Below are 123,607 nucleotides of genomic sequence, written 5' to 3' on the forward strand. Positions count from 1 at the left end.
GATAAAGCCCCAGGCACTGGTGCTCCTGAGGGCTGCGGGGACAGCCAGGTCTACGCTGGTGGCAGGAGGCTCTGGGCTTCAGTGCCCTGCCAGTGGGCCCTACTTGAGTGTACGTGCTCTTGCATGGGGTGGTGCGGTCACCCCTCAGGCTGAAGTGTGGTTTGCTGGCCTGGCGAGGGGCGGCGGCCGCTGTACGCCTATTTCAAACTGCTGCCCCCATAATAGGGTGGTTGTTCGGGCCCACTGCCATCCCTGAAGGAAGCTCAGCATGGGCACAGAGTGTCCTCGGTTCTCCCCTTCTCGTCAGCCATGCTTCCACGGCCGCCCCTTCTCCCGGATGGCCCCACACAATGCCTTTTGGGGCGGCACCCTTCTTCTTCTTTCTGCCTGCGCAGGTGCAGGCCGGAAAAATCCCGTTTGCCCTTTTCCCTCCCCCCGACAGCCGGGACAGCCAGGCTTGTGCAGAAAAATCCAATCTGCCCTTTTCCCTCCCCCTGACAGTAGCAACAGCCAGGCGTGTGCGCTAAACTCCAGTCTACCCTCTACCCCAGCAACAACAGCCACCAATCACTAAACCCTGCCACTTCCCCCAGCAACAGCAACAGCCAATCCCTAATCACCACCCCTCTCCCGTCTAGTACCTCCCACTGACCTTTCTCCAGAAACCAATCAGAGCAGGGCGTGGCTTCGACCAATCAGCCTTCCCCAGGCCCTATAAAACTGTTGCCTCTCCCTCAATAAAGTTGGACTTGCGTGTTTTCCTTGTCTCAGCGCTAGTTCTTCTGCTGTGCGCCCTCCAGTCCTGAGAGCCCCTGACAAAGGTCTGGCCTCCCTTGTCCCCAGTTCGTCGCCGGCTTCTCTGGGCGACCCCCTCGTCGCCGGCTTCGCCGGGCGACCCCGTCAGCCGAACCGCGCAACCCCTGTGAGGCCGACCCCTCGTCTGCTGCCGGACCGACCCCTCGTCCCAAGTGGGACCAACCCTCCCCCTCGTACCAAACGGGACCGACCCCTCGTCCAAAGCTGGACCGACCCCTCGTCCACAGCCAGATCCCACCTCTACCGACCGAGCAAGCCACCACAGCTGGCACCCAATGTGGGGCAGTGCAACCCCACTACAGCCTCACTCCATAACCTGGCGGCCCCCCCCTCCTCTCTTCTCACCGTGGGGCTTCTCTCGTGCAACATTGCTGCTACCTGAGCCTTGGCTACCTCATATGATCCACGGCGGTCTGGGAGAATCGCTGGATGGCTTTCTCCTTCCATGTCGGGGGCTTATACCGACCCGCTATGATTAAGAGGAGCCTTGGATTTCTTGGGAGCGCACGATTGCACGTCTGAAGTAACCCTACCACAGCCCTACGCCCTCCTCTCTTCTTACCCCTGTCTTTTCGCTCTGCATTGCTGCTCCCGAACCTTGGTGACCTCATATGATCCATGGCGGTCTGGGAGAATCACTGGATGGCTTTCTCCTTCCATGTCAGGGGCTTATACCGACCTGCTTTGATTAAGAGGCGCCAATAAAACTCTCAGGAGCGCGTGCCTGAGCACCTCCACCCCTGCCTTCACCTCTGCCTCCTCCCCTCCGTGCTTGCTCCCCTTTGTCTTGCTCCACTGTTCGTCATTCCACCTACCCCTCGTCGGGGCCTTCCTTTGGTCCGCGACCACCGTCGGAGTCCCATCAGCTCCGACCCCTCGTCTCACCGTGCATCTCGGCTCCCATCGCCGCGCTCTCAAGGTAAGGGCCCCTTTTCTTATCGGCTCCAAAAGGCCATTAGCAATGGGTAACATCCTTTCTGCTAAGCAAGCCCCGCAAGTTCGGGCTCTCACCGGTCTCCTAGACACTCACCGGTGTAAGATCTCTTTGAAACAGCTCCAAGTATATTAGGACCTTCTTCTCCCCTTTAATCCATGGCTTACCACGTGTCAGCTCTGTGACCCAGATACCTACACTCGCCTTATAGATAGGGTCACTTCTGCTGTGGAGCAGGAAGGTAAAAGATTCCCCCCTGGCTTATTACCGGCGCTTTTTACCATCCGCTCCTGCCTTCAAGGCACCCCTACCATCAACTCCCCCCCGCCGCGCCACCGCCGCCGCCGGCCGCCGTGATTGTCAGGATGGCAACTTTAATCGGGATCCTGATGCCGGCTCTGACTCCGACTCTGAGTCGCTTGTCGAGTGCCTTAATAACGCGCTCGAAAATTGTCCCCCTAAACAGTGTAATCTTGCAGCGCCGAGCGCCGGTGAAGATGGCGAACTTCCGCCTTCTTCCTCGCTCGAAAAGGGGAAGCATTCTCCAGATGGCGGACCTCCGCCTTCTTCCTCGCTCAAAAAGGGGAGGTCCCTTTACCCCTCCCTCCCCCCGACGACTTCCTGCCTGGGTGGGCCAGAAGCTCCTTCCCCGTCATTTTACCCCTCCATGCAGGGTGGCCCGTGGCCATCTTGTGGCACCGTTTGGGCACCGATAGCTTCCGCCCTGCCATTTTCTCAAAGTGGTCCGTGGCCATCTTGTAGCCCACGGCCATTTTGTGGCCTGCCGCCATTTTGTAGTACCGCTGGGGACGGCCCGCAGCCATTTTGTAACACCATATGGGCAATGGCTCCTCTCGCGCCCTCCACGCCAGCGGCCCCCCCCCCTGGCTCCGCCTCCCCCGGGCAGCCCCCTCCATCTGATCTGTGGCAAGCTGCCACACGTGCGGCTCCCTGTAGCCTCCCTCCTTCATAACCTCCAGCAGTCAATCCTCTAATCCCGTCCGTACCCCTCCTACCCCTCTACCCCCACTACAGATCCATAACCCGCTTTATCAGGCTAATGCAATTTTTAGCACATATGTACAGGTCAGCTATCAGTGACTCACTGATAGCAGCGAGTCACTTCATCTTCCCGGCCTCCTCCTACCCGACCTCTTCCTGCTCATTCTTCCCGCAGGTGCCCCAAGTCTTCTGTAACCGCAGCCCCCCATGCCGCCATCACTCTCAAGCAGCTCCAGCCCCGCTAAGCGGCCCGCAACCCACTTTCCCCGGCCCGCGGCCTGCTTTCTAGCATCTAATTACGTTTCTGCTTTTGCCTCCCCATACTTCTGCGGGCTTCCTCCTGTCTCGACCTCACTCCTCTTCTCAGCCTTTCTAGTCCCCCGCCCCCCTCCCCTTTTTTTTTGCTTGAACCCCCATTGCGTTGCAGATTGGGCCGCCCCATGTTGGCCCGCCCCGTTAACATCGGCCTCTCTCGCGCCCGTGGAGACTTTGGCCTTCTTGCTGTCCTCGCCTATGTCTCCACCACTCCCGACGCTGCCGCCACCACTGCCGCTGGTGCCCTGATGCGACTTGTCCTCACAGCTGTGATCCTCCAGACCATCACACAGTCTGCCTCTGCCACTCTTCACTGCCAAGGAGAGATCAACTACCTGTAGCGTGCTGTCACTCTGGACTTTTAACCACAGGTGGACCTTATAGCCACTGAGATCAACGAGAATTGGACATTGCCCACCCTTGTTTGCAATGGCCAGATACCGCCCCCCAAATTGTACATTTGTATCCCTGTCTTACCCACCTCCCTCTTCAGCCCCGCTTCCCTCATTGCTTGCTGCCTCTTGGGCCTCGGCTACTTGTTGCTGCTGCCATCCTGGCCCTTATTTGAAAAGAAGGGGAAAATGCGGTCGCCCCTCGGGCTGAAGTGTGGTTTGCTGACCTGGCGGGGGGCGGCGGCCGTGGTAGGCCTATTCCAAACCGCTGCCCCTGTAATAGGGTGGTTGGTCGGGCCCACCGCCACCCCTGAAGGAAGCTCGGCATGGGCGCAGAGTGCCCTCGGGTCTCCCCTTCTTGGCAGCCATGATTCCGTGGCCGCCCCTCCTCCCAGATAGCGCCACACGATGCCTTCTTTCTCCCTGTGCAGGCGCAGGGCGGAAAATTCCAGTCTGCCCTTTTCCCTCCCCCCGACAGCAGCAACAGCCAGGCATGGGCGGGAAATTCAAGTCTGCCCTCTACGCCAGCAACAGCAGCCACCAATCACTAAACACTGCCACTTCCACCAGCAACAGCAACAGCCAATCCCTAACCACCACCCCTCCCCCATCCAGTACTTCCCACTGACCTTTCTCCGGCAACCAATCAGAACAGGGCATGGCTTCGACCAATCAGCCTTCCCCAGGCCCTATAAAACTGTTGCCTCTCCCTCAATAAAGTGGACTTGCCTGTTTACCTTGTCTCCGCGGTAGTTCTTCTGCTGTGCGCCCTCCAGTCCTGAGTGCCCCCGACAAGGGCCTGGCCTCCCTTGTCCCCAGTTTGTCGCCTGCTTCTCCAGGCGACCCCCTCATCGCCAGCTTCGCCGGGCGACCCCGTCAGCCGAACCGCGCAACCCCTGTGAGACCGGCCCCTCGTCTGCTGCCGGACCGACCCCTCGTCCCAAGTGGCACCGACCCCTCGTCCCAAGCGGGACCGACCCCTCGTCTGCAGCCAGACCCCACCACTACCAACCGAGCAAAGCGTCGCAGGTGGAGTCTGCTGGGTGGGGACTGGGCTAGGAGAGAAGCTCTGCTATGCTGTCCTGGACAGTTGTTCCCTCCTGTCTGTCTGGTGAAAAGCCAAGAGACAGAAGAAGCTCCAGGAACAAGAGAGCTGCTCCGTTGCCCAAAGTCAGAGCCAAAACTTCCACCGCTAGGGGCCACTGTTGGATAGGAATAGTTCCTTCCTCACGCTTGCTGGAGGCCAGAGGGCTGAGTTCTAAGGCAGGGGGAGGGGCAGGGCCCCTTGCAGAAGGGGCTGTGGGGGAAGGGACCCGTGGGCCAGATCTGGTGCTGCTGGGAGAGCCCCCTCTCCATGCCATAGCTCACCTGGCCCAGGCCAAGGGTCTGGGTCCGGCCTGGCTGCCAGGCTTCTCTGAAGAGGGGGTTTCCTCACCAACCAAAGTCCCTGAGGCCTCCTCCAGTGGGGGCCTCCCTAGGGCCAGCTGGCGTTGCCCTGCAGGTCTTTTCCACAGCCATGGTCGCAGACATGCTGTCTGCCATCGCCGTCACCTCCACCTTTTGTGAGGGGAACCCCGGCCTTTCCCACCGGTGGCCTGCGGGCTTCGGCCTGGTCTTCTGGCCAGGCCTGCAGAGGCCTGCCTCCCAGAGAGGACAGGCCCAGAGTCTTCCCTCTCCCTTGTCAATGTCCTCTCTTTCTCTGCGTTGCTTTTCTGGGACGAGAGGGGCCCAGAGCACCCCGACGACTCGGGGCAATGAGCCTGCCCTTTCTCCTCTAGCCCTCCTGTTTTGCGACCGTACGAGTATGAACGAACGAGCATTTCTCTCGGCTCTGGGGCCGGGGGATGCAAAACGAAACTGCTTACCTATTGGGTGGTGAGACACTTGCGTGGAAATCATCTCTGCTCACTTGGGGCAGGCACTGCGGTCAAGTGGGCTTACAGGTCCAGGTGTTCCATGGACCGGGTACATTCTAAGCGGCCATCGTGACCATCCAAAGCAGACGTATGGGTTGTTTGGGCATTGACTCAAGGCGTAACCGTCCGTTTGTGGGGAAAAAAAAGTGAGAACCCATCATCTTAAGCACATTTCACTCTGCCAGAGCACGCCACGCAACCAGGTGAGTTTGCTATTGAGTGCCGTTCCAAGCTACCAAGGCGGGCAATGTTTCCAAACCAAAGCAGATAGCCCTTCTCGCCGAGGCGCAGCTGCCTAGTCGATCAAGCCCTAGGCCCTGGTACTCCTGAGGGCTGCGGGGACAGCCAGGACTACGCTGCTGATGGCAGGTGGCTCCGGGTCTCAGTGCCCTGCCAGTGGGCTCTACTTGGGAATCCGTGCTCTTGCACCGGGGGTGGGGTGGGGTCGGGAGTCGGTTGCAGGGGGGCCTCTCTACACATGCCTCTTCTGCTGTCACTTTGGCTGCGGCTGAGCCTGGCACTGGGTGCCTGCATGCTCAGGAGACAGGCTTCTGCATGTCTGTGGACAGGCCCCGTGCCAGCTGGGACCTGAGCCTCAGCCCATGTGCAACACCTGCGCTCAGGTTCGTTGGACCGGCCCAGGTCAGCTGAGAGGGAGGAGAAGATGGTCCTCACCGCGGAGGGAAGCAGTAGTGCTGACACCTGCCAGCGGGAGAGCCGCATCCCACAGCCCTGTGGGATCTAAGCCCCCTCACGCTCCATCCGCCGCCTGCACCCCACCCCCTCCTGTCGGGGAGAAAGCCAGCGCCGGAGGTGGGGGTGGGGGGGCAAGCGCTGGGCCTCCCGCGCCTCCGTAGACCGCTCTCTGATGCCCGCCGAGCCAGGAACAAAGTGCAGGCGCCACAGGCCGCTGGGCTGGCCACGCCCACCACCGCCCAGGCGCGCAGGCGCCCCTCACCCCACCCCCAAGAGACTCGCCCAGACCCCACCCCGCCTGGTTGCTCTGGAGACGGTGGCCACTGGCGGGAGGTGCCCAAGGCCAGGAGTGGGAAGACAGTTTTGATGGATTGGGGGGGGCGTTTTCTGCACTCGGCAGTTGTCCCCAGTGGCAGTGCCGGGACAGATGCGGCCAATAGGCATCTTGCCGAAACCCACCCGATGCACTTCGGGCAGCGCGTCCACTGCCAGGAAAATCTCCAGCGCTGGGGCAAGCAGGGTTCCAAAATGTGTGCACCGAATGCCACCAGGAGGCCACGGGGATGGGACAGAAGGGGTCGCCGACATGGGTGGAGCCTGCTGGGTGGGGACAGGGCTATTAGAGAAGCTCTGCTATGGTGTCCCGGACAGTTGTTCCCTCCTGTCTGTCTGGTGAAAAGCCAAGAGGCAGAAGCAGCTCCAGGAACAAGAGAGCTGCTCCGTTGCCCAAAGTCAGAGCCAAAACTTCCACCACTAGGGGCCACTGTTGGATAGGAATAGTTCCTTCCTCACACTTGCTGGGGGGCAGAGGGCTGAGCTCTAAGGTGGGGGGGGCAGGGCCCCTTGCAGAAGGGGCTGTGGGGGAAGGGACCTGTGGACCAGATCTGGGGCTGCTGGGAGAGCCCCCTCTCCATGGGCTAGCTCACCTGGCCCAGGCCAAGAGTCTGGGTCGGGCCTGGCTGCCAGGCTTCTCTGAAGAGGGGGTTTCCTCACCAACCAAAGTCCCCGAGGCTTCCTCCAGTGGGAGCCTACCTAGGGCCGGCCAGCGTTGTCCTGCAGGTCTCTCCCATGGCCATGGTCGCAGACATGCTGTCTGCCATCGCCGTCACCTCCACCTTTTTTGAGGGGAACCCCGGCCTTTCCCACCGGTGGCCTGCGGGCTTTGGCCTGGTTTCCCAGCCAGGCCTGCAGAAGTTTGCCTCCCAGAGAGGTCAGGCTCAGAGTCTTTTTTTTTCCTTCAATCTGTTTATATGGTGTATTACATTGATTGATTTTCTTATGTTGCACCATCCTTGCATACCTGGAATGAATCCCACTTGGTCGTGGTGTATAATTCGTTTAATGTGTTGTTGAATATGATTACCATGTATTTTGTGAAGTATTTTTGCATCTAGGTTCATTAGAGATATTGGTCTGTAATTTTCCTTTCTTGTGGTGTCTTTGTTTGGCTTTGATAGTAGGGTAATGTTGGCATCATTGAAGGAGTTAAGCAATGTTCTTTCTGATTCAATTTTTTGGAAGAGTTTCAGCAGCATTGGTGTTAGTTCTTTCTGGAATGTTTTTTAGAATTCACCTGTAAAGCCGTCTGGCCCTGGGCTCTTCTAAGTTGGGCGGTTTTTAATGACTGATTCTATCTCTTTGTGATTGGTTTGTTGAGATCATCGATTTCTTGTTTCATCAATATAGGCTCCTTATGTGTTTCTAGGAATTTGTCCATTTCTTCTGAATTGTCATTTTTGTTGGAATATAGCTTTTCAACGTATCTTCTTATGATAGTCTTTATTTCTGTGGGGTCAGTGATGATATCTCCTTTCTCCTTTCTTATTTTGTGTAGTTGCATCTTCTGTCACTTTTTGTTTTCTAGTCTCACTAAAGGTTTGTCAATTTTATTGATCTTCTCAAAAAACCAGCTCTTGGTCTTGTTTATGTTTTCAAGTGCTTTCTTATTTTCTATTTCATTTAGTTCTGCTCTTATCTTTGTTATTTCCTTCCTTCTTCTTCCTGTTTGATAACTTTGTTGTTTTTTTTCTAATTCCTCCAAATGTGCAGTTAATTCTTCAATTTTTGCTCTTTCTTCTTTTTTGATGTATGAATTTATGGCTATAAATTTCCCTCTCAGTACTGCTTTTGCTGCATCCCATAAATTTTGGTATGTTGTGTGATTATTATTTGTTTCTAGGTAGTCATTGATTTCTTTTGAGATTTCCTCTTTGACCCACTGGTTTTCTAAGAGTGTGATGTTTAATTTCCATATCTTGTTGTTAAATCTGGGCCTCCGGCCCTTGCAGATTTCCAGCTTCACTCCACTGTGGTCAGAGATATTATTTTGTATGATTTTGATCTTTCTGAATTCATTAAACCTTTTTTTGTGGCCTAGCATATGGTCTTTCTTGAAGAATGATCCATGTGCACTTGAGAAAAATGTATATCCTGCTGTGTTTCGGTGTAATGATCTGTATAGTCTATTAGATCCAGCTACTCTAATATACTGTTCAAATATTTTGTTTCTTTAGTGATTCTCTTTTGAGATGTTCTGTCCAGAGTTGATAGTGGTGTATTAAAATCTCCCACTATAATTGTAGATGCACCTGTCCTTTCACTTAGCTTTTCCAGCATTTGCCTCACATATTTAGAGGCACTCTTGTTAGGAGCAAAAATATTTATGACTGTTCGTTCTACTTTACAGATTGTCCCTTTCACTAATATGTAATATCCTTCTTTGTCTTTCACAATTGTTTCATATTTAAAGTCTATTTTGTCTGATATTATGTAGCTCCTCCTGCCTTTTTTTGGTTATTGTTTGCTTGTAAGATTGTTTTCCAACCATTCACTTTCAGCCTCCATGAATCTCTGGGCCTAAGATGTGTCTCTTGTAGACAGCATATAAATGGGTCATATTTCCTTATCCAATGTCCCAGTCTGAATCTTTTGATAGGTGAGTTTAATCTGTTGACATTCAGTGTTATTACTTTCAAGGAATTATTTATGTTAGCCATATTTTGATTTGACTTGTGTTTGTCGTATTTTGTTTGTGTTTTTTCTTCTCTTGTTGTCTTTTTTGTTGCTCTTACACTCTCCTCCAACTCTTCCTGTCCTGTTTTTTCCTTTCTTCCTGCAGAACTCCCTTTAGAATTTCTTGAAGGGGAGGTTTCTTGTTGGCATACTCTTTCACTTTCTGTTTATCTGTGAATATTTTGAACTCTCCCTCATTTTTGAATGCTAGTTTAGCTGGATAGAGTATTCTTGGTTGGACATTTTTTTCTTTTAGTACCTTGACTATTTCATACCACTGCCTTCTTGCCTCCATGGTTTCAGATGAGAAATCAGCACTGAATCTTATGGAGCTTCCCTTGTATGTAATGGTTTTCTTTTCTCTTGTTGCTTTTAGAATTTTTTCTCTTTGTCTTGGGCGTTGGATAATTTGACAAGTATATGTCTTGGGGAGGGCCTGTTGGGATTTATGATGTTTGGGGTGCACTGTGCTTCTTGGATATGTACATCCATCTCTTTCAGTAGATTTGGGAAGTTTTCAGCCATTATTTCCTGCAACACTCCTTCTGACCCCTTTCCCTTTTCTTCTCCTTCTGCCATGCCTATAATACGTATGTTTGTGCGTTTTGCATTGTCATTCAGGTCCCTAAATCCTAGCTGGATTTTTTCTATCTTTTTATTGATCAATTCTACTATCTGTTTGATTTCTGATGCACTGTCTTCCACATCACTAATTCTCTGCTCTGCCTCTTCTAATCTGCTGTTATTTGCTGCGAGTGTATTTTTGATTTCTTGAACTGTGGTGTTCATTCACATCATATCTGTTATCTTTTTGCATATGTCTGCAATTTCCCCTCCACGTGTTGTCTTCATATTGTTAACCTCTTCCTTTACTTCATTAAATTTGTCTCTGATATATGTTCTGAGATCTTTAATTACTTGTGTGAAGCTCTGCTCCCCTTCCTGGTTTTTTGTTTGTTGATTGGATTCAGCCATGTTTTCCTGATTACTGGTTTGGTTTGTAGATTTTTGTTGCTGTCTGGTCATCATTTTATCTTCATGGGTTTAATCACTTCCTTAGCTTCTTTGTCTAGTCTTGGGGATTAATTAGCTATTGTTTTTGCATAAGTGTTATATCTTCTCTTTGTCACTTTGTTCTTCTTATTCTAATTTCTTATTGCTGGCTGAGTTCACTTTGAAGGAAACTATTAGGGCCAGGGAAAGGCAATTGTGTAAGAAAGGAAAATGTGTAAACTAGTATTGGTAATAAATGTTAACAGAGCAATAGTATGAGATCTGGGAGGATGGATATTAGATTCATGTAAGTTGTGTAGAGTTATAGTAGTAGGTAGAGTACCTATAATGAGGTAGTTGACTGAATATGGGAGGAATATGGTATGAATTAAAAAGCTAGTGTTTTCGTGAGAGAGGGAAAGAGAACAGAAAGGCAATAGTTTCAAGAGTGGATAAAAGACAGAAAACAAAACAAAGGTACTAGAAATTAAGAGTTAGACAATTTTGGGATCAAAGAAAGGGAGGTGGAATATAGGAGAGACAGTAGATGATGGAGGATATCAAGATGTGGGGGAAAGGGGATAGTGTAGTTAACCAAAATCAATTCACACAGAAATGAGGCAACAGAGCATGGGGAAACCCAGCAAATGTGAGGTGTTTCCTGCAGCACCTATTGTATACTTAAGATAAAATAAAATAGAAGAAAATGAGGGACAAGAGAGAATAAAAAAGAGAAGGAAGAAAGAAAGAAAGAAAAAGGGGGTGGGCAAAGGGAGGGGAACAAGTAAGGAAAAGAGAAAAAGATATAGAACAACCACAACAGCAACAAAAAACCCCCCCATATAACTAAAAAAAAAAAAAAGACTTTGGGGGATACGATGGGAGAAAATACTAGGAGATAATGCAATGTTAGCAATCAGGACAATAAAAAATAAAAAAATAAAAATAAACAAAACAAAACAAAAAAAACAGAAAGAAAAAATGGAAACATTGAGGGCTATGATATTCAAGGACCTCAGATGGACCTCAGGGCATGATGGATTCAGGGATGGAAAGTTTGTGATATTGCAGACTCAAGAGGTGTGAGTCTCTGGGGTCTGGGCCACCAGGGTTTAGGGGACTCAGACCTGGCAACCTCAAATCTGGTTAACAGGGAGCCTGCGAGCACCACAGTGCAAAACAGCCTTCAGGGATCCCTGCAGCTGGGATAGGACCAGCCAGCCCTATGGGGGAGGTCACATCCACAAACTCTGACCTATGTGTCAGAACCCCGCAATTCACCCTCTCACTCGGGTCTCTTCTGTGGCTGTACCACCAATTCAACTTCAGGACACCTCCCACCCTGTAAGTCCTCGAAACGGCCACCTGGGGGCGCCTCTACACTACAGCCAATTTAATGATGCTGCAGATCAGTAGCCAGGCCCAGGGGGCGGGGCTCCAGTCAGAAACACTGATATCAGAGTCCAAAACCAAAATTCCCACATTTCGCAAAATATTCCCCTAATTGGCTTCCAGACGTCTCCCACCCTGCCAGTCCCTGAAACAGCCTCCTGGTGACATCTCTTTATTGTGAGCAATTTAAGGCCACTGCAGACTGGCCTTGGGGGCACAGCTCTAGCCAGAAGTGTTATTATTTGTGTCTGCAATCAAAAATCCCTGCCTCGCAATAAAACTTCCGTCTGTCTCCCCAAATCAGTCTGCGAAGGCCTTCTGCCCTGTTAGCTCCCAATAGCCCGCTCAGGGCTTATGAATTCCCCAGTACCACAGAGACTCCAGGAATCGCTACTGCAGCACCAGTGCCACAGCTCCACCCACCCCAGGAGGGAGCATCCCGTGCGCAGCCCCCACCTCCATGTAATTGAGCCTCAATTTTATCTTATACATGAATTTTCTCTGTTACCTTCCCACCAAATCAATGTCCAGACATCTCCTGCCCTGCAAAATCCCAAAACAGCCTGGCCCCGAAGAATTTCCAATGCTGCCCAGCTGCTTCTTTGCAGGAGAGATTGTCAGGTGCACTCACTCAGCCACCATCTTGCCCCACTCCCCATTTACATATTGATGCTCCACAAGGTTCAATCTTCTCACTTTCCTTCTCATTCACCATAGTCTATTTCAATGACCACATCCAAACCTATTGTTTCAAGGAGGAGGCCAAGGACTCTTAACTTTTCATATCTAGCCCAGCTCTCTCTCCTGAGTCCCACATGTGAATTTCTCACTTGTCTTTCATAAATTCCTCAAACTAAGGCTGTTACTCCACAAGTCTAAACCATTTTCTTTTTCAGTATGAATGTCACCACCTCCTGCCCAATTCTCTAAGCAGAAACCAGATGATTTCCTTTATATTTCCCACTCTATCATTCTGAAATAATATTAGTTTGAAGATGTGTCAATACTACTTCCTAAATATATCTTCTCAATTCCACACCACCTCCCCATTTCTCACTGTAGACTTAGTCCATTATGTCATCACTGATAGCCTGGATTATTGTCACAAGCTTCCAAATATTTTCTGTGCTTCTGGTCCAGCCTCCTTCAAATTTATCTTCTACACTGCAGCTAGGACAGGTATAAAATTCAAAATATTTCTTATCTAAAACCATTCAATTATTTATATAGTTTGCATAATAAAATTCAAATCCAGCATTTTAGAACAGAAATCTCCAAACTGGACATTATCCACCTCTACAACTCATCTGTGAATCCCCCAACAGAATTATCTTACACTAAAGGTCAGCATATTCTAAACAGTGTTCCAAGGAACACTTCTTTCAGATATTAATAAAACTCTGGTCTAATAAGTTTGTGAACATGGGGAAATGAACTTAAACACAGTGATGGGCAGAGAGTGTAAACTATAATGTAAACTGTAATATACTTTAGCAGCAATGTTCCAAAATGTGCTCATCAATTGTAATAAATATACCACACTAATGGAGGATGTTGTTAATGTGGGAAAATGTGGAAAGGGTTTGGAGTGGGATATATCAGAATTCCCTCTATATTTTTTGTAACATTTATGTAGTCTAAGTATCTTTTTTTAAAATTTAAAAGTATATTTAAAAAATAAACACAGTAATGGGCATTGAGGATATCCAAATAAGGAACAGAGAAGATAAAGTTTGAGTACCGAACTCCTGTTTTTCACTGAATAGCTACTAACATCTGAAGGCATTCAGTTTGGGAAATGTTACCGAAAGCATTTGGGAAAACCTAAAGTTCTGACAATATGCTCTACTCTCCTATTTCTTCACCTCTGCCTGGTGAGCCATCCATTCATTCAGTCATTCATTTGTTCATACACTCCAAAACAATCATTGGATATCAACTAGTATATGCGTTACATTCAGGGGGAGAACATGCTCTTGGTGAGCCAAACTTTGTAAACATATGATTAAAACAGTCAGGATAAGTGCTCTGAATTTTGGAGTATAGTGTAAGGACCTGAGTTTGGCAGATCAATCGACAACAAGCTTCCCCCTCCCCCCCGCCTTGACAGGGATATCCCTCAGATAGGAGTCAAATTTTTTTTTTTTACTTTAGGTATTAAATAGAATCTTAGGTGTTAAATGAGCATATATTTACAGATGTCATATCTTTTCTTTAGGTTGATCCTTTTATTGTTATGAAATCTCCCTCTCTGTTTGTAGAGATATAGGTAAAGTATATGTACATGTCATGAAAGTTAAGTTGGTATCAAATGAAACATGATTTTATATATTAAGGATGTTGCATTTTAACCCCATGGAAAACACAGGAAAAGGAAATGACAATATATCCATATAGGAAAAGGAATGCAATCAATGAGGTACAATTCAAAACATCCAATACATATAATAGTAGGAAAAAAGGGTTGTGTTTAAAATGAATTCTTACCTTAGGACAAACTTTCTGGATAGAGTTAAGAAATTCATAATAATAATAATTTGAAAGAGTGGCAGAGTAAACTAGGCTGATGGGACATTAGTGATCGTGAGATTATTCTAGATAGATATTTTTCATTATGTTCATGTATCTAATCAAGAAAACTAATATACTTTAAATAAAATGCAGATTTCTGGTTCTCCACACCAAATCACAGATACAAATATCTGAGTATAAGGTATAGAAAATAGTATTTTAAATATGTTTCCTACAAGATTTTCATGTACAATAAAGATTGAACCTTTTTGTTGGGAGACTGTAATGAATTCAATAATTGAAAGGTTCAGAATCCTTGACATAAGTCATATATATTGGCTTCTTTATTTTCCACTGACCACTAAAATATGATATACCTGGACCACAGTTTAACCTCCTGACACAATGTCTTTAAATTATAGTTTTGTTTTTTATTTACCAAGAAAGGGTTCTTATTTGCTAAAAAAAAAAATTATCTTTTTTATTATTGTTCTTTTTTATTAATTGTCTCTAATAACAGTTATATGTTATTTAATTATCCCTGTAAAAGCTATCACTTTTAGCATTCTTGCATCAGGAAAACTTTTTCTTAAGAATGGTATGTTTCCTTCTCTGTGAAAAACAAATATGTAATTGCTTTTTAGCCTGAGAAATATTTAACAAAAATGATAAAAGCATGGCTGCCCTGGTGGAAGGGGCTGAGGGTCAGAACTGTGTACTCTCAGTTTCCTCCATGACTCCTGCATTAATTTCCTCACTGCTGTAATGGATTCCATATAATGGGTTGGCTTACCAACAGGGATTTACAGACTTAAGGTTTCAGAGGCCAGAAGGCTTGCTTCCTCCCAGAGTCAGTACTTAGAACTCACCAGCCATGTTGGTGCTCCTTGACTTTTCTGTCATGTGCTGATGCATATGGCTGCATCTTCTCCTTTCTCTTCTGGGTTCTGTTGACTTCCAGCTTCAGGCTGCTTCCAGAGCTTCCTTTCCACATCCATTTGCTTTGCTTATAAGGACTTCAGCAACACTGGATTTAAGGCCCATATATTCAAAGGTCCTATTTACAAAAGTGTTCCCACCCACAGACCAGGGGTTGGAACCTGAACATACCTTTTGTGGGGGACATTATGCAATCCCCAACACCAAAGATACCCTCTGACAACTCACCTTTCCAATGGGACCCAGAAAGCAATAAAAAAATCATTAAGTGAAAAATCACTTTGGAAATGTCCACAATTCTCACTTTGCTCTGAACACTAATTCAGTCAAATTTGATGCAATTTGTATTAACTCTCTTTGTGAGAATGTTTACTTTTGCCTTCTTTATGGCTTTAACTTCTTTAGTGCTTTAGTTTCAAGAGAATTTTATAATTATTTCTATAAATATGTATTTGTGCTATACTAAAAAACCATTATGGAAAGATGGGGTACAAATAGTCTGAATACATATTCATTATTATTATCTTTATTGAAATCTTGTGAACTCAAATGGCTTCTATTACTTTACAATGATTCTTCTGGGAAGATGGCAGATTAGCAAGACAGAGGACTCTCTTCTCTTCCAGAAAAATAGCTAGAGGACAGGCAGAAATGGCCTGGAAAGAAACTTCTAGGGGTCAGGACCCCAGGGGAAGGCTGGATACCACCCAGCAGACAGAGGGGCAATGGAAAAGAACCATGGTGGCAAAACTATGAGTACATGCTGCAGTTGCCAGTATCCACCCCCACCATATAGACGCTTTGAATTCTCAGGCCTCAGGGCCACTGGCTACAAAGGGGGACCCACCTCCCAGAAGTGAGGAGAGAGCAACACAGCCTAAGGTTGGCTGCTTTTGACCCACAACTTTGGTCTGCTGTGCCCTTGAGCTCCTGCAGGATGGGTGGGGCCCTGCTATTGTTTGCATGGGAGCCAGCAGGGGAATAATTGCCCTCTCTATTGACCAGGACTGACTGTTTGAATTAGGGGGCTCTTAGCCTCCAGGCAGGATCCTCTATCACAGTGATCCCCTCTGGTGGATGCAAACACACTCTGACCAGGCTTTGAATTGAGAAGGCTGACAAAGAGTGCCATGGCTGGACCAAGGAAAAGCATATAAGGAACACAGATAAGCAAGAGAGGCATTTTCTGGTCTTTACAGTCTCCCTCCCCAAGGGCCTAGGAAGCAGGTCTGCAACACATTACTCTGCTCAGGGCCCAGATCTGAGCAACTAACAGGGACAATCCTAAGACCCAGAGCAAGGTGAACCAAGAATCAAGGACATCAGTAACACACAGCCTCCTGCCACTAAATCCCTATGAAAGGAAAGTGAGCATCTGAGTAAACTCACCATTCAAATCAGATGCCTAGACATCAGGAAAAAGTTATAAGTCATTCTGAGAAAAGAGAAGAAATGACCCAAGAAAAGGAATCTATCAAAGTCCCCAGAAAAGACACAGGATTTCATACAACTAACCAAGGAGATGCACACAAAATTTCAAAATCAAATTAATGAATTGAAAGATGATATGGATAAAAAGATAAAAGATATCAAGAAGACAAGTGAGCACAAAGAAGAATTTGGAAGCCTGAATAGAAAAGTAACAGAACTCAGGGTAATGAAAGACACAATAGTGGGATAAAAAACAAGTTAGAGGGCAGCAGTTGTAGCTCACGTGGTTGAGGATCTACTTTTCATGTACAAGGTCCCAGGTTTGATCCCTGGCACCTTCTAAAAACAACAAATGAAAAAATGAACTCTCACTGCAGAGCAGATGTAGCTCAGTGGTTGGGCATCTGCTTACAATGCACAAGGTCCTGGGTTCGATTGTCAGTACCTCTTTAAGAGGAAACAAACAAAACAACAAAAACAACAAAACATTAGAGGCATACAACAGCAAGTTTGAAATGACAGAAGAAACAATAAGTGATGTAGAAGACAGAACAGCAGAAATGGAAGAGAGAAAAGAACAGAAAGAGAAAAGAATGTGAAAAATTGAGCAAGGGCTCAGGGAGTTGAGTGATAACAGAAAACACAACCACATGCATGTCATATCAGTTCTAGAAGGGGAAGAGAAGGGAAAGGAGTAGAAAGAGTATCTGAGGTAATAAGAGCTGAAAATTTCCCAACCCTTATCAAAGTAATGACCTTGCATGTCCAGGGAGCACAGTGTACCCCAATCAGAATAAATGTGAATAGACCTACTCCAATAGGTCTATTCAGATTCATAGTAGGTCTAACAGGACTACTCCAATTGCCAAATGTCAAAGATAAAGAGAAAATTCTGACAGCAGCAATGGAGAAGCAAACTATTACATACAATGGATGCCCAGAAAGATTTTTTTGTGGATTTCTCATCAGAACTTGAAGAAGAGAAGACAATGGCATGATGTAATTAGGATACTAAAAGAGAAAAACTGCCAGCTGAGAAATCTTTATCCACCAAAATTGGCCTTCAAATATGAAGGTGCATTTAAAATACAAAGAAAACAGAAATTAAGAGAATTCATAAAAATGATTCCATTTTGTAGGAAATATTAAAGGAGGCCTTACCACCTGACAGAAAAAGACAGGAGAGAGAGGTTTGGAAGAGATTATAGAAGAAAGAATAGCAGAAAGGATAATCAAGAGAGCAAAAATACAGACAGAAATAAGACATGACATATGAAAGCCAAAGAATAAAATGATAGAAGTAAATAATGAATTTACAGTAATAACATTGAATGTGAATAGATTAAACTCCCCAATCAAAAGATATAGGCTGGGAAGCAGACATGGCTCACCTGCTGGAGAATCCATCTACCACATGGTGGGCCCAGGGTTCAATCCCCAGGGCCTCCTGACCTGTGTGGTAAGCTGGCCCATGTGAGTGTTGCTGCACTGAAGGAGTGCCCTGCCATGCAGGGGTGCCCCTGCATAGCGGTGCCTTATGTGTAAGGAGTGAGCCCCACAAGGAGAGCTGCCCCATGTGAAAAAAAAGTGCAGCTCACCCAGGAGTTGCACTGCACATGGAGAGCTGACACAGCAAGATGATGGAACAAAAAAAAAAAAAAAAAGAGACAGTTTCCCAGTGCTGCTAGATAATACAAGCAGACACAGAAGAACACACAGCAAATGGACACAGAGAGCAGACAATGAAGGGGGAAGGGAATAGGAATAAATAAAATCTTAAAAAAAAAGATACAGGCTGACAGAATGGATGGAAAAACATGAGCCATCCATGTGCTACCTACAAGAGACTCACCTTAGATCCAGGGATAAAAACTGCCTGAAAGTGAAATCTTTGAAAAAGATACTCCATGCTAACAGTAACCAAAAAAGATCATGTCTTCTACACAAGTAAAAGAAAAACTTGCCAACCTTGATGAGTGATTCTGCAGTTCTTTGGGATTTGAGAGTTCTATGACAATGGAAATGAGGCCATGGCCTCTTATGGTTTAGAAAAGCCTGAGAGAAGAGAGAGAAGAGTCAGGAGAAGGAGGGGGAGGAGGGGGAGGAGGAACTGGAGGGAAGAGGGGAGAAATGGGACATAAAAAATGGCAGGGAAAGTTCATGTGGTCAGAGAGAACCCTGCAAAGGCGCTAATAGAAGAGGGGAAGCTTAAGTGAGCTAGGAGAAAAACCCTCTGACCAGGTTCTGTACTAGAGCAGAAAAGAAAAAATGCTTTAATTGGTACTAGTAATGAAGTCTAGCAAGAGACTTGCTCAATTGCAAAATTCCTTTTTCCTCCTAATTCATCTTGGGTATGTCTGTGTTAATAATACTTGTTTAACTTAATACCCTAGCTTTTAGTCATTTTTAGAACTAGAGAAACCTATTCCTTGAACAGGAACCAGTCAGGATTTTTGTGGCTCCTTTGCAATGTAGGCACACCTTGTCCTTTTGGATGGCATGGAACTCTACCATCAGCAGGTAACAACTCAGACCTGTGCAGGTGAGAGATACAGTAGAAAGAAAGTGTTCCTTTCAAGCACTATAAGAGCATTATAATTATGAGAGTTTCTTTTTCCTCCACTTCACATTATCTGTATATTTTTTGTTAGGTGAAAGTGACATAACATAAAATTAATGATTTTAACAGTACATTCTGTGGCATTTAGTACATTCACTATGTTGTGCATCAAATTTATCTAATTTCAGAACATTTTTATCCATTCTGAAGGAAAACTCATAGACCCAAAAGGAGTTACTCCACCTTCCCCACTCCCCTCAACCCCTGCCAGCCATTAATCCTCATTCTGTCTCTCTTTATTTGCATAGTATAGTGGGGGGTAGGGGGGTGGGAACCTCATATTTTTAATGTAACATTTGTGCTCAAGGTAGCGTAAAAAAAGACAACTAAAATTTTTTTTTAAAGTTTCCATTTATATGATAGTTTTTTGACATTACAGGAATAATCTGTTTGGAGTGAGCACACAAGTCCTAAAAGATGAATTACTGATAGTTTGTCCCAAGTATTGCTCTAAAATATTCCAAGTGTTGATTCACTTATAACCATAGCATTTCATAGGTCTTAATATCCCTTGAAGATTTTCCACTTTAAAATCCTGCGTATCTTGGGAAACTACAATAATTCTGTTCATTTTAACTATCTTTATAATCTTGGGTCCTAGAATCATGACCTGTTAGTTGAAAAGGGGCCAGTAACCATCTGTTTACAATGAGACTCCCCGCTCCCCCCCACCCAGCGCACCTCCTGCTGCCCTTTATTGGGCTGCACCCTGAGCTTCAGTCTTCTGTGATGTAGAAGAATATTTATCTCACAACAGGGGGTAGGGGGTGGGGGGTGGGGGGTGGGGGGGTGGCTGGCAGCTCCTCCCAGGAGGCGTCCCCATTCCTGGTCAGGGGGATCCACGTGGCTGCCAGGCGCTGGCCGGATCTCGGGGGTGGGGAGACCCTCCTCCCGGAGGACGCAGGTAGGGGCCCCGAAGTCTAGTGGGACGGGAGCGCGCAGGAGCCCTACGTGCGCGGGTCCGCCTCGGGCCGCGGCAGGGGGGTGGGGCTCCTGGCAAGGGCGTGGCGGGCGCTCAGCCCCGCTGCTGGCCGCGCAGCCGCTTTCCCCACCGCTCAGCCCCGCCCCCTGAGGCCCCGCCCAACACGCGGCGCGCCGACTGCACCTTTCGGACCCTCAGGGGTTCCAGTCCCGGCGGAGTCCTGGTGCTTGGGCCTGGCCGAGACTCCGCGCCCGGCAGCAAGCGCCGGCCCGGAACCCTCAGGTGGAGCGCATGGTCCCTTCTCAGACGCCGGCCTGCTCCTGGCTCGGAGCTCGGTACGTGTGCGGACCCCACCCGGGGGCGGCGGGGCGGGCCAGGGCGCGGGGCGCGGGGCTGCGGGGCCGCCGGCAGCGCGGAAAAGCGGGCGAGCGGCGGTCCCCGTGCTGCGCTGAGGATGCGCCTGGCCCGCGCGGCCGCCAAAGCTCCCGCTGTGCGGTTGGGGCTGCCTTCACGGGGCCTGTGGGCGGCCGGGGGCCTGGGGCCTGCTTCAGTCTTTGGCATTTTTCCAGACACAGATAACTTATTTATTCTGTGAAAGTTAGTTGAATGGAATTACCTCGTTAGAGCTGCAGAGCTATTTACGATGTACCACCTTCTCTTATCCAAGCCCCAGTTGATAGGCATTTGTATTTTTTTCCCAGTTTTGACGGCCATGAACTTGCTGTGGGAATCATGGTACAGCAGTTTGTCTTGGATAGATATCTTGGAATGGAACTAGCAACAATGATGTAAGTTTATATATATAAATATATATTTTTAAAGATGTATTTATTTATTTAATCCCCCCTCCCCCGGTTGTGTTCTCTGTGTCTATTTGCTGCATCTTGTTTCTTTGTCCGCTTCTGTTGTCGTCAGCGGGAGGGGAAGTGTGGGTGGCGCCATTCCTGGGCAGGCTGCACTTTCTTTCACCCTGGGCAGCTCTCCTTGTGGGGCACACTCCTTGCGCGTGGGGCTCCCCTATGTGGGGGACACCCCTGCGTGGCAGGGCACTCCTTGTGCGCATCAGCACTGCGCATGGGCCAGCTCCACACGGGTCAAGGAGGCCTGGGGTTTGAACCGCAGACCTCCCATGTGGTAGATGGACGCCCTAACCACTGGGCCAAGTCCGTTTCCCAGTTTATATTTTTAAGAAACTGACAAAATGTTTCCCAAAGTGGTAGCACCTTTTGGCATTCTAACTAGAAAGGTATGAGGGCTCCAGGTTTTCCACATCTTCTTTAACAGTTGGTATTATCTTTCTTGATATTAGCCATTTTACTATGTCTATATGATGTCATAGCAGATTTTAATTTGTATTTCCCTAGTGATGAAAAGAATTGAATGTTTCTTCTCAGGTGAAAGTGTTATTTACATAGTTTCCCATTTTTAAGTGCTGTTTGTCATTTTTTTTAACAAATCATTTTTATCTATATGTATCAACAAAGCATACTGTTCACCGCACAATCAGTGGTGTTTGGCAGCATCACATAGTTGTTCATTCATCACCTCCATCATTACTAGAGCATTTTCTTAATTTGAATAATAATTTAAAAAGTAAATCCATCACTTCTCCGTCTGTGCTTCCTACTGTTCACAGCTCCCCTTTTTGGCTATTCTTGCACAGATACTTTTATTTCCCCTCTGTAAATTGATTTACATTTACATTTTATGTAAATGGAATCATACAATATGTTATACAATATATTTAGTTCATAGCGATCCTCTATTTATTGTATTTATCCTTTTGTGTCTGGTTTGCTTCACTCAACATAATGTCCTCCAGGTTCATTGATGTTGTCAAATGTTTTAGGACTTCTTTTCTTTTCTTTCTTTTTTTTTTTTTTAATTTATTTAATTCCCCTCTCCTCCCCCGGTTGTCTGTTTTTCTGTGTCTTTTTGCTGCGTCTTGTTTTCTTTGTCCGCTTCTGTTGTCATCAGCGGCATGGGAAGTGTGGGCGGCGCCATTCCTCGGCAGGCTGCTCCCTCCTTCACGCTGGGTGGCTCTCCTTATGGGTGCACTCCCTACGCGGGGGACACCCCTGTGTGGCACGGCACTCCTTGCGCGCATCAGCACTGCACATGGGCCAGCTCCACACGGGTCAAGGAGGTCCAGGGCTTGAACCGCTGGCCTCCCATGTGGTAGACGGACGCCCTAACCACTGGGCCAAAGTCCGTTTCCCCTCTTTTTTTTTTTTTAAGATTTATTTTTTATTTCTTATTCTTCCCTTCCGCACCCCCCCCAGTTGTCTGCTCTCTGTGTCCATTTGCTGTGTGTTCTTCTTGTTTCCACTGGTACTCTTGTCAGTGACACCCAGAATCTGTGCCTCATTTTGTTGTATCATCTTGTTCTGTCAGCTCTCCATGTGTGTGGCACCACTCCTGGGCAGGCTGCACTTTCTTTTGTGCTGTGTGGCTCTCCTCATGGGGTGCACTCCTTGCACGTGGGGCTCCCTTATGTGGGGGACACCCCTGCGTGCCACAGCACTCCTTGGGAAAATCAGCACTGTGTATGGGTCAGTTCATCACATGGATCAGGAGGCCCTGGGTTTGAACCTTGGACCTCCTATGTGGTAGGCAGATGCCCTATCTGTCTGGCCAAATCCGCTTGCCCATTTCTTCTTAAGTACTGCATAATATTCCATTGTGGGAATATACCACTGTTTGTTTATCCATTTGTCAGTTGATGGATACCTGGGTTCTTTCCAGCTTTTGACATTGTGACTAGCACTGCTATGAACATGAGTGTGCAGATGTGTATTTGTATCACTGCTTTCAATTCTGGGTGTAGACCCAATAGTGATAGTGCTGGGTCACTGGCATTTTTATTTATTTATTTCTCTCCCCTCATCCCCGCCCTGCCCCAGTTGTCTGCTCTCTGTGTCTATTTGCTGCATATTCTTCTTTGTCCATGTCTGTTGTTGTCAGCAGCACAGGAATCTGTGTTTCTTTTTGTTGCATCATCTTGTTGTGTCTGGTCTCCATGTGTGCAGCACCATTCTTAGGCAGGCTGCACTTTCTTTTGCACTGGGCAGCTCTTCTTCCGGGGTGCACTCCTTGCACATGGGGCTCCCCTATGTGGGGGACACCCCTGCATGGCAGGGCACTCCTTGTGTGCATCAGCACTGCACATGGGCCAGCTCCACATGGGTCAAGGAGGCCCAGGGTTTGAACCACAGAACTCCCATGTGGTAGATGGATGCCCTAACCACTGGGCCAAGTCTGCTGCCCTATATTCAACTTCTTTAGGAACTGCCCAACAGTCCTCCACAGGGGCTGTACCATTCTGCATTCCCACCAATTGTGAGTAAGAGTTCCTATCTCTCCACATCCTCTCCAACATTTGTAGTTCTCTGACTTTTTAATTGTGGCCATTCTGATAGGTGTGAAAACATATCTCTTAAGTATGATTTGCATTTCCCTAATCATTACTCATATTGAACATTTTTTCACATGTTTTCTCACCATTTGTATTTCTTCTTTGGACAAATATCTATTCATGTCTTTTGCATTTAATTGAGTCTTTTTTTATTTTTGAGTTGTAACATCTGTTTACATATCATGGATCTTAATCCCTTATTGGACATGTGATTTCCAAGTATTTCCTTCTGCTGAGGCAGCTGCCTTTTCACCCTTTTGACAAAGTCCTGTGAGGTATACATGTGTTTAATTTTGAGGAGGTCCCATTTATCCATTTTTTCTTTTGTTTTGTGTGCTTTGGATGTAAGGTCCAAGAAACCACCATGTAGCACAAGGTCTTTAAGATGTTTCCCTACATTTTCTTCAAGCAGTTTTATGGTGCTTTTATATCTAGGTCTCTGATCCATTTTCAGTTGATTCTTATATGGGATGTACGATAGGGGTTCCATTCCATTCTTTTGGTTATAGATATCCAGGTCTCCCAGCACCATTTATTGAAGGGACTTTTTCCCCATTAACATGGACTTGGTGGGTGTCTGAAAAACTAGTTGACCTTGGAGGTGGGGGTTTATTTCTGGACTCTAAATTCTATAATACTGATCCATGAGTCTCTCTTTATGCCAGTGCCATGCTGTTTTGGCCACTGTAGCTTTGTAATATGTTTCAAGGTCTGGCATTGAAATTCCTCCCACGTTGCTCTTCTTTTTTAGAATGCTTTTGGTTACTTGAGTGCATTTTCCCTTCCAAATGAATTTGGTAATTGCCTTTTCTATTTCTGTCAAGTAGGCTGTTGGAATTTTTATTGGTATTACATTGAGTCTATAAATCAGTTTAGGTTGGATTGACATCTTCATGATATTTAGTCTTAGAGTAAATGAACACAGAGTGTCATTCCATTTGTTTAGGTCATTTTAAATTTCTTTTACCACTGTTTTGTAGTTTTCTGCATCTAGTTCCTGTACTTCTTTGACTAAGTTGATGCTTACATATTGAATCTTTTTGTTGCTATTGTAAATGGAATTTTCCCCTGATTTCTCCTCTGATTATGCAGTACTACTGTACAAGAACACTGATTTCTGCATGTGGATCTTGTATTCTGCCACTTTGCTGAACTCATTTCTTATGTCAAGTAGCTTTGTTGTAGACATTTCAGAATTTTCTAAACATAGGATCATGTCATCTGCTGATAGTGCAAGTTTTATGTCCCCTTTTCCTATTTGGATGCCTTTAATTTTTTTTCTTCTCTAATTACTCTAGCTAGAACTTGTAGTACAATGTTGAATAGCAATGATGATAGTAGGCATCCTTGTCTTGTTCCTGATCTTAGATGGAAAGCTTTCCACCTTTCCCCACTGAGTACAATGTTGGCTGTGGGTTTTTCATATATGCCTTTTATCATATTGTGGCATTTTCCTTCTATTCATACCTTTTGAAGTGTTTTTTTTTTTACCAAGAAAGAATGCTGGATTCTGTCAAATGCCTTTTCTGTGTCTATTGTGATCACCATGTGTTTTTTCCCTTCAATTTTTTTAATGTGGTGTATTATGTTGATTTTTTTTTTATGTTGAGCTAACCTTGCAACCAGGAACAAGTCCCCCTTGGTTGTGATGTGTAAGTCTTCAATAATGCTGCTGGATTCAATTTGTCAATATTTTGTTGAGAATTTTTGCATCTCTGTGTTCATTGAAGAGATTGGTCTGTACTTTTCTTTCCGTGTAGTGTCTTTATCTGGCTTTGGTGTTAGGGAGATGTTGGCTTCATAAAAAGAGTGGGGTAATTTTCCCTCCTCTTCATCATATTGGAAGAGTTTAAACAGGATTGTTGTTAATTCTTTTTGAAATGTTTGGTTGAATTTATCTCTGAAGTCATCTGGCCCTGAGCTTTTCCTTGTTGGGAGGTGTTTGATGATGGATTCAGTCTCTTTAAATGTGGTTGGTTTGTTAATTCTTGTATTTCTTGTAGTGTCAGTGTAGGTTGGTTGTGCCTTTCTAGGAATTTTCCCATTTCTAGGTTGTCATTGTTGGCATACAGTTTCTCATAATATCATCTTTTGATTCTTTTTATTTCTGTGGGGTCAGTCATTACTTCCCTCCTTTCATTTCTGATTGTATTTATTTGCCTATTTTTCTCCTTTGTTAATCTTGCTAGCAATTTGTCAATTTTACTGATCTTCTCAAAGGACCAGCTTTTGGTTTTGATTTTATCTATTTTTTTGTTGTTGTTGTTGTTCTCAATTTAATTTTTTTTTTTTTAATAATGCACAGGTACTGTGCTTTCCTCACTTTCTTTCCTTTTTTTTTTTTTTTTTTAAAGATTTATTTATTTATTTAATTCCCCCCCCCCTCCCCTGGTTGTCTGTTCTTGGTGTCTATTTGCTGCGTCTTGTTTCTTTGTCCGCTTCTGTTGTCGTCAGCAGCACGGGAAGTGTGGGCGGCGCCATTCCTGGGCAGGCTGCACTTTCTTTTTCACGCTGGGCGGCTCTCCTCACGGGCGCACTCCTTGCGCGTGGGGCTCCCCCACGCGGGGGTCACCTTTGCGTGGCACGGCACTCCTTGCGCGCATCAGCACTGCGCATGGCCAGCTCCACACGGGTCAAGGAGGCCCGGGGTTTGAACCACGGACCTCCCATATGGTAGACGGACGCCCTAACCACTGGGCCAAAGTCCGTTTCCCTCAATTTAATTTATTTCTGCTCTAATCTTTATTATTTCTTTCCTTTTGTTTGCTTTGAGGATTGGTTTGCTCTTCTTTTCCCAATTTCTCTAGGTGTTCAGTTAAGTCTTTGAGTTTAGCGCTTTCTTCTTTTTTAATATAGGTGTTTAGGGCTATAAATTTCCCTCTCCAGACTGGCTTTGCTGTATCCCTTAAGTTTTCATAATTTGTGTTCTCATTTTCATTAATCTATACATTTACTGATTTCACTTGCAATTTCTTCTTTGATCTACTGATCATTTAAGAGTGTGTTGTTTAGCCTCCACACAGTTGCAAAGTTACCTTTTTCCTGTCTATTCTTGATTTCCAATTTCATTCCATTATGATCTAAGAAGGTGCTTTGTATAATTTCAGTCTTTTCATATGTATTGAGACCTACAGTGTGCCCTACATGTGGTGTATCCTGGTGAAGGGTCCATGGGCACGTGAGAAGAATGTATAACCTGCTGCATTTGGATGCAACATTCTGTGTGTCATTAGGTCTAACTCATTTATTGTTCTTTAAGTTCTCTGTTTCCTTGTTGATCTTCTGTCCATTTGTTCTGTCTCATAATGTGAGTGGTGTATTAGAGTCTCCAGTGATTTGTACAGATGCTTGTTTCTCCCTTCAGTTTTGACAGAGTTTGTCTTTTGTATTTTGGGGCACCGTGGTTAGGTGCATAAATATATCTTCCTGGTGGGTTGTCCTTTTAATTAATATATAATGGCCTTCTCTGACTCATAACTTTTTTTCACTTCAAGTCTGCTTTGTCCAATAATAGTATAGCTGTCCCTGCTCTTTTTTGGTTACTATTTGCATGGAGTATCTTTTTCCAACTTTTTACTTATAGCTGGTTTGTATCTGTGAGTCAAAGGTGGGTCTCTTGTAAGCAGCATATGGGTGGCTTATGTGTTTATTATCCATCCTGTCAATCTATATCTTTTGTTTGGTGCATTTAATCCATTAACAATCAATGATAGGACTGTAAATGCATTGTTTACTTCCTACATTTTATTCTTTGGTTTTCATGTGTCATGTCATATTTTGGTGTCTTTTTTCTCTTGGTTATCCTTTCTGCTCTTCTTTTTTCTCTACTCTCCTCCAGGCCTTTCTCTTCTTTTTCTTTCAGGCTCTATGGCTTCCTTATTATTTCCTGCAATTTGGATTCTCGTTTACGAACTCTCTTAGTTTCTGTTTGTGGATATTTTATACTCACCTTCATATTTGGAGGACAGTTTTGCTGGGTGCAGAATTCTTGGCTGGTAGTTTTTCTCTTTCAGTCTCCTTATTGCATCATACCACTGTCTTCTTACCTTCATGGTTTCTGATGAGAAATCCATACTATTACTGGGCATCGCTTGTATGTGATGATTTGCTTCCCTTACTGCTCTCAGAATTTTCTCTTATCTTTGACTTTTGACATTCTGAATAATATATCTTTTGGAGTATGTCTATTTGGATTTATTCCAATTAGGATAAGGTGGGCTTCTTAGACATGCAGGGTCATTCCTTTTGTGAGCATTGGGAAATTTTAACTATTCCCTTAAATACTATTTCTTTTTTTTTTTTATTGATTTTGTAAAAATATTACATTAAAAAAATATGAGGTCCCATTTGACACCACCACCCCCACAGCACCCCTCCCCCCCAGCAACACTCACTCCCATCATCATGACACATCCATTGCACCTGGCAAGTACATCTCTGGGTATCTCTGCACCTCATGGTCATTGGTCCACATCATGGCCCACACTCTCCCCCATTGCATCCATTGAGCCCTGGGAGGATTTACAATGTCCGGTGATTGCCCCTGAAGCACCATCCAGGGCAACTCCAAGTCCCAAAGGCGCCTCCACATCTCATCTCCTCCTGCCATTCCCCATACCCATCAGCCACCATGTCCACCTTTTCTCTGAGGTCCTTGGATTAGTTGTGTCCATTACACCTCTATGTCAAGGGGAGGCTCAGATTCCACATGGTTACTGGATGCAATCCTCCTGCTTTCAGTTGTAGGCACTCTAGGCTCCATGGTGTGGTGGTTGTCCTTCTTCAACTCCATCTTAGCTGAGTGAGGTGAGTCCAATAATTCAGATTGTAGGAGCTGGAGTCTGTTGAGGCTCAGGGCCTGGCTATCATATTGTCAGTAAAAAGATTCAATCCCCTAAATATATCTTAAACCCCAATACCAACTACAATTCCAGTAAAGTAGCATGATAGTCTTATGAAAAGAGATCCCCTCTGGGTCCAGTTTCATCACGCAGAAACACCAGCTCCAAAGAAGGGCCATCTGACATGGCAGTGAACCCTATCTGCCATGACCGTAGAACCCGTGGGTCCCTTTAGCCCTCAAAGGAACCAATACCTGGGGATTGTATCTACTTTATCTGTCTCTTAGACTCTGCTCAGTTGTGCATAAGGGAAATCCTTCTGACAGCCTCCAGACTCTTTTTTTTTTAGAGACTCATAGCCATATAAACTCATTTCTCCTTTCTATTTCCCCCTTACATTAGATCAACCAGCATTTTAAAGGCATATTATTCTATGTAGACAGGGATATTCTACTGATCCGCATCGAACCTTCAATTCAAGGTCATTTTCCAGTTGCATTATCAGTTGTTAGTTGATAGTGATCCCTCGGTGCCAGGGAGGCTCATCCCCGGGTGTCATGTCCCACGCCGGGGGGAAAGGCATTGCATTTAGATGCTGAGTTAGGCTTCAAGACTGGCCACATTTGACTAACATGAAGGCTGTCAGGAGGAAATTCCAAGGCACAGTGCTGCTCCAGGCCTTGTTCTTATTTCAGGCATATAGGCTCACAAGCATAGTCATTAGTATCAGGGGCTCACTGTTGGACCCTCATTCCTTCTCGGTCCTTGCTGCTGCACTTGGGGGACTGCCACTGCTCCCCTAGGGACCACAGCACAGCACCCCCGGCCAGGAACCCAGTACCCCCCCAGGTTTAGTTTTTAATTGTTGCCACTATGAGTATATCCAAACATTACCATGCACCCTGGACTTATGCCCTGTATAGCTCCCTGTCAGCCATATATCCCCTGTCAATAGTATCCTATACCAGTATTCCTCCGCTGCCATTGTTGGACCACTCTGGGATCCAGAACTTCCTGAATATTGAAGCCCCAATATCATGTCAGGATCTCTTACTAGCAAAATGGGATATAGCGATGGGTTTAAAGGTTAGATATAGAATACGTGTTGACTTCGAAAAATTCTACATCCTATCTTTTTCTTTTCCTTTTTTTCCCTAATTATTGAACTTCTCTTCACAAGAGCCCTAGACCACAGCAATTCATGTAGCAATATACAGCACACCCACACATCCACCACAAAACCTTTTCCCTTCCACAGCGATACTCTTACAACCTATTCACAACATATTTACTTAAAGTGATGTACAGAGTCTGAGACAATAGCTTTCAAACCAGGTGACATCTGTGCTTACATTGTGGTGCATACTTTAGGACATGCAGTTTTCTAACATTTTTAGTTATCCTATGTTTTACATTATGGTTTACATTATCATTCTGTCGTCCCCTATATGTTTGTGATGTAATATTACATATTTTATATCCATCCTTGTGTACTCTCACAAAACTCCTCTCTTACCCCACATTTACCTTGGTTTCACACATTTAACATCCCTTTTCCCATCCCCTTGGTGCCCACAGTGACAGCCAACCTCCGTTTCCCATGGAGCCACATCCAGAAATACTTGCAACAGTGTTCAGGTCCTAAATTGCTCAGCTGCCCCAATGCCCTGGGAGCCACCCTTTTCTCTCGAGAGATACAGTTCCCTCTATTTGATGGCATTAGTCCTCCCTAGGATGTGGGTCCACCCCCACTCTCACTACTTGGGTCTCTACCCAATGGTATCACCCACTCTGGCGAAATGAGCATTCAGACATTCCCCAGGAGCCCGTCCCGCATTGGACCATCCCTTCCGAGCATCCTAAACAGGTAACCCTCTTAATTATATTTTGATATGATTTTTTCAGCATTTTACTCTCAACCAACACCTGACACTCTCCTGTGTTCGTATGCTACCCCTCCCTCCCCCCGCTTTTTGGGCAATATTACCCATCCGCCCATCCCCAGCCCCCCTCAAACCCGCACAGCCCCACCCAAAGGCAACCCCTGGCCCCCATTTTATCTCTTCTTTGTGTTCATACTTACCGCCAGCTCATCATAAATTCCACCCCTGCAGACGTCGGCTCACATCCTTCCTCCACCCCCCGATTTCCTGTAAGCCTATCGGTCAGTCTATAGTTCTCTGAGGCAGCTTGTTTATTTCATATCATTGAGGTCATGTAGTATTTGTCCTTCAATGCCTGGGTTGCTTCACTCAACATAAGGTTCTCAAGATTCATCCATGTTATCATGTGTGTTTGTAGTGTATTTGTTCTTACAGCCGCGTAGTATTCCATTGTGTGTATATACCAGATTTTATTGATCCACTCATCTGTTGATGGGCATTTGGGTTGATTCCAACTTTTGGCGATAGTGAACAATGCTGCTATGAACATTGGTGTACATATATCGGTTTGTGTCCTTGTTTCAGTTCTGCTGGGTATATACCCAGCAGTGGTATTGCTGGGTCATATGGCAAATCTATGGTTAGCTTTTTGAGAAACCGCCAAACTGTCCTCCAGAATGGTTGGATCCTTCTTCATTCCCACCAGCAGTGGATGAGTGTTCCCCTTTCTTCACATCCTCTCCAGCATTTGTATTCTTCTGTTTTTTTAATAGCTGCCAATCTTATGGGAGTGAGATGGTATCTCACTGTAGTTTTGATTTGCATTTCCCTGATAGCTAGAGATTTGGAGCATTTTTTCATGTGCTTTTTAGCCATTTGTATTTCTTCTTTGGAGAATTGTCTGTTTAAATCTTTTTCCCATTTTTGAAATGGGTTGTTTATCTTTTTGTTTTCAAGATTTATGAGTTCTTTATATATGCAAGTTATAAGCCTCTTATCAGATATATGGTTGCCAAATATTTTCTCCCACTGTGTGGGCTCCCTTTTTACTTTCTTGACAAACTCCTTTGAGGTGCAGAAGGCTTTAATTTTGAGGAAGTCCCATTTATCTATTAGTTCTTTTGCTGCTCGTACTTTTGGTGTGAAATTCATGAAGCCATTTTCTATTACAAGGTCCTGTAGATGTTTCCCTACACTGCTTTCCAAGATCTTTATGGTCTTGGCTCTTATATTTAGGTCTTTGATCCATCTTGAGTTGATCTTTGTATAAGGTGTGAGTTGGTAATCCTCTTTCATTCTTCTACATATGGCTATCCAGTTCTCCAGGCACCATTTGTTGTATAGGCCACTCTCTCCCAGTTGAGAGGGTTTGGTGGCTTTATCGAATATTAAATGGTTATATACATGAGGTTCTATATCTGAACTTTCAATTCAATTCCATTGGTGTGTGTGTCTTTCCTTATGCCAATACCATGCTGTTTTCACTACTGTAGCTTTGTAGTATGTTTTGAAGTCAGGAAGTGTGATTCCTCCTATTTCATTTTTCTTTTTTAATATGTCTTTGGCTATTCGGGGCCTCTTTCCTTTCCAAATAAATTTCATAGTTTTTCTAGTTCCTTAAAGAAGGCTGTGTTGATTTTTATTGGGATTGCATTGAATGTGTAGATCAGTTTTGGTAGGATAGACATCTTAATAATATTCAGTCTTCCTATCCATGAACAAGGAATATTCTTCGATTTATTTAGGTCTTCTTTGATTTCCTTCAACAGTCTTGTATAGTTCTCAGTGTATAAGTTTTTTACCTCTTTAGTTAAATTTATTCCTAAGTATTTGATTTTTTTATTTACTATCGTGAATGGTATTTGTTTCTTGATTTCCTCCTGATCTTGCTCACTATTGGTGTACAGAAATGCTACTGATTTTTGCGCATTGATCTTATAACCTGCAACTTTGCTGAACTCATTTATGAGTTCGAGAAGCTTTGTTGTAGATCTCTCAGGGTGTTCTATGTATAGGATCATGTCATCTGCAAATAATGAAATTTTGACTTCTTTCCTTCCCATTTAAATGCCTTTTATATCTGGTTCTTGCCTCAGTGCTCGTGCAAGTACTTCCAAGACAATGTTAAATAGGAGCGGAGACAATGGGCATCCTTGTTTTGTTCCTGAGTTTAGAGGAAAGGATTTCAGGATTTTGCCATTGTAAACAATGTTGGCTGTAGGTTTTTCATATATACTCTTTATCATGTTCAAAAAGTTTCCTTGTATCCCGATCTTTTGGAGTGTTTTTATCAAGAAGGGGTGCTGTATTTTGTCAAATGCCTTTTCTGCATCTATAGATATAATCATGTGATTTTTTTCCTTCAATCTGTTTATATGGTGTATTACATTAATTGATTTTCTTATGTTGAACCATCCTTGCATACCTGGAATAAATCCCACTTGGTCATGGTGTATAATTCGTTTAATGTGTTGTTGAATACGATTAGCAAGTATTTTGTTAAGTATTTTTGCATCTAGGTTCATTAGAGAAATTGGTCTGTAATTTTCCTTTCTTGTGGTGTCTTTGTTTGGCTTTGGTACTAGGATAATGTTGGCCTCATAGAAGGAGCTCGGCAATATTCCTTCTGTTTCGATTTTTTGGAATAGTTTCAACAGGATTGGTGTTAGTTCTTTCCAGAATGTTTTGTAGAATTCACCTGTGAAGCCGTCTGGCCCTGGGCTCTTCTTAGTTGGGAGATTTTTAATGACTGATTCTATCTCTTTGCTTATGATTGGTTTGTTAAGATCCTCAATCTTCTTTCATCAGTATGGGCTGCTTATGTGTTTCTAGGAATTTGTCCATTTCCTCTAAATTGTCATTTTTGTTGGAATATAGTTTTTCAAAGTATCCTCTTATGATAGTCTTTATTTCTGTGGGATCAGTGGTGATATCACCTTTCTCATTTCTTATTTTGTGTATTTGCATCTTTTCTCTTTTTTTCTTTGTTAGTCTCACTAAAGGTTTGTTAATTTTGTTGATCTTCTCAAAAAACCAGCTCTTGGTCTTGTTTATTTTTTCAAGTGCTTTCTTATTTTCTATTTCATTTAGTTCTGCTCTTATCTTTGTTATTTCCTTCCTTCTTCTTCCTGTTGGGTTACTTTGTTGTTGTTTTTCTAATTCCGTCAAAAGTGCAGTTCTCCAATTTTTGCTCTTTCTTCTTTTTTGATATGTGAATTTATGGCTATAAATTTCCCTCTCAGTACTGCTTTTGCTGCATCCCATAAATTTTGGTATGTTGTGTTATCATTGTCATTTGATTCAAGGTAGTCATTGATTTCTTTTGAGATTTCCTCTTTGACCCACTGGTTTTCTAAGAGTGTGCTGTTTAATTTCCAAATTGTAGTGTGAAGTCTGGGCTTCCGTCCCTTGCAAATTTCCAGCTTCACTCCACTGTGATCAGAGATATTCTTTTGTATGATTTCAATCTTTCTGAATTCATTAAGCCTTTATTTGTGGCCTAGCATATGGTCTATCTTGGAAAATGTTCCATGTGCGCTTGAGAAAAATGTATATCCTGCTGTGTTTGGGTGTAATGATCTATATATGTCTATTAGATCCAGCTCTTCTAATATACTGTTCAAATGTTTTGTTTCTTTAGTGATTCTCTTTTGAGATGTTCTGTCCAGAATTGATAGTGGTGTATTAAAATCCCCCACTATAATTGTAGATGCATCTATTTTTTCACTTAGTTTTTCCAGCGTTTGTCTCATGTATTTAGAGGCACCCTTGTTAGGAGCATAAATATTTATGATAGTTCGATTTTCTTGACAGATTGTCCCTTTCACTAAAATGTAGTATCCTTCTTTGTCTCTCACAATTGTTTCGCATTTAAAGTCTATTTTGTCTGATATTAATATAGCTACTCCTGCCTTTTTCTGGTTGTTGTTTGCTTGTATGATTGTTTTCCAGCCATTCTCTTTCAACCTCCATGAGTCTCTGGGTCTAAGATGTGTCTCTTGTAGACAGCATATAGATGGTTCATATTTCCTTATCCAGTGTCCCAGTCTGAATCTTTGGATAGGTGAGTTTAGTCCATTGACATTCAGTGTTATTACGTTCAGAGAATTATTTGTGGTAGCCATATATTGGTTGGATTTGTGTTTGTTACATTTTGTTTGTAATATTTTATTTTCCCCTTCTGTTTTTGTCTTTTTTGTTGCTCTTACACTCTCCTCCATCTCTGACTGTCCTGTTTTTTCCTTTCTTCCTGCAGAACTCCCTTAAGAATTTCTTGAAGGGGAGGTTTCTTGTTGATATACTCTTTCAGTTTCTGTTTATCTGTGAATATTTTGAACTCTCCATCATTTTTGAATGCTAGTTTAGCTGAATAGAGTATTCTTGGTTGGAAATTCTTTTCCTTTAGTACCTTGACTATATCATACCACTGCCTCCTTTCTCCATCTTTTCAGATGAGAAATCAGCACTTAATCTTATGGAGCTTCCCTTGTATGTGATGGTTTTCTTTTCTTTTGCTGCTTTTAGAATTTTCTCTTTGTCTTGAGCATTGGATAATTTGACAAGTATATTTCTTGGGGTGGGCCTGTTGGGGTTTATGACCAGTGGAGTGTACTGTGCTTCTTGGATATGAACATCTGCCTCTTTCAATAGATTTGGGAAGTTTTCAGTCATTATTTCCTGCAACACTCCTTCTGACCCCTTTCCCTTCTCTTCTCCTTCTGGAATGCCTATAATATGTATGTTTGAGCATTTTGCATTATCATTCAGGTCCCTAAGTCCTATCTGGATTTTTTCTACCTTTTTATTGACCACTTCTACTATCTGTTTGATTTCCAATGTACTGTCTTCCACATCATTAATTCTCTGCTCTGCCTCTTCTAGTCTGCTGATATTTGCTGAAAGTGTATTTTTGATTTCTTGAATTGTGGTGTTCATTTCCATCATATCTGTTATGTTTTTGCGCATGTCTGCAATTTCCCCTCCAAGTGTTGTCTTCATGTTGTTAACCTCTTTCATTACTTCATCAAATTTGTCGGTGATAAATGTTCTGAGATCTTTCATTGCTTGTGCGAAGATCTGCTCCCCTTCCTGATTTTTAGTTTGTTGATTGGATTCAGCCATGTTTTCCTGATTACTGGTTTGGTTTGTATATTTTTGTTGCTGTCTTGTCATCATTTCTTCTTGATGGGTTTAATCAGTTCCTGAGCTTCTTTGTCTAGTCTTGGAGATTAATTAGCTGTTGTTTTTGCATAAGTGATATATCTTCTCTTTGTCCCTTTGTTCTTCCTATTCTGATTTCTTATTGCTGGTTAAGTTCACTTTAAAGGAAAGTATTAGTTCTGGGGAAAGGCAATTGTGTAAGGAAGGAAAAAGTGTAAAGTAGTATTGGTGATATATGTTAACAAAGCAACAATATGAGTTCTGGGAGGATGGAGGTTAGATCGTGTAAATTGTGTAGAGTTATAGTAGTAGGGAAGTACCTATAATGAGGTAGACGACTGAATATGGGAGGAATATGGTACGTACTAAGAAGCTATTGTTTTTGTGAGAGGGAAAGAGAAAAGAGAGGTAATAGTTTCAAGGGCGGATACCCGATGGAAAACTAAACAAAGGTATTAGAATTTAAGAGTTAGACACTTTGTGGGTCAAAGAAAGGGAGGTGGAATATAGGAGAGATAGCAGATTGTGGAGGATATCAAGTTGTAGGGGAAAGGGGATAGTGTAGATAGCCTAAATCTATTCACAGAGAAATGAGGCAGTGGAGAATGAGGAAACCCATCAAATGTGAGGTGTTTCCTGCAGGACCTATTGTATTGTTAAGGTAAAATAGAATAAGAAGAAGATCAGGGACAAGAAAGAGAGGATAAAAAAAGAAAAAGAAAAAACACACACACACACACACAAAGAATAGAAATCCCGCCGCCGGGCTCGGCCCGGCTCGGCCCGGCTCGGCCCGGCTCGGCCGGCTCAGCCCCGCCCCCTCTGGCCACCGCTGCTCAGGCGCTCGGCCCGGCTCCCCCCACCATTGCGGCACCAGATGCTTCGGCTCTGCCCACCCAAGGAGGGAATCCTCACACGTAGCTGGAATGTCCGTATATATTTCACAGACGGATCCTCTCTGTTACTTTCCCTCGAAATCGATGTCTAGACACCTCCAGACCAGCAAAAATCCTGAAACAGCCCGGTCCCGAACATTCTCCAACGCCGCCCAGCCGATTCCCCGCAGGAGCCAGCAACCGGGGAGTTCACTCAGCCGTCATCTTGCTCTCTCCCCTAGAACATTTCCATGTGAGATTTTTAGCACAAAAACATAGAGGACTGTACTTCTCAAATTTTAATATGCATGTGAATCATGTAGGGATCCCTGAAGTAATGTGCGGGGTTCAAGCCACGTTGTGAGGGAGGATCAATGTGTGCAGAGAGGTGGTGGTGTGGTCAAACATGTCTGTATCTGCAAGTAAGCAGAAAGGAACTGGTGTTCTGACAAGAAGGAACTCTAAGAGCATCCTCCTCATAGAACTTCGTGCCTGATAGCCCCTGCTCCGAGAACAATGACCTAGTTAACTGCTTTATTATTTTTTTAAAGATTTATTTATTTTATTTTTTTCTCTCCCCTTCCTCCCCCACCCCAGTTGTCTGTTCTCTGTGTCTATTTGCCTCATGTTCTTCTTTGTCTGCTTCTGTTGTTGTCAGTGGCATGGGAATCTGTGTTTCTTTTTATTGTGTCATCTTGTTGTGTCCACTCTCCCTGTGTGCAGTGTAATTCCTGGGCAGGCTGAACTTTCTTTCACACTGGGCAGCTCTCCTTACAGGGTGCACTCCTTGCATGTGGGGCTCCCCTACACGGGGACACCCGTGTGGCATGGCATTCCTTGTGTGCATCACCACTGTACGTGGGCCAGCTCCACGTGGGTCAAGGAGGCCCATAGTTTGAACCACGGACCTCCCATGTGGTAGACAGATGCCCTAACCACTGGGCCAAGTCTGCTTCCCTTAACTGCTTTAAATAAAGCTTGTGGTGCCAGCTCAGGGCCTTGGCTTTGCCATCAGCTAGCCCTGTTGCTCCTGGTCCCCTCTAATCTTGTCTTTGTCTCTATGTATCTTTCTTCAGCTCCTGTCACCTCCCCTCAGATTCTCAGTTCACCCACACAGGTTGCAGCACATCACCTGGGGAAACTTCCTATTATAATTCAAAAGTCTGGGGTGAGGTGTTTCTACAATCTCTCAGAACTTGGTCAGGCTTCTGGTCTATGGAACACATTTTGAACAAGGATCAACTGGTTGTAATAGGCCACAAGTCATATGTGCAAAAAAATCTTTTAAAAATTCAAATTTTAAAACATGAGTTTTCTCAAAAATCACAGGATTAGAATGAGAAATATTCATATTTCTTGTTGGAATTCTGAAATATATAACACCATAGAACTATTTTATAGCAACTTCTTGTTTTCTTTTCCAGTTTAAATTTAGAATCCAATTTCTTGTTGTTTTCCTGGGGGTGGGGATGGGGGTGGGGTGTCCCCTAAAGCCCCTGATTTTTATCAAGGCTGAAAGGACAAGTACATGGAAAACTGTTGCGTGCCACCATATCCTCATACAGGTTCCTTCTCTTCTCTCACCCATGAATAACAGCTCACTTTTAAAGTTCTAGAGATTAGACAACTGGCAGAGTCAGGCTGTATCTAAGGAGCTGGGCCTAGAAGTTCTCCCAGATGAAAGGCAAGCTCTACAACAAAACAGTACCTTCCCAAAAGGCAAGAATAAAACCACTGGCTTCCATCCCTGACCTTAGGTGACACACTCCCAGCAATAAGATGATAACATTTGTTTGTACAATATTTTGCATGATAGTTTGGTTCAACTTTGCCAGTGCTGGGTTCAATTTACCTTTAAAAGGCCACTGGCTTAACAAAGCAAATTTACTGAAGGATGTGTGGTCCACCTGGGCCCCTCATCCCCATTCTTTTTGCTAACAGCAACACCTTACTACCAAACCAATACATAGCTGAGAGCATTCCAGCTTGTAAAGGGTCAGTTTAAAATTTTACACCTGCCCTTTTGTCTTTCTTCAGAGTCCTTCAAAACTACTCTCCAGTCACCAGCAGAAGAAGCCTTTTACCCAGGAAAGATAAAACAGTCTATGATTCTGCAAGCTACAAATTCCTACAAATTCTGAGACCTTTATTTAAAAGGTGCTGGCGCATTACATTATTCCCAACGATTGTTCATTTGTGCACTCACATAAGCTGTTGATGGCCTACCTGTGAGTTGGAACATAAGGGCACTTTTTTTTTAAAGGTTAAGGTAGGTATTCATCATGATTCATTTGAAGATTCCTCTTTAGATGTGGCAAAATGGAGTCAGGCTGGCCCCTAAGCCATAAGACTGGAGTCCTTACAAGCAAAGGAAACTCAGACACACAAAATCAGTAAAAGCCCCAAATCAGGGAAGCCAGTAGTCACAAAAGAGAAAAGGTGGAACCATGTGATAGAGACAGAGATTCCAGATAAGGAACCCCATGTCCACAGCAAGCAGCAGTGGAATATTGCAATGTCAGGGAGAAGGTGTGTTCTGTTGAGATCTTTATTTTGGAATTCTAGCTTCCAAACCTGAGGCAATAAGTTTCCAATCCTTAAAACAACCGACTTTGAAGTATTTATAGTATCAGCCTTGGCATATTTGATACCAGAAAGTGCTGTGCCTTTGTTACAGATACCTAAAACTGTGGAAGTTATTTAGGAATTCAGTAATTGATAGATCCTGAATTTTTCACAAGTTGTGGGTTTATAGAACCATCATGAATGAAATAAAGGATTCCCCATTCTGTGTTCCCTTATTCTAATTATTTCATATTAGTGAGATGATATAAGATTTGTCCACCTGTTTCTGGCTTAATTCTCTCAACAAGCTGTCTTCAAGGTTCTCTCTGCTGTCACATGAATCAGGACTTCTTTTTCTTTTTATGATGGAATAATAGTCCATTTGATGTTTTCTTTTTTTAAAATTTGTTTCTCTCCCCTTCCCCCCCCAGTTGTCTGTTCTCTGTGTCTATTTGTTGCATGTTTTTCTTTGTCAGCTTCTGTTGTTGTCAGTGGCATGGGAATCTGTGTCTCTTTTTGTTGTGTCATCTTGCTGCATCAGTTCTCCATGTGTGTGTGGTGCCATTTCTGAGCAGGCTGTACTTTCTTTTGTGCTGGGTGACTCTCCTTATGGGGTGCACTCCTTGCACATAGGGTGCACTCCTTGTGCATGGGGCTCCCCTATGCGGGGGGGGGGCACCCCTGCATGGCAGGACACTCCTTGCATGTATGAGCACTGCACGTGGGCCAGCTCCACATAGATCAAGGAGGCCCAAGGTTTGAACCGCTGACCTCCCATGTTGTAGGTGGATGCCCTATCCATTGGGCCAAGTCTGCTTCCCTATATTCAACTTCTTTAGGAACTGCCAAGCAGTCATCTACAGTGACTGTACCACTCTGTATTCCCACTGATGAATAAGTTTTCCTATCTCTCCACATCCTCTCCATGACTTTAGTTCTCTGTCTTTTTAATACTGATCATTCTGATAGGTGTGAAATGATACCTTATTGTAGTTTTGATTTGCATTTTCCTAATTATTAGTGATGTTGAGCATTTTTTCTTTTTGTTTTTTTTGTTTTTTTTTGTTTTTGTTTTGCCATTTGTATTTCCTCTTTGGACACATGTCAATTCAAATCTTTTGCCCACTTTTTAATTGGGTCATTTGTCTTTTTATTGTTGAGTTGTAACATCTCTATATATCCTGGAGATTAAACCCTTATCAGACAAATGATTTCCAAATATTTTCTCCCATTAAGTCGGCTGCCTTTTCAGCCTTTTGACAAAGTTCTTTGAGGTGCAAAAGTGTTTAATGTTGAGGAGGTCCTATTTATCTATGATTTCTTTTGTTGTGTGTGCTTTGGATGTAAGGTCCAAGAAACCACCACTGATCACTAGGTCTTGAAGATGTTTCCTTACATTTTCTTCTAGTAGTCTTATTGCCCTGTCTTTTATATTTAGGTCTTCAATCCATTTTGAGTTGATTCTTGTATGGGGAGTGAGATAGGGGTCCTCTTTCATTCTTTTGGTTATAGATTTCCAGTTCTCCCAGCACCATTTGTTGCTGAGACTGTTTTGTATCATTAACATGGATTTGGTAGGTTTGTCAAAAACCATTTGGCCATAGAGATGATGGTTTATTTCTAGACTTTCAGTTCTATTCCACTGATTGATGTGTCTACCTGTATGCCAGTATCATGCTGTTTGACAACTGTAGCTTTGTAATGTTTCAAGGTCAGGCAGAATAATTCCTCCCTGTCTCTCTTCTTTTTTAGAATGCTTTTGGTTTCTCACATATACTTTCCCTTCCAATTGAATTAGGTAATTACCTTTTCTAGTTCTGTAAAATAGGCTGTTGGAATTTTGATTGGTATTGAATGAACAATGGACTAAAATTGACTCATTATTATTCTACTAAGACTTATTATTCTAGCAGTTGAAGAGCTCTTTTCATTGATGTAAAGGCAGTGGCCACCAAAGGTTCTGAAGAGGGGAGAGGGAAGAATAGGTGGAATTTGGGGGCATTTTGGGGACATCGGTATTGTCCTACATGGCATTGCAGTGATGAATACAGGCCATTGTATATTTTGTCATAATCTACAAAATTATGCAGGACAAAGTGTAACCTATGTTGTAAACTTTAGCGCATGGTTAGCAGCAATTCTTCAGTATGGGTTCATCAACTTTAACAAATGTACCACACTAGTGAAGGATGCTGTTAATGTGGGAAAATATGGGAGGTGAACAGAGTAGGGCATATTGGAATTTCTTATATTTTTATGTAACATTTATGTAATCTAAAGCTTCTTTAAACACTAAAAAAAAATGATAAAAATAGTCCCTGTGCATAAAAAATGTTTCAGATTTCTGTGGAATTAGGGAAATCTCACTAACATAGAATAATTGAATAATGTTGAAGATGACCTGACCTGAGTCTGAAAACACTGCTACGATATACTGAACACGGGTGTGTTCTGTCATGTGACAATGAATATGGGGAAGTAGGTCAAAACTTCTTCTCCTTTCTTCTCTGTTCACATAGTCATTTTACCATGTAACACTCTTTATCCAAAATCTATGCTAACCAGCACTGCTTCTGAAACACAGTTGGTTCCCTCTGAGTTAGGGCTTCAGTATGGCTTATGGCTCCTTGGCTTTAAGGCTGCACATGTGACAATCTGAGGCAGTCTAGTAAAACAGGGAATTGATAGTGGATCTGGAACCTGGCAGGAAGCTGCCACCATTAAACACGTGTCCTTCGGTGCCCCCAAAATGGCTGCTGGAAGACCCTTGCTAGAAACTCCCATTCAGAACGAGATTTCCTCTGGAAGCCAGGAGAAGCCCCAGATATTCACCTCTTTGGCTGACTAATACAGCGGGTATGTGCATGCTTAAAGAAAGTACCAAGAAGGACTGCGGGCAGTGATGTGAACAGACATCTGCACACCTATATTCATAGAGGCATTATCCAAACTTGCCAAAAGTTGGAAACAAACCCAGTATCTACCTACCCATGAATGGATAAGGAAACTGTGGTATATACACACGATGGAATATTATGCAGCTGCAAGGAGAAATGAAGTTATAAAATATTTGACAGCATGGAGGAACCTGGAGGACATGTTGAGTGTAGCATGCCAGACACAAAAGGACAAATACTGTATGATTGCATTACTATGAACCAAATATATTGTGTAACATATTATATGATTTGAAAAAAATTTATATGTATTCAGTACATTTGAGAAATGTATGCTTTTATTCAGCTGTGTTTTCTTGTAATTAACTATTTATATTTTCAATTATTAAATGTACAAAATAAAGTTAAAAAGATACTTCATGATTCCATTGATAAAAAATGTAAATATAAATCAATTTATAAAGATGACCTTTGATTAGTGGTTATGGATGGCTAGGGAAGGCATGCTAAGGGGTGTGGAGTAATGAAATAATTCTAAAAGTTTTTGTGATGATGAATGCACAACATTGGAATTATACTAAAAGCCACTGACTATACACTTTAGATGTTTAGATGTTATGGTATGTGAACATGTCTGAATAAAACGACTAAATAAATAAATAATTGTGCTAGAATGGCCAGAAATAGCAGCTCTGTAAGGCAGGGGAACAGAGAGAGTGAGGGATGAAGAAGTCTGTTTTTTGCTTATTTTTATTATTGAAATAATGATAACACACTCCTAATGATGAAGTGATGCCCGCACAACTCCGATATACCAAATACCGTTGCTTGTATTCTTTGGATGTATTGTATGATTTATTAACATGTACGAATAAAATAAATTTGGGAAATAAATTCTCCCCAGAACGCAGGCCAGGGGCCAGCACTCCTCAGGCTCCTCAGAGGAGCCAGCCCCCAGCTCCGGGAGAAAGGAGCAGGGACGACAGCCTCGCTCCGGCCGGGCTCGGCTGTGCCGGGCCAGAGGCCCCTCACACCGCGCTTCCAGCAGCTCCAAGCAGCCGGCCTCGGTGACCCACGCCCGGGCCCAGGCCGCCTCTGGTGCACTGTGGGTGGGGACACCCCCACCGGCGGGGATCCCCTGCCCACCAGTCAGGAGCCGCCCTCACGGCGTAGGGGGAGCTCGCCCTCCTTAGCGCCAGCCGGACCGCGCGACCATTGGCTGCTGGGCGCTGTCCTTCAGGGAGATGGCCACGCCCCCTCGGGGGCGGAGTCGGGGAACCGGTCTAGACCTGATTGGCCCTCGGGCTCTCAGGCCCTCGAGTCCCGCCCGCCCCCGCGCCGGGCGGCCCCTTTAACAGCTGGCGGCGGTTGGGCGCGCGCCCCGCGGACCTGCTGCGCGCTCCCGCGGCACCCCTGCGAGCCCGAGGGCAGGAGGGACGCGGTGTCGGGGCGCACGGGGCGCTGCGGGGAGCGCTCGCCCGCCCTCGAGAACCCTGTGTCCCGCCCGCGCAGCGGTAAGTCTGGGCCCCACGTGGCGTCGGGCGGGCGCAGGACGGGGACCGTAGGCGCAGACGAGGGCGAGCGAGCCCCCTTGCCGCGTGAGGGGCGCCGTCCCGCGCCCACGGAGGTCCTGCTGCCTCACCTGCGGGGGGCGGGGTCCTTCGGGGCCGGCGGGGACCAGACGGGCGGGCCGTGTGGCGGCTGCTTCCGCGGGCGGCGCGGGCCGGGCGGTGGCCTTTCGGTGGTCCAGGCCCAGCGCGGTGGGCCTGGGTGGGGGGCCGAGTCAGAATAAGAGTCCCGCGGCCCACACTCCCCCCACGGACCCTCCTTCCCTACTTTCCCTACCCCCATGGTCCCTCCCCCCCACCATTCCTCCCCAGGGGCCCTCTGCCCCCATGGTCCTTCCCCCCCACTGTTCCTCCCCTCAGGGGCTCTCTGCCCTCCGTAGTCCCTTCCTGCCACCGTCCCTCCTCCTCCGCATAGTCCCTCCTCCCCCGCATGGCCCCTCCTCCCCCAGTACCCCTACCTCCACGGTTCCTCCTCCCCCCAAACTGACCTGTCCCCAGTCTTGGTCCCTTCCCACCCCCCACTATCCCCCCAACACGTTTCCTCCTCTTCTTTACAATTTACGCCCCCACTGTCCCTCCTCCCCCATCCTTTGCCGCAGGGTCCCTCCCCCCACAGTCCCTCCTTCCCTCCTTGGTCCCTCCCCCATGGCCCCTCCCCCTCCTCCGTGCCTTTCCTCCCCCTCCTCAGTCCCTTTCCTCCCCATCCCTCTTCCCCCCATGGCCCCTCCTCTGCCCACAGCCCCCCTCCCTCCCCACATGCCCCCTGTTTCCCCGTTGTCCAACCTGCAGCCCTGCCCCCTGCCCTCCCTGCCTACCCTCCCAGGTTCCTGGGGGCCTCCCCTTTCAGCTCTCCCTTCCCAGGCCCTCCACTTCACATTTGCCTCCAGGCCCAGGCTGCTACTCTTTCTTCTTCTCCCCTGGATAGGGCCAGCTGGTGCCTGTCCACAGCGTGACTTTTACAGGGGAACTGATCTGCTCCCTGGGGAGGGGCCCTGGGAAGGCCCGGGGGGGCGGGGAGCAGAACTGACACCCGGTGTGTGCTCTCAGGGAGCACAAGGAATGGGGCCCTCTCCTGTGAGGGGCCTGGGGGCAGGTTTCTGCCCAGCCCGGGAGTTTTGCAGGGACCTCAACAGTTTACAACTAAAAGTGTGTATCCAACCCAGAGGTCTTCGGGAGGCGCTCTTCCTCATCATGGGCTTTTGCATTCTTTGGATCCAAGCCCTGGTGAGCCACTTGAGACTTTCATTTTCTCTCTTCCTCCCATTTTACTCCTTTCTGCTTTCCGGGAGTATACGCGGCAGGCGAGGTCTGTGGTCTAGGAGCCGGCTCCCATCGCACCCCTCCTGGCTGTGCGGCACTGGACTCCCTGGGACAGCCTGAGCCAGGACCTTCCTCAGAGCTCCCCATGGCCCCAGGGAGGCTTTTCCTTTTGGTAGTGGTTAAAGCTTTTCTTAAAACTTTGATTTGTTGGAGTAATGCTGGGTGGAAATGGTTTGTGTGTCTTGCTAAGATGCTAGCTTGCGAGGGCCGGAGGAGGTTGGCTGGCGAACAGGGGCCACCGGATTTGGGTGCCTGCTAGGGTGCACTGCACAGAGTGGGAAAGGGCACCTACTAGGGGCTGCTGAGGGAGCCCAGGGCTGTGCTGAGCATTTCAGGAGCTCCAGGGCACCTCTGCTTGGCAGAGGGGGTGACCCAGGTGCCTTGGGGACACCATTCTAGCCCTGCTGTGTCTGCCAAGAGCCGTCACCCAGCTGACCTTAAAGGAGCCGGCTGCAGAGGAAGCCTCTGCGCTTACTGTTCTCAGCCTCTTAGAAGAGTTGGTTCCATTCCAGGAAAGCAGTTCAGAGCTGTGGAGCAGCTGCTCTAGTTAAGCCAGATGTGCTGGACCTCCTCACCCCCACCCCCTTCTTTTGACCCCTGCGCTTCCCCCTGAGCTTCTGAAGGTGGTTTTCACACGATTGCCACCCTGGAAGGGGGAAAGCCAGGCAGAGCTGCTGGGCACAGATGACTGTGCCATTCTCCTAACGCACTGTCACTCAGCCGATCCTAAGTGTGACGAGGAGGAATACAATGTTGCTCAGTGGAAAAATCTGGGGAGGTTTTATACTAAAACCTTAACAATGAAATCTTTGGATGAGGATTAGAAGAATTTTTCTTTTTTTTAAAACTAATTTTATTGATACATGCTTATATGTTTTTAACAAATCAACTTTATTGGTATACATTAATAAAACAATTCATTTAAAGTGTACAACCAAAAAAAGTGCACAACCAGTGGTATTTGGTATAATCACATAGTTGTGTATTCATTACCTCAACCATCATTAGAACATTTTCATTATTTGAATAATAAATAAAAATTAATAAGGAAATTCCTCACCCCTTGATCTCTTTGTTTCCCCTGCTGAACCGCTGCTATTTTTTGCTGTTCTTACACAATTATTTACTTAAGTTTTACTGAGATATATTCATATACCATACAATCTATCTGAAGTGTATAATCAGTGGCTTTTAGTATTATCACAATATTATGCATTTCTCACCATCAAAAATTTTAGAACATTTTCAGTACTCTAGAAAAAACGCACAACCTTTAGCAGTCCTCCCCAGCCCTACATAACTACTAATGAACTTCAACTTTATAAATTGATTTACATTTACCTTTTATATAAATGGGATCACACAATTTGTAGTATTTTGTGTCAGGCTTCTTCACTTAGCATAAGTGATATTGTTACCATCTTTTGTTAACATACATTTGTTCAATTTCAGAGAAAACAGGCATATATGCAACTTTATCCATATTCATATATTTCACACATGATTTTATTATGCTAAAAAAAGCTTGTTTTCTATATCTCTTTTTTTGGTATTTATTTTTCTTGAGTAAAGGATCACTTTTTTGTGTGTGACTAAGTTCTTTTAATACAATATTTTCAATATATGATACATCTGTGCTGTAACATTATCAGTACTGGGATCACATTTTAAAGTCTCTGATTTTTCAACTCTTCAGTGTAACCTCACTTTTTTTTAAACTTTATTTTATACATTTTAATAATTGAATATGTAAACAATAATTTAAAAAGAAAAGGAAAACACTGTTGGATAAAGATACCATTTCTCAAATAGATGTACTCGATGCATATTAATTTTTTTGAATCAAACAATATGTTACACAATATATTTGGTTCATAGTCACACAATCATACAGTATTTGTCCTTTTGTGTCTGGCTTGCTTCACTCAACGTAATGTCCTCTAGATTCATGCTTGTCATATGCTTTATGGTTTCACTTCTTACAGCTATGTAATATTCCATTATGTGAATATACCACAATTTATTTACCCATTCATCAGTTGATGGATGCTTGGGTTTTTTCCAACTTTTGGAATCGCGAATACTGCTGTAGTGAACTTTGGTGTACAGATGTCTGTTGGTGTTAGTGCTTTTAGTTTTTTCTGGATACATACCTAGTAGTGATATTGCAGGGTCATGTAGCAAGTTTATATTCAACTTCTTTAGGAACCGCCAAATGGTCCTCCATAGGGGCTGTACCATTCTGCATTCCCACCAACAGTGAATAACCAACTGTTCATTTCTCTCTACATCCTGTCCAGCAATTGTGGTTTTCTATCTGTGGCAGGGGGTGATCACTTGTATGGGGTGTCAGTGATGGGGAATAAATAGGAGGAGGCTCACCTGGGCATACATAAAAGGCATATAAATGTGTTCAGATGTTCATGGGGCATTGCCGTGGTGGGTGGAGACTCATATAATTGAAGAAATATCCAAGTCCCATCCTGGGGAGCTCTGCCACATTCTTTCTCTAATAGGTCAGCAAGAATCCCCCAAATACAGGGGCAATGACTAGTGAAAGAGGATGGCCTACTTATGGGTCTTTGATATTGATGACTATAAGAACCTTTACTCTTAAGTTGAAACCTAGCCTTGTACTATAGGGTGCTAAGAGTTGCCTTCTGGGAGCTTCCTTTTTGATCAAATGTGGCCTCTCTCTAAGCCAAACAGTGTATAAATACATTATTTTCCCCCAGTGTAGGACATGAATCCTGGGGATGAGCCTGTCTGGCACCAAGGGATTATTATGAAGCACCAACTAGCAATGCAACTGGGAAAAGCCCTTGACCAAAAGTGGGGAAAGGTCAAGACAAAAGAGTTTATAAAGCTAAGAAACTTCAAAGTGAGTTTCTGCACATCTCAGCAGGATCTTATTGACTGCCAAAGTAGGTACTATCCCAAATTTCAGGGCTCCTGAGGGTTCTGGAGATATCCAGACACTATAGCCATCATTAGAGCAGTTTCATTATCTCAGGGATAATAATAAAAAACAAATAAAATCCACCACCCCTCAATCTTCCTGTGCTTTCTTTGTTGTCCACAGCTCCCCTTTCTGGCTTATTTTGCACAAATATTTTTTTCTTTCATCTACAAATTGATTTCTATTTACATTTTATATAAATGGAATCATACACTATATTACATAATACTTTAGTTCATTGTAATGCAATTTTCCTGTATTTGTCTTTTCTGTCTGGCTTGCTTCACTCAACGTGCTGTCCTCCAGGTTCATCAATTTTGTCAATGTTATGACTTCATTTCTTCTTACAGATGCATAATGTTCCATTATGTGAATATACCACAGTTCAATTATCCATTTATCAGTTGATGGACACCTTGGTTGTTTCCAGCTTCTGGCAATTGTGAATAATGCCACTATGAACATAGATGTGCAGATGTCTCTTCATGTCACTGCTCTCACAGCTCTCAGTTCTTCTGTGTATATACCCCATAGTGGTATTGCCAGGTCATGTGGGAAATCTATATTCAACTTCTTTAGGAACTGCTGAACTCCACAGTGGCTCTACATTCTGCATTACCAACAACAGTGAATAAGTGTTCCTATCCACATTCTTTCCAACATTTAGTTCTCTGACATTGAATACTTTTTCATATGTTTTTTGCCACTTGTATTTCTTCTTTGAACAAATGTCTATTCATGTCTTTGGCCCATTTTTAATTGGGTCATTTGTCTTTATATTGTTGAGTTGTAACATCTCTTTATATATCATGGATATTATACCCTTATCAAATATGTGATTTCTGATTATTTTCTCCCATTGAGTTGGCTGCCTTTTCACCCTTTTGACAAAGTCTTGTGAGAAGCAAAAGTATTTAATTTTCAGTAGTTCTGAATTATCTGTTTTTTCTTTTGTTGTGTGTACTTTGGGTGTAAGGTCCAAGAAATCACCATGTACCATGAAGTCTTTAAGATATTTCCCTACATTTTCTTCTGTTGTTTTATGGCCCTGCCTTTTATATTTAGGTCTTTGATCCATTTTGAGTTGCTTCTTGTATAGGGAATGAGATACGGGTCCCCTTTCATTCTTTTGGTTATAGATATGCAGCTCTCCCTGTACAATTTGTTGAAGAAACTGTTTTTTCCTGTTAACATGGACTTAGTAGATATGTCAAAAACTAGTTGACCATAGAGGTAAGGGTTTATTTCTAGACTTTCAATTCTATTCCACTGTTCAATGTGTCTCTCTTTATGCCAGTACCATGTTGTTTTGACCAGTGTAGCTTTGTAATATGTTTGAAGATCAGACAGTGAAATTCCTCCTATATTATGCTATAGTATAGTATAGTATAGTATACTATACTTTTTTAGAATACTTTTGGCTATTCAGGGGTACTTTCCCTTCCAAGTGTATTTGGTAATTGCCTTTTCTATTAATGTCAAATAAGCTGTTGGAATTTTGATTGGTATTGCATTGGATCTTTAAATCAGTTGGGTTAGGATTGACATCTTCATAATAGTCTTCCAATCCATGAACATGGAATATCTTTCCATTTAAGTCTTTCTAACATTTCTTTTAGTGTTGTTTTGTAGTTTTCTGCTTATAGGTCCTGTACTTCTTTGGTTAAATAGATTTCTAGGTGTTTTAGTCATTTTGTTGCTATTGTTAGTGGAATTTCCCCCCAATTTCCTCTTCAGATTATGCAGTAACTAATGTACAAAAACATTACAGATTTCTGCATATTGATCTTGTATCCTGCCACTTTGCTGAACTCTTTAGCTCAAGTAGCTTTGTTTTGTAGACATTTCTGAATTTTCTAAAAATAGGATCATGTCATCCACAAATAGAGCTTTCCTTCCTCTTTTTCCTATTTGGATGCATTTATTTTCTTTTCTTGCTCTAGCCAGAGCTAGTACAATGTTAAATACCAAGGTTGCTAGTGGGCATCTTGTCTTGTTCCTGATCTTAGAGGGAAAGCCTTCAACCTTTCCCCACTAAGATGTTGGTTGTGTGGTTTTCATATATACTTTTTATCATATTGAGGAATTTTCCTCCTATTCATATCTTTTGAAATGTTTTTATCAAGAAAGGATGCCAGATTTTGTCAGATGCTTTTTCCGATTTTTTATGATTTTTTTTTGATTTAGATGATCATGTGTTTTTTCCTTTCAGTTTGGTAATGTGGTTGATTTTCTTATGTTGAATGAGCCTTGCCTACCAGGAATAAATCCCACTTGGTTGTAATGTACAAGTCTATTGAGATGCTCCTGAATTCTATTTACAAAACTTTGTTGAGGATTCTTGCATCTATGTTTAATAGAGAAATTGGTCTATAATTTTCTTTCCTTGTGGTGTCTCTATTTGGCTTTGATTTTACAGTGATGTTGGTTTCATAAAAAGTGTTGGGTAATTTTCCCTCTTGAATTTTTTGAAAGAATTTGAACAGGATTGGTGTTAATTCTTTTTGAAATGTTTGGTAGAATTCACCTGTAAAGCCATCTGGTCCTGGACTTTTTTTTGATGGGAAGTTTTTAATGATGGATTCAATGTCTTTAAGTGTGAGTGGTTTGTTAAGTTCTTGCATTTCTTATAGTGTCATTGTAAGTTGTTTGTGCATTTCTAGGAATCTGCCCATTTCATCTAGGTTGTCTAGTTTGTTGACATACAGTTTCTCATAATATCCTCTTAGGATCCTTTTTATTTCTGTGGGGTCAGTCATAGTTCTTCCCTTTTTTTCAGATTGTATTTATTTGCCTCTTCTCTTTTCTCTGTTAATCTTAGTAGGGGTTTGTAAATTTTACCTATCTTCTCAAAGAACCAGCTTTTGATTTTGATTTTCTCTAAAGTTCTTTTTTCTTTTCAATTTCATTTATTTCTACTTCACTCTTTGTTATTTCTTCTGCTTGCTTTGAGGATTGGTTTGTTGTTCTTTTTCTAGTTTGTCTTGTTGCTCAGTTAAATCTTTGCATTTAGCTCTTTTTTCACTTTTAATATGGGCATTTAGGGTTATAAGTTTCCCTCTCAAGACTGCCTTTGCTGTATCTCATAAGTTTTTTTGTGTGTGTGACATGGATCACAATGTTTATTGCAGACTTATTGGCAGTGGTCAGAAACAAAAACAAGGCAAATGTCCATCAACAGAAGACTTGATACACAAAGTGTGCTGTAATTGTACAGCAGAATGTATGAAAGCAAAATAAACAAAATACAGCTCTGGCAACAACTCAGATTTAAAGTTCCAAAATAGGCAAAACTACATTTCACAGTGCTGTATATTTTAATTATTTTAAGTCAATCTAGTGATTATTGATATGGGGAGAGCAATTATTAGACACAAGAGTCATTGGATGTGGGGGTACTCTTTGGAAAATCGCTATTTTTTCTTTTTTTGGTGAAGCATATAGTTGACTTTATTTTATTTTTTTATATTTACTTAAATTTTTTTGTCTTTTTTTAATATTACATTAAAAAAATATGAGGTCCCTACATACCCCCCATCCCCCTCACCCCATTCCTCGCCCCATAACAACAACCTCCTCCATCATTATGAGACATTCATTGCACTTGGTGAATACATCTCTGAGCACCGCTGCACCTCATGGTCAGTAGTCCACACCATAGCCCACACTCTCCTACAGTCCACCCAGTGGGCCATGGGAGAACATACAATGTCTGATAACTGTCACTGCAGCACCATCCAGGACAACTCCAAGTCCTGAAAATGCCCCACATCACATCTCTTCCTCACACTCCCTACCCCCAGCAGCCACCATGACCACTTTCTCCACACCAGTGCCACATTATCTTTGATTACTAATCACAATAGTTCATGAATAGAATATCAGTAAGTCCACTCTAATCCATACTCTATTCCTCCATCCTGCAGACCCTGGAATGGTTATGTCCTCTCTCCCTCTGTATTGAGAAGGGGCTTAAATTCCACATGGATGATGGATGCAATTCTCCTGCATGTAGTTAAAGGCACTCTTGGCTCCCTGGTGTGGTGGTTGACCTTCTTCACCTCCATGTTAGCTGAGTGGGGTAAGTCCAATAAACCAGAGTGTAGGAGTTGCAAGTCTGTTGAGGCTCAGGGCTTGGCTATCACATGGGCAGTCCAGAGATTCAAGACCCCTGAGTACACACTAAACCCCAGTGCCAACCACAGGTCCAGTAAAAGTAACAAGAGAGGCTTGTGAAGCAAGATCACATCTGAGTCCAGCTCCATCACACCAGAACACAAACTCCAAAGTAGGGCCAACTGACATGGCACTGAACTCCATCCGCCATGACCATAGAACCTTTGGGACTCTGTTGCCCTCAGAAGAACCAATACTGGGGTTGTATCTACTTTATCTGTCTCTGGGACTCTGCTGAGGTGTACATAGGTGTGACCCCTCTGATAACATCACAACTCTTTTTTGGAGACCCATAGCCATATAAGCTCATTTGTCCTTTCTATTTTCCCTTTTATTTAAGGTCAAAAAAGCATTTTTAACTCCTGATATTATATGTAGGCTGAGATATTCTGTGGTCTGAGCTGACCCTTTTATTCAAGGTCATTTTCTAGTTACATCATCAGCTGGTACTTGGTAGTAATCCCTCAGCACCAGGGAGGCTCATTCCTGGGAGTCATGTCCCATGCTGGGGGGAAGGCACTGCATTTACATGCTGAGTTTGGCTTTGAGACTGGCCACATTTGAGCAACAGAGAGGTTCTCAGGAGGTAACTCTTAGGCACCCTGCAGCTCTGCGTCTAGTTCTTATTTCAGGTGCACAGGCTCATATGCATAGTCATTAGTATTAAGGGCTCATTGTTGGACCATCCTTCTTTTTTGGTCTTTGCTGTTGCACTTGGGGGATTAATGCCGTTCCTTTAGGAAATGTGATAGAGCTCCCCTGGCTTGGAACTCAGCACTTCCTCAGTTGTCATTTTAAACTGTAACCACTATGAAAATATCCAAACATTTATATGTACCCTAGATATATGTCCTGGAGAACTCCCTGCCAACCTATGTCCCCTGTCAATAACATCCCACACCAGTATTCCTCCCCTGCCATTGTTGAACCTCTCTGTGATCCAAAACTTTTTCAAAAATGAAGCATAATATATTGCCACATTCCATTAATAGTAAAATGGAATATAGTGATGAGTTTAAAGGTTAGATATAAAGTACATATTAATTTAGAAAAATTAAGGTAAAAATAAATTGGGGTATCAAAAAATTAAAAAATGCAAAAGCTTTATTTTTGATGTTTTGCCTTCCATCACTGCAGTAAGTGTTGTCCTGTATGCAAATTGGCAAGGCAACTTCTTCCATCTTTTCCTTAGTGTCTACATCCTTTCTTTTTCTTTTTTTCCCCTAATTATTAAGCTTATCTTCACAAAAGTTTTAGATCACAGTAGTTCATATATACAATATACAGTACTCCAACATATCCAACATAAAACCTTTTCCCTTCCACAGCAATAATCTTTTTACATATTCATACTGTATTTACTGAAACTGGTGTACAGATACTGAGACAATAGCTTTCAAACATGGTAACATTTGGGTTTACATTGTGGTTTATATTTTAGACTATACAATTTTCTAAATTTTTAATTATCTTATGTTTTACATTATGAATTGCATTTTAGCCTATCGGCCCCTCTACATTTTTTGGTGTAATTTAACATGTCTTATATCCATCTTTCCATAATCTTGTGAACACTTCTATTGCACACATAGTTACATTGATTCCGTCTATTGAATACTTCTTTCTCCCTCCCCTCAGGGCGCACAGTTACCATCAATCTTCATTGCTTAAAGGGCCATGTTCAGAGATACTTGCAACAATGTTGAGGACTTGACATGCTCGACTGCCACCATTCCTCTCGAGAGATACAATTCCCTCTATTTGAGAACATCAGTCCTCCCCAGGATGTGGGTATACCTTCACTCTCATTATATGGGTCTCTATCCAATGATATAACTCACTATGGCAAAATGAGCACTCACACACTCCCTAGGAACCTGTCCTGTATCAGATTATCTCCTTTAAACATCTTTTTTTTTTTTTTTTAAAGATTTATTTTATTTATTTAATTTCCCCCCTTCCCCTGGTTGTCTGTTCTTGGTGTCTATTTGCTGCGTCTTGTTTCTTTGTCCGCTTCTGTTGTCGTCAGCGGCATGGGAAGTGTGGGCGGCGCCATTCCTGGGCAGGCTGCTCTTTCTTTTCACGCTGGGCGGCTTTTCCTCACGGGCGCACTCCTTGCGCGTGGGGCTCCCCCACGCGGGGGACACCCTTGCGTGGCACGGCACTCCTTGTGCGCATCAGCACTGCGCATGGCCAGCTCCACACCGGTCAAGGAGGCCCAGGGTTTGAACCGCGGACCTCCCATATGGTGGACGGACGCCCTAACCACTGGGCCAAAGTCTGTTTCCCATCCTTTAAACATCTTAAACAGGTAACCTTCCTTATTATATTTTTGAAAGAGTTTTCTCAGCATTATACTCTCAACCAAATATCTGACAATCTCCTATGTTCATATGTTCCCCCAGCCTCCCCTCAATTTCTTGGGCAATATTACCCATTCTCCCATACCTAGCCCCCCTCTAGCCCACAAAACCCCACTCAAAAGTAACCCTATGCCCCCATTTTATCCCTTCCTTGTACAAATACTTCCAGTTTATTATAAATTTCACCCATGTAGGTGTCAGCTTACTTCCTTCCTCTACCCCCAATTTCCTGTAAGCCTATCATCCAGTCTCTAGCTCTCGGAGGCAGCTTTGTTTACATATTTCATGTCATTGAAGTCATGTAGTATTTGTTCTTCAATGCATGGGTTTCTTCACTAAACATAAGGTTCTCAGGATTCATCCATGTTATCACATGTGTTTGTAGTGTATTCATTCTTAAAGCTGAATAGTATTCCTTGTATGTATATACCAGATTTTATTTATCCATTCATCTGTTGATGGGCATTTGGCTTTTGGCAATAGTGAACAATGCTGCTATGATCATGGTGTGCATATATTGGTTTGTGTCCTTGTTCTCAGTTCTTCTGGGTATATACCCAGCTGTGGAATTCCTTGGTCATATGGCAAATCCATACCTAGGTTTTTGAGAAACCGCCAAACTGTCCTCCAGAATGTCTGGATCCTTCTGCATTCCCACCAGCAGTGGATGACTGTTCCCATTCCTCCACATCCTCTCCAGCATTTGTAGTCTTCTGTTTTTTTCATAGCTGCCAATCTTATGGGAGTAAGATGGTATCTCATTGTAGTTTTGATTTGCATTTCCCTAATAGCTAGAGATTTGGAGCATTTTTTCATGTGTGTTTTAGCCATTTGTATGTCTTCTTTGGAGAAGTGTCTTTTTAAATCTTTTCCCCATTTTTAAAATGGGCTGTTTGTCTTTTTATTTTCAAGATATAGGAGTTTTTTTTTAAAATTATTTATTTTTAAAAATTACATTAAAAAAATATGAGGTCCCATTCAACCCCTATAGGAGTTCTTTTTATATGCAAGATTTAAGTTTGCTATCAGATATGTGGTTACCAAATATTTTCTCCCATTATGTAGGCTCTCCTTTCACTTTCCTGACAAAGTCCTTTGAGGTACAGAAGGCTTTAATTTTGAGGAAGTCCCATTGATCTATTTGTTCTTTTGCTACTCGTGCTTTTGGTGTGAAGCCCATGAAGCCATTTCCTATTACAAGGTCCTGTAGATGCTTCCCTACACTGCTTTCCAAAGTCTTTATGGTCTTGGTTCTTATATTTATGTCTTTGATCCATCTTGAGTTGATTTTTGTATAAGGTGTGAGTTGGTAGTCATCTTTCATTCTTTTACACATGGATATCCAGTTCTCCAGGCACCATTTGTTGAATAGGCCATTCTCTCCCAGTTGAGAGGGTTTGGTGGCTTTATTGAATATTATATGACTATATATATGAGGATATATATCAGAACTCTCAATTTGGTTCCATTGGTCTGTGTGTCTCTCCTTGTGCCAATACCATGCTGTTTTCAGTACTGTAGCTTTGTAGTATGTTTTGAAGTTGGGTAGTGTGATTCTTCCAATTTCATTTTTCTTTTTCAATATGTCTTTGGCTTTTTGGGGACTCTTTCCTTTCCAAATAAATTTCATAGCTAGGTTTTCTAGTTCCTTAAAGAAGACTGTGTTGATTTTTATTGGGAATCCATTGAATTTGTAGCTCAGTTTTGGAAGGATAGACATGTTAATAATATTTAGTCTTCCTATCCATGAACAGTGAATATTCTTCCATTTATTTATGTCTTCTTAAATTTCCTTGAACAGTGTTGTGTAGTTCTCTGTGTATAAGTTTTTTACATCTTTAGTTAAATTTAACCTAGGTATTTGTTTTTCATATCAACTATTGTAAATGGTATTTGTTTCTTGATTTCCTCCTGAGCTTGCTCATTATTGGTGTACAGAAATGCTACTGATTTTTGCACATTGATCTTATAACCTGCAACTTTACTAAGCTCATTTATGAGTTCTAGAAGCTTTGTTGTAAACTTCTCAGGGTTTTCTATGTATAGAATTATGGTATCTGCAAATAATGAAATTTTGACTTCTTCCTTTCCAATTTGAATACCTTTTATATCTCGTTCTTGCCTCAGTGCTCGAGTAAGTACTTCTAAGACAATGTTAAATAGAAGAGGTGATAGTGGGCATCCTTGTCTTGTTCCTGATCTTAGAGGGAAAAATTTTAGGATTTCACCATTGTAAATGATGTTGGATGTGGGTTTTTATTTTATATATATATATATATATTTTTATTCATTTTTATTTTTATTTTTATTTTATTTTATTATTATTATTTTTTAAAGATTTATTTTTATTTATTTAATTCCCCTCCCCTCTCCCGGTTGTCTGTTTTCTGTGTCTTTTTGCTGCGTCTTGTTTCTTGGTCCGCTTCTGTTGTCGTCAGCGGCACGGGAAGTGTGGGCGGCGCCATTCCTGCGTAGGCTGCTCCCTCTTTCGCACTGGGCGGCTCTCCTTATGGGTGCACTCCTTGAGCGTGGGGCTTCCCTACACGGGGGACACCCCTGTGTAGCATGGCACTCCTTGCGCGCATCAGCACTGCGCATGGGCCAGCTCCACACGGGTCAAGGAGGCCCGGGGCTTGAACCTCGGACCTCCCATGTGGTAGACGGACGCCCTAACCACTAGGCCAAAGTCCATTTCCCTTTATTCATTTTTAAAAAATACTACATTCAAAAAATATGAGGTCCCCATTCACCCCCACTGCCCCCACCCCACCACTCCCCGGCTGTGGGTTTTTCATATATACTTTTTTTTTTAATTGACTTTGTAATAATATTACATTAAAAATGTATATATATGAGTTCCCATTGAACCCTACCACCCCCACCCCACCTCTCCCCCCCCAGCAACACTCCCTCCCATCATCATGACACAGCCATTGCATTTGGCAAGTACATCTCTGGGCACCCCCGCACCCCATGGTCAACGGTTCACACCATGTTCTCAAAATTTCCTTATATTCTGATCTTTTGCAGTGTTTTCCTCAAGAAAATGTGCTGTATTTTGTCAAATGCTTTCTCTGCATCTATAGATATAATCATGTGATTTTTTTCCCTTCAATCTGTTTATATGGTGTATTACATTGATTGATTTTCTTATGTTGAACCATCCTTGCATACCCGGAATGAATCTCACTTGGTCACAGTGTATAATTCATTAAATGTGTTGTTGAATACGGTTAGCAAGTGTTTTGTTGAGGATTTTTGCATCTAGGTTCATTAGAGAAATTGGTCTGTAATTTTCCTTTCTTGTGGTGTCTTTCTTTGGCTTTGGCACTAGGATAATGTTGGCATCCAGAATGAGTTAGGTAATATTCCTTCTGTTTCAATTTTTTTGGAAGAGTTTCAGCAAGATTGGCATTTTTCTTTCTGGAATGTTTTGTAGAATTAACCAGTGAAGCCATCTGGCCCAGGGCTCTTCTTAGTTGGGAGGTTTTTAGTGACTGATTCTATCTCTTGTGATTGGTTTGTTGAGCTTGTCAGTTTCTTCTTTCATCAATATAGGCTGCTTATGTGTTTCTAGAAATTTGTCCATTTCCTCTGAATTGTCATTTTTGTTGGAATATAGTTTTTCAAAGTATCCTCTCATGATCATCTTTATTTCTGTGGGGTCAGTGGTGATAATCTCTCTTCTCATTTCTTATTTTGTGTATTTGCATCTTCTCTCTTTTTTTCTTTGTTAGTTGAACTAAGGGTTTGTCAATTTTATTGATCTTCTCAAAGAACCAGCTCCTGGTTTTGTTTATCTTTTCAATTGCTTACTTATTTTCTATTCCAGTTAGTTCTGCTCTTATCTTTGTTCTTTCTTTCTTCTTCCTGTGGGGTTACTTTGTTGGTTTTTTTTACTAATTCCTGCAAATGTGCAGTTAGTTCTTCAATTTTTGCTCTTCTTTTTTGATGTATGAATTTATGGCTATAAATTTCCCTTTCAGTACTGTTTTTGCTGCATCCCATAAGTTTTGGTATGTTGTGTTATCATTTTCATTAGTTTCAAGGTAGTTATTAATTTCTTTTGAGAGTTCCTCCTTCACCAACTTTTTCTAAGAGTGTGCTGTTTAATTTCCATATCTTGGTGTGAAATCTGGGTCTGGTCCTTGTAGATTTCCAGCTTCACTCCACTGTGATCAGAGAAATTATTTTTTTATGATTTTGATCTTTCTGAATTCATTGAGACTTTCTTTGTGGCCTCGCATATGGTCTATCTTGGAGAATGATCCCTGTGCACTTGAGACAAATGTATATCCTGCTGTATTCTGGTGTAATGATCTGTATATGTCTGTCAGGTCCAGCACCTGTAATATACTGTTCAAAGTTTTTGTTTTCTTTATTGATTCTCTTTTGAGATGTTCTGTCCAAAGTTGATAGTGGTGTATTAAAGTCCCCCAGTATAATTGTAGAGGCATCTATTCTTTCACTTAGTTTTTCCAGTGTTTGCCTCACATAATTGGAGGTGCCCTGTTAGCAGCATAAATGTTTATCGTTGTTCATTCTTCTTGAAAGATTATCCCTTTCAGTAATATGTAGTATCCATCTTTTTCTCTCACAATCGTTTCACATTTAAAGTCTATTTTGTCTGATATTAATATAGCTACACCTGCCTTTTTTTGGTTATTGTTTGCTTGTAATATTGTTTTCCAGCCATTCACTTTCAACCTCCTTGAATCCCGGGGTCTAGGATGTGTTTCTTGTAGACAGCATATAGATGGGTCATATATCCTATTCAGTCTTCCAGTCTGAGTCTTTTGACAGGTGAGTTTAAGCCATTGACATTCAGTGTTATTACTTTCAAGGAATTATTTATGTTAACAATATTTTGTTTGGACTTGTGTTTGTCATATTTTGTTTTCTTCCTTCTCTTTTTGTCTTTTTTGTTGCTTGTACAGTCTCCTCCAAATCTGCCTCTCCTCTTTTTTTCTTTATTCCTGCAGAACTCCCTTTAGTATTTCTTGAAGGGCAGGGTTCTTGTTGGCATACTCTTAATTTCTGTTTATCTGTGAATATTTTGAACTCTCCATCATTTTTGAATGCTAGCTTAGCTGGGTAGAGTATTCTTGGTTGGAAATTTTTTCTTTTAGTACATTGACTATATCATACCACTGCCTTCTTCCTCCATGGTTTCAGATAAGAAAGCAGCACTTAATCTTTTTTTTTCTTCCAGATTTTATTTTTGTGTTTATTTTATGCAAGCACTTAATCTTATGGAGCCTCCCTTGTATGTGATGGTTCTCTTTTCTCACTGCTTTTAGAATCTTTTCTTTGTCTTGAGCATTGGAAAATTTGACAAGTACATGTCTTTGGGTAGGCCTTTGGGATTTATGGTGTTTGGGGTGTGTTTTGCTTCCTGGACATGTACATCCATCTTCTTAAGTAGATTTGGGAAGTTTTTAGCCTTTATTTCCTCCAACACCCATTCTTTCCCCCTTCCCTTCTCTTCTCCTTCTGGGATGCCTATAATACATATGTTTGTGTATTTTGCATTGTCATTCAGGTCCCTAAGTCCCAGCTGTATTTTTTCTAACTTTTTATTATTCAGTTCTACTATCTATTTGATTTCAGATGCAGTGTCTTCCATGTCACTAATTCTCTCCTCTGCCTCTTCTAATGTGCTGCTGTTTGCTGAGAGTGTATTTTTGATTTCTTGATCTGTGATGTTCATCACCATCATATCTGTTACCTTTTTGTATATGACTGCAATTTCTTCTGTATTCTCTCCTAGTGTTTTCTTCATATTGTTAATCTCTTCCTTTACTTCATTAAGTTGGTCTCTAATATGTGTTTTGAAATCTTTAATTACTTGTCTAATGTTCTCCTCCTCTTCCTGGTTTTTATTTTTAGTTTGTTCATTGGAATTGGCCATGTTTTTCTGATTATTTGTTTGGTTTGTAGTTTCTTGTTGCCATCTGGTTATCATTTAATCTTGATGGGTTTAATCAGTTCCTTAGCTTCTTTGTCTAGTCTTGGGGATTAATTAGTTGTTGTTTGTGTGTGTTATGTCTTCTCTTTGTCACTTTGTTTTTCTTACTCTATTTTCTTGTTTCTGGGCAAGTTCAATTTAAAGGAAAATATTAGGGCCAAGGAAAGCAAAAAGAGTAAGAAAAGAAAATGTATAAAGTAGTATTGGTAATAAATGTTAAGAGAGTAATGTGAGATCTAGCAGAATGGATATTAGACTCATGTAAGTTGTGTAGAGTTATAGCAGTAAGTAGAGTACCTATAATGAGACAGTCAACTGAATATGGGGAGGAATATAGTATGAGGTAACAGGTCAGTGTTTTCATGAGAGAGAAAGAGAAAAGAAAGACAATATCAAGAGTGGATAGGTGGCGGACTTGGCCTAGTGGTTAGGGCATTCGTCTACCACATGGGAGGTCCACGTTTCAAACCCCGGGCCTCCTTGACCCATGTGGTGCTGGCCCATGTGCAGTGCTGATGCATGCAAGGAGTGTTGTGCCACACAGGGGTGCCCCCCACATAGAGGAGTCCCTTGCACAAGGAGTGCACCCCATAAGGAGAGCTGCCCAGAGCGAAAGTAAGTGCATCCTGCCCAGGAATGGTGCTGCACACACGGAGAGCTGACACAACAAGATGATGCAACCAAAAAAGAAACACAGATTCCTGTGCCACTGACAACAACAGAAGTGGACAAAGAAGATGCAGCAAAATAGACACTGAGAACAGACAACCGAGGTGGGAGTGGAAGGGTGAGAAATACATTTGAAAAAAAAGAGTGGATAAAAGACAGAAAACAGAATAAAGTATTAGAAATAGAAATTCAGATGATTTGGGGGCCAAAGAATGGGAAGTGGAATATAAGAGAGACAGTAGATGGTGGAGGATAGAACAATGTAGAGGGAAGGGCATAGTGTAGGTGGCCAAAATCAATGCATATAGAAAAGAGGAAATGGAGGATGAGGAAACACAGCAAATGTGAAGTGCTCCCTGCAGCACCTATTATATAAAGAAAATAAAAGAAAAAGAGGAAAAAAGGGGGGGGCAAAGAAAAGGAGGGGAAACAAGCAAGAAAAAGAAAAAGAGAAAAAACTAAATAAATGAAAAAGGACCTTGTGGGATAAAATGGGACATAAAATCAGGAGACAATGTAATAGTAGCAACCATGACAAAACAAACAAACAAACAAACAAAGTTTCAAGCTAGGAATCTTCTTTGCAGTTAAATAAAATGCCTAGGGATTTGACATTCCCCCTTTCACCCTTCCTCTCTTCTCTCCCAGGGCAGCAGGAAAGCTGCCTGAGAGGTCCAGTAGGAGATTTAAGTGGGTCCTTGTTGAACCAACTCAGCACAGAAGACAATGACTCTTTATTTCCAGCATGAGCGCACCTACACCTCACCAGAAATTGCAAATATTCTATTGGAAGCTTGGATAGCATGTCCTACAGTCCCTCCCCCTTAGGTGTGCCAGTGGAGGCCTAATTGATTTTCTGACTCCACCTTCTCCCAGACCAAGTTTCCTATCTCAGGACGTTTTGGTAAATTGGTCTTTGTCAGCAGATTCAGCTCTGCCTTCTTCGCAGACTCTTCCCAAGTCAGCTGATACACTCCTCCACACTCAAGGAGAAAAAACAAAAACCAAAAACCAAAAAACCCGGACATCTAGGGTGATCAAGGACCTCAGATGGACCTCAGGCTGCAGTGGATTCAGGAATGGGAATTCCATGATATTGCAGACTCAAGGTGTGTGAGTCTCTGGAGCGTGGGCTACCAGGATTTAGAGGATACAGACCTGGGAACCATGCATCTGGTAAACACAGGGCCTTGGAACACTGCAGCACAACAAAGTTTTCAGGGATTGCTGCGGCTGGGCCACCAGCCCTAGGGGGAGGGGTCCCACCCTCAACTTCTAACCTCCATGTCAGAAACCCAAAAATTCCACCTCTCACAAGAATCTCTTCTGTCACTGTCTCGCCAAATCTACATGCAGACACTTCCTGCCCTGCTAGCTCCTGAAACAGCCCACTCAGTGTTTGGGAACCCTGCAGCACAACAGAGTTTTCAGGGATCGCTGCAGCCAGGCTGCCAGCCCTAGGGGGAAGGGTTATGCCTACAAATTCTGACCTCTGTGTCAGAAACCCAAAGTTCCACCTCTCATAAGAATTTCTTCTGTCACTGTCTCACCAAATTGACACCCAGACACTTCCTGCCCTGCTAGCCCCTGAAACAGCCCAGTCCAGCAGGACTCCGACCTTACTAAACTACTGCTTTGTAGGAGAGATTATGAGGTGCATTCACTCAGATGCCGTCTTGCCCCGCCCATCATCCATAAGTTTTGATAAGTTGTTTTCTCACTTACATTTGTCTCAATACGTTTACTGATTTCACTTGCAATTTCTTCTTTGACCCACTGCTTATTTAGGAGTGTGTTTAGTCTCCACACATTTGCGAATTTACCTTTTTCTTGTCTCTTATTGATTTCTAGTTTCATTCCCTTATGATCTGAGAATGTGCTTTGTATAATTTCAGTCTTTTTATATTTTGAGAGCTGCCTTGTGTTCTAACATGTGGTCTTTCCTCAAGATGAATCCATGGGCATGTGAAAATAATGATAACTTGCTGAGTTTGGATGCAGCATTCTTTATATGTCTGTTAGGTCTAACTTGCTTATCATATTAAGTTTTCTATTTCCTTGTTGATCTTCTGTCTAGTTGTTCTAGCTAATGATGTGAGTGGGGTGTTGAAGTCCCCAATGATTACTGTAGAGATGTCTGTTTCTCCCTTCAGCTTTGCCAGAGTTTGTCTCATGTATTTTGGGGCACTTTGGTTAGGTGCATAGATATTTATATCTGTTATATCTTCCTGGTCGATTGTTCCTTTTTATTATTAAAATTAAAGGCCTTCCCTATCTCTTATAACTTTTTTTTTTGCATTTAAAGTCTGTTTTGTCCAATAATACTACAGCTACCCCTGCTCTTTTTTGGTTAGTATTTACATGGAGTATCTTTGTCTAAGTTGGGTCTCTTGTAAGCAGCATATGGATGGCTCATGTTTTTTTATATATCCTATCAGCTATATCTTTTGATTGGTGAGTTTAATACATTCAAATTCAATAATATTATGTAAATGCAATATTGATTTCCACACCATTTTATCCTTCGGTTTTCATATATCTTATTATACTTTGGTTTGTCTTTTTACTCCTTTGGTTTTTCTTCCTATTATTCTTTTATACTCTTCTCCAAGCCTCTCTCTCCTTTTTCTTTCTTTCTTTTTTTTTTTTTTTAAAGATTTATTTATTTATTTAATTCCTTCCCCCCCCCCCCCCGTTTGTCTGTTCTTGGTGTCTGTTTGCTGCGTCTTGTTTCTTTGTCCGATTCTGTTGTCGTCAGCGTCACAGGAAGTGTGGGCGGTGCCATTCCTGGGCAGGCTGCTCTTTCTTTTCGAGCTGGGCGGCTTTCCTCATGGGCGCACTCCTTGCGCGTGGGGCTCCCCCACGCGGGGGACACCCTTGCGTGGCACGGCACTCCTTGCGCGCATCAGCACTGCGCATGGCCAGCTCCACACGGGTCAAGGAGGCCGGGGTTTGAACCGCCGACCTCCCATATGGTAGACGGACGCCCTAACCACTGGGCCAAAGTCCGTTTCCCATTTTCTTTCTTTTTTTTAAAGAGATTTATTTATTCATTTCTCTCCCCTACCCCCCACCCTGGTTGTCTGTTCTCTGTGTCCACTTGCTGCATCTTCTTTGTTTGCTTCTGTTGTTGTCAATGGCACAGGAATCTGTTTCTTTTTATTGTGTCATCTTGATGTCTCAGCTCTCCGTGTATGCGGCACCACTCCTGGGCAGGCTGCACTTTCCTTCGTGCTAGGTGGCTCTCCCTGTGGGGTGCACTCCTTGTGCATGGGGCTCCCCTACACAGGGGACACCCCTGTGTGGCATGGCACTCCCTAAGCACACCACAGAACTGCACGTGGGCCAGCTCCACACGGGTCAAGGAGGCCCGGGGTTTGAATTGTGGACCTCCCATATGGTAGATGGATGCCCTAACCACTGGGCCAAGTCTGCCTCCTCCTTTTTCTTTCAGGCTCTAAATCTTCCTTTAATATTTCCTGCAAGATGGATTATTTATTTCAGACTCTCTTAGTTTCTGTTTGTGAACATTTTAAACTCATCTTCATATTGGAAGGACAGTTTTGCTGGATGCAAGATTCTTGGTTCGCAGTTTTTCTCTTTTAGTCTCTTAATTGTGTCATACCAGTGTTTTCTTGCCTCCTTGATTTCTGATGAGAAATCTGCATATGTCTTACTGGGCATCCCTTGTAAGTGATGATTTGCTTCTCCCTTATTAATCTCATAATTTTCTCATCTTTGACATTTGTCATTCTGAGTATATGTGTCTTGGAGTTGGTTTATTTGGATTTATTGTGATTGGGTATGGTGGGCTGCGGCAGCTTGCTCGGTCAGTAGAGGTGGGGTCTGGCTGCGGACAAGGGGTCGGTCCAGCTCTGGACGAGGGGTCAGTCCCGCTTGGGATGAGGGGTCGGTCCCACTTGGGATGAGGGGTCGGTCCGGCAGCAGACGAGGGATCGGTCTCACAAGGGGTTGCGCAGTTCGGCTGACGGGGTCGCCCGGCGAAGCCGGCGACGAAAGGGTCGCCCGGAGAAGCCGGCGACGAAGGGGTCGCCCGGAGAAGCAGGCGACGAACTGGGGACAAGGGAGGCCAGGCCCTTGTCGGGGGCTCTCAGGACTGGAGGGCGCACGGCAGAAGAACTACCGCGGAGACAAGGTAAACACGCAAGTCCACTTTATTGAGGGAGAGGCAACAGTTTTATAGGGGCTGAGGAAGGCTGATTGGTCGAAGCCACGCCCTGTTCTGATTGGTTGCCGGCGAAAGGTCAGTGGGCGGTACTGGATGGGGGAGGGGTGGTGGTTAGGGATTGGCTGTCGCTGTTGCTGGGGGAAGGGGCAGGGTTTAGTGATTGGTGGCTGCTGTTGCTGGGGTAGAGGGCAGACTTGAGTTTTCTGCCCATGCCTGACTGTTGCTGCTGTCGGGGGAGGGGAAAAGGGCAGACTGGATTTTTCCACCCACGCCTGGCTGTTGCTGCTGTTGGGGGAGGGGAAAAGGGCAGACTGGAATTTTCCGCCCTGCGCCTGCGCAGGGAGAAAGAAGAAGAAGGGTGCCGCCCCACAAGGCATCGTGTGGTGCCATCCGGGAGGAGGGGTGGCCGCGGAAGCATGGCTGCCGAGAAGGGGAGACCCGAGGGCACTCTGCGCCCATGCCAAGCTTCCTTCAGGGGTGGCGGTGAGTCCGACCAGCCACCCTATTATGGGGGCAGTGGCTTGGCCTGCCGCGACTGCTCCCCCGCCAGGCCAGCAAACCACACTTCAGCCCGAGGGGTGACCGCAGTGGGCTTCTTGGACATGTAGGTCATTTCTTTTGTGAGAGTTGGGGAATTTTAATCTATTTCCTCAGATAGTCTTTCAAGCTGATTTCTCTTCATGGAGCCTCTGCAATGTCCATGGCTTGGTCTTTTTGCCCCTATGTTCTTCTTCTCTGCATCTTATTCTGTGTTCTACATGAGCAAGTGTCCACCTCATCCTGATTTAATAAAATAAAAGTGAAACTTTAAAAAAGTTTTTAAAAAAATTTCTCTCCCCTCCCCCTTCATCCCCCCAGTTTTCCATTCTCTGTGTCCATTTGCTGTGTGTTCTTCTGTCTGCTTGCCTTCTTGTCAGTGGCACCAAGAATCTGTGTCTCTTTATTGCATTACCTTGCTGTGTCAGCTCAAAAGTGAAACTTTTTAATTCAGTACAATCAGAGGGGTATCATGCCCAGAGGAACAGACCAGTTTACAACCATAATCAATATGTTTTTGGAATTCATAAATAATATCAAGCTATCATAGGAGGGATGTATTTCATGTAATGTTCAAATATAAGCTAATGCCCAAACTTTAGGTTGAAACACTGTCCACTATTAGATGTGAACCAATCTTGAGTTGTACATGCATTAATTCTGTGATTGTGGCATTCCGATTGAATTAGTAAATTACAATTTTCACATATACAAGAATATGGCTTAGGCATTTTATGGATTTTTCCTATATATAGGACTGATAAGCTACAATTGTTATTCTTGAATCTACATGATGATTGCATTTCCACATTACCTTCTGTAGAGCAGGTGCTCAGGTATATCTTCTAGTGCTTCCTTTTCTTTGGCCTGATAGTGATTTTGGTGCTACTGATGGACTAGTGTCATGAACAGTAGATACTTTTGACTGAGAAACAAATTTTCTTTTTTGTGCCCTTGAAGCAAAACCTGGGAAAATTATTCATAATCGGAAAATCTGTTAACATTTTACTGACAAAGGTAGGAACGTTACTCATAATTTATTTGCAATTCAAACATTTGATCCCCTGATTCATAAGTTGCCTAGTGGACCCATGTGCATCAAAGTAGGGTTTCAAGAAAATCTTTTGTGTTTCCTTGAAACACCCAACAGACAGATATGAAGGCATGTGAAAGTTACAGTAGGTGATGTGACTACTTAGTTTAACTTACAATGTTGGGCAGTATTTGTAAACTCTGTAGGCTTGGGAAATTTCAGGAATATGCACAGATGCTAGACCTCCCTTGTACAGTATCTATTTCTACTTCACGGTTCCAAGTGTAGGTTCAGTGTATCAATATTGATGTTAATGATAGGGTATGCATTAGGCTTTTCTGCATGAGATTGGGAACCTTTGTCTCTGCCTAGCACTCTCCATCTGAGTTTGTGTATAGTAAAGACTCACTACATGTGGCTTTGATGAGGACTAATAATTTCCCATGTGTAAACTTTGTAGTGGTAAGATGAGATTATTTTCTTGACATAATTGATAGTGGCAATTGTCTTGTGCAAAGAAAACCTGTGCCCAGGATAAATAAACAGAAGGGCACACACACACGAAGCTTGCACAATCACACTACATAGTTATCCATTAACAAACCATAACTCCACTTTGTGGTAAGCAAGACCACCCAAAGGGACCACTGCTGACTCCAGGATCTGTAGAAACATGATCAAGGGTCTTTTCCTGGAAGTCACTTTCTCACCACACCCTCAGTCCTTATTCCCACATGGATATGGAATCACTGCATTCTCCACTCTGAATCAAGGAAGCCCCATCATAGTCATCTAGATTCCTTCCCTGAGCCAGAGGGACACTATAACATGCACCTTTTCCTCTGGTAGTTGAGGCCACCTGCAATGAAGAAAAAGAAATGCTGAGATTATATGAACCTGTGTGTTGTTTGCATTTTTTTCCTTCTTGGTGTCTCTAGAAAAGAGGATGGGAAACCATGATCATATTAAGATCACAAAAGCAGGATTAGAAGATACCTGTAGAAAAGGCCTTGAGGAGTTTTCTTTCAAGTCCATTTTGGTTGACAGTTAAAAAAATTCTTAATCCAAAGAGGAAAAAATGCCGCTATTGATAAGGCCTTTTAGCATACACTTTCCAATGTGATGCTATTGACATTGAATGCCTTTGGATCCAGGTATCCACTAGTAAGGGATTGTACTCACACACACATACAGTACACACACAAGAGGATGGTACCTAGCTTCTATGATCTGCGTGATGTTTTAAAATCTGAACTTGACAGAAAAGACAAAAACCAAGAAAGCAACATAACTATGTCAAACAAAGATAGGCAACCTCACCTTGGCATTAGATGGGTTCTCCTCTTCTGCCTTGGCATTTAGGAAGATCCCCTGGGGGATCTGGGCTGAGAAAGAACAACTGTCAGTATATAGGTGGTTCTGCCCATGAATTGCTCAGCGAACTTTTCATGTAGGACCAAGAGTATACTTTATGCATGTTGATTAACAAGTATGAACTGAGCTGCTGCTGGGCCATCCACTTCATCCTTTTTATTATTCTTACTTTTTATTTATTATCTTGCCTGTGTACATTATATTTCTGCATGTGTAACTATTTGCTTATCTAGCAGTCTCTTAGTTCATTGGGCTGTTCTTCTGTCTACTGCTCTGTAGGAAAGAGCCTTCTCTTTGATTACTTGCAAAAAAACTTACTCTATTTTCCCCTTGGTTACTTTTAGGAAGCCAAGTTGGTTCAGTGAAAGTAGAAATAGTTATCTCCTTAAAATGGGAATTTTGGATAATTACCAAGAATGTAAAGGAATTTGTGTTTTGGGCCATAAACTCATGCTTAGGAAAGAAAACTCTTAACATGTGCTTTGGGAAATTGCTTATATGCATCAAATCAACAGGTACACAATTATACTGAGCTAATCATGCTTCAGGATAAATTAAAGTGGAATGGCATGCTAAAAACAAGTCCAGTACCCTTCATTGTGAAATGCCTCCTTTCCTATCTCCACTGTTCAGATTCACTCTAAATTTCTGAAACAAATAATTTAATACATGCTTAATGTGTAAAGAACAGCATCAAAATGGACATCATAATATGATCCCCCAATGAATACCTAGAGTGAACAGAAGTGAGGGCTGAAGGAATAATAAAAAATATTCAAGTATTCTAAATAGAAGTTCATTTTAAGTCAACCAGCTTGATAGAATAATCAAAAATATAAATTAAGGAATAACAAAAACATAAAACTCATCTAAAACTCTTCATTATCAAATGAAAAGGAGAAACTGTAAAGAGATGAAAATAATTTGTGAACAGTAAACTAGCTCCTTTGGAGGAGTGAGTTAATTAGCGGGTCCATATGAGCATTCCAGCATTCCTCTGGAGCAGCAGTTGAGATTTCCCATCTCTGTGAACTGTAGTAATGAAGCTGAGAGCTTTTCTACCTGCTGCCAACTTTGCAACTCTATGAGCAGAGTGTCAGAGCCATGAGCCACACATGCTTCATGAGATAACCACAGTGAGGGGCCATCCCAGAATGTTCAGAGTGCATGTGTTCTCCACTTTGCAAGGTCCAGCTGCTGCTGTATAGACTCGTGTGTTTTTACATGGACAAGTGTGTCATTTCAGAGTAAATGTTTTGTTTTAAAAACTGAATCCTAGACCCATACATTATCTTCTTTGAAAATAAGTTACATGAGGGATAATGATCTTTCCCCCTGCATTGTCACCAATAGTGAGATTTCAAAGTGAGGAAGAACAAAGCTGAAATCCTAGGTTATTACATAATGATTGAAAACACTATTAGTTTGCCCATGTATCATGGGTTAGGAGTTCAGCAGGGAGCAGTGGGGATGTCTGTTCTGCTTTATGATGTCTTGGGCCTCAGCAGTAAGAGCTCTCTGTCTGGGGTTGTTTCTACAGCCAGGAGTTTGACTCATCTGGCTTGACTTCACTCACATGCTGTGGTTGAAGCTGGCTTTGCCTTGATGACCTATGTCACCAGGCCTTCTAGGCAGCAGGGAAGTCTCAGAACAGGTTGGTAAAAGAACTTGTCATCATATTTTCAAACTACAACACACCTGCACTAGCTTAAGAAATACTCAGTCACCGGATGCCACTCCAAAGTATAGGATGCAGGAGATTTTGGCCATGGGATAGGATCATGGGTTAGGTACACAGGGTTGACACCTGCCTCCTTCACCATGAGCTGGGCAGCAGGTAAACAGAGTCATCTCAGGTTCCTCAGATGACAGACAGTATTGGCCATTTTAAAAGTAAAGTCTTCCATATATGGTGTTCTATGAGGAAAACGTTCACTTCCCACACAGGTCAGGTCAGGATAACAGTGGGTACATGCCCTCAGAGCTTCCTGAACTTCTCTTTCTAAGCAATGCACAGACTTGTAAATCCAAATAGATTTGTATAGTTTGTGTAGTGGTCACTTTCACTGGAGACATGAAGCCCTGTGAGACCAAAGATTGACTCTTTTGTTCCTCACCAGCTTTTCACTCAGTGATGAGCACAGAGAGGGATCCCCACAGATTGTATCAACTTCCTCTTCTTTCACCAGGCTGTTTCAGGATTTTTGCAGGACAGGAGGTATCTGGACATTGATTTGGTGGGAAGGTAACAGAAAAAATACACGGAGGTCCCGGCTGCGCACAGAAAGCTCCCTCTTTGGGTGGGCGGAGCTGCAGCACCGGGCGCTGCTGCAGCACTAGGCGCTGCCGTGGCGTTGTTTTTTTTTTTTTTCCCGGAGGCTGTACAGTACTGGGGAATTCATAAGCCCTGAGTGGCCTATTGGGGGGTTAATAGGACAGGAGGTGCTTGCAGACTGATTTGGGGAGACAAATGGGAGTTTTATTGCAAAGCGGGGGAATTTTTGATTGCAGACACAAACAGTTCACACTTTTAACAATTTCCTGGTCCACACCACAGAAAAGGCCTTCCTGCAGCCTTCCACGGCTATTCCATGCTTTTGTTGTCACTGGAAGATATTCACCTATAGTCTTCATTATATCTGGGTGATAGCAGTGTTTTCTAGAAAATTCCAGAACTTCAGGCATTGGCCATATGAAATGCATGTAGTTATGGTACATACTTAGTGAACAGATCAATGAACATTCCCAAAACATTGTCATCCATAATAATTATTTGATGTATTATAAAAATAGGTGTAGAAAATTACCAATATTCAATAAATGTCATTTTTTAGAAAATAACAGGAATATGAAAACATATTTCCCCCTTGACAGCATATACCAAAATATCTAGGTCACTTTAAAAATAACAGTAAAACATACATAAATAATATTACTTTCATAAAATTTTCCACAGGAAAACCATGAATGAAATTATGTGTAACAAACCAAAGAATTAGATTAATGCAGATGTAAACATTTCTTTCTCCTCTTTGTCATTGAACAGGAAATATAAAAACTAATGCTAAAAACTTTATGTAAATTATATACTAATAATCCTTACTTTATAAAAATGATACGGCATTATAATGTAGCTCTTAATAAGGAGTGCAGAGAGAGAAATGCAATCTTAACATGGAATCTCCTTCATGTATTTTAAGTATTTCCCCAACAGAAATTTCAAAATGAGTAAAGCAATGGGTAAAATGCTAAATAACCACAACTTGGGTGATTTATCTTGTACATAAATTTCATGTCAGTAAAGCTCTTGAAACTGCATTAAAGATTGGTATATGAATACAATGGAACAAAACTTAACGAGTGATATGTTGAAAACCAATATTTGATATGGTAAGATCCAAATGAAAGAAAAAGCTGGAATACTTTCTGGTAAAACAATATAAGTTGTGTCATGATGTTCTTAAATGATCAGTTTACATATAAATATGTGCTATGAAATGTTAGAGAAAAAATGGTTTCTAGTATTAGAAGTGATTTCCCTTGAATGGTAAGATTATTTGTGATTTTCATTTCCTTTGCTTTCTCTTCTGTATCACGAATTTTTGGATTAGGGTATATAAATTGCAATAAGATATATTTTGAGTGCTAATGACGTCTATGAAAGGAAAAAAAACTTGAATGGCCTTGTGAAGATTTGTCTTGAAATGATTTTTCAATACTTTATCCATGATATTTTGACAGCATCTATGATGTTCAAAGTCAGAAGATTAATGTGACTAGGATCATGGCCCTTGGAGCCACAGGGTCAGGGCTAAACCCAGACTCTGACCTTACCAATTGGGCAACTTAGATAGTCTGGGTCTCATTTCCTAATGTGAAATACAGAGATAATACCTCATAGGCTGCCTTAGGAAGGAAATTATGGTCCTGCCTAAAATCCAGTCTCAATCTGTATTATTCTATTGTTATCCATAGGTTTTTATTGTTATAATTATTTGTCTGATGACTCAGTTACATTTCTGCATATAGCGTTAACAGACAATGATCACATAATTAGAGCCCCACTGAGATAAGTGGACCAGTCTCAGATGATGTGACTGGTTGAGCCCTAATTCTCCTAAAGGCAGTTTTGGCCAATCAGGTGGCTAGTACTTCTAGGAAGTGTTTGTCTTTTCAGAGCCTGTCTTTGTCTCCCTTGAGGAGTTTCCAATGACTTAGGCAGAATGAAGCCAGCACTTCAAGGCCTTCTTGTATGCCTGACTTTTCATTCTATTATAAATCTGTTAGCACAGAAGCTGCCTCCTCGAGGCATCAGGGGGTCTAGAAATGGACTCTCCTTTCCTTAGCTGACACACTCAGATGCATCATTTTTTCTCAAATGCGTTGTCTCAGTATTCATTTTGCAGTTTTCAAAAATATTGTGAATAACAGAGAAAAAATACAAAAATAAAAATTAAAAATAAATAAATAAAATTTCCTTTATAGCCTGAAAAAAAATATGGATCCCAAAGTGCTTTCCTTTGTATGGATTGTATCTATGAATATTTTTCTTTTTATAAACTGAAACTGACTCTTAGGGTTACATAACGACAATGGTATCTGTGTAGGTGATTTTCTCCCAATATTCTTTCTAAAAATGATAGTACACCCTGAAAACAAAATAAGAAATTTATGAAACAGCCACACTCTCAGCATGCATTTTAGAGAAAGAATGTTGAAATGTCAAAAATAAATTTGAGGACAAATAAGAATAACAATGAACCATAGAGGAGCTCTCACCCTTCCTCCTATCCCCACATGAGTTGAAAAATATCCAACAAAGGCAGATTGAGAGGAACTGTTGGGAAAAAAGATGAGGGAAGAGATAAACCATTCTTATGATGTTCTAAAACTTCACATAAAGAGTAACACCCAGAAGAGTGAACTGGTAAAATATAAGTCTGGAAATTCAGAGCATGGAATATAGGGAAAGTCCTTCACAATATTTATAAATTTAAAGAGCTGATAATGTTAAAGAAGCAAAAATAGTCCCTTGGGGGAGGCAGATGTAGCTCAAGTGGTTGAGCACTTGCTTCCCATGTACCACATCCTGGGTTTGACCCCAATACCTCCTGAAAACAAATAAATGAAAAAAGCAACTCTTATTGGGAGCAGATGTAGTTCAGTTGTTGAGTGCCTGCTTCCCATGTATGAGGTCCTGGGGGGCATTCCCAGATACCTCCTAAAACAAGAATAATAAACAGTGCATTAGGAAGTCCTGGGATCATTCCATCTAAAAAAGCATCAAGTATATGAGAAAACTAGCGAAATAAAATTTTTCACAAAACCATGCTAAACAAAAGAATACAACAAGGGGAACTTTGAATCATGATTTTAAAAGAATAGGTAAAAATGTGTAAGAGAGAATTTGAGTTGTTTTTGTTTACTTTGGTCCAATCCTTCTCATCAGCTTGGTAATGGCTTTGAAGATGACAGCTTGCATTTCTGTTATAATCTATACCATAAGGAGCAGGAAGGACTTATTCTCAATGGTTTGTAGTTGATAGTTTTACTTGGATGGTAACTCCCTGTAGGTCCATCTCCAGGGACCTGCATTTATTTCACCTAACTCAGAACCTTCCCAGTGCTCAGGCTGCTCAGGCTATTTACCAAAATATTTAAGTAAATAAACTAGTTGCTACATGGCTCACAGGATTGTAGTTGGGGCTGCAAAAGACTAAGCCAAATGCTTTGGAGGAATGAGGTGGTTTGTCTAATAAGGTCTTTGAAAAGCTGCAATATATTCTTGCATATCTAGATTCAATGTGCATGCAATGGCTAGGTGCATGAATAGAAAAGACCTTAAAAATGTCCTAATCTCTCAGCTCTGGTTAACCCTTAAGATTTGTACAAACAGGATGTGTAGGGTTGTGGAGTCATGAACTGGCTGAGTGTTAAACCTATGTTCCATTGTACAGATAAAACATATCTGCAAGGACTTTGAAATTTTTTATTGATCTTAGGTCTGTGTGGAAATTTCTGCCCATTCCCTTTGTGACCACTAAGCTATTGGAACAGAGATTTAAGTGACCATACCTGGAAAATTTTACCAGTTTCACAAAATTAGTGTCAGAAACTGACTAAACAAACAACTACAGCAAGCAGTCACAACAAACCATGGATTCAGGAAAATCTGATTTCAGACTGGCCACCTTAAAATATTCAAAGGATCCAGTTTTCAGAGCATGCAATGGAAGAAGGAAGAATATCCCACATACAAGGGAAAAAAGTGATATAAATGAAACTTTAGGAAACCCATATTTTGAACTTACTAGGTGTGATGGTTAGGCTATTGTGTCAACATGGCCAGGTAATTATGCCCAGTTCTTTGGTCAAGCAAGCACTGAACTAACTGTAATACAAGGGCATTTATGAACTTTAGTCACCATTGACCTTACTGTAGTGGTAAATCATAGATAGCTGGTTATAATTACATCAGTCAGGGAGATTGCCATCAGCAGTGAGTGACACTTGACCCAATCAGTTGAATCCCTTAAAAGGGGAAGTGATTCCAGCATTGAGAGAATTTCCCAGCTCATCTTTGGACAGCCAACATCTCCCAGAATGCATCAAGAATCTTCACTGGACTTTTACCAGAGCTCCTGGTTGCAGCCTGCCTGCAGAACCTGAACTTGTGTATCCCCATGGCTGCATGAGAAACTCTGATAAGTCTCTTACTATTGACAGATATCCCTTGTTGATTCTGTTTCCCTAGAAAACCCTGACTAATACACTGCAAAGATTACAAATTACCAAATTTTATATACTTTTCCATTTTTTTAAAGAAGGTATTTAGATTACATAAATGATATATAAGAAATATAGGGGATTCCCATATGCTCTGTTCCTCATTCCTCCCACATTTTCCCACATTAACAGCATCCTTCATACATGTGGTACATTTTTGAAAATTGATGAACACATTTTGGAGCATTGCCTATAATGCTATATAGGCATTGTATATGGATTATAGTTTCCTATTGTAGTTTACACCATGTCCTGCACAATTTTGTAAGTTTTGACAGGATATATGATGGCCTGTATCTGTCATTGCCATTAAATTCAGGACAATTCCCAAGTCTGGGAAATGCCCCCATATTACACCTATTTTTCCCTCTCCCTCCCCTCAGGACCTCCAGTGGCCACTGCCTTCTCATGAAGGGTAAAAGTTCTTCCGTTGCCAGAATCACATTGTCTATAGTAGAATACTAGTAAGTTTACTCTAGTCCATCATTCATTCCCCAATCCTGAGGATTCTGGGATGGTGAATCCACTCCATCCTTTAATTGGGAGGGGTCTTAGATACCATGGGGCAGATGGATGGGACTATCTTGGTTGCAGTTGCACACACTGTGTAGCTTGGGATGGTCCTTGTCCGTCATTATCTCCTTTTTAGTTCTCCTGGATGAGTACAATGAACTGGAGAGTAGGTGTTGCAACTCTGTTGAGATTCAGGCCTCAAATGGCATATGGATAGCCCAAAGATTTACATACCCTTATCAACTCTAGTACTAACTATAGGTTCAGGTAGAAGGGGCAGAAAAGTCACGTGTAGGGAAACCACAACTGAGTCCACCTCTGTCACACTGGGGAGTATAAGTTCAAAATAGTGCCCTCTGGCATGATGCCAGGCCTGAGCTGTCTGCCCTGCCTATAGTGTCTGGATGTCTCCAGAGCCCTCAGGAGCCCTAATGTTTGAGGCAGTGTTTACTTTGGCAGTCAATGAGATCCTGCTCAAGCATAACCTCTGGAATGACCTCGTGACTCACTTTGAAGTCTCTTACCTTATAAACTCATTTGTCTTTACCCTTTCCCCCTTTTGGTCAAGGTCTTTCTCCTCCTAGCATTGATAGTTGGTGCTTGGTAGTAATCCATCAGTGCCAGGGAGGCTCATCCTTATGAGTCGAATCCCACGCTGGGAGGAAGGTAATGCATTTATATATTGAGTTTGACTTAAGAGAGGCCACATTTGAGCAACAAGGAGTCTCTCCGGAGGTAACTCTTAGGCACCCTATAATACTATGCTAAGTTTCTATTTCAGAAGTGAAGTTTCATAAATACAGTCATCACTTTCAAGGGTTTGCCATCAGTCCATCCTTCTTCACTAGTCACTGTCTCTGTACTTGGGCGATTCTTGCTGCCCCATTCAAGAATGTGGCATGCTCCCCAGAACGGGAATTTGATATTCTTTCAGTTGTGTGTAAATCTCTGCCCATTGTGACAATGCCCCATGAATACTTACGTACATTTATATGCCTTATAGGTTTGCCCCAGGTCACCCTCCTCCCATGCATCCCCCATTACTGACACCCTACAGCAATCATCCTCTCCTGCCACAGTTGTAACCCTTCTGTGATCCAGAACTTCTTCAGACATGAAACCAACACAATAATCAAATACAATTAATAGGAAAATGAAATAATGATAGTTTAAAAATTATCAATGAAAATACAAAAAAAAAACCTTTAAAATTTGAAATGAGGAAAAGTAAAATAAATTTTAAAAATTTAACATGTCTTTCATCATTGCAAGATGTGTTGTATTGTGTGTTAAGTGACATTTTCTTCTGTTTATTCCCCCAGGGTGTTATTTATTTTTGTTTTGTCTTCAGAGAAGCTTTTATTACAGTAAATTCACATACAATGTATAGGAGATTCCATATACCCAACATCTTCCCCTTTTTCCTCTATTGAAGGCATTTACATGTGGATGATACATTTGTTGTAATTGATGTACAGATATTGAAACATTGCTACTAACCATGGTCAGTGATTTACATTATGGTTTACATTTGAAACCATACTCCTTTATAAATTTTGATGAAATTTAACATGGTCTTCCATCACCCCAAAAATGCCCCATATTCCATCTATTTTATTCCTTCCTTCCCCTCCCTTGAAGAAAAAGTTTCAGAGATACTTACAACATTTTGGGCTTTACATACTATTCTGCCCTCCCCTATGAGGCACCACCCTAGCTCTCAAGAGATTCCCTCCTTTCTATTTGATAAGCACAGCAGAACTCCCTAGGATGGGAATCCAACACCTTCCCACTCATTATATCGCCCTGCACCCACTGATACAACACACAATTGACAAGATGAACTCTCACTCCCTAGATGCCTACCCCAGGTGCACCCTGTCCTGCATCCTCCCTACATCCAACTCTGTAAACTGGTAATCCCCCTTGCCATACTTGGCAAAATAACATTCCCAACATTGTAGTTTCAATCACATACCTACAAATCCCCAGTGTTCACCTGCTCCCTCCCCCATCATTCCCCCATTTCCATTGACAGTCCAACCAACCCTCCCCTCCCTAACCCTTCACAAACCAGCACTTACCATCACTGCCGATCCAGCACTGTCATGCCCTTCCACTGCACAACTACTCCTATACACCTTACCATAGGTTTCTCTCATATGGGCCTTGGCTCACAATCTTCTGCTCCCTTTCTATCTCCTGTAAACCTATCTTCCAGGCTCTAGCTCTGTGAGTTTTCTTAATTTGTTTAATTCATATCAGTAAGGTCATGTAATATTTGTCCTTCAGTGCCTGGCTTGCTTCACTTAACATAAGGTCTTCAAGATTCATCCATGTTATCCCATGTGTTAACACTGCATTCTTTCTTACAGCTGAGTAATATTCCATTGTATATATATAGCACAATTTGTGTATCCATTCCTCTGTTGATGGACATTTAGGTTCCCATCTTTTGGTAGTAGTGAATAATGCCACTGTGGACATTACTGTGCTCTATCTGTTCTTGTGCTTGTTTGTGCATTTCTTGTTCTCATTCACATCCCTAGTTCCTCCTGAAATTTTTTGGGTCTTTTTATCTATCTGTCCTGATTTCAGCTGTCCTGTCTTCTGCTTTGCTGATTCTTTCCTCTGCCAGTTCAGATGTGTTGTTTGTACCTCTAGGGTATTTTTGATTTCTTGCATTATGCCATTCATCACCATCAGGTCTTTTATCTTTTTATGTATATTTACAATTTCTTCAGTATGTTCCCACAGTGACTTCTTAATATCCTTTATCTCTTCCTTCACTTCATTAATTTCACTCATGATATTTGTTTGGACACCGTTGATTAGTTCCCCATTTTGTATCTTCTCCTGTTTTTCAGTTTGTTCATTGGAGTGGGCCGTGTCTTCCTGTTTTCTTAGTATGGCTTGTAATTTTTTGTTGTGTCTAACCATCTGTTTATCTTGATGAGCTATTTTGTTTCTTTGCATTCACCAAGGATATTTTTTTTTGCTTGGTTCCTCTCATTCTATATCCTTGCAGTTGTCTCTGTTCCCTTGTAAAAAAAAAAAAGGCTCAGAGAAAAGGAAAGAGATAAGGAAAGGAGAATAGTATTAATCATAAAACATACAAGAGGAACTGTACATAAGTTTGGAAATAAGTAATATGAGTAAAATTCATAACAAATACAAAGGAATAAGAATAAAGAGTTGGGATTGAAAAAACTAGAAAAAAATAGAATGAATTTGAAGACTAGACAGATGAGGAAAAAAATAAAACAAGAAACAAAATAGAAAAAAAATAATGAATTGAAAGACTAAGCAGATGAGAAGAGAATAGAAAGGGGAAAAAAGAAGACAAAGAAAAAGAAACATAAAGACCAAAGAAGAAATGGTGGAATGAAAGAAAATCAACAGAAGCTGGAAGACAGAAAAATGAAGGAAAGAAGAGAAAGTAGGTTGAAAAATTAGGTAACAGAATGAAGGAAACAAAAGGTAAAAGAACAAACAAGAAACGAAAGAGTAACAACCCAGGAAGAGCAGCCTTCCCTCTTAGGCCCCTAGGGACCTCCCAAGACTGCTGGTGCTCATCAGTCACTCACCCTGCAGCCTGCCCTCTGCAGGTGATGTAACCAGTTTTAGTGAATAAAAGAAAAAAGAAAAAAGATCCCAAACAACCATAAAACAAAATAATAGAAACACCATCTATGAGTTCCTATCATGAGGTGCTAGCTGGGTGCCTTACTCTCTCTAGATCCCTTCTCTTAGGAGGTACCAAGGTTTGAACCAGGTACCTATGTGCAAGGTAGGCATTTCCCTCTTTTTCTACAGCAGCTCTACAAGCTAAATAGGCAACAAACACCTCAATCTTCATATTAAGGTGGTGGTAAAAATAAAGTGATCTTGATTCCATTGGGAATCTTAGGTTTTCATAAAACAATAGAAAAAGTAATTTTTCCTGTATTGTTAAAATAAACTACCTGTTAATGTAAGCAAGGTAATTATATATTGTAAGAGATTTGCTCTGAGATAGTTTCCAAAATCACTTTGGTAACTTATGTATGTAAATAGAATGTTTTCTTATTATGGAAAAAGAAAGTAGTTATGCCCTAAAATAAAATAACTGGTTATTAAGAAAAAGTAAAGTGTGGGACAAATCCTGAATGAATACAGAAAGTTCAAAAGGTTCATGGAAAAATAACTTTTATGGTTAAAGTTGAGTAAGATTTGATGGGTCTATTTATAAAAATTTAAAAGCTTTAATATCAAATCTAATGATGTAAAGCTAAAATTTTGTTCTTTCTCTATTAATGTGACAAAGTTTTTTAAGCTGTTAGTCTGTTTTAGTAGAAGTTGATAGAGTTTTTCTCCTGAATAACACGAAGAAACAAACCCAACAAAAAAGAAAGTTTATCTGGCTCTTCCTGCCCCCATTTCCCTTAGGCAGGTGGACTTCTAACAGTTTTCAGTGGCTGGACTAGTTAGATGCCTGTCTCTGCCCCCTCCTTGGCCAAGTTCCTCTCCCAAGGTGGCTGGGTCTGACAGCTTGCCTGAGCAGATTCCCCCTTTCCTTTCCCCTGGGCCACCTCAATGCTGGCTGGTGTCCTCCCTGAGATTCAAAGGTGGCTCAGGTTCCCAAATGGCAGAAAGAAAACCACTCTCCACCCTTCACCAGGGCTCCTTTCCTCCAGGGAATGCTTCCTCCCACTCAGCTGGCCTTTGAGAGCAGGGGGTCCACAGAAGCTATTTGCCTTGAGGGTGGGACTTATCCACCAACTTCTCCAGCCACAGGGCTGAGCACCTCATGGTTTTCCCTTGGGATCTTTGTCTCTTTGTCCATCTCCCTCCTTAATGATGCCTGCATGCCTGCAGCCTCCTGCTCTGTGGATTCCCCAAACAGCTCATTCAGGTTAGGCCCCTGCCCTTTCTCTACCATTTTTGTGAAAGAACTCAGCAGTGCCCACCTCCATTGATGCCATTTTCCCAGACTAGTCTCTTAATTACCAATTTTTAATCTGCTCAGTGAGTAAAAGGAAAACATGAGAAGGATGTCTCACCAAATAGAGAATATAAATAAACAGCTAAGAAGTATAAAATCAACTGAAATAGAAATTCTGGAGGTGAAAAGTATAATCTGTGATAATGAGAACTTCTCTAGAGGTGGTCGACAACAGTAGTTCCCCTGGCTAAAGACCTGAACCACTCTCTGAGCAGCCTGGAGTTGTGCACCTTCCTACTTCAGTCCTTCCTCACCCAGATCATGTTCATTCCATAAGATGTATCAGTGAGACTTTCTAGTTTTCTTATGAACTTTATTGGTCACTAGTGTTGTTGAATGAATGTTCATACCCTTGCTCATGCTTAACTCACTGCAGATCCTATGACTTAGGGTCTACAGGGGAGGGAGATTGTCAGTTATTCATTTTTTTAAGAGACCTTTACTTCCTTCTAAGAACCCAAGACTGCACCCAATGTGAATGAAAGTCCCCCAAAGGAGAGATACTGATGTGGGCTATGGGTGGGAGGCTCTTTGTCTCTTCAGAGATAACCTTAAAGTATCTGTGACTTGTGGGTGTGGGATGATAAAAGGTTGCAGTCCTGCCCTTGGTGAGCAGGAAACAGTTTAACAATGCAAGGTCTATAAACTTTAAGTATTCAGGGGAAATGCAAACCAAATATGCTAAAAGCTTATCGAATGCCTGAGGTCCATGCTAAAAGCTTACCTAAGATGTGGAAATATATGCTAATTCAAGCCTATTGAGAACTGAAACAAAAGGACCATTTGGCCTTTCCTTTCTGTATAAAAGGGACTAAAAAATCTTGTTCCTGGCTCCGGATTGAAACGGAAAGTTCCCGAGTCCAGCCGGCTGTCAATAAACCATTTTTCCTTCTCAAAATCATTCCTGAGTCCTGGCCTCTCTATACACAAATAATTGAACCTCTCAAATTCTACAACAATACAGCTCTATACTCAGAGATATTCCACATTCTTGCCTCTGAGTCCCCATTAAACTTACAGGAAGATAGTGGCCCTCCATTAACAAGGAGAATTATAACCCAAATTTCTGCGAACCCCAATGTCCCTGAGGATCCTGCAAATTCTTAAGTCAACCAGATCTCAAGGAAAGACCTCCTGATGTTATATAAATTAAGCTCTCCCAATCTCACAAAGGAGAAAGATGATTGTTTTGACTCTTCAAGACAGTAATTGGTGCCATTTAAATTTGACAATCAGTTTTTCCAGTTCTGCAAAAAGAATAATGCTGCTGGGATTTTTTAAACTATTATATTGATCTGTAGTTTCCTCTAGGTAGTATTGATATTAGAACATTACTGAGTCTTACTATCCTTGAACAAAGGATGTCTTACCATATGTCTAGGACTTCAGTTTAATGCAGGTATGTTTGCTAGTGTTCAAGTGTTTCACCCTTTCATTAAATTCATTAGGTATTCAATTTGTTAGTGGATAATTAAATGGACTTCTAAAAAAATCCTTTGCTGTATTATAAAACCTTTTTTGTGTATCTTATACATGACAAGTTTGCTTTATTGTAAAATTATTGTAAAATTAGTATTGTGGATTCTTTGGAATTTGTTTTTATAAGATTATGTCATCTGTATGTAAGGATAGCTTTCCTTCTTCCATTCCAATCTGAATGACTTTATTTCTTTTTCTTACCCAACTGCTCTGGCTAGACTTCATAGGCAAGATTTTCAGGATTTCACTATTGAGTATTATGTTAGCAGTGAGTTTTGTAGATGCAGGTATATGAACAGAGTAGAATGACTTCCACAAATGTCCCTCTGCTTAGTAAGCAGTAGAAAGTTCCCAGGTGATAGCATCCTGTGAGTGCATTTATGAAATCCTGGAATGTGAGTTAATTGTAGCATACCTACAATTTTATGGTTTTGAAGAACTGAATTCTTTCTAATGTCCACGTGTTCAAGTTTTAATAATCCACTCATGATAAAATATGCCTGAAACATTTTGATGTGTTCTTAAGTTTTAAAATTCAGTAAAGCATATCAAAAGAATTTATTCTTTCTAGAGGTTATTAAGAAAACAGTACTATTAATGGATCAAGGACAAGTATTAAAGACAATCCTTGGGGGCCATGGGAATACCAAGATTCCTTCAGGGATGTTGGTGTATGTGCCTGATGATAAGTTTAAAGCCATATGGTGGTGATATTGTAGTCCATATAAATGACACTGAACCCATGTGATTGTGAATCAAAATAATAGAAATTTTTAAAAAATTGCTGATATGAACTGCCATTGCTAACACCAAATATGTATGAAAATAGATTGATTTAAAATGAAATAAAAAGGAAGTTAACTCTGAAGTCAACTCAGATATAAAGTGTAAAAACAAAGAAATTTACATATAAAAGAAATATAAGAAACTAAAACCTAATGAGTATAGGAATAATATGTATATAAATATTCAAAAATAAGTTAATTCAGTAATGAAATACAATGCAAGTTATATATTTGAAAATAACAGATAATTGGTTTTAAAAATACATAACCATTTATGGAGAATGACTTGATTTTGGCAAAGTGGTAATTCATGTTTCACTTGCTAAAAGGAATATTCAGTAGTCACATGGAGGAAAAAAATACACAATGATGGGTGCAATAGAGGTAATGAGAGTGACGATGCATTTTTAGGAGTGCTAAAAGTACAGAATCCAGAAATATCGGGAAGAAAGCTTCCATGCTTTAAAAAAAATTTCATAATACATCTAGACACAGAAACCATTCTGTGTTGTTGGAAAAGGTATTTTGAATCTCACTTCTGTCTATAATTTTTTAAAGCCATGTGAAAATCAAAAGAAAAAATTCATGTTATTTTCAAATAATATAGTGAGAAAAGGAGTAAGTACAGAATAACCCCAAATGAATGAAAGCTCTTTATCATGATTTATATTATGTACTGAAATATACTTTCTCAAAAGAAGATACGAGGCACTAAGAAAATGAAACAATATTTGAGAAGACATTATGAATTATTTATAAAACAAAAAATGAATGGGGAGAAATTAGGCAGTAAGAAAATTGGAAAAATATCAGTTCAAAATTGAAATCTAATATATATGAAATAGGGTGACAATGCTTAAGTAGAAAGAGAAGGTAATAAGTGGAAAGTGCTGAAAAGATATTGAGTGTAGAATGTTAAAGATTTGAAAGAGAAGTCAACAGGTGAGTGTGATGGTTATGTTAATATGTTAACTTGACCAGAATGTGTGCCCACTTTTTTGGTTAAGCAAGCACTGGGCTAATTGTAATATAAGGGCATTTGTGGACTTAAGTCATCAGTGAGTTTACTGCATAGATGGCTGATTATGTCTACAGTCAACCAGGGAGATTGCCTTCAGCAATGTGTGATGCTTTATGTAATCAACTGAATGCCTTAAAAAGGGGAAGTGATTCAGCACTGAGAGAAAATTTCCCAGCTCCTCTTTGGACAGCCAGCGTCTCCTGGGAACTTCGTGGGACTTTCATCAGAGCCCCTGGCTTTGCAGCCTGCCTACAGAATCTGGATTTGTGCATCCCCACTATACATGAGAGAATTTTATAAGATCTCATACTCTTTACAGATATCTCCTGTTGATTCTGTTTCCATAGAGAACCCTGAGTTAATACAATGAGGAATGGTATAGAATGTCTGAACCAGAAAACCAGTTGAAAGACTTGAAAGAAATACTAAAAATTACAATTCCTTTGTTTGATATGAAATTCTTTGAAGCTGCATATCAAAAGTGCACACTGAGCACTGACTAAGAAAGGCTAAATGCAAGGCATATTTTAGGAAAATTACCCATTAAAGAAAATATAAAAATCCTTATGCATGCATTATACAAAGTAATTACTATTTCATCAACATTTTTGAGAACAATATTTTGTGCCAGATGCAAAATGGGGCAGTATATTTGTGGAAAGCAATATTTGTGGTTTTATACCCAGCAACACAGAAATGTAATAAAAAAAGGCATTGACCACTGGGTGGACTGGGAGAGAGTGTAAACTACAATTTAAATCATTATCATGTGGTGCAGCAGTGCTCCAAAATGTATTCATAAAGTGCAGTGAATATCCCATGATGATGAAAGAGGTTGTTGATGTGGAAGGAGTGGGGTGAGGGGAGTGGGGGGTATATGGGGACCTCATATTTTTTGAATGTAACATTTAAAAAATAGAGAAAAAACAGCAAAAAAATTCATTGAAACTCAATTATCCTACTAGACATGTTCCATGTGAGTGAACAGAGTTCAGTAAATGAAATTACTGAAATTCATTGACAGGAGGATGGATGATACACACTCAATTTACCATTATTCAACTAACAATGAGGATTCTAGGAGTGAGAGTATGAATTGGGAGCCATTATGGAGACCAAATATAATTCATATAGTGCTAACTTTGTTTAGGGTGCTTATCTATATATATACATGTATTAAAGATACAAATATTGTTTAATAAGTAAAATTAAATTAACCTCTTTCTAAAATAGCCTAATCTTTTGAAGTAAAACTGAACTGTCATTAAATTGATTCATTCTGAGTGGAGTAGAAGAGTGAGTACTGAGGCATCTCCAAACACTGTGAGATCTCCAGCTCCTCTTAGCCTCAAACTGAGGCCTCTTGTCAAGGTCTCTGCAGCTGTCAGTTGTAGGATCTGCAACACAAATACAGAATCTGGAAAACCTGAGGTGGGTTGCAAGACCCAGAAGGCACCTCAGACCCTGGAGAAGTGACCTTAGGTCCCTGATACCCCTGGGAGCCAGATCCAGGAGGCATTGAATTCCTATTGCTGCTCTTTGCAGAGGGTGCTGTCTGTGACAAAGATTGTCTAGAAATTTCCAACAGAGTTCAGTCATGAAAGAGTCACATTAAAAAAAACCTTCCTTTTCCTAATCAGCAGTTTCATTCTTAATCAAACACAAAGCTTACCTGTCATTTTCCATTTTTAAAAAGTTATACTGTGGTACCAAAAACAAATTTTCTTACATTAATATATTCCAAAATGTAGATATTATAAAACACTCCTCATTATAGTATAATAGAGTTATTTTAATAACTGCAATCTTTAATATGGGGAAATGAGTAATGCGAAATCTCCCTTGCTTCTCTCATCCCAAGTTAGCTCTGCAGGGAAATTTCCTTCAGGTTTTGTTTCTTTGACTTCTACATACATAGAGAAATCTTGAAGACCTGCATCTGTAGAAAAGGCGCATGAGCTAATCTGGTATCTGGGTAGAGAACTGCAGAGGCTGAGAACCCCATGTCTTGGGCAACTGAGAGGTCCCAGTGAGAACAGATGGCCACAGTAGCTACCCTTCTTGCTTAAGAGGGACCTCAGAGCATCACTGTTCTTGTTGGATCAAGTCAGGTCCAGCCATAAAGTCATGATTTCACCCTCACCTTGACTCCTAGGGAAGTGAACTCATTTGTGAATAGGGCTGTTAGATCTTATTGGTGTAAGTGATGCCAGTCTGCTACAGGGTGGCTTTAGTCCTTTATGCATGGAGTCCTGAAGAGAGCAAGTCTAGAGAAATTCATGAGCAGGAGCAGAGGAGACAAATATAAAGAGATGATAGGTGATGGAGGGAGAAGTGGAGTTATGGATTGCTGGCAAACTGCCACCAGCTTGAGGGAAATCATGGCCATGCTCACACCTAGAGTTTACTTCTAACCTCTGAAACTTTTAGGCAGTCAATTCCTGCATATACACCAACTAGCCAGTGGTATTGGGTAAAGCAGCCCTGGCAAACTAACAATTTAACTCAAACTTTTCCCTTGAGACCTGACTAGGTGGCACTCAATGACACTCCACATTATCCACCACACTCAGTAATAGGGAGGGGAAGAGCTGGTGGGCCTTAAGGGGATTGGGAGGGCAAACTCTGTTCTTAAACTGGGCTAGAGCTCTCTCCTCTTAACTAAGGAGCCATAGTTGAGCAAATTAGGAATTTTGTGGAATGGGTTTCTAGTCCCTGGGGTGAGGGTCTCAGGGCATCCTTCACCTGCCTGCACTTATTTTCACCATCCAATTCTCACCTCTATCTCCATGCTCCCACACTTGCAGTCTCTTCAGTAAGCTCCTCAAGAAGGCTTGATTTCCTGAAGTGTCAAGAGAAAGTAAAGAATCAGTGGAGTGTTAGTTGACCTGTTTCCCTTCTCCTCCTCATTCTACCCACACCACACTCAACATTTCCTCTTCTTGTTCTTCTCTTTCTACATCTTGGATGCCATCTGTGCTTTCCAGGAACAGACAATTGACATAAAGAGACTCCTTCTCCTCCTCAAAGAGTGTAGACAGCTGCAGGGAGGAGAGCAGACTTGCATTTCCAGAGCTGCATGTGCAGCATCACTACCGTGAGGGGATAGCCCAGCCCAGAACCAACTTCACAGAGTCCCCCTCCCCATAATGGATATCTAGGCTTCTGATCCCAGCACAGCTACTTGTCTGGCCCATCTGGATTCCATGAGTTGATTCATGGTGCAGAGTAGGTTGAAAAATCAGTGTAATGTAGAAATATAGTAGGTAGGAAGTTGAAGACATGTTTTAAAAACATTGTCATTGGTATGAACTCATCTTCCTGGAAGAGACCTTCAAGATAATTATATAAAGAATGGATAAAAGAAGAGCTACAAAGAAATGCTTACAGATAAGAAACAGATTTTAAAAATAGGGAGAAAGGAAATAAATTACATGCAAGTTGCCATTCTCTATGTCTGAATATTCTTCATCTGTGAAAAATGCTTCTGAATGCACAATGCTGTAACGGTGATGGGGTGGCCTTGCAAAAGGAAAGGAGAAAGTTCAGGTTGAAAGGGGAGCTCAAGCCCCTATTTTTGATGTCATAACATGACATGCACCTAGGATACAATTCTGTCCTCATCTCATCCTGATTTTGAGCTTCAATTGCTTCTCTTCTGCCTTGTGGGGTTTGCCTAAGATATAGGGTCTGTGTTCTAGACCTCACATGCTCTAATTTTAGGGAGAAATGCTCATATCTTCCTTGAGCACTAAGAAAGCAGTCAGTGTCTCCTTGTCTTTCTAAGCATGCTATTGCTTTCCTTCCCATTTTCCTGGCTCAGAACCTCCCTGCCTCTCTTCTGTCTCCTAATTAGTGCTTATTTGCTTTAATTTCCATTCGTGTTGTTGTTCCATAGGAGAACATGGAGGAATGATCAAGTGTATATTGTTGTCCTCTCCAGTCAATAAATTGTTCACTTACCAGTTCACCCATCTCCAGGGGCAACTCTCTGCAACCTGGAGTTGAATCAGATCCTGGGGAAGAGAGCTACCACCCACCTCACAAACCAAGTGGCTGTCAAGTGCCTGGGATGACCTTAGGAATTGGGCAGACCTTTGTCCTCTCAGTGCCCCCATAGGTTTCCTAACCCTTTTGGGTGGATGAACACAAGATTAGAGGTAACTTGCCCACATTCCCTTGTCCTGCAATTGACATAATAGGGTTTATGCAGGATGCATGGGCAATTAAAGAAGTGACTTCATCAAGCCTCTCTAGGACTGGGTACCTTGGGTGCTTTGACAAGCCTGGGGAAAGGTATAGGGAGGGACACACATGTTGTTTGAAGGACATAGCAGAGATGCCTGGCAGCAGCACTGGTTTAGGGAGGAGCAGGGAAGCTGTGGTCCTGCTGCCCAGAGATTTTCTCTTGGGCCTGCTCAATTCCAGGACTCCAGCTGAGTAGGATTTGGAGAGCCAGTGTGTGAAGCCATCCAGCAGCCCATTCACAGAAGTCCTACAAAAACCTGCTAGGGTTTTTTAGCACTGAAGGGGCAGCTGGAATCAAGCCTTTCTCGAATGTGATGAAATGTAGGTTTAATTCCTAATCCAGCATTTTGGATTTGGCACCAGGTATAACTACTGATCTGGAATCCTCTCCATTAGATCCTTTTTTGAGAATTGTTACCTACCTGGATTGTCGTCATCTTTGCTTCTGGTGGAGATGTACCTCTGATCCACAAGTCAGTCTTTTAGTAACACAAGCATCCATAGGAACATTATTAAAATAAGGCCTCCACCCTCTCTTCTCTACCTGAGGCTGTGCTGGCTACCATAGGAATCCCAGCTCCCTAGCCTGGCTCCTGAGACATTCCCTGTGCTCTCTGGAGTCCCAGGCCTCCAACGAGATGTTGCAAGCAGTTTGCAAATGTGGAAGAAGAGGTGAAGGAATCAGCCCTCAACTTCTCACTGCCTCATTTAGCTCAAAAGTTACAGCATTCTTCTCAAATCTTATCACCCTGAAATGTTGACTGGACACACACACTAAGGTGAGTACAAAGAATGGACCTAGTGCTAGACTCTGGGTAGCTGTCCTGGAGATCATTTTACAAGGGTGAATATGTTCTCTCTATTGTCCATATCATAACTACTAGCACAAATGGATACTGGACTTTTGAAAATTTGCAAAAATTGCAATCTGCTTTACATGCACTGACCCTGTGGGGCTCAGGACCAGGAATTAAAATAGGAAATGTTGACAAATTCATACTAGAACTTTTTAGAGACCCTGCCAGGCAGAAGAGGCATGAAGAAAGTGTGTGGTTTAGGAATCTAAGCCTCTAATATCTCCAGTGCCTGGGTCTGTTTTCACTAGATGTGCAGCTCTGAATACTTTGTACACCTTCTCAAGTCTTCCCTGTCTCATATGTTAATGAATGGCCACATATGTCTGGTTTCATTTCATCATGTGCCACTCTGGTGCACACAGACTAATGCCAAAGAAAGAGAACACAGCTTCTCAGGAAACATAATTGTTGTCTTACCTGGAATAGCCGCAGCTTTCACCACACCCCAATTCTCCTTCCTACCAGGAGGCTATAATCAGGGACTTCTTGAGACTAAACTAGCATGGAAGAACCCCCCCCTTTTTTTTTTTCACTATGTGGATTTTTTTCCTCAGCTAGTGAGATTTCAGAATACTTACCATTGTTGCTTTCTCTATGGGCCTGCTGCAATTACAAAGAAAATATTGGAGGGACAGATGCTGGACATTATATATCCTGGCATAACCCACTGAATGTACTGGGGGAGAGTGTGAACTACAGTGTGAACTATAATCCATATGGTGCAGCAGTGTTCCAAGATGTATTCACCAAATGCAATGGATGTGCTGCAGTGATGAAGGAAGTTGTTGACCTTGGAGGAGGGTGTGTGTGGGGTATGTGGGAACCTCTTATATTTTTTAATGTAACATTTTTTGTGGTCTGTGTCTACAAAAAATACAATAAAAATAAATGCTCATTAAAAAAAAGAAAGCACTGTAAGGATCAGAACTCACTGTATAGTGATACCAGAAGCTTATGTCCACTTGGTGACTTTAGAATACAGGATGGGAAAGAACTCAAGGAAAGGAGACACATCAGGAAAAGACAGAAGCTTGTCCTGGATGATGTATCTCTCAAGTCCATTTTGATTACTAAGTCCAAAATTTTTAACCCAAGTAGAATATATTTTTCTACCATATAGTTAATAACTTGATGCTGCCTTTTGTGATTTTACCCTTGACATAGTGATTAGCTAAGAGATTCCCACTGATCACTGACCCACCAGACATTTGTACTTCCCACCTCTAGTGCACAGGATCAAATTTTCATGTCTGAATTAGATGGGAAAAGGAAGAAATGAAGAATGGCTCAGTTCTAACTCAGATGAAAAAGGTTGACCTCACCTTGAAGTAAATGGTGTATGCTCTCTGCCCTGGCACTTAGAAACTATTCCAGCTGGCCTTCAGGAGGATCTTGGAGGACACGGAGTCACAGTCAGTACCTTGGGTGTGTTCCTCCTGGATTGGTCATGAGGCCTTATTTGGAGCAGGGATTAGGGTCTATGAGGCAGGTAATCAGCAAGTACAAGTGAGCTGCTGAGGAGAGGAAGAACCACACCATGGAGGGGCAGCAATAGCAAGGGAAGCTGTCACTGGTGTTTAGCAGGAAATAACCCTGCAAAGGGAATAAAATGCAGCAGTTTGTTCAATGAGAGATTCTTACCACTCCTCCTGCCCCTTTTGAAGCCCAGTGTTATAGTTTGACCATTGACTGTGCAAATATATGTAAAGTGTGCAATTGTGGTGGAGTATGAGCAAAATCCCAAACCACCTAATGGGAATACAGCTGCTTCCAAGTACTGTAGTACATGGCCATTTGTCTTCACCTTAAACAGAAGCACATCCCTATTTCTTATGTCCCAGTGGAAGCTGAAAGCATGCTTCTCTCCACAATAAAGTAAGCATGAAAAACCTTGTGGTTAAATTATCTAGATTTTTTTTTCTTAACGTGTAACCAATACCACCATTTGCACTTACTCCTGAAGCCACTTACAATTAGAGAAATGAAAACACTGAGGATTGGACCATGCTGTTTATGTTTGCACAAATATTTTACTCTGTTGCTTCCTTTAGAAAAGCTGATGGTAAAAAGTGGTCCAGTGAAATGCCCATAAAGTAACTGTAACAGATGTGTGGAAATGCACAGGATTTTCCTGTTTGATCCATCTCTCCTGTCTATTTAGGTTGGAAATAAAATCTTAATCCTATGAGGAAAAACTAGCCCTGTATCATACAGGTGATTCCTTGTGGTTCCTCTTGTGTCAGGGCTAAGTTAGTAACAGGCTCCAAATGAACACTCCCCCTGACCAAGGAAATTGTATACATCATGAATAATTACTTGGTCTGATTTTCATATCTTAATGAAAGCTAAAATTAGGAAGTTTATTTCAGTAAACAAAAGGGTGACCTTACCTTTGAGTTAGATGAAACGTCTTTGTCTGCCCTATCTCTAGGGGACTTCTCTAACAGACCCTTGGGGGTTGCTGGGAGGACACAGAGTAAGTATCTTTACAGGGGTGTTGTTCATGAATTGTTCAGGCAGCTGCCATGTCTTTGCAATGGGCAAGAAAATATGGAGCTGAGGGCAATAAGCCTGGAATGATGTGTGGTAGTCCATGCTTTCTGGTGGAAGAGGGATTTTAAAGGAGGAGAGGTACAGGAAACAAATGAGAAACAAGAATGTTTGGCTATGTAGCTTAAGGCATCCAAGAGCAACATGATATATCCAACCCACAAATAGTATTAAATAGATGCTATTCCCTCAGAGTCCTATCACTCTTCCTTCCTCTTTTGAATCAAAGCTAATTGTAGTGTCCTTTTGTACTTCACAAGATCATTTCAATCTCCACTACTACAAAATGCTGCTACTAAAATACTCATTTGTTGTGTAGTATTTTTCTTTGTATGTATTGGTGGACTGGATATAATTCTAGGTAAATTATTCTTTGTATTGAGTCACTGAGATGTGTCATAAGGATAGTCTTTAGAGCTTGTCATTATACTGAAGCATTACCATTTAAAAGTAACATGTTCAACTTATGTTTTTCCTTCATTCTTTCTTTTCATTACTGTATTTTTGTATTCACTGAGTGATGTGACTCTCCATGCTTACATGAACCAGCCCACTGTGGGACAGTTAATTTGGATTAACTGTACTGAGAGGTTGAGCATTGATTCTTTATCCCACCTATGCAGGAATGTGGCAATGAGAGTGATGAACATGAAGCTTATGACTAAGATGGAGTTTGATTACTTCCTGGTTACTGTTCCTCCAATGTGTACTCACAGAATGATCATTTTAATGGCTGTGGCAATAAAGTCATCAAGTAGATGAAAATATCTCCCCAATACCTGTCTACTTGGGCCATGCACTGAGCTGTGACCCAACATTGGCAGAGATTGGCAACTTGTTCTACTGATCCCTCACAAGTCTCAGAGTTTACCAGAAACATTTTGGGCTTTCTCTTGCTTTTCAAACTAATAACTAAAAGATTTGGTAAAATGCAACTAATGCAACCCTGGGTTATATGACCCCTGAGTATATCAAATATATAAGTGCAGTGTTTAAGAACTGTCTAAGGCACATGCATATATACAGATGATGGAAACTCCTTCATTGTCACTAATAAATCATGCCTGTGATGTAAGTGATAGCTCACAATATTGGTATATTGTGATATACTATCACAATATTAGTATATATTGTGATAGGTAGCACTATCACAGATATTAGTGGTAGAATATTTGACTCTACCGCTTAGGAATTTGAAGTCTTGGGTCATTAATCAATGCCCCTCAGAATCTTCATGTAAGGGATGGGGAGAGTGTACATCATTGCGAGAATGATTCTGGTGAGGATTTTACAGGTTAATATATGTGAAATATGCAGTGGTGTGGGTTGCTTATGAATTGCTAAAGAAATTTATGGCCTTGAACAAGATGCTAAATTTTGTAGAGATGGTAGTTTAACAAGCATGACGTTTGCTGCTGTGGGGCCTTCCATCATGAAAGAAAGATGGCAGGGAGAGTAGGAGGAAAGAAACAAAACTCAGTGTCCCCAGCTTTGTAGCTAATGGAAGCCTAAAGCAATTGGCCATACCCAGTGTACAAATGGCACAAAAATACATGCTGTGACCCAGTGGCTGAGTACTATCACATCTCCTCTCTATAGTGTATCTCACCTAAATTGCCAGTATCCTCTTGACAAATCCAACAAATTCAGCTCCTTGGATACACATGTACTGATGCTACATTTACCATTTGTTCCACAGGAATTTCCACTTGATTAAAAGCAACTTTTTTTTGGTGGTCTAGATTCCAGTCTACATTGTACATTCCATTGCATTTATTCAGTATCATATTGTAATAAAGATAATCAATTGTAGAAGATTGATGATCTAATATATTACCATTTAAATGTCACTGCTTATTAATCATATGGATTTTCTTCCAGTCTTTCTTTGCAACCCCCTTTGTTAATTCATTGAAATATTGTTTGTTCATTATTGGCCATCAACTCTGGGATGCTCATTATGGAGGGCTGCCTAGATTGAGTGCCAACACCCATAAAGACAGCTGTTTAAGAATGTTTCAAGAAGGGTTTTAGAAACCAGGTTAAGAATGATGATGTTCCTGAGTTCTTATTTTTCAGTGACAGTATTGTGTTGACTCATGATTTGAGCATCTATGGTGTCATTTGGGATGATGTTATCAAATGCACTGTATTGTCTTCTCAATGCCTATCTGCTTTTTCTTAATATATATGTATTTTTAATCACCCCTTTGCAGCTTTTTTTTTTGATTGCTCTCAGTTCTTTGTGTCCATTCACAGTGCGTTCTTCTGTGTCTGTATTTTTACTTATTTATTTCTCCCCCCCCCCCTTTGTGGCTTGCTTGCTGTCTGCTCTGTGTCGATTTGCTGCATGCTCTTCTGTGTTTTTTTGCTTGTCTCCCTTTTTGTTATGTCACCTTGCTGACTTGGCACTCCATGGTGCTTGCGGGCCTGGAGACCTTCTGCAGTGCTTGCGGGCTCGTAGCATTCCATGGCACCTGGGCCAGTAGCTCTCTGCAGCATGTGGCTGAGCCTGCCTTTACAAAGAGGCCCTGGGTTCATGCCGTATGGTAGACAGGAGCCCAACTGATTGAGCCACAGCCACTTCCTGCCTGTCTGCTTTTGGTGACTTGCTGAGCTGTGTCCTCAGCCCTCTTAGGATTGACCATGTTATCCTATGTATTGCCACACAACTCAGAATTTTGAGCTGCTCATTTGCATGTGGGAGTACTGTGTGCTTTGGGTACTAATAACTATGCCAAAGTCTGTAATATTCTGGACAGCTAACTTCCCTAGGCCATGTGACTATGGAGGCTACTTTATAATGATGGGCAGTTTTGGTCTCTTTGTAGGCCCAGGTAATTTGGGTGTAGGTACATACACATGTGCTAGAACTCTCTTGCATGCTTTCTAGCAAGCATATGGTTGTGTGGTAAGTTCATGTCTGTAGGTCACAGTATTATGACACATGGCTGAGTTCACATTTATGACCTTCCCTTTAGCAGTGCAAGAGTGAGTTCACATCTGCACCTCACTTTTACATCTTTTTGCCATCATAGAAAGCAAACCCCAGATCCAGCTGTGGTGAGGACAGAACAAGGTCATATACATAGAGCATGCTGTGGTGATGGGTTGTATTTGAGAAAACTGTCCCTGGTAATTGTCCAGTGTAAATGGCAGCTAACATCTAGGGAGCTGCTTATGGTCACCCCTTTTGCTCAGAGACAAACTAAAAATTACACCACAGAAACTAAAACTAGAGTACCTGCAAACCCCCTTGCGTGCAAAACTTGCACAACTTAGAGAGATCACAGCCATTACCACAGAATGTAGTAACAAGGGCACATTTCCTCCATGGAAACCCTTCATCATACCCCTAATCCTCATCTCACCACAATGCTGTGATTAGCCTGAGTCTCTAGTTTGAAGCCCGAGTCTCTTATATTTGTTTTCTCATCAGACATTGGATGAGCCCAGAACACCTACTTTTTCACTTGCTCTGGAGTTCCCCTGCAATTGTAGAAAAGAAAACTATGAGGATACTATGATGTTGAATAGGGTCTGTTCAGATGGTGATTTTATAAAAACATATAGGAAGCACTAGTAAAGTCAAAGCCCCCATGAATAAGCCTGACAACTAACTTTGGGAGTCAACCTTTTCCTGCAGTATGTGTTTCTCAAATCCATTTTGATGGCAATTAGCAAAGTCCTAATCTGATCAGGAATAATGGTGCTCAAGCATAAATCCACTACCATATAGTTTATGAAACAATACTGCCATTTTAACACTTCCATCGTCTGAGATCTTTTGGTAGGCATCTCCCAACTATCCTTCCCCTAAAGAGTGGTTAATTGTGGGGAGCCACCCGCTGTGAAATCTATTTACAGCCTCCAACAACATGAGCGGATTTCACAACTACCTCAGCCCTGCCCTGCCATTTCCTTCTTCTTCCTCCTTGTTTCTTTGTTCTCCCCTTCCCACCACAACTCTGGTAACCACAGCAGCATGCATGCGCAAGGCATGAAATTCTGCAGACCCAGCATGAACTTTCAGCCAATTCCCTCCTTGGACGCCTGCCACCCACAAGACCAGCCTATCACCCATGGACACGTTCCCTTCCCTCAGTATACATTCCCATGTTCTACCCCCAATAAATGAGGCTTGATCAGAATCCTGTCTTGCCTCCATTCTTCTCATCACCTGCCCCCACTTCTTCCCACAGGTCCCTGGAATCCACCCCCGCCGGATCGGACAAGCGGTGCCCTACGTGGGTGGGGCCAGGAATGAAGTACTCTTGATACGCCGACACAACAGAAAACCTGGCCAGGTGATCTACGCGAACTTGGAAGACCTGAGAATTCTTGGGCGGAAGACCTGAGCAATCAGCTTGGACAGAAGATCTAAGCCATTGGCTTGGGCAGAAGACCTGAGCAATCAGCTTGGGTGGAAAACCTAAGCCATTGGCTTGGGCAGAAGACCTGAGCTATCAGCTTGGGCGGAAGAGACCTTCAGAAGACTGCCTATCTTCTGAAGGCTCGGTAAGTGATCGGCGAGGATGGGGCAGGCATCCTCTAATAATTGTTCCCTTTTCCTGTCTGGCCTGCAGGCCCCACTTAGGACAAGAGGAGTAAAGGTTAATGTTAAAGAACTCTCTAAATTCTTTGTGTTCCTAAAAGAAGTTTATCCCTGGTTTCCACAGGAAGGGAGCATTTACAACTCATAAAGGAGCTACAGCAGCTAAAAGGATTACAACACCATAAATGCAGAAAGGCAGTTAACCACAATCCTTTTATCAACTTCCCACCCACCTGTGCCTGCTTAGAAAGGCCACCCAGGCATGCATCCCCTGCAGTGAACCCCCCCCCTTTTTTTGCATATCCGGGTCACCAAAAGGCAAACCGAGGGGCAAAACAATGAGGCCGATAATGAGGGAGATGGTGAGGTGAAGATAGTTCGTGTGCATTCCACTTTCCCCTTTAAATCTTTAAAAGAGCTTAAAACTGCCACCTCCACCTATGGGCCCACTGCTCTTTAACAGGCTCGGGAGATTATGAAGGCACTGTACAGCATATGAATTATAACCCTGGCCTATTCGCCCAAATTCAAACTGCAGCCCTTAGAGCCTGCAAAAGGTTGCTCACAAAAGAATGCCCTGCCTCCTCCCTCACTAATATTAAGCAGGGGCCAGAGAAACCCTTTTCAGATTTTGTAGGCAGATTGTGCATGGCTGCAGAAAGACTGTTTGGTGATACCAATACAGAAACAGACTATGTAAAGCAAATTGCCTTTGAAAATGTGAATGCGGCTTGTCAGGCTGCAGTTAGACCTTATAGAAAGAAGGAGGACTTGTCTGGTTACATCAGGCTTTGTTCTGAAATTGGCCCCACCTACCAACAAGGCCTTGCTATGGCCACCGCTTTAAAAGAGGTTTTACAGCCACAGCAAATAAGAACTTGTTTTAAGTGTGGTGATCCCGGCCATTTCACCCAAGACTGTCCCACCCCCACTATTAACAAAAAGCCTAGTAGTGCCCCTAAAGTCTGTCCTCATTGCTGCTGCAGCCAGCACTGTGCTAGTGGCTGTTGGTCCCAAACCAACATGCAGGGTCAACCTCTCCCTCCCCATCAGGGAAACGGAACATGAGGCCAGCTACAGGCCCTGAAACCCAAACAAGCTTATGAGGCAATCAACTTTGCTCCAGCGAATGCCAATCCCTTTCACAACTTTTCAAACTCCCTGCTGTCTACATGACAATGTAGCTCTAGGCTAGTGAGGGCTAATATAGTTAAGCCACTGGAAAGAGAGAAAAATGTGGCAACATTTGTGTTTTGTTTTGTTTCCATGCTAATTCTGATTGGGCTTACTTAACCAAGATAATAAAATTAATACGAAGTTTTTATCAAGGTCTAAAAGGAATTTTCAGTTTTAAATCAATAGTTTTCTCCAGAACTTCAAGTCTCAGTATAGTCTTACAGTAATAATCCAAAAATGTGTGTTAATAGTCTGTCTAAACTGCAAAATAAAAACTTAACTATATTTATGCTGCTCAAGTTATTTTAACTGATTGCTGATAACTAATAATGTTTCCAAGCACAAGCTTGCATATTACAGGCGACATGAATTCCAGAAGAAATCTTAAAAGGTACAATCTAAGATGTGATATATAACAGAGGATTTAAAAGCAGCTATACCAAGAAAGTAAGAATTATGAGTCAATTGTAAATAAATTGTATGTTTCTGTTAATGTGTTGTAATTGTTTTGTGTTTGTCTGTTCATTCAATGTCAGTGTATATTGTGATACCTCCAGATGGTAAATATAAATTAGTAGAAATTTTTAAAAGAGCTCTATTCAAATGGCCAAAAATTAAATAAGCACTTATATTAATAGTTAAGTTAATTATATTAATACATAAGTTTAAATGTTAATAAGATATCTACAATGATAAAAATTGTAAGTCTTGATTAACAAAATTACTATGCCTTTTCATAGGGGATGGTTCTTGCCTAGATTGAAATGAATGGCTTGTTTTTCTTTGCAGGGTGGTGTGGGGGATGTGAAACTTGAATGAATGTTAAAGAGTTGGGTGTTTGTGGCAATGCTAGCTGAAATTTAATGGGTTTTGCAAGGGGGTGTGTTTTGTCCTAAAGTAGGATGGCTAATTTTTCATAAACTCTTGAAACTTAATTTGCATGTGGCAAGTTGTAGAAGGTATTGTGATAATTTTAAGTAAGGGAATGTGTTCTGTAAAGATAAAATTTGTCTAAAAATGATATAATTATAGTCTACATGGTTATAAATAATTATAAAAGGTCTTATAAAGCATTATTTAAATTAAAGTGTTTAAGTGGCTATTTCCAAAAGGTCATTATTAAACAAACCTGAATTAATAATAATAATAATAAAAAGTAATTTTATAACAGGGAAGCTTGGCTGCAGTCAGCCTCCCTTGACAACTTGCTTTTAGGAAACTGTTTCTGATATTGCATGCTACTAAGTATTTAAAGTAAAGTTCATTATTTTAACAAGCTCATTTAGTGTTCACGGTATTATGTTATTAAAAGTTTGCTTGATAACTTTGTATGTAGGCTATATGGAATGTATTTTTATTATTAAGGAAACGGGATAATTTTGTCCTAAGATAAAATGATTGGTTATTAAGAAAGGGTAAAATATGGAAGAAAACCTGAGTGACCACTAAAAGTGCAGAAGGTTCGTGAAAAAGGAAATTTTATAGTTAAAGTTGAATAAGATTTGATGGGCCTATCTATAAAATTTTAAAGGCTTTAGTATCAAGTAGTATGCTGATGCAAAGTTGAAAATTTTTATTCTTTCTCAAGGCCTCTCATCATTAATCTGTTTTGGTAAAAGTTCTTATCCTCAATAATCAGTATACAAAGAAAGTCTGTCTTATCAAAATAGCTTCTTGTGCTTCTTCTGCTTATCATTTCCTCGGTGTTCCAAGAAAGGAAAGTTTTATCTCTTTTAAAGGAACATAATGTTCAAAACTGCTTTCTCAAAACCTAATCCTGAACAGTAGCCTTTTATTCCAAACTAATTATAAGAGATTTGTTCTTTTACCTTGAGAGAAAAATTAAAGTAATAATTAAGTTCTTTTAATATGTTATAAGTAAATAAAAGGTGTTTTACAGTGTTATAAAATTAACAAGTTTTTTCTTCCCTTAAACCCTCTATTAATTAAAGTCGTATGAACAAAAGGTTTCTATAAATGCTTAAAAGTGTATAAAGTTACCAATATTTCAGCATAATATTAAAGAGCAGTACAGTGTGGTTATTCATGGTTTTAATTATAATAAAAGAGTATGTGTCACAGAAGCAACCTCTTATCATAGATTAAAGTAACAACACTAGTATGCAGCAATTCCAAACACTGCTAGTTTGTTGCAAAAAGTTAAAGTCCAGCACAGCTATCACTTTGTTTTAAAACTTGCTAAGACTTTCTTTAGTGTCTTCTTACACAAATCAAGCCAGCTGCATTCCTCTATCTATAAAAAACCTAACAATGAACTTTTGCAGTGCTTTTCAGGACTATGTGCATGGCCTAACCATCTTGTACAGTATTTACTGATTGTAATAGTAATAAAAAAGCAGCATACGTTACTTCTTGAAAAGAACAGGCTTGGCAGACTCCATTCATGTCTGCTCAGCATACTGAACTTGCTGCCATCATTAAGGTGTTAACAATATTTAAGGAACCTTTGAATGTTGTCTCTAATTCTGAATATGTATGCCTTACTGTTTAGCATATTGGAACAGCTCATATCTTTGCTACTAATAAGTTATCTCAACTTTTCACTGACTTGCAACATCTCATCAGGTTAAAACAGCATCCTATTTACATTACTCACATACGCTCTCATACCTCTTTGCCTAGTCCTATGACAGCAAATAATGCTTGAGCTGATTTATTAGTAGGGTATTTACAAGGTGCTCATGCTCTAACTCACATTAATGCTAAAGGTGTGTGAAATAAATATCAAAAGTTAACAAAACTACAGGCACAAAAATTATTCTTTCTTGTCCTACTTGTGGACCACTAACAGTGGTGCCTTTTCAAGCTGGAACTAATCCCGGAGGCCTGACTCCTAATCAATTATGGCAGATGGGTGTTACTCACATACCATCTTTTAGTAAACTACAATATGTTCATGTTTATATTGACACTTATTCTCATTTTATGTACACTGCTGCTCAAAGTAAGGAACAGTTGCATCATGTTCATTCACATCTATAGTCTGCTTTTGCTGTAATGGGATGCCCTCTAAACATTAATAATACACCTTACATTAGTAAATCCTTTGAATCTTTCCTTTTAAAATATGGTATTCAATATGTTGCTAATATTTCTTATAATCCTACAGGTCAAGCCATAGTTGAATGCAACCATCATACCCTAAAAACTATGCTTTTAAAACAAAAAGGGGGAAATAATGTTATTAAGACACCAAAAGATTAGCAAAAGCTTTATTTACTTTACATTTTCTTAATGTTTATAATTCATTAACACCTGTGGAATGTCACTCTGGAAAATGTCAAACATCTACAGTAGACACAGGAAATGAAGATCAACCAATATTCTAGAAAGATATTTTAAGCAATGAATGGAAAAAAGCAGGATTAAAGTAAGGGGTGAGGCTATGCTCTTATCATTTCAGAAAATGGAGAACAAATTTAGTTATCACTGAAAAGGATTAAACCCCAGAATGAAGAGATGGAGTCTTCTACAACTTCTGATGATGGTGATCGTAAGTAATAAGGAAGCTGCCAGTAATTACACTTATTAGGCCTTTATACCTAAAGCCCCATTACTTAGAGTGTTAACCTGGAAAAATCCATTCTTTCATATATATCTGAATAAAACCCATATATTCCCTAAACCAATTGATAATCAATTGCCAATTAAACCCTATAAAGAAAGACAAAGAATTGATAATCTCATGTTACCATTTGATTATCAACCCTTATGCATTAGTAACCATCCTTCCTGTATGTAGGTTAAAAATCAGACCATAATTATCTTCAAAAATAGTAATATTCAGTTTATTGTGACTTTGTTTCCCTCTTACAATTTAATCATAACCAAGAATCCTACTCATGATTGTCGGAAAATTAACTATAACCCAAAAGTGCTCTATTCTATAAAAATGAGGCCTTGCATCCTAATAGCCAGTACCCCGCAACTAACATACTATGGAGAAGGCAAACTAAAAATTTTACTATCCACATCTGTGTCAAAGAGAGCCACCTTCCTCCCTATATTGGTAAAAAATTAGCCTCACAGGTTCAGTCACTGCAGCTGCCACGGCAGGTGGTGCTCTTGGTCATGGCCTCATCAGCTTGCAATACTTTAAACAAGAACGACAAATTAGCCTAGAATCCAGTGCACAGTCTCTTGACTCTCTGCAGTGGCAACTAACATCCCTCGCCCAAGGAGTCCTTCAAAACTGCAGGGCCCTTAACTTACAGCTGAAAAAGGGGGGAACCTGCCTTTTCCTCCAGGAGGAATGCTGCTACTATATAAATGAATCTGGTATTGTTGAGGAAAATGCTAAGAAATTGTGAGAATTGGGGGAAGGAATACTGCCCTCCCAATCAACCTCTCCTTATCTGCCTGGCTCACCTCCCCCTTCGTAATGTGGCTAGGTCCCCTCCTCAGCCCCCTAATCACTCTCCTTTTAATCTGTGCATTTGCACCTTGCCTCCTTAAATTCCTCCAAGAAAGGATGAAGCAAATTTCTGCCTATGTGATGTATCTTGCTGCTGTTCGTCAATACCAGCCTATCCAGACCGAAGAACAAACAACCAACCTTTGAAAATGCAAATCTCTTATGTTGCCTCATCACCAACCTGTACCCTAATGGCGTTTCCTTGCCTGTCCTCCCTGCCCATGGTCACAACTGCCCCTATTGCAGCTAACCCTTCTTTGTTTAATTAATATCGCTGAACAGCTTCAGTAAGGAAAACAGCTTCAGTGAGGAGTTTAGTGGTTCAAATGAGCAGCAGGTGCCCTAGCCAAACAAGACCAGGGTGGGTGTGGCCTCACCCACTAATCTCAGTACATCATGCATGTCATGTGTGGTGTAGAGCTCCTTGTTATAGCTTGTTATATTTGCAAGTCATTTATCACTGAGGCGCTGGTCTGGTTAGCCAACGACGGGCAACTGGGCTGACCCATCAGTCAACCTAAGACAGATGTGGCCTTTTGCTGCCATGATTCCCAATGACAGGTAAGACTGATCACTTAACAGGTGCAGCCCCAACCTAAGACAGGCACAGCCCCCTCAGTACGGGAGCACCTTGCAGCTGCACATCACCACTGAGCATAAGCCCTGCCCTAACATGAGCCATCACCAGCTGTTCTTCACTTCAGTTCCTAACATATTAAACAGAGAAGGGGGACCTGTGGGGAGCCACCCACTGTGAAATCTATTTACATCCTCCAACAACATGGGCGGATTTCACAAGTACCTCAGCCCTGCCCCGCCATTTCCTCCTTCTTCTTCCTCCTTGTTTCTTTGTTCTCCCCTTCCCACCACAACTCTGGTAACCACAGCAGCACGCAGGTGCAAGGTGCAAAAATCTGCAGACTTGGCACAAATTTTCAGCCAATTCCCTCCTTGGATGCCTGCCACCCACAAGACCAACCTATCACCCATGGACACATTCCCTTCCCTCAGTATATATTCCCATGTTCTACCCCCAAGAAATGAGGCTTGATCAGAATCCTGTCTTGCCTCCATTCTTCTCATTCCCTGCCCCCACTTCTTCCCACAGGCCCCTGGAATCCGCCCCCACTGGATCGGACAGCTAATATCTGTAGTTCAGGGAAGCAGATGTGGTTCAAGTGATAAGGCTTCCACCTACCATATAGGAGAACCTGGGTTTGATCACTGGGGCCTCCTGGTAAAAAAGAGAAAGTGAGCCTGTATGGTGAGCCAGTGCCTATGTAGTGAGCCAAGTGCCCTCATGGTGAGCTGTGTGCCCATGTGCTGAGCCGATTGTCCATGTGAATGCCCATGTGCTGAGCCAGTGCCCATAAAGGGATGCAGTGCCCACACAGTAAGCCAAGTGCCCATGTGTTAAGCCAAGTGCCTGTGTGAGTACCTATGCAGTGAGCTAGTGCTCACATGGTGAGCTGAGTGCCTCTATGGTGAGCCAGTGCCTGCTTAGGTGAGTCACACAGTAAGATGATGATGCAACAAAAGAGAAACAAAGGGGAAAGTCAAAGTGAAGGGCAGCAGAGACCAGGAACTGATGTGGCACATGAGAAAGGGTACCTCTCTCCACATCAGAGGTCCCCAGGACTGAGTCCTAGTGAATCCTAGAGGAGAAAGATGAGAAGACAAGACAAAAATGCAGAAGGTCATACAGTGAATGGGCACAGACAGTAAGAACAGTAGGATGGAGGTGGGGCTGGGGCTGGGGGAGGAGAAGAAAAAATATAATTATGCTGTAGTCTAATCTTTAAAAATATTTATAATTCATACCATCATATAATAAGTGCTGTACTCAAATTTTAAAAAGGACAAATCTGAGAAAGGAACATTTCTATCTTAGACAAAAACAGATGACTTCACCTCAACATTAGATGGGACCTCCTCAACCACCCTGTCACTAGAAGGCTCCTCTACTAGGTCTTCCATGGGAGCTAGGGGGACACAGAGTAATGGTCAGTACACTGGGGTGCAGCTCCTGCATTACTCAGGGCACTTTGCTTTGCCCAGACAAGAGGCTACAATGTGCAAACAAGGATGGTGGAGCTACCCAGAAACCCTTCATGTAGGAGAGAGAGACAAAGGAGAGAGTGGAATGTAATCAGAATAGAATCCTTGGCTTTGTAGCTGAAGACAATCTAAGTCAATGTGAAATAGTTCATGTATAAGTTCTACTGAACTATACAGTATGATGATATACATCCAACCTATTCTGAAGTCCAAGGAAATCGTCAGTATCACACTGACTTTAAGAAATACTGCTTCAGCCTCACAGCCTTGTTGACTTTTAATATCCCATCCATTCTAGAGGATTTTTTAAAAATTTCAATGAGATAGCTATGTAATAGAAAATTTGCCAGTTTACCCATTTTTACAGCATGTACAATTTACTTGAATCAATTACATTTACAGTGTTTTGTAACTGTCACCAAACATTCAATTCCAAAACTTTCTCATTACCTGAAACAGAAACTCTGTAATTATTAGCTATTAAGCCCATTCTACTTTCTGCTAGTCCCTAGTAATAAACTCTAATCTCCTATCAGTTTCTGTGAATTTACTTTTTCTTAGCTTTCAAATAATTGCAATCACCAACTGTTTTACTTTTGTGTCTGCCTTATTCAGTACATTTTTAAGGGTCATGCATATAGTAGTATGTATCAGAACTTCAATACTTTTTATGGCTCAATTATATTCCATTGTATGGATATGCCACTTTTAAAAAACTCATTCCTCTATATGAGCACACTTAGGTGGTTTCCAGCTTTTGGGTATTGCAAATAATGCTGCAATAAATATTGGTTTTGAGTACCTCTTTCAGCCTCTGTTTTTAATTCTTTAATGTATAAACCTAATAGGTAGCTGTCATATAGTAGTCCTAGATTTAGCTTTTTGAGGGAATGTCAAACTATTTCCTGAATTGGCTGCTTTATTTTAGATTCCTATCACCAATATATGGGGACTCCAGTTTACTCATATCCACATCTCTATTTGTTATTTTCTAGTTTTGTTTCTTTCTAAAATATTAGCCACCCTACTTATTAAAAATGGAATCTCCATTTCCTTAAAGACTAAGCCTCTTCAACTGCTGCTGGGAAAGTGGAATGGTGCAGCCATTTTGGAGGATGATTTGGCAGTGCTCAAAAGGGTTATTATAGAATTGCCATATGATTGTGCAATCCCACTACTGGGTATATATGCATAAGAATTGTGACCAGCAACAAATGAATGGATAAGCAAATATGGTTTATATATACAATGGAATATTACTCAACTGTAGGAAGGAATGGCATGTTGATATATGTGACAACATAGATGAATCTTGACCTTATGTTGAGTGAAGTAAGCCAGTCACTAAAGGCAAATACTTCTTTTTTTTTTTTTTTTAAGATTTATTTATTTAATTTCCCCCCCTCCCCTGGTTGTCTGTTCTTGGTGTCTATTTGCTGCAACTTGTTTCTTTGTCCGCTTCTGTTGTCGTCAGCAGCTTGGGAAGTGTGGGCGGTGCCATTCCTGGGCAGGCTGCTCTTTCTTTTCACGCTGGGCGGCTCTCCTTATGGGTGCACTCCTTGCGCGTGGGGCTCCCCCAGGGGGGGACACCCTTGCGTGACACGGCACTCCTTGCGCGCATCAGCGCTGTGCATGGCCAGCTCCACATGGTCAAGGAGGCCCGGGGTTTGAACCGCGGACCTCCCATATGGTAGACGGACGCCCTAACCACTGGGCCAAAGTCCATTTCCCCAAATACTTCTTGACCTCACTGATATGACCTAAGTTTATTTAGGAGACTCACAGAGAGTCTGGAAGATAGATTGAAGGAGACAGAAAGGGAGTTGAGTGTGGTGAACCAAGCTCAATATGGGCAGAGCCTATGATAAGGCAGAAAGGGGTGGTTTGGCAGAGGATGGGGTGATGGTGATGCAGGGATATGAGTGGGTTGATGGAACTGGAATGGAAGGGTGAGCATGGTGGAGGTATTTAATTTGGACTGTATGGAATTGTGGAAGTCTTGGAGGAAGGAACAAGTGTACTTGGGATTTGTTCGTTTGTGTTGGGACTACAAGGATGGGAATGTTTTTTTGGCAAATACAGCAGGTAGGTCACTGGTGCAGTGTACCGGTGCTAGGGGGGCATATAGAAAAGGATGCCCCTGGGGTGTGCTTCAAAGGAATATGAATGTGTTCATCTTGTCATAAGGTGTTATATCAGTGGATGGAGACCCACAAACAATGAGAAAATATTAAAATTCCATCCTAGGAATCCTGCTGTATACTCAAAGAGAGGGGCAAGAATCTCTAGAGTACATGGGCAGTGCCAAATAAAAGCAGACCAGTATGTCAAAGCCTCATTATTAATGCATAAGACTATGAACCTTATTCTTGGAAAATTGAAACTTAGTGGCTAACATAGGTTCTGAGGGAAGAAGGTGGGAAGAATAGATGGATCATAGGGCATTTTGAGGGCATTGGAACTGTTCTGTGTGATTTTGCAATGATGGATACAGATGATTGTACATTGTGTGAAAACGTATAAAAGTATGATGCAAAGTGTAAACCATAACATAAACCATTGACCATTGTTTGTAGCAATGCTTCGGTTTTTTTTTTCAATTGTAGCAGATGAACCCTACTCATGTATGATATTGCTAATAGGAATAAATATGAGATGGGAAGGGGTGCAGTATATGGGAATCACCTATATATTCTTCTATTTTCTTCTCTCTTTTTTTAGGTACCAGGACCAGGGAGTGAAACCCAGACTTTGTAAGTGGGAAGCCAGTAGTCAACCACTGAGCCACATCAGTTCCTTTGAGTTGTTTTTGTGTGTGTGTTTGCTTTTTTCATTTTTTGTTTGTCTTTGTTTTTAGGAGGCACTGGGAATCATACTGGGACCTCCCATGTGGAGAGCAGGCATTCAAACATTTAAGCCACATCTGCTCATTCCCTATATTTTTGATGTGACATTTCTGTAACCTAAAGCTTCTTTGAAGATAAAGTGAAAAAAAATAAGACGTTGGGGGAAGATACAGATGAAATTGTAAGTATACATAAAAAATAACAGATATTAAGGTGATGAAAGTCACAATGCAAAAAACTTTTGACTTTCTTTATGGGGAGGTTTTGAACTACACAAAAGTTACAGCTATGGCAGGGGAGGTCTACTGGTGCAGGGTGACAGTGAGGGACAGATGCATGGGGAAGGATGCACCTCAGGCATGCCTCTAGGGATTATGAATGTGTGCATATGGTCATGGGGTGTTATCTCAGTAGATGGAACCCATACAATAACCAACAAAACTTTCAATTCCCATTCTTGGAGCCCTGCTACATTTTCTAATACAGTGGCAAGAATATCAATACATCATCAGAACCTAGCTAAAAGAGGACAGACCAATATGCCAGGCCCTTGATATTAATGCTGGTAGTTATGAACTTCATTCTTGTAAAATTGAAACTTAGCCTAGTGATATATACTGCCTAAGAGTTACCTTCTGAAAATGTGTATGTTGCTCAAATGTGGCCTCTCTCTAAGCCAAACTCAGCATAGAAGTCTGCTTTCTCCCCAGCATGGGACATTACTCCCAAGGATGGGCCCCCTTGGCACTGAGGGATTGTTACCAATTGCCAACTAGAGATACATTTGTAAAAAGACCTTGACCAAGAGAGGGAATATTAAATACAAATGAGATTATGGCTAGGATACTTCAATATGAGTCAGGAAGTCATTCCAGAGGAAAGTTTAGGCAGGTCATAGGAGGATCTCTGTGGCTGCCACAGTAAATAATGCCTCAGGCAGGAGTATTCCTGAGGGCTCTAAAGACATCTGGACATTCTAGCCAGGGCAGATATCCCCAGGAAATTGGCAACCCGTCAGTGGGCCTTACCTTGGAAACTATGGACCATGGTTAGTAGCAGTGCTTCAAGATTTATAAAAAATATCCCACATTAATGAAAGATGTTTTTAATGGGTAAAGTGTGAGGGGGTGGAGGTGGGGTATATGGGAATCCCACCTAATTTTGCTTTAACTTTCATGTAATCTAAAATTTCCTTAAAAGTAAAGGGAAAAAAGACCATGAGTACATATAGGTAAAGCCCTTAGAAAACTGTGGTACAGTGTCAATTTTATATGAATACTCAATTACTCAATCCAAAAGGACGTGCAAAAACTTAACTGTTGTTACTTGAGACACAGAACCTAGAGGGCTAAAGAAAATGGAGGGTAGGTCAATCAGATTTCAATATACAGTCCTGCATACATTTTAAATTTCTTATTAATGCATTATTTTTGCTGCTATTTTGTATGAAAACCCTACTGTCCCAAATTGTGGAATACAACAATTTCAGTAGGTTTTTGTATCACATCTTTAGCAATCCAGACAGGCACATTGATGAGGTCCATTTGTGCTTTCTGGAGTCTGAAGCTTCAATGCAGTGTCATGGCTATAGGTAGGCTGGAAATATCTGGGCTAATTTCACCCATGACTGCTCAGAAGTTATATTTTGCCTAGAAGCCTCTGTGAGCCTTCCACATGTATCTGTTACAGCAGCACCTTACTTCCCAGCACTATATGTGTTTAGTTTCTTAGCACTTCTATAATACATTGCCACAGACTGGGTGGTTTGAGAACACAAACTTAAACCTTCACAATTCTAAGGACAAAAAGTCCAGCATTAATGTGTCCACAGCACCATACTCTGTGTCTCTCTCTGAAGATCCTTGCTAGGAACCATTCCTTGACTCTTCCAGCTTCTGGTGGCTCCAGGTGTCCTGGCTCCTGGCAGCATGACTCTAATCTCTTCCTCATCTTCACCTGGCCTGCTTCTCCAGTGTTGGTCCATCTTCACACAGCCTTCTCCTCTCTGTCTCTTCCCTTCTTGTAAGTGCACAAGTTGTATTATATTGCAGTTCACCCTGATTCAGTAGACCTCATCTTAATCACATCTGCAAACATCTTATTTCCAAAAGTGGTCACACTCACAGGTACCAAGGTTTTCTCCATGTAATTTGGAGGGACACAATTCAACCACTGATGTTCTGTCATGGTAGGTACATCACAATATGCCTTTGTCAAAATGCACAAAGCTGAGGATTAGGAAGAGCGAGCCTCCAAAACACTGTATCAATACTGTCCCTTCAATTGTTCATACCACAGTGATGAGAGTTATTAACAGGGGAAACTGCTGGCTCTAGACTGGGAGGGTGGCAGGGGAATATGTGGGAATTGTTTGTATTCTCCACAGTTTTTTATGTGAATCTAAAACTTCTCTTAAAAATATATCAGATTTTTAATAATCTCACAGCACTTTTTCAGAAGATAACTCTTCCTACTAATGTTCAGATATAGACTGACCAAACATTAACTTAAAATACAATCTACCAGTAAATGTGAACCAACTTTAGTTGTAACTACATTTTTAATTACGTGGTTGTGGCACTACTGACTCATTACTAAAAGCAAAATTTCACATGTGAATTAAGAAAACTATCATGGCTTAACCTTTTTAAAGGTTTTTCTCAATATGGAATACTTAGTATCTACAGTCAACATTACTGATGCAATAAAATAATTGCATTTCTACTGTACTGTCTGTGGAATACTTTCTAGGGAATGTTTGAGGACACTTCCTTTTCTTTCACCAGATGCTGATTTTGAGGTTCCCAACTGAATGGGATTGTCAGATAGTAGATTTTTTGGACTGGGTAGCAAATTTTCTTTTTTCATGCTTGAGACAAGAACTGGGAAAGGCATTCACAACAGAACTCTCAGGTGACATCTTACCAACAGATGAATGTAGGAAATCATTATTAATTTATTTACAGTTCACACTATGATCCCTTATTTACAGTCTACACAGGTGTCCCACTTGAGTAAAAGGTGGGTTTCAAAAAAAGTTGTAGTTTGGGGTTCAGTTTAGACACCCAAAAGACAGATGTAGGGTACTTTATATAGATGACACAGCATAGGAAGGCAGCAGAGCACAGTGACCAAAAGCATGGGTGCCAAGGTCTGGTCAACTGTATTCAAATCTCATTCAGAGGCCACCCAAAACAGGGAACATTATGTAAACTCTTTATGTGTCCAGTTTTCCATGCTGTCTTTTGAAGATTTTAGCCAGACCTGCTTATTAGTATGTATTATGAGACTAAAAATAAGCAAATGTAAGGAAATCCTTAAGAAAAATGCCCAATATATCATAAAAGCCCCAGAAGAGTTCACTTATTAAATGTTGGGAGGAATTTCAAGAAACTTGCTAGTACTTCCCTCCAGAGTGGGTGCCTGATGGTTCTAGGACAAGGGGGATGGACACTGACTTTCAGCCCTCAGTGGGGTGATCCTTTACAGCTCACAGAGAACACGTGCTCTGTTCTGAGATCCCACATCAACCCTGTGTGGTCAACAACACTGCTGAGTGAATGATTCTAGTCAGGAAATGTAGTCAGTGCCCCCACTCAGCAGATTCTGGGTTTACAAGTTACCTCCCAGGAGCTGTGGAGAAAGGCCTGCCAACTACTTTATTACAGGAGAGAGAGTGGTTCAAACCCTCACCCTGCCTTCTGCATAAGTGAGTTCTCTGACCCAAACCATAACTCAGGTTTCCCCTCATAGAGTTCCTCTGAAGGACCAGGGAACAAAACTTGTGAACATCGTGCCCCAAATACTCCCACTGTCAGCTGCCTCATGTGAGCCTTCCTGGGGGCATGTAATCTCTCCTAGTGATCAGGGGTGTGCTTGATTCCCATCCTGGCTCAGAACCCACCTTTTCACAAAGAGCTGCCACATGAGAGCTCTGCAGAGAATGTGCTCTCCTTGCACTCAAGTCTGAACAAGCAGTGGCAGAGGAGAGAGTCCCATCCATAGCTATCCCCACCCAGGACTTTCCTCAGCACCTCTAGCCTCCTTTCTTTGGGCCCCAATTGCTCATGTACTAAGGGATGTCCCTTCTTCTCCCTCCCTCAGGTTGCACTCAATTACCTGCACCCTCTGCTATTATCCCACAGAAATCCCACCATGAAATCTGGCAAAATCATATGCCCTTTTAGGTAAAGATAGGCAATCCATTAGTGAGAAAGGATAGTGAAGGGAATCACTCCATTTAAGTTCAACATTTGTCTTACTTATGGTCTAGCTTCCTAAACCATGAAACCACTAACAAGTCTAATATGTGTTATTATGGTCAACATCTAAAGAAGCTTATTTTGTAATGTAAAACACAATGGAAAAAAATTATTCTATTTTCCCCATACTTACTATTGAAGAGCATACAGGGCAGTGAGAAAATCAGTAGGTAACTTCTTAAAATGAAAATTTTGGATAACCCCCAAGGATTAAAGGAAATATGTATATTGGTTTATAAACTGACATTTGGAAACTCAAGTTCTTATAGCTAGGTTTGGAAAACTAGTTATATGAATGGTACTAACATACCCCAAGTATACTGAGTTATATATACATTTAATGATGAATAGAGGTTGAAAAAGGTGTTAAAAACATCTTTAGTACACCTCATCATATGAAATGCATCCTTTCTGGTCCCTACCAATCCAGATTCACTCCATATTCTGCAGTAATTATTTTACTACATCTCTGCTGAGTAAAATAACATTAACACAGACATGGTCTTGAGGAAGAGAGTGAATGGTAAAGAACTTTATAAGAAATGCTAAAGTTTTCTAAAGGGAGACTCATTTTAAGGCAACCAGCTTGATAGATGGATCTAAAATATAAAATAAGAATTAAGAGAAAAGTATAAATCACATCTAAAACTCTTTAGGACAAATTGGAGAGGAGAAACCAGAAGAAAAGTGAATCATATTTTGTGGAAAAATTTCCTGCCAATTTTTTGGGGATTGAATTAATCATGTCGGCCAATATGATCATACCTCTCAAGCAGCAATTGAGATTTCCCATCTCTATGTTCTGTGGAAACTAAGCTGGGAGCTTTTCCACCTGCTACCAACTCCAAATCTCTCTGGGCATAGAGTGACAGTTAGGACCATGAGCCTTACGTGCATCATGAGATAACCATGGCAACCGGTCATCACAGAATTTTCAAAGGGAATGTATTCTCCATATTGCAAGGTCCAACTGCTGCTGTGTGGCCATTTTACTTGGCCATCAGCATTGAATGGGTGTTTCTATATCTCAACATCCTCTCCAATATTTTTTATTTTCTGTTTCTTAATAACACCATTATAGTGAGTGTGACATGGTATTTCAGTTTGGTTTTGAGTTGCATGTCCATAATAGCTAATGAAGGTAAGCATCTTTTCATGTGCTTTCTGTTCATTTGTGTATACTCTTTGGAGACACAAGTCTTTTCCCCATATTTAATTGGGTTTTCTTTCATTGTATTGTTGAGTTTGAGGATTTCTTTGTATAGTCTAGGTATTAAACCCTAATTGAATATATAGTTTCCAATTGTTTTCTCCCATGGAATGACTTGTCTTTTCATTTTCATGATAAAATTATTTTAGGTGGAAAACTTTTTAATTTAGATGAGGTCTTATCAATTTTTCCTTTGTTGCTTGTGCTTTGGGTGTAAAGTCTAAGAAACCATTGCCCAACATGAGGTGCTGAAGATCATTTCCTATGTTTTCTTCTAGAAATCTTATCTTACTAGTTCTTTTAGATCTTTATACATTTTCAGTTAATTTTTTGTATATGAGATGAGATCAGGGTCCTCTGTCATTGTTTTACATATGGATATCCAGTTCTCTTAGCATCATTTATTGAAGAGACTATTTTGGATGGACTTGGCAGCCTTGTCAAAAATCAATTGGCCATAGTTATGAGAGTCTATTTCTGAATAATTTTGAGGGTCCATTCAGTTCAATTGGTCTATGTATCTACTTGTCCCAGGACCATGTTGTTTAGGCCACTGTAGCTTTGTAATATGTTTTAAAGTGAAGAAGTGTGTGTCCTCTGAGTTTGTTTTTCATGATGGTTTTGGCTTTTTGGAACTGTATGTCCTTCCAAATAAATGTGTTGACTTGTCTTTTCCATTTCTACAAAGTTGTTTATTGCAATTTTCATTGGGACTGCATAGCATCGGTAATTCATATATCTTGGTATATTTAACCTTCCAATCCATGAGCAGGGAATATCCTTCCATTCTCTTAAAAATTCTTTTTGTATTCATAATTTTGAAGTTTCCCATGCATAATTCCTTTACATCCTCAATTAAATTTATTCTGATAGTTGGAAATGGACTCTTTTTTTTTCATTTCTTCCTGAAATTATACATAAATACTACTGATTTGCTCATGTTTATCTCAACAAACAGCACTTTGCTGGAATTGTTAGCTTGAATAACTTTGTTGTATAATTTACAGGACTTTCTATATATAAGATCATGTCATTTGCAAGTAGAAAGTTTTACTTCTTTTCCTAATTGGATGTCTTTAATTTCTTTTTCTTGCTTACTTGGCTCTGCCTACAACATCCAGTACAATGTTGAATTACATCGGTGACATTGGGCATCCTTGTCTCATTCCAGATCTTGGAAAGTTTTCAATCTTTCACCAGTGATAAGGTGTTTGCAGTGGTGTTTTTCAAGTATGCCCTTTATAATGTTGGTGAAGTTTCCTTTTATTCTTATTTTTCTAAGTGATTTTAGGAAGAAATGATGCTGGATTTTGTCACATGCTTTTTCTGCATTAATTTAGATGATATTGTTTTTTTTTCCCCCTTCATTTTTGGTTTTTAAACTCTCCAATCTTTGTGATTTCTTTCTGCTTGTGTTGGATTTAGTTTGTGCTGTTGTTTTGTTAGTTCTTCCTGATGTGCAGTTTGGTGTTTGACTTTTGGTCTTTTTTCTTTTGTAGTTTAAGCATTTAGGGTTATAAATTCCCCCCTCAGTACTGCGTTTGCTACATCCTGTAAGTTTTTGTATGTGGTGGTTTTGTTTTCAATCATCTCAGAATGTTTCCTAATTACTTTCCTGCTTTCACCGTTGAGACCATCCTTAAAAATGCTGCTTTCTCAAAGCTGTTGAGGGAGAGAATCAATGCCCAAAGGATGTTCATGAGCCACAAGAATGGCCCCAATGCTGACACAATTTCCTGACTCTACATTTCAAACCCTAACAATTATGTCATTTCCCTCACATGAACCCCCCCCAAAGGTCTAGATGAAGTCTAGACTTGTAGCCCTCTTCCCACAGCATTTTTACATTATCTGTCACCTACTTTGGCGAGCCTCTCTGACAGTCAAGGGACATCCCTGAGTGACTGGTGGTCTATTTGGCTCCCCAAGCTGGTGCAGAACCCTGGACATCCCAGACCAACTGCTACACAGCAGCTCCTCAAATGATTAGCTTCACCTTCCACTGAGCAACCCGGGGTGATCAGTTGATGTTCATCAACAGAGATAGTGACCCACTGCACCAGGGCTTTTTGGTTCAATGGATGAAGTCTGGAAGCCCCCAGCTTTTTCCCTGGCTAAGGTCTTCAATCCTGTCTGAGCAGCCTGGATTGAAAATAGGCATAGAGTTCACAAGCACTAATTATGTACCTTCCCTGCAAGTGTTCTTCCTCACCAAACCAGGTCCATTCTGGAAGATATGGGTCTGAGACCTTACAGTCCTTATGAATTTTACTGACCATTACTGATACTACATGCCTTTTTCTTTACTGTTTCACAAGCTGAACTCACTACAGATCTGTGACAGTTAGGCTAATGTGTCAACTCAGCCATGTAATTGTGCCCAGTTGTTTGGTCAAGCAAGCACTGGGCTAACTGTAATACAAGGGCATTTATGAACTTTTAGTCACCATTGACTCTACTGCAGTGGTAAATCATGGATAGCTGGTTATAATTACATCAGTCAGGGGCATTGCCATCAGCAGTGAGTGATGCTTAACCCAATCAGTTAAATGCCACCCAACATTAAGAAAGCAAAAACCCAATTAAAAGTTATTAACAACCATGATTGTAACATTCTTACATCAATATCAAAATGTACGTGTTAAGGCTAGGGGAGTACAGAAGAGATATACTAAATGTATGCTATGGACCATATTTAGTGGTAATAGTCTGATGATAAATCTCATAATCTGTAACAAATGAATGTTCCACAATGGTGTGGTTGTTGAAGGCTTGTAGTATGGGAATTCTGCATATCAGCATGATTGTTTTGTAAATATATATATATATTACATATATATAAATATATGTAAATATATATAAATATATATATGGGGGAAGTGATTCTGGCATTGAAAGAGAATTGCCCAGCCCATCTTTGTACAGCCAATATGTCCCAGAATTTGTCAAGAACCTTTACTGGACTTTCATTGCAGCCCCTGGTTGCAGCCTGCCTGTGGAACCTGGACTTGTGCATCCCCATGGCTGTGTGAGAGATTCTTATTGAATCACATACTATTGACATAATTTCTTGTTGATTCTAGTTCCCTAGAGAACACTGACATACAGCTTTGTACAGGGAGTGGTTTTTTTTCCCAATTTCTACTCAATTTATTCATTTTTAAAAAAGATATTACATTAAAAATATATATATATATGAGGTCCCCATTCGCCCCCACCACCCCCACCTCACCACTCCCCCCTCAGTAACACTCTTCCCCATCATCATGTCACATCCATTGCATCTGATGAGTACATCTCTGGGCATCGCTGCACCCCATGTCCCATGTTCCACACCACAGCCCACACTTTCCCATGTTCCATCCAGTGGGCCATGGGAGGACATACAACATCTGGCAATTGTCCCTGGGGTACCACCCAGGACAACTCCAAGTCCCAAGAATGCCTGGGAGTGGTTCTTGAGGAACAGAGTCTTTACATGGGGTGTCTGAGATGGTTTTGGGAGTTTTGCAATAGTCTCTTTAATTGGACTCAAGGGAACTGACAATTCCCTTTCCAATAACAAAGAGACTGCTAATGATTTATGGTGTGAGTTAGCAATCGAGATGCACAGATAGCATCACTGGATTCCCCTACTTCCATACTTATAAGAAGCAAGGATCTGGGTGAGAGTGTTTTCAATACCTTAACAGAGTTCTGTGCAGTCAAACAGTGTAATGATGTTCGCTGGCTCCTCCTAGATAGTCTGGATAGTGTTACAAAAGAAAGAGATGAGTTAAAGGCTTCAGATTTGAAACTTAAACTCCACGTGGATGATACAATAGTTTCTATGTGTGCTCTGAAAGAAAATCTTGTCTCCTGTGCCACAGGCTTGAAATATCTGAGAACCAAACTCAGACTCTCATGGTATGAGTAATGGAGTTACAAAGGAAACTAAAATCCCAATCCTGCAGGGTTTCTTCAAACTGAAGACTTTGATTGGAAAAGAGTGGAATTCAGAGAATTGGGATGGAGATATATGGGATGATGATTTTTTTTTAATTTATTTTTATTGACTTTGTAATAATATTACATCAAAAATATATATGTGAGGTCCCATTCAACCCCGCTCCCCCACCCCCCCTCTCCCCCCCCAACAACACTCGTTCCCATCATCATGACACATCCATTGGATTTGGTAAGTACATCTTTGGGCACCTCTGCACCTCATGGTCAATGGTCCACATCATGGCCCATACTCTCCTCCATTCCATCCAGTGGGCCCTGTGAGGATTTACAATGTCCGGTGATTGCCTCTGAAGCACCATCCAGGGCAGCTCCATGTCCCAAAGACACCTCCACCTCTCATCTCTTCCTGCCTTTCCCCATATCCATCGTCCACCATGTCCACTTTTCTGAATCCAATACCACCTCTTCTATGTGGACATTGGATTGGTTGTGTCCATTGCACCTCTATGTCAAGAGGAGGCTCAAATTCCACATGGATGCTGGATGCAATCCTCCCATTTTCAGTTGTAATCACTCTAGGCTCCATGGTGTGGTGATTGTCCTTCTTCAACTCCATCTTAGCTGAGTGTGGTAAGTCCAATAAATCAGATTGTAGGTGCTGGAGTCTGTGGAGGCTCAGGACCTGGCTATCACATTGTCAGTCCAGAGATTCAAATCCCCTAAATATATCTTAAATCCCAACGTTAACTGCACCTCCAGCACATTAGCATGAAAGTCTTATGAAGGGAGATCCCATCTGAGTCCAGATTCATCACACATAAACACCATTTCCAAAGAGGGGCCATCTGCCCTGGTAGTTAACCCCATCGGCCATGGCCATAACTCTCATGGGTCTCTTTAGCCTTCAAAGGAACCAATATCTGGGGGTTGTATCTGCTTTATCTGTCTCTCTGACTCTGCTCAGTTGTGCATGAGGGCAATCCTTCTGCCAGCCTCCAGACTCTTTTTTAGAAACTCGTAGCCATATAAACTCATTTCTCCTTTCCATTTCCCCCTTACTTTAGGTCAAACAGCATTTTAAAGTCATGTTATTTTATGTAGACATGGATATTCTGTTGATCCGCATTGAACCTTCCGTATAAGGTCCTTTTCCAGTTGCATCATCAGTTGGTATTTGATAGTGGTCCCTCGTTGCCAGGGAGGCTTGTCCCCGGGTGTCATGTCCCACACTGGAGGGAAGGCATTGCATTTACATGCTGAGTTTGGCTTCAAGACTGGCCACATTTGAGTAACATGAAGGCTGACAGGAGGAAATTCCCAGGCACAATGTTGCTCTAGGCCTTGTTCTTATTTTAGGTTTATCAGCTCACAAGCATAGTCATTAGCATCAGGGGCTCACTGTTGAACCCTCACTCCCTCCAGGTCCCCGCCGCTGTACCTGGGAGACTGTCGCTGCTCCCCTAGGGACCGTGACAGAGCACCACTGGCCAGGAACCCAGTACCCCCCCTGCTGTGGTTTTTAATTGTTGCCACTATGAGTATATCCAATCATTACCATGCCCCCTGGACATATGTTCTGTACAGCTCCCTGTCAGCCATATATCACCTGTCATTGGTATCCCATACCAGTATCCCTCCATTGCCATTGTTGAAACACTCTGTGGTCCAGAACTCCCCGAAATTTGAAGCCCAATATAATGTCATGGTCCCTTACTAGGGAATGGTATATAGCGATGGGTTAAAACGATAGATAAAGAACTTGGATAAAGTTAGATAAAGAACTTAGATAAAGAATGTTGACTTGAAAAAATTCCACATCCTATCCTCTTTTTTTTTTTTTCCCCCCCTAATTATTCAGCATTTCTTCACAGGAGTCTTAGACCACAGCAATGCATATATATAATATACAGCACTCCCATACATCCACCACAAAACCTTTTTCCTTCCACAGCGATACTCTTACACCCTTTTCACATCATATTTACTTAAGGTGATGTACAGAGTCTGAGATATTAGCTTTCTAACAAGGTAATATCTGTGCTTACATTATGGTGCATACTTTAGGATACATAGTTCTTTACATTTTTAGTTATCCTATGTTTTACATTATGGTTTACATTATCAGTCTGTCATCTCCTATATGTTATGGTGTAATATTACATGTTTTATATCCATCCTTGTGTACTCTCAAAAAACTCTCTTGCCCCCCTTTTACTTTGGTTCCATACATTTAACGTCCATTTTCCCTTCCACCTTGGTGCCCACAGTGACAGCCAACCTTCATTTCCTGAGGAGCCACTTCCAGAAATAGATGGAATAGTGTTCAGGGCCTAACTTGCTCAACTGCCCCAATGCCCTGGGAGCCACCCTTTCTCTCGAGGGATACAGTTCCCTCTATTTGGTGGCATTAGTCCTCCCCAGGATGTGGGTCCACCCCCACTCTCACTACTTGGGATTCTACCCCATGGTGTCACCCACTCTGGCAGAATGAGCATTTAGGCACTCCCCAGGAGCCCGTCCTGCATCAGACCCTCCCCTCCGAGCATTCTAAACAGGTAACCCTCTTTATTATATTTTGATATGATTTTCTCATCATTTTACTCTCCACCACCTCCTGACCCTCTCCTGTGTTCGTATGCTCCCCCTCCCTCCCCCCACTTTTGGGCAACATTACCCAACTATCCCTCCCCAGCCACCCTCAAACCCGTAAAGCCCCAACCAAAGGCAACCCCTTGCCCCCATTTTATCTCTTCTTTGTGTTCATACTTACCACCATCTCATCTTAAATTCCCCCCCTGCAGACTTTGGCTCATATCCTTCCTCCACCCTCCGATTTCCTGTAAGCCTATCGTTCAGTCTCTTGCTATCTCGGGCAGCTTGTTTATTTCATATCATTGAGGTCATGTAGTATTTGTCCTTCAATGTCTGGGTTGCTTCACTCAACATAAGGTTCTCAAGATTCATCCATGTTATCACATGTGTTTGTAGTGTGTTTGTTCTTACAGCCGAGTAGTATTCCATTGTGTGTATATACCACATTTTATTGATCCACTCATCTGTTGATGGGCATTTGGGTTGATTCCAACTTTTGGCAATAGTGAACAATGCTGCTATGAACATTGGTGTAGATATATCGGTTTGTGTCCTTGTTTTCAGTTCTGCTGGGTATATACCCAGCAGTGGTATTGCTGGGTCATATGGCAAATCTATGGCTAGTTTTTTGAGAAACCGCCATACTGTCCTCCAGAATGGTTGGATCCTTCCGCATTCCCACCAGCAGTGGATGAGTGTTCCCCTTCCTTCACATCCTCTCCAGTACTTGTATTCTTCTGTTTTTTTCATAGCTGCCAATCTTATGGGTGTAAGATGGTATCTCATTGTAGTTTTGATTTGCATTTCCCTGATAGCTAGAGATTTGGAACATTTTTTCATGTGCTTTCTTGCCATTTGTATTTCTTCTTCGGAGAAGTGTCTGTTTAAGTCTTTTCCCATTTTTTAAATGGGTTGTTTATCTTTTTATTTTCAAGATATAGGAGTTCTTTATATATGCAAGTTATAAGTTTCTTATCAGATATATGATTGCCAAATATTTTCTCCCACTGTGTGGGCTCCCTTTTTACTTTCTTGACAAACTCCTTTGAGGTGCAGAAGGCTTTAATTTTGAGGAAGTCCCATTTATCTATTAGTTCTTTTGCTGCTCGTGCTTTTGGTGAGATATTCATAAATCCATTTCCTATTACAAGGTCCTGTAGATGTTTCCCTACACTGCTTTCTAAGGTTTTTATGGTCTTGGCTCTTATATTTAGGTCTTTGATCCATCTTGAGTTGATCTTTGTATAAGGTGTGAGATGGTAATCTTCTTTCATTCTTCTACATATGGCTATCCAGTTCTCCAGACACCATTTGTTGAATAGGCCACTCTCTCCCAATTGAGAGGGTTTGGTGGCTTTATCGAATATTATGTGGCTGTATATGTGAGGTTCTATATCAGAGCCTTCAATTCGATTCCATTGGTCTATGTGTCTCTCCTTATGCCAATACCATGCTGTTTTCACCACCGTAGCTTTATAGTATGTTTTGAAGTCAGGTAGTGTGATTCCTCCAATTTCGTTTTTCTTTTTCAGTATGTCTTTGGCTATTCGGGGTCTCTTTCCTTTCCAAATAAATTTCATAGTTAGTTTTTCTAGTTCCTTAAAGAAGGCTGCATTGATTTTTATTGGGATTGCATTGAATGTGTAGATCAGTTTTGGTAGGATAGACATCTTAATAATGTTCAGTCTTCCTATCCATGAACAGGGAATATTCTTCCATTTATTTAGGTCTTCTTTGATTTCCTTGAACAATCTTGTATAATTCTCGTTGTATAAGTTCTTTACCTCTTTACTTAAATTTATTCCTAAGTATTTGATTTTTTTATTTACTATTGTGAATGGTATTTGTTTCTTGATTTCCTCCTGATCTTGCTCATTATTGGTGTACAGAAATGCTACTGATTTTTGCGCATTGATCTTATAACCTGCGACTTTACTAAACTCATTTATGAGTTCTAGAATCTTCGTTGTAGATCTCTCAGGGTTTTCTATGTATAGCATCATGTCATCTGCAAATAATGAAATTTTGACTTCTTCCTTTCCAATTTGAATGCCTTTTATTTCTGGTTCTTGCCTCAGTGCTCGTGCAAGTACTTCTAAGACAATATTAAATAGAAGCGGAGACAGTGGGCATCCTTGTCTTGTTCCTGAGTTTAGAGGGAAGGAGTCTAGGATTTCTCTATTGTAAACAATATTGGCTTTAGGTTTTTCATATATACTCTTTATCATGTTCAAAAAATTCCCTTGTATTCCAATCTTTTGGAGTGTTTTTATCAAGAAAGGGTGCTGTATTTTGTCAAATGCTTTTTCTGCATCAATAGATATAATCATGTGATTTTTTTCCTTCAATCTGTTTATATGGTGTATTACGTTGATTGATTTTCTTATGTTGAACCATCCTTGCATACCTGGGATGAATCCCACTTGGTCGTGGTGTATAATACATTTAATGTGTTGTTGAATACAATTAGCAAGTATTTTGTTAAGTATTTTTGCATCTAGGTTCATTAGAGAAATTGGTCTGTAATTTTCCTTTCTTGTGATGTCTTTGTTTGGCTTTGGTACTAAGGTAATGTTGGCATCATAGAAGGAGTTGGGTAATGTTCTTTCCGTTTCAATGTTTTGGAATAGTTTCAGCAGGATTGGTGTCAGTTCTTTCCGGAATGTTTTGTAGAATTCACCTGTGAAGCCATCTGGCCCTGGGCTCTTCTTAGTTGGGAGATTTTTGATAACCAATTCTATCTCTCTGCTTGTGATTGGTTTGTTAAGATCATCAATTTCTTCTTTTGTCAATATGGGCTGCTTATGTGTTTCTAGGAATTTGTCCATTTCCTCTAGATTGTCATTTTTGTTGGAATATAGTTTTTCAAAATATCCTCTTATGATAGTCTTTATTTCTGTGGGGTCAGTGGTGATATCGCCTTTCTCATTTCTTATTTTGTGTATTTGCATCTTCTCTCTTTTTTTCTTTGTTAGTCTTGCTAAAGGTTTGTCAATTTTGTTAATCTTCTCAAAAAACCAGCTCTTGGTCTTGTTTATCTGTTCAAGTGCTTTCTTATTTTCTATTTCATTTAGTTCTGCTCTTATCTTTGTTATTTCCTTCCTTCTTCTTCCTGTTGGGCTACTTTGTTGTTGTTTTTCTAATTCCTTCAAATGTGCAGTTAGTTCTTCAATTTTTGCTCTTTCTTCTTTTTTGATATATGAATTTATGGCTATAAACTTCCCTCTCAGTACTGCTTTTGCTGCATCCCATAAATTTTGGTATGTTGTGTTATCATTATCATTTGTTTCAAGGTAGTCATTGATTTCTTTTGAGATTTCCTCTTTGACCCACTGTTTTTCTAAGAGTGTGCTGTTTAATTTCCAAATCGTGGTGTGAAATCTGGGCTTCTGTCCCTTGCAAATCTCCAGCTTGACTCCACTGTGGTCAGAGATAATGTTTTGTATGATTTCAATCTTTCTGAATTCGTTCAGCCTTTCTTTGTGGCCTAGCATATGATCTATCTTGGAGAATGATCTATGTGCGCTTGAGAAAAATGTATATCCTGCTGTGTTTGGGTGTAGCGATCTATATATGTCTATTAGATCGAGCTCCTCTAATATACTATTCAGATGTTTTGTTTCTTAGGTGATTCTCTTTTGAGATGTTCTGTCCAGAGTTGATAGTGGTGTATTAAAATCCCCCACTATAAGTGTAGATGTATCTATTCTTTCACTTAGTTTTTCCAGCATTTGCCTGACGTATTTAGAGGCACCCTTGTTAGGAGCATAGGTATTTATGATTGTTCGATCTTCTTGACAGATTTTCCCTTTCACTAAAATGTAGTAACCTTCTTTGTCTCTCACAATTGTTTCACATTTAAAGTCTATTTTGTCTGATATTAATATAGCTACTCCTGCCTTTTTTTGATTATTGTTAGCTTGTATGATTGTTTTCCAGCCATTCACTTTCAATCTCCATGCGTCTCTGGGTCTAAGATGTGTCTCTTGTAGACAGCATATGGATGGGTCATATTTCCTTATCCAATGTCCCAGTCTGAATCTTTTGATAGGTGAGTTTAATCCGTTGACATTCAGTGTTATTACTATCAAGGAATTATTTGTGTTAGCCATATTTTGATTGGATTTGTGTTTGTCATATTTTGTTTGTATATATTTTTTTGTCTTTTTTGTTGTTGTTGTTGGTCTTATACTCTCCTCCAACTTTGCCTTTCCTGTTTTTTCCTTTCTTCCTGCAGAACTCCCTTTAGAATTTCTTGAAGGGGAGGTTTCTTGTTGGTATCCTCTTTCAGTTTCTGTTTGTCTGTGAATATTTTGAACTCTCCTTCATGTTTGAATGCTAGTTTAGCTGGATAGAGTATTCTTGGTTGGAAGTTTTTTTCCTTTAGTACCTTGACTATATCATACCACTGTCTTCTTGCCTCCATGGTTTCAGAAGAGAAATCAGCACTTAATCTAATTGAGCTTCCCTTGTATGTGATGGTTTTCTTTTCTCTTGCTGCTTTTAGGATTTTCTCTTTGTCTTGAGCTTTGGATAATTTGATAAGTATATGTCTTGGGGTGGGCCTGTTGGGGTTTATGACTTGTGGAGTGTGCTGTGCTTCTTGGATATGTACATCTGTCTCTTTCAGTATATTTGGGAAGTTTTCAGCCATTATTTCCTGCAACACTCCTTCTGACCCCTTTCCCTTCTCTTCACCTTCTGGAATGCCTATAATACGTATGTTTGAGCATTTTGCATTGTTATTCAGGTCCCTAAATCCTAATTGGATTTTTTCTATCTTCTTATTGACCCCTTCTACTATCTGTTTGATTTCTGATGTACTGTCTTCCACATCACTAATTCTCTGCTCTGTCTCTTCTAGTCTGCTGATATTTGCTGCAAGTGTATTTTTGATTTCTTGAACTGTGGTGTTCATTCCCATCATATCTGTTATGTTTTTGCGTATGTCTGCAATTTCCCCTCCAAGTGATGTCTTCATGTTGTTAACCTCTTTCATTACTGCATCAAATTTGTCAGTGATAAATGTTCTGAGTTCTTTCATTGCTTGTGCCAAGTTTTGCTCCCCTTCGTGATTATTGGTTTGTTGATTGGATTCAGTCATGTTTTCCTGATTATTGGTTTGGTTTGTAGATTTTTGTTGCTTTCTGGTCATCTCTTTATTTTGACGAATTTAATCAGTTCCTTAGCTTCTTTGTCTGCTTTTGGAGGTTAATTAGTTGTTATTTTTGCATAGGTGTTATATCTTCTCTTTGTCACTTTTTTCTTCTTATTCAAGTTACTTGTTGTTGGTTAAGTTCACTTTAGAAGAAAGTATTAGTGTTGGGGAAAGGCAATTGTGTCAGCAAGGGAAAAGTGTAAAGTAGTATTAGTAATGTATGTTAACAAAGCAAGAATATGAGATCTGGGAGGATGGAGGTTAGATTCATGTAGATTGTACAGAGTTATAGCTGTAGGTAGAGTACCTTTTATGAAGTAGATGACTGAATATGGGAGGAATATGGTATGAACTACAAAGCTATTGTTTTCATGAGAGAGGGAAAAAGAAAAGAAAGGTAATAGTTTCAAGAGTGGATAACAGACAGAAAACAGAACAAAGGTATTAGAAATTAAGAGTTA

At 41.5% G+C, this 123,607-nt stretch overlaps 2 long non-coding RNA genes across 3 annotated transcripts; both read left to right on the forward strand.

The window, feature by feature from the left end:
* The first annotated feature begins 20,039 nt into the window (after positions 1–20,039).
* On the forward strand, positions 20,040–95,804 carry LOC131277367 (uncharacterized). Of its 2 annotated transcripts, none has more exons than XR_009184551.2 (3): positions 20,040–20,226; positions 20,593–20,679; positions 38,103–42,362. It is a non-coding gene; the product is annotated as an uncharacterized lncRNA (long non-coding RNA). The 2 variants fall into 2 exon arrangements; XR_011648130.1 differs by lacking the exon at positions 38,103–42,362 and adding an exon at positions 95,109–95,804 and having other exon boundaries at positions 20,052–20,226.
* A 6,702-nt stretch (positions 95,805–102,506) lies between these two features.
* Positions 102,507–115,462, forward strand: LOC131277368 (uncharacterized). Its single transcript, XR_009184552.1, has 4 exons — positions 102,507–102,793; positions 105,852–105,883; positions 105,988–106,157; positions 115,402–115,462. It is a non-coding gene; the product is annotated as an uncharacterized lncRNA (long non-coding RNA).
* Positions 115,463–123,607: the final 8,145 nt, after the last annotated feature.

The sequence above is a fragment of the Dasypus novemcinctus genome, assembly GCF_030445035.2.
Source record: "Dasypus novemcinctus isolate mDasNov1 chromosome 11 unlocalized genomic scaffold, mDasNov1.1.hap2 SUPER_11_unloc_1, whole genome shotgun sequence".
Lineage (NCBI taxonomy): Eukaryota > Metazoa > Chordata > Mammalia > Cingulata > Dasypodidae > Dasypus > Dasypus novemcinctus.